The sequence below is a fragment of the Dipodomys spectabilis genome, unplaced genomic scaffold (genome assembly GCF_019054845.1).
Source record: "Dipodomys spectabilis isolate Male_0828 unplaced genomic scaffold, ASM1905484v1 ptg000147l, whole genome shotgun sequence".
In the NCBI taxonomy this organism is placed as follows: Eukaryota; Metazoa; Chordata; class Mammalia; order Rodentia; family Heteromyidae; genus Dipodomys; species Dipodomys spectabilis.
Window position 1 is genome coordinate 12,618,829 of NW_024870824.1, and position 121,896 is coordinate 12,740,724.

General features: G+C 39.8%; 1 protein-coding gene across 1 annotated transcript; it reads right to left on the bottom strand.

Moving 5' to 3' along the window:
• Nucleotides 1-18,246: 18,246 nt before the first annotated feature.
• On the bottom strand, nucleotides 18,247-121,476 carry Prelid2 (PRELI domain containing 2). The gene is made up of 7 exons (XM_042692117.1): nucleotides 121,341-121,476; nucleotides 97,930-97,987; nucleotides 95,361-95,434; nucleotides 93,734-93,894; nucleotides 75,992-76,097; nucleotides 24,093-24,162; nucleotides 18,247-18,516 (listed from the first exon to the last, which is right to left on the bottom strand). The coding sequence occupies exons 1-6, from the start codon at nucleotides 121,413-121,415 to the stop codon at nucleotides 24,103-24,105; spliced, it is 534 nt and encodes a 177-aa protein (XP_042548051.1). The 5' UTR covers nucleotides 121,416-121,476; the 3' UTR covers nucleotides 18,247-18,516; nucleotides 24,093-24,102.
• Between the last annotated feature and the right edge of the window lie 420 nt (nucleotides 121,477-121,896).

Here is a 121,896-nt window from a genome sequence, read left to right on the forward strand (position 1 = left end):
CATGCTGTAAAACTGGGGATTCCAAGAATTCTTGGGACATGTCTAGTTTTGAACCTACGTAGGATTTTCATTAATCTGTTGATTGTACCCATGAACACTGAGAGTATTGTCATGCTAGCTTCTGTCCTCAGCCAAAATGTGGCTCGCAAGCATTAGATCTACAGTGATGAAGCCACAGGCACAGAGGAGACAATGACATCAGTTAGACAATGACATGGGAGTCAATGACATCAGTCATACATTATAGTGACCTAAGCACTGTGGAACTCCTTGTCACACATTGTTCAAGATGTAAGACATGGGACGCGAGACAGAGTACTAGTTGCTACCTTGGTAGCTTTGAAGTTAAAGGACCTAGTCACAAGCACAAGAATATAGAAGCTAGAGAAGGCAAGAACAGATTCTCTCTTAGAGACTATGCAGGAACACAGTCTTGCCGTCGTATTCATTTTAGTCTAATAAGAGACTATGCAGGAACACAGTCTTGCCGTCGTATTCATTTTAGTCTAATAAAGCCTGCTTCAGACTCCAGGCCTCCAGGAAAACAATAAATTTGAATTGTTGGTAGTGATTTAGGCTTAGTTGTTTTGTTTTTGTGCTAGTGCAGTGGCTTGAATTCAGGGCCTTGCACTCTGCTCAGTTTTCTTACTTGGTTGGCATTTTTCCACTTGAGCCATACCTCCAGTGTGGCACTTCGCTGGTTAATTGGAAATGGAATTCTGTGGACTTTTCTGCCTAGGCTGACTCTAACCTACAATCTTTGGGACTTCTGCCTTCTGAGTAAGAAAGAATACAGGTGTGAGCCACTGGCCCCTGGAGATGGCAGTGATCCGTAAAAGCAATCATATGAAACCTACACTGAGGAGGCCGACCCTGGAGAATCATATTTTGAAGCCAGCTAGCAAAAAGATACACTGGATGCATGGCTCAAATGGTAGAGTGAGCAAGCTAAACAAGTAAGAGGCCTTTAATTCAAGTCCTCATATCACCAAAAAGAAAAAGGAAAAAGAGACTAACATATCAGCTTACATGACAGTTAAATAACCAACTACATGTACAATGAGTATAACATGTTTTGAGTGAGCCTTGGGAAATACATATGTATGTATGTATGTATGTGTATATATATGAATATACATATATATATATATAAACTTTTTAGACGAAAACTGAATAAGCAAATGAGTGATGTGTGCTCGCCATTAGTAGTAAGAATGCTGTGTTCATCACAATACTGTGTATGAACATGGGGAGTATTCACCAACACAACTAACTTCTCCAGAGAGAGTATCTATTTCAATGGTTAATTGTTATTGATTGGTTAATATATGCCAGCCTGGGCTGATCATTTTTACAACTCTGTAGATACCATTATTGATTTTGTTTTGCTAATAAGAAAACCCGAATTCAGAGTGTCTAAATAAGTTATTCCGTCTCTCACTACGAAGTGGAAAACACTAGGCAACACGAACGGTGGTCTACGTTATCTGAGAGTTTTCTAGATATCCCAGATGCTAATTAACCCCAACATTTCATTTTATAGATGAAAAATGACAGCTAGTCTAATCTATCATGGCTTCCTCACTGTAACAGTCAGGATCACCCTAAGAAACAGCATATCACAACAGAGCATTTAATGAGAATTTAATAGAGCTTTTTCACAAAGATGCATTTCTACATGTACTCAGAAACATATCGAGTGAGTCAAAGTGCTATACAGAGGAGAGAGGAAGTGGCATGACCATAATCTGGCACAGTGTGAAGAGCATAGTCTAAAAGGAGGTATAGAGACATTTGTCTTAGATGCACCAATCATCACATAATGTCACTAAGAAGCATTTCCAGGGATACATGGAGGCCGGAGTGGAGTGTGTGTGGCCACACGAAGACTCCACTCAGCAGCTCATTAGCTGTGTGCTCTTGGATACGCCACTTCCTCCCTTCTGACTCTTCATCTTTAAAGCACCAGCTCCCACCTCCACAGACTTGCTTTCAGGGACCAACTGAAGACAACAGGTGCAAAGTGCTTAGTAAAAGACACTACGAGGAAATACAGCTACATGTGAAATGAGGGAAATAGAGAATCAACATGCATAACGTAAGGCTAAAACAATCTTTCTCAGGAAGAAAGAGTATTAGTTCATCAGAGGATACTCCGTTTTATTAAAAACAAGAAAAAAAACCTTGCTGACAGTACAGGCTTATCGCCTGGGATCTCTCCTCACTGCTTCTGACCTCTGGGAAATGTAAATTGACCATCATTTTAAAATACAAAAGATGACAAATTAATGTCTAGGCACATGCCTTTGTAATTACAACTTAACACTACAACTGGCTTTTGTTAAAAATGCTTTCATTAAATCCAACTGCTCAATTCCCCCTTGCAATGTATATAATGTTTTGACTGTGGCTCTTCAACGGAGCCACACACGTGTTATAATGATAAAATGCCTAAAGTCAAAGAGCAGGTTGGCCTCATTTTCTCAATAGAATTGTTCACCGGTGTTCTTTACATTTCATTTGTCATCTTGCTTTATTTATCAAGACAATGAGTCAAGGACTTAAACAAGGTGGTTACACAAGTAGATTGTTTGCATCTATGAAAATAGAACAAGATTCTTGGATATTGTTTCTGGGAGGGGACTGATTAGAATATATTGTAAACATGAGTGGAAATACAGCAGCAAAGTCTTTCTCCTTCCCCTTGTATAATAAATGGAAGCTGAGAAAAAAGAAATATTACATAAAATTAGCAACTACACCAGTTGTTGCAGGAAGGTATTTTTGCTTTAATGGATGAGCTGGCGTAGCAGAATAACATGCTAAGTGAACTGTGAAAATGATTGTTTTAATTTTACATTTAGCATACTCCTGAACAAAATATTTGTTAAAACCAATACCAAAAGGGATTAAAGGAAGGCTGACAGCAAGAAGAGCATCTATTTGGAGAGGCAATTCACGAAAGATATGCAAGAAATCTATGGAGGAAAATAACTTCATAAGATCCAAGAGAAAGAGGACTTTTTTTCCGTGATCTATTCTTATCTCCAGTGCCTCCTACTGAGCTGGGCCAAGAGCAAGTCTCTCAAGGTTGTGAATGAGATGAATAAATTTACTCATAGTCAAATAAGTACAAAATAAAGCTGTAATTTGGTGAAACTATTTGACTAAGAAAGAACTACAATTTCAACTCTATTTTTTAATCATAAAAACCTAATGTTGGCAAGGCAAGAGGAGGAAACTCCAAGTATGGTTCTATTTGGGAAATTCTTTGGGTAAGAAGAGAGAGAGAGAAATGGGAATGGAGAAAGGATAAGAAAGAAGAAAAGAAGAGAAAAAGGAAAAGAGAAACAAAGTTCATCTCTTCCAGTTTCTTCCTTTTCCTGAGGATGTCACTCATTCAAGACAGGCTCAATCACTGCCCTGAAGGAACACAGTCACATAGAGGAAACAGGTATTGAGTCAAGTTTTTACAAGGAGCATTGCAGGGTGTGTGTTGCAGGGTGAGTGTGTAATGAGAGAGCCAGACTCAAAGGCAGGCTGAGAGAAGTAAAACAAACATAAGGCTATGAAAATGAATAGATGGTTCTCTGAAAAGATGAATAAAATTGACAAATATCTAACACAACTAAAAAAGACACAAATTACCAATATTATAAGTAAAATGAGATATCACTAAAGTCCCAATAGACATCAATAATAAACACTATGAAACTTCACAATTCAGATTTAAACAGATTATCATAGCTCACTCAATAGGAGATAGCATAGTTGATCAGCCTTATAACTGCAAAGGAAATTAATTTTTTATTTTATTGTAAAGATGCTGTACAGAGGGGTTACACATACATGAGTAAGATAATGAGTCCATTTCTTGTGAAGCACTGTTACCCCCTTTGTTATTTTCCCACTATCCCTTCCCTCCCCCACCTCCCTCACAGGAAATTAAATTTGTAATTTTCCCCCAAACAGAAATTTCCAAGACTAGATGGTTTTACTAAAGAATTCAAAGGGTATACTGAGGGAAGGAATCTAAAGGCATAAAGTACTTAAGTACTATTTATAGAAATGAATACCCATTGCAATAATGAGATGTACAAGTCGTTATGTCGAAAACGAACTTTACAACTTTGGTGCGGTGTGGGGGGAGGATTGGGTGGGGGGGAGGGTGGGGGGAGGATGGGAAGGGATGGGAAGGGGAAACAAAGGAGGAGGTACAATGCTTGATAAGAAATGGACTCATTATCTTGCCCATGTAATTGTAACCCCTCTGTACAGTATTTTCACAATAAAAAAAAAAAGAAATGAATACTAGGAAGCCGAAACATGATTTGGAAGATGGGAAAAGGAGGAAGAAAAGGAACGGAGGGAGAAAGGGTGAGTAACTGGAGTTTAAAAAATGAACTATGTAGGGACAGGAGGCATAAATGAGCAGGAAGGTAGGAAGGAGTGAAATTGATCAAAGTGTTGTACTCAGAACCTGACTTATGGAATTGTAACCCCTTTGTATAACTCAATAATAACAATAAAAAATCATGTTAAGCGAAGTAAGCCATACCCAAAGAAATATAGGCTCTATGGTTTCCCTCATTTATAATAATTAGTATATGCCTAGGATAGGCCTGGCAGAGAATCATAATAGCTCAACAGCTATATACATATGACCATACAAAATGATGCTAATTGAAATGAACTCCAAACCATGGAAACAACAGGTCTTTTTTTATTTGGGTTGTTGACCTTGTTGTCACCTTGGGTTGTTGTACTGTATCTAGTTCTTCCTTTTTATTTCATTGTTCTTTTTGCATTGGTTTATCCTTGGCAATCCTTGTCTTTGATTCTGGTACCCTCTGTCTTAGATATATATTTATCTGACTTGGGGAAGAGAAGGAGAATAACAAAATGCTGAAAGGACAAAGGACAACTCATTGCGATGATACCCACAAGACTATGTTGGAAATGAACTTAACAACTTCGGAAAGGGGGAGGTAAGGGATAGTGGGAGAACAACAAAGGAGGGAGTAACAATGTGTGACAAGAAATGTACTCATTACCTTGCTCATGTAACTGTAACCCCTCTATACACTATCTTTACAATAAAAGAAAAAATCATTAAAAATTATCTTAAAGACTTTATATCAATATTACACAATGGCTTCCAAAGACAGCTGGATTCTCACTATAAGCTATTATGTTGTTGTTGTCATTTTTATGAGTATATTTTATTATCTTTAAGTAGTTGTACAAAGAAGTTACCATCAGCAAATCACTATCCCCCCTCTCATCATTCTCTGCCATCCCTTTCAACCCAACCCCTCCTAAAATTTTTCTTAATCTCATAGATTAGGTATTCAATATTATGACTGCATTCTCCTCCCATTCAATCCTTTCTCATTTTTTTGTGGGTCATGGGGCTTTAATTCTAGGCCTGGGTGTTATCCCTGAGGTCTTCAGCTCAAGACTAGTGCTCTACCACTTGAGCCACAGCACCATTTCCATAATCAATCCTTTCAATGACCCAATAACATAAATGCACGTATTATTCCCTCTTCTATGAGAAAAATGAGCCCTAGCAAGCTTCACATTGCCAGCCAGCATGTGGCATTTCCAGGGTCAATTTTGGTCCTCAGCCTTCATCCTCAGCCTCCTTTAAACATGATAGACTTTGATCTAAGACCATTATGCTATGAACATCTGAATCAAGTCCGAGGCATGGTGTCTTATCTGTTACAAGGTTTATATTCAAATTTCACTTTGGTGAAAGGAAATTCAGACCTTAGCAAGACAGACTCTTTCAACAGACACTGGAGTACTACTCTCTTGGCCAACCCTAGAAAGCTACGTATGTTTTTAAATATAAAGGATGGTTATTTCTGCAGGTAACTGTCGTATATTTCTCATCCAGATGACAGAGCAAAGATATGTGAGAGAATAAACTAGAGAAGAGGTTTGTTGTTCGAAATGGTAAGAGCTTCACGACAGCAGAACTAACCGCACCACTGTAATTACAACAAAGAATCAAAACACTGCTTCATTAATTTTTCCCTTGTGTTTGTAATTTTACCCCTTCAAGACTAATTATACTCCTTCCCATTGAATTTAATAAGCACCCTGGACTGAATACTATAGACTGACTGGCTAGAGAAAATTGGGGGACTAGGTATGTCTGACCTGCCTCCATTTTAAAAACAACAATAAGTTGTGAACACTATATTGGCAATGTTTTCCTGACTAGGAAAATAAAAAGACACGTCACTGCCAAATGTATTATGAAGAAAAGGAATATATAATAAATGACGCTTCTGTAATTCCTTTCAACTAACACCTTCAACAACTAAGACTTCAACATTAACTTAGTATTCAAAATAATCCATAATGTGGCTAGTGGCAGAGTTACTGGTAATCCAAGTTACTGGATATTTGCTCTATATTGTCTTACATGATAAGCCATGCTTTGTGTATTACAGACTAGAGACTTCTGGCTTTACATGGGTAAAGCCATGCTTTGTGTATTACAGACTAGAGACTTCTGGGTTTCCTTGTGATTGAGGATGGCTTTAATCAAGGATCTTGTGTTTCTAGGAAGAGATACTGGACTCAATATCAGGATATTGTTCTATGAATAGAACAGAGTCCTGGAACTTTGGGGGTGTACTTACTGCAAGCATCTGTAAGAGGCCAAAATGACATTCTTCAGCATGGCCATTAAGTCCAAACTCCTATAGTACTTGCTATGTGAATGGAACCATTATGAGCATTTTAGTGTACCTCCAAATTTTTTCTTTTAATTCAACTCCACTACTTTTTTTTGAGGCACTTAGGTAGTTTGAACTCATGCCCTTGTGTTCGTTAAGCAATCACTCCACCACTTGAGCCACATTCCTCACCTTAACCTTTGGCTCTCCTTTACATCAAGAATCTAATTAAGTATTTTTTACTATTATTATAAAGGTGATGTACAGAGGAGTTACCAACTCATCAGTCAGATGAGTACATTTCTTTTTGGACAATGTTACCTCTTCCCTTACTCTCTCCCAGTTTTTCCCTCCCATCTCTCCCTGCAAGTTGTATAGTTCATTTTCAATAGTGTCTAGTGAGTACCACGGCGGTGTATTTGTCCACACACTTTCTCTCTCCATTTCTGTGCCCCTCTTACCCTCCTCTAAAGACAGATAAACGAACAAGACAGAGAAGGACAAAAAAAGATTATACCCCCCACCACCATTCCTGAGAATCTATTCCAATTTTTTAACTTCACATTTTGTAACATAGTCATTTGTTTTAATGTAAAAAACTTTTTCCCCCCAGAAAGCTTTGTGAAAAATGAGTGGTCCAACACATAGCATATCAACATCCGATGACCCTAGATCTCCAAGGGAACAAATGCCCTGTTCTGAGAATCACAGACCAATCAGAGAAAAAGAGAAAAGCTCACATGACCCTGCTCTTCTTCATCTCTGCAAAACACTTCCCTTAAGAGGGCCTAAAAAAGGTGTGAACATGTATTTTCTAGGAAAAAAAATAGTTCTGTTAGCATTTGACAGAACAATTAACACCTAAGGAAGCAAGTTAAGATGATAGCTCTGTGTTCACACTTATGAAGTCTACTCTCCATGCTGGACTAGCTCCAATCAGAGCCCAATGCACAGTGGTTAATTCCAGTTAAAAACTGTAGCCATCACAAGCTACATGTGACATTTTCTGAAGATCTGATCCCCTGTCACCAAGAAATGAGTAGGAAGCAGTATCAAAATTTTCTCTGCTACATCTAAATTATTTTCCAGAAAAAGTTTTTTTTTAAAGGCCAAAATAGGAAGCCAAACTAATCACTAAACCTCTATGCTACAGTCACGTCATCTCTGAAATGTCCTTTATGGATAGGAATAGGTACTAGGCCTTCCTCCTCATGATGACTGATCAGTGAAAAGTATGGCCTGTCTATGTCCTTTCTCTCTCCTTTCCTCTATTCCCCTCCCACCACACATTTCCATTACAAGAACTATGATCTGGAACTGTTCCTTAAATTCTCTGATGTTTCTCTCTCTCTCTCTCCCTTCTCTTTCTCTCTCTCTTTTTCATTGTAATGTTATTTCATGTTGATAGGAAAACAACAATTTAAGTACTTGATGAAATAAACATGAGATTAAGACCTTCAGGTGACATTAACTGTAAGCATAATGTTTCATGTCTTATATTTCTGCCTGCTCTTTCTATTTGTGAAGCTCCTAAACCTGCGACCAGAAGGACCTGTACTGATTGACTGGTTTTAAAAGATGAGATTAATGATCACATAGCCTTAAACAAACCCCCAGAAGTCAGGGGACTTCAGTCTAGAAACATTTTCCCCCCATAATGTTCACAGTGACATCTGCAGTTGGAGAAATTTCAAAGTTCGAGAACTGAAGAACTCTTGGAAACATCTAAACTCAAAATGGGAACACAAAATCGTATCATCAGAAAGTTAGCAGTTTCTCCTTTGTCCTGAGATCTACAAGTTCATCCTGGCACCAGCACAAGAAAGATTGGTTCCATCAGCAGCCTAACAGATGGTAGCCAGGAAATGGCTCTATCCTTCTCTTGGAAGGCTGTAGTAGAACTCCATGGAGTATAATTTAACAGGATAGTGGTTACTATTTCCCACCCTGCCACCATTTTCGCAGCATGCCTTTACATAGCTCCAAGAACCACACCTACATCAAAAGGCCTGGCTGTACACTTAGGAACTGAGGTTGACTTTGAGATGTTCAGGAATCTGGAGTTACAAAAACCAGAAGTGGAGCTGTTGCTCAAAGTCTAGAGCACTAGCCTTGAGCAAAAGAGCTCATTGGCCATGCGTTGAAGCTCCATAATGTAACTCAGCTGTTGGTCTTTCATTAATTTTTTTTTGCTTTGTACTATCATTTTTTCATTTAAAATGTTAACCAGTAAATAGTTTGTGAACTTTAAATGAATATTTAAATATATTTTACTAATGCAGGAACTAAGAAAAACTATTGGAAGCCAGGCGCCGGTGGCTCATGCCTGTAATCCTAGCTACTCAGGAGGCTGAAATCTAAGGATCAAAATCAAAAGCTAACCCAGGCAGGAAAGTCCATGAGACTCTTATCTGCAATGAACCACCAAAAAAACAGAAGTGGCGCTGTAGCTCAAGTGGTAGAGCACTAGCCTTGAGCTGAAGAGCTCAGGGACAGCGCCCAGGCCCAGAGTTCAAGCCCCAGGACCAACCAAAAAGAAAAAAAAAAAGAAAAATTATTGGAGTCCTACAATAATTATTAAGAATATGAAGGGATCCTGAGAGCAAAATACTTGTAAATCATTAAAGTACACTTGTATTAAAAAAAAAAGAATCTGGAATTATTATGAGACCATGTTTTGCCACATGGGATCACGTTCCAACAAAGGTAACTCGTGTTTGTCACTATAACAAAATGAACTACCTATGATGGAGTTGGCTTCTGTTTCTGTTTTTCAGGGATTTTTTTTTTTTTCTGTGCCAGTCCTGGGGCTTGAATTCAGTGTGCAAATTCTATGCCATAGTTTTTTCACTCAAAGCTAGTACTCTACTACTTGAGCCACAGCTCTACTTCCAGCTTTTATTTTCTGGTTAATTGGAGATAAAAATCTCGAAGACTTTCCTGCTCCTGGCTTTGATCCACAATCCTCTCATCTCAACCTCCTGAGTATCCAGGAATGAAGGAGAGAATCACCAATGCCCAGCCATATGTTTTAAATAACCTCAAGTGGTGCCAAAGGATAGCTATGATATGCAAGAAATACTGTACTTCGCCAAGCTCTGGTGGCTCACACCTATCATCTAAGCTGCTGAGAAGGTTGAGATCTAAGGGTCCAGGTTTGAAGCCAACCCAGACAGGAAAATTGTGAGATTCTTATCTCCAACTAACTACAAAAAGCTGAAAGTGGAGCTATGACTTAAGTGGTAGAGCACCAGCCTTGAGTGACAAAGCTATGAGCAAGTGCCCAAGACTGAGTTCAAGCCCAGTACTAAAATAATAAATAAATAGATTTAATCCTGTATTTTAAAATTTCCATAAGTTTCTGTAAGTTAACTTCTATTCTGTAACCCCAATGAACTGGGTTTGTCATTCTTACATTTTGCCTTAATTTCTCCAAAGCTTATTAAAAGAATTGAGAGCTTATAAAACTCACCCTAAAAACTGAGCACCAGTGGCTCATATCTATAATCCCATTACTCAGAAGGCTGAGATTTGAAGATCACAGTTCAAAGCCAGACTGGGAAGGAAAGTCTGTGAGACTCATCTCCAATTAAGCACCAGAAAAGCCACAAGGGGAGATTTCGCTCAAGTGGTAGAGGACTAACTTTAAGCAAAAACATCTCAAGGATGGCACACAGGAAGCCCCAGGACACACACACACACACACACACACACACACACACACACACACACATTTCACCCTCAATAATTAGCTATCTCCTATTACCCCCACAGAGATCAAGGAAATGCTGTGCTAAGGTGGTAGCCATATTTGTGGGGGAGGGGTGTCCTCAGATCAGCTGTAAGAGTCCAGTCCAAGAATCTGAAGATAAAAGAGACTCTATACCCTACAATCAATGTACACTAGGAAGCTCCGATATGGCTCTCATGCAGGCCTGTTCTATCTTCCGTATCTGAGGCTGAGCCTAGAGAGATGCTGCTTTTGTCTAAGGTTTGGCCTATCCCGCACTAACTCACACATTATCATCTACAGCTGTGCATCTATTGATGAGCTTTGGGACAGCACATCTACACATCTGTGTGATCTCTCCACTGTGTATCCCATGTTGACATTTTTTTTACCTGCATCCTTTCTTTTTTCTTTTGTTGGTCATGGAGCTTGAACTCTGGGCCTGGGCGCTCTCCCTCAGTTCTTGAGTTCTAGGCTAGCACTCTGCCACTTGAGCCCCAGAGCCTACTTCCTGCTTTTTCTTCTTATGTGGTACTGAGGAATTGAACCTAGGGCCTCATGCATGTGAGGCATGCACTCTACCACTGAGCTACACTCCCAGTCCAACCTGCATCCTTAAGTAAGTAATTATCATTTGCTTTATCCAAAGCAACTATATCCAATCTCATCATCAATTGGTACCAACTACAGCCATCTATTGGTAGAAAGATGATGTAAGCCTTTTACTGATCCAATGGATTAAGTCAAAACAGAAGACAAAACTCTTTCTCTTGTACATATCAGGTGCTCAATAAATGTTGGCTGAATGATTCTATCCTTCAAAGTAAAGTCTTCCATATACACTGGTGCTAGCAAATGTAGAACATCTATGACTTGAACAAGTCATTGTAGCAACAAAGCATAGAAACACACATAAAAGAACACAAATGAAAAAAACAGTGAATCTCAGAAACAAGTAACAAAGTGTAGCAAGAGAATAAGTGACTCCCTTCCTCCTTAGGACCACCTGGCTTCAGGCTGCTGTTTGTTCATACTGTACTCTGTTTCTTTTCCCTGCTGATCCTTGTCCTTTGCACATGACCTACCTAGGTCACTGATAATAATAGCACCCCCTCTTATATCTAGGAACTTTATAGGCTCACCTCCGGGCAAGGAGAGAGCTAACAGCATGTGATTGCTTCAACATTCCCATTTGGCACAACTGGAAAGAGCCAGATCCTTACTTCAAACAGTAAACATATCCTACACTAGGAGAAGTGGTACACCGAGAATGACAATACACACATAAACATCAGTGGTAATGACTCTACTTCAGAACAACTGCTGGATGGAGTTGCGTACACACACAACTGATCTGTAACTCCAAATTACAATTACACCAAAGGAAAAACACTTGGCCTAAGAATGAAAAAACCTGGCCTAAGAAATTCATGTTTGAATTTTAATGCACTACCTCATAAAACAGAATGTATATAAACATACACATAAACATGCACATTTATACCTATATGTATATGTATACACACATATATCCATCTGTAGAGATATATGGACATATAACAGAACTGGGGAAGACAATGGCTTTTCAAATCATGAGAAATGATTCCTAGCCACACCTCCCTTACCTTGACATCACAGGTCTGACAATCTTAGCTGAAGATGAGGAAGTTTGAGGAAGGTAGTTGAGTCACTGTAATAATGAAGTTCATTCATTTTAAAGTGAGCAAGACCTCACAAAGCCTCGTCAGATGCTGTTTACTGCCACTCAACATATAATGTGTGGTGTCAGGACTTCCAAAGCCCACAGTTAAGTTAGAGGACGGCTCTGAGAGGCAATATGTAAAAGCAGAGAGAAGTGACAACAAACAGCAAGGGGAAAAGAAAACTCAAGGAGAAAGCATATCTGAGGCCCCAGTGGGGGAGCTTTAACGAAGGCAGGTAGGACCTGAAGAAAATAATTCAAAACAAAAATGATGAACTCCCAAAAGATTAGTCTTCAGTAGATTCTGCTTACAAGCAAAGAAAATAAGTAAAACCAAACAAGTGAGAGAAACTCCATGTAAATAATTGAAATTTAGCAAAACGGATGTGCAACTTAAAAGAATAATCTTAAATTGGCTGCGCTACATGCCTTACGCTCTCCCAGAAACAGGATATCTATTACATATATATTGCTTCTAAAATATCCAAAGTAATCATATGAAAAGAATACAGAACCTTTCTCATCCACTTATTATTGAAACCATTAGAGACCTTCTTGGTAAAAAGCACTTCAATGGTGTTAGGGAGAATTTAAGTCCACTTCTCTGGGCATGGGAACTTGATATTGGGTCCTGAGTGATAGGCCGTATTGATTAGTGGGCTCAACAGATGGCAAAACCAACCAAGGACAGGGGGACCAAAAATACTTCCCTGAAACCAGAGCTCAACACGTGGTCTGTAGAGCAGAACAATCACATCTCCAAGAGAACTTGATGCAAAATGTGGGTCTGAAATCCCACTGAAACTGCACAAATCTCTAGAGGAAAAGTCTACATGTTCCACACTTGGGAAGAGACCTCACCTACCGAAGGATGTCTGCTACAGTCTGAAAACCACACAGGCATCCTCTTGTAGTGCAGGCCCAGCCCCCACAGGTAGGAGGTGAACAGCCAACCAGATGTGTGAATTAACTGCCCCCACCCTTGTTCCTACTGTGCCTGCTAGAGATGAGTAATGACTGACGTGTCTTGCACCACACAGTAAATACAAAGCTATCCGTAAACTTCTATAATATACATATAATTTTAAAATGCTAACAAGCCTTAATTAGTTCTAAAAAGACCATAAGATTTCTCAACAATACATGAGAAGCATAAAAGCAACAGATGCCGGCAGTTGGGGAAAATACTAAGTAAACATGTGTGAGGCAAGTCTAGAAAATGAGGAAGAAAATGTATCTAAAAGCATTCTTGGAGGAAGGACAGAATTCAGTGTATACCCAGAACACAAAAAGACAAATAGATTAAAACTTGAGATGTTTAGGGCCAGTTTTTAACACCCTGAAATCAAAATCAAACATGCTTAGCTGGGCACTGGTGGCTCACGCCTGTAATCCTAGCTACTCAGGAGGCTGAGATTGGAGGACCAAAAGCCAGCCTGGGTAGGAAAGTCTGTGAGACTCTTATCTCCAATAAACCACCAGAAAACCAGAAGTGGCGCTGTGGCTTAAGTGGTAAAGTGCTGGCCTTGAGCTGAAGAGCTCAGGGACCAGCACCCAGGCCCAGAGTTCAAGCCCCATGACCAACCAAAAAAAAGAAGAAGAGGAAGAGGAGGAGGAGGAGGAGGAAGGAAAAAATATCAAGCATGTTTGATTTTAAAGTTTTAAACACTTCTGAATTTGTTATCAACATATACAAATTTAGAGGATTTTTTTTGCGGGGGGGGGGGGGGGGGAAGGGGTAAGTTTCCTGGAAAGTTTAAAAACGAAAGAACTATTCTAATCAGCCACGGGTCTCTCTGATCTGAAGCTGAGCAGCCACTGTTCACCTTCAGCCACTGGGGTTTCTGCAGAATGGCCACCAAGTACCTGCATGCATTTGGCAACCCTAGCTTAAAGAATCAAAATATCCATTTTTCTAATTTGGGGAGGGAAGGTAAATAACAAAATGCTGAAATAAGGATATAGGTTGACCCACTGTAACAATGAGATGTACAAGACACTATGTTGAAAACAAACTTTACAACTTTTTTGGGAGGGGGGGGGGAGTTTGGTAGGTGGGAGGGGAGGGAAGGTAGGGGAAAAACAAAGGAGGAGGTAACAATGCTTGATAGGAAATGGATTCATTACCTTACTGATATAACTATAACCCCTCTATACAGTATTTTTACAATAAAAAATATATAAAATAAGAAAAAGAATCAATGTACCAATTCAGTTTCACTGTGCCTTACCAGACTAGCAAGTAATCCTGCTACAAAGATCCTTTTCTACCTCGGAAGAGGTAGGCAAGAAATCAGATCATGTCTGCAAATGACCTAGAATTTCACATAGCATTACCCCATCCTCAGATTTCCACTGGAATCACATGAGGGAAATAAAAACATATGTCCCATCTCCAGGGATTGTTATTTTCTTTGGTCTAGGATGCAGCCTGGCCATCAGGAATGGTATATAGATCCTCAGGTAACCCTAATGGACAGCTAAGGTTGAACCATCTAGCCTTCATAGGATGTGAGTCATTGACTATGAAGGGTTAAAGATTATTTTGTACCCAGATTTCTTGCCTCTCACCTCTTCTGCAATTCAGCTTACCTCTTACTTTGGGAAAAGCTGTTATTCCAAATGCCTGCCAAATGCCATTTACAAACTTGAGAAGATAGTCAAAATATATTCTACTTTCTACCTTTCATTTTTCTTCCAACATAACTGGAGAATAAAAACACTTTAAAAGGTGGGACAGGGGTGTGTGTGGGTGGGAGATGGGAAGGGGAAACAAAGGAGGAGGCAGCAATGCTTGATAAGAAATGTACTCATTACCTTGCCCATGTAATTGTAACCCCTCTGTACGGTATTTTCACAAAAAAAAAAAAAAGAATAAAAAAAACCTTTAAAGAAATCAAAACAGAACTTAGAAAATGGCAAAACCTCCCATGCTCCTGGATTGGAAAGATTAACATCGTGAAAATGGCAATACTTCCCAAGGCTATCTACAAATTCAACGCGATACCTATCAAAATTCCAACCTCATTCTTCAAGGAAATAGAAGAGGCAATCCAAAAATTCATATGGAACAATAAAAGACCCCGAATAGCAAAAACGCTCCTCAACGGAAAGAACACTGCTGGAGGAATATCAATACCAAATTTCAAACTCTACTATAAAGCCATAGCAATCAAAACAGCTTGGTATTGGCATAAGAACAGACCTCAGGACCAATGGAATAGAATTGAAAACCCAGAAATGAACCTACAGACTTATAGCCATCTAATCTTCGATAAGGGAGCTAAAACAATAGAATGGAAGAAAGACAGCCTCTTCAGTAAATGGTGCTGGCAAAATTGGTTAACTACTTGTGGAAAACTAAAGCTAGATCCTTATATATCACCCTGCACCAGAATCAACTCCAAATGGATCAAAGACCTCGAAGTCAAAGCAGACACTCTGAAAACATTACAGGATGGAATAGGAGAAACCCTAGGTCTCCTTGGCGCAGGCTGAAATTTTCTGAATAGAGACCCGGAAACAACAAATCAAAGAAAGGTTGGACAAATAGGATTGCATGAAGTTGCAGAGCTTCTGCATGGCAAAGGACATAGCTAGCAAGATCAATAGAAAGCCCACGAATTGGGAGAAGATCATCACTAGCCATACAACAGACAAGGGTCTCATATCTAAAATATACTTGGAACTCAAAAAATTAAATCCCCCCAACAACAAATCCTCAAAGAAACAACTGCCCAATAAATAAGTGGGCTAAAGACTTAAAGAGAAACTTCTCTGAAGAGGAAAGAAGGATGGCCAATAGACACATGAAGAAATGCTCAACCTCCCTAGCCATAAAAGAAATGCAAATCAAAACAACATTGAGATACCATCTCACTCCAGTTAGAATGGCAAAAATCAAGAACTCTAACAACAACAGATGCTGGAGGTGTTGTGGACAGAAGGGAACCTTACTTCATTGTTGGTGGGAATGTAAACTTGTTCAACCACTTTGGAAAGCAGTATGGAGGTTCCTCAAAAGACTTCACATAGAGCTCCCCTATGACTCAGCAATCCCACTTTTGGGCATTTACCCAAATGTTTACAAACAAGACCACACTAAAGCTACCACACAACTATGTTTATTGCAGCATTATTTACCATAGCTAAGATATGGAACCAACCCAGATGCCCCTCAGTAGATGAATGGATCAAGAAAATGTGGTATATATGCACAATGGAATTCTATGCCTCCATCAGAAAGAATGACATTGCCCCATTTGTTAGGAAATGGAAAAACTTGGAAAAAATTATATTAAGTGAAGTAAGCCAGGCCCAAAGAAACATAGGCCCCATGGTTTCCCTTATTTGCAATATCTAGTATATGTATGAGTCAAGCGGAAAAGGTCAGATAATGTGATGTTAGGAAAATGAACCCTTAGATATGTATTCTAATGTTTTTTTTTCTTCCATGCATTTGTTTCTAACGCATTTATAAGATTATCTCTTTGTTGCTTTGTATGTCCCTCCCCCACAGTATAACCCCTGCTTTCACTATATTTGATGTCAGTATAACTTGTGGAGGAGATGGGGAAAAACAAGTCGTTTAAGGATACAGGTGGACCTGTTGCAACAATGAGAAGTACAAGTTGTCATGTTGAAAAAGAGCTTTACAACGTTGGTGCGGGGGATGGGGGGAGGATGGGGGGGGAGGCTGGGAAGGGATGTGAAGGGTAAACAAAGGAGGAGGCTGCAATGCTTGATAAGAAATGTATGCATTATCCTGCCCATGTAATTGTAACCCCTCTGTACAGTATGTTCACAAAAAAAAAAAATAAAATTATTTTAAAAAAAGAATAAAATACCTTTTTTTGAAGCAGAAAAAAAAAACCTTTAAAAATAAAAAAGGAGTAGGGAAATTATCCCGAGACAAAACTCAGGCGGCACAAATAGCTTAAATACACAAAGAAGAGGTGCATAGTAGAAGACATGTATGAAAAGGCACAATTGCTCTGAAACTTACCAATGTACTAAGCAGGAATTTTTTTAAATATTAAAAGAAAAGAGCAAGACCTACTGGTAATGGCCCAATTTTTGCCTTAAGATGAATTCCAAATTATTACTGCTCTTCAAGTTTTCTGTCGGTAACATGCATTTATATTTTGACTTTCCTCATGGGATATGCAAACTGCTATCGCCTAATTTTCACATTCTAATACCACCTTAAATTACAGCTGGAAAGGTAGATATTCAATAGCATTTCATGCAGTAATAGACCTTAAACATTTCCTGGTATGAACTGACACCATCTATTGACTAGACTCCCATCATGCATTGGGCAGTATGCTAGACACCTCATCTACAGGATCTTAAATCAGTCCAACAAGTTCCCAGAGTCCATTCTATCAGCTCATCTAGCAATTTTTTTTTCTATGACTTTAGAAAGATTTGTAACTGTCTATGACCACTGAATAGAAGCAATCAGCACTTGGATTCAAACTCACATCTTTGTGTCTGATTCTCAAACTTGTTTGCCTGGAGTTAATCTACTTTGTTTATCATCACAACCCACAGATCTATCTAGATCTATGCCTGCTTATCCCCACCTTGCTTGTATAAATCAGAAAGTTAAACCATTTTCACATCACAGAACAAGTTAGTGGAATCCACAACTACAACCTGTCTTTCTCTCTCTATTCCAAGTTCTTTGGGAGGATTAGTGTCAATTCACACAGTGTCAATCATTTCTGGGCCACATGATGCATGTCACAGCCCAGAAGTGGCCCACCATGAAGTGAGGCATACAGAACACACGGTTACAGTACAAAGATATAGGAATGGCAGCTGTGCATCACTGATGAATAGAAATCAAAAGTCTTCTGATTTCTGAGATTCTGCAACACTGATAGGCATATGGCTAAGTTTCAACACAGACTGGTACATGTCTGTTCATTCCAAGCCCCTGAGAAACCAGGAGCCAAGGCTGACCACTTTATTTGCTCCAGTATAATCTCATCAAACCCTGAAAACAATGATACCCATAACATCTGGGCACAAGATCCCTCTGTAACCTTGATACCGTCTCTGACTGCCCTGACACGGCCACAATCACAAGACATCCTCAGGAAGCCTAAACATCATGGTATACAGGTTGTCCCTTTATTTGTAAAAATCATAAAAGAGACTGGGTCGTTAGAATCCAGGTATACAGTCTCATGTCTGTGAGTGCCACAATGTGAAGCAGGCCCCAGGGGAGTATATGGCTTCATGTCCTGGCAGGCAAAGCTCCTCTTTAAGCCATGAACACTATGTCCTCAAACTTGTATTGCTGTTCCAGTGATGTGTCATGGCTCAGGCGTGATTCTTTAAAAAAAAAATTTTTTTTTTAAGACACAGCCACAGCATCCCTGCAAGAGAAAAGAAAACAAGCTTTATCACCTAATAAACATGTCTTACAAATCAATACTTATTTGCCTCTTTGCTGAGGTAACTCCTGGGAGTCACTTGAATTCTATCACGATGGATAATTCTTGAAGAAATTGCATTCCTACCTCCTAATGATGTTCGAACAGAGAAAGCCCTTATTTTATTAAGTCAACTGCCCAGCAGAGGTGGCTCAGAGACGTCTAAGATATAGCTAAATCTGAAGTCTTAATCATTTCAACATGATACAACACCACTATGTTATCAAACTCACCAAGCCCTAACTCCCGACTGCCAGCGGCAAGAACTCACAGATGTCAAGGCTATTTGTTTTATTCAAAAATGACAGGAAATCAAAACTCAATGGAATGGATGTGTCAGCAGCAATGCCACAAGCATATTGGTTAGTGAGATTTATGCACCTCCATTTAGCTCATGACAAAAATCACCTTCGGAGCTTTTTAATTGTCTACTTGGACGTACAGAACAGGATGTTCTATTAAAGCATCTTTAACGCTAGGTACCATACACCACATAGTCACATTCTATGTGAAGTAAATACAATGTAATGTAAAAAATATTACTCTTCCTAGCAGCATTTGTGTTTCCTTAAAGGACCGGATATGAAATATTTTAGGCACAATGACTCAACTCTGTTACTATAGCTTTGGACACAGGCAATAACACAGCTGTGTTCCAAAAAAGCTTTATTTAAAAAAGTTTAAAATGTCTTTTAAAAATTGAGAAGTGGCCAGGCACTGATGGTTCACACCTAAATCCTAGCTATACAGGAGGCTGAGACTAAAGATCATTGTTCTAAGACAGCCTGAACAGGAAAGTCTATGAGACTCTTACCTCCAATTAACCACCAAAAACCCAGAAGTGGAGCTGTGGCTCAAGTGGCAGAGTGCTAGCTTTGGAACACAAAAGCGCAGAAATAGCACCCAGGCCCCAGGACTGAGCAAATGTGTGTGTGTGTGGGCGCGTGTGCGTGTGTGCACACATGCGCGCACACACACACATACAGACACAGAAATTGAGAAGTGTATAATTCCAGAGTTGGAATACTGAGTAAATTACAGCCAGCACATGTGTGGTAACACAAAGCCCGTGTTTCTATTTCATTGTGGATATGCACTGAACTTGATGAGCAATTTTAATGACCACTATTGCTAGTGTTTTAACTCTTTTACTGTTATTATTTTAGTATTTGTTTATACTGTAAAATAGCTTCATCCAAGCCAGGTGCTGGTAATCCTGTAATCTGCATGCCTGTAATCCTAGCTACTCAGGAAGCTGAAGATCACATTCCACAGCCAGCATGAACAGCAATGTCTGTGAAATTCCTATTTCCAATTAACCAGCAAAAAACAGGAACTAGAGATGTGGCTCAAGTGATAGCATACCAGCCTAGAGTGAAAAAAAAAAAAAAAACAAAAGAACAAGTGAGAGATTGAGGTCTGAGTTCAAGTTCCCAATACTCACACACACACACACACACACACACACACACACACACACACACACACACACGCACACACGCACACACACACACACACACACACACACACACACACACTCCCTCATCCAACTCTTCACAAATCAATGATATTAGAATTGAAGATACAGGGAAAATAAACTTTCAGACTACAAACATTGGACTCATAAAATATGATCTATTGATTTATTTTAAAAGGGTAAGTAGTCACCAAAATACTGCTTGATATTAACTTAAGACATTAATTCAGAAGGCAACAAATGTTTTCTTAAAAGACCAGATAGGAAATATGTTAGACACAATGACACTACTCTGCTATATTAGCTTTGGACACAGTCAATACCACAGCTGTGTTCTAGAGGGGGAAAAAATCTTTACGTATAAAAAGCAGACAATAAGCTAGATTGTCTTATATGCTATGGATTACTGACTTTTGCCTTCCAACTGTGGAATCTCTCCTATTTTGCCCAGTAGTACTGGGGTTTAGGCTCAGTTCTTTGAGCTTGCTAGGCAGGTGCTCAACCACTTGAGAGAGGCCTCTAGTCTTTTTCTATTTTTGAGATACAGTCTCTCTTTTTGCCTGAGCCAGCCTGGACCACAGCCTCCTATTTATACTTCCTGACACAACTGTAATGACAGACATCAACACCAAACCCAGATGTGTCTGTTGAGATGGCGATCCCCTGAATACTTCTGCCCATCTGGTCACCATCCTCCGGCTGTCAGCTTCCTGAGTACCTAGGATCGCAGGCATGAGCCTGCTACCCACCCTCCTTTCTTTTAATGTAACCCTTTACCACCCATGAAATCAATAGTTTCCTCACTTACAACTTTTTCCTTTCTTTCCATACAACTGTCTTTAGGTAAATAAAAAGTTCCCTCAAAACAGAAGTATTTCTAGCTTCAAAAATGTGAAATAGTCAAGAAAATGGAATGGAGTAGAATAAAGCAACATCACGGCTGTAAGATCAAAATCTCATAATGTTCTATCATATTTGTGGTGATGTTTGCATAACCATATATGAATCACAACTCACCAATTGGTAGTCCATGACAATGACTCGTAAATCACCAATGGACATCATATCACAATGAAGCTGGTCTTCAGAATAGTTAAAACCTCTTCAGAGGAATGTAGATTTGTATGCTAAGAGTATACATTCCCTTTTTTATATTCGCTCTACTAAGAAAACTGGTTATGTATTTGAAGGGTTTGAGCTATGGAAATAAGTCAGAAATTCAGGACTGTCTACATTTATTATCACTGTCCTCAACGGAAGCCCAGGTCATATTCAGACCTCCATCATTCCATGTATGAGAGAAAAGACTGCTTTTCACAAACAGTGCAAGACCCGGAGTTCACAGCTACATGCTGTACTAAATCATATTATCTTGTTTAGCCTTCCTAACAACAATAAAAACAGTTAATATGTGTGAAGTATATAGAAGATTAATATGAGCCAACATGTTGTTTTCTTTTCCTTTTTCCTTTTTTTTTCTTTTTTTAGTGTACTGTTTGCAGTGATTTCTTTTGTCTTTCATTTTTTTTCTCCTGTGGTTTATTCCTGGGTCACTGTTTCTGATTTTGGTAAATTTATCAGATTTGGGGAAGGGATGAGTTATCACCGAAACTATGGGACAAAGAGTGAACCAATGCAACAGTGATACTCACTAGACACTATGTTGGAAATAAACTTTACAACTTGGAGAGGGGAGGGGAGTCAGAGGGAAGGGAACATAGGAGAAAATGAGGGAGAGGGTAACACTGTTCAAAAAGAAATGTACTCATTACTTTATGTAACTTATGTAACTGGAAGTATGTTCTACTTACTGTGAAAGTGGAACTTATATAATCCCTTTGTACATCACCTTTACAACAAAATAAAATTTAAAAAATAAATAAAAGCAATGCAAGTGTCAAAAAAAAAAGAGAGAAAGCTCAGGAACAGTGCCCAGACCCTGAGTTCAAGCCCCATGACCAACCAAAAAAAATCAGTCAGTCTGTCTGTATATCTATCTATCTATCTATCTGTCTGTCTGTCTATCTATCTATCTATCTATCTAGTTATCTATCTACCTATATATATATATACATACATACACACACACACACACACACACACACACACACACACACACACATATATATAGTAAACCATCATTCACTTTCATTTTGGGCTATATTCTCACTTAAATAACTTAGTTTTATCTTTTCTAGTACAAGGGCATTCTCTCAAGTGTTGACAAGAGAACCTGATGATAAAGGGAGCTGAATAGTTCTGCAATCCCCTGTTATCTGTTAATACTGAATTATTTGCTCTAAGCTGGAGGTAATGCTCTTCAGCACTGGTATGGTCTGGCTTCCAGCTAGAGGCCATGACAAACAATGCTAAGAAGATGTGCCAACTAGACAGTACAGGGTAACTGGCTGCAGAGCAACCAGTGGAGCCACTGTCCCCAGTCACTCGGTCACCGCTAGAAACCAAATCTTCCTCCATAGCAGCCTTGCCTGCCCTTCCAAGAAATCATTCCGTGGCTCATCAAATCAGTCCCACCAAAAGAGAGCTAATCAAGTTGCTTTTTAGGCAGGGACAGGAGGAGGAAATAGGGAAAGCAAAGGAAAGGGTGACATTGTCCATAAAAGAAATGTACTCATTATTGAACTTATGAAATGGTAACCCCTCGTGCAACACCTTTATAACAATAACACTTTAAGAAAAATACGCTGAAAAATTCCTGGGGCTGAGTTATGCAGGCTTGTATAACTAGAGTTTATCCAACAAAGCAGAGTTTCCCCCCCCCCCCCACAGGGACAGGAGCCATAGCCCGATGATGACTTTTTGGCCCCATGGTGCCCACAACTTAAGAGCAACATGTATGCAGCCCTCCTAACAAACTTGGGACAGATAGGCAGAGGCATATATCTGTTACATAGCTTCAGGTGTCAACCTGCTTATCAGAGTTCCCGCCAAAGAAATGCTCATATATCATTTTCATTATGTTTGATGTATTGCTTGAATTCTTCCCCAGTCAAAACAAAGGAACTAAGGTTTAGCTGGATGCCAGTGGCAACTCGGGAGGCTAAGATCTGAGGACCATGGTTTAAAGTCAGCACAGGCATAGAAGTCAATGAGATGCTTCTCTCTAATATACCAGTGGAAAGCCAGAAGTGGAGGTGTGGATGAAGTGGGAGAGGATCAGCCTTAAGCTAGGTACAAGGCCCTAAGAACTGACGTTTAACTGCATGACTTTCCAGTAAAATATTCACTCTTAATCCACTGGAGGATTCAGAATCCTCCAAAGTGTTGACTATTGCTTGGGACCAGAAATGTGTGGGATTTGGAGATTTTTCTGACTTTGAAGTATTTGCATATACACAGTGCAATATGTAAATGAACTTGAGAATGTAACCCAGAATGGGACCCAAGTTTAAACACAAACTTCCCTTATTTTTCATGGACACCATATACTGATAGCCAAAGGTAACTTTAGACAATATTTTCAACACACCTGTATCTTGATAGTTCCAGTAACAGAAGCTCAAGGAAGAATACTTCCATTTGTGGCATGATGTTGTCATTCAAAAAGTTTCTGATTTTGAAGCATTTTATAATTGAGTTTTTCCATGTTAGTTTCCAGACTGACAAGATATAAGGCCAATCAGTATGTTCCTTTCTTGTTATCCTTCCTGCTCCAATTATAGCTTACATCTCTCTTTTCATTGTTCTTGAACAATAAAAGAAAGCTTCAGTTCATCCTGAGCTGAAATCTTTACAAATCTATGCCACCTTCAGGGTCCCAATCATGGTAGATTATGCTGAACAGTTTTAGCAATTTGAAGTTGTAAACCATCACATAAGTACAAAACTGCTCTGAAAATCAAAGAACCAAGTAACTAAAGGTACTAAGCAGATAAGAAAACATCTGTGCAATCATGTGCTGTATATATAACTAAGAAATGTGCTGTGTGAATTGCCCAGGGAGACTGATACATAATACCAGGTTTATAAAGCCAAAAACATGACTTGAGTGAATAATTCTGATCTTGTTTTTGGTACTCACTGATGATTCTTTATTCAGCTAAGGGAGCACCACACTGTTCTTTTAGCAGCATCTCCATTATTCTAATTCCCTGCAGAGAGAAGAAAGAAAACTGAAAATGCTATATTTCATAGACACGCCCCTTTGCATTTATCACAACCTTCTCTCTTCAGGAAATCCAGGTTATGGCCACAAAGTCATTTCAGAAAAGTAGACTCATAGTTAACCTTTATAATATCTCCAATTTTATTTTTACCCAGCAGTTTCATGTATACTTTCTCTACACATGCTCAGATCTGCTTGAGAGGACTTAGCACCTGCTTTAATCATAAGAAAAGAGCCTCAGAGAAGTTAAACAACTTAAAAGTGGCCAAGATCTTCACAGAACCGTCTTGGGAGCAATGTCCAATACACCCCACAAGCAAATCTTTATCTCTGAACAACATCCCTGAATCCACCTTACCTGATACCCACAAAACTCCTAAGAAAATACTATTTTCTTTTTTTTTGGTCAGTCGTGGGGCTTGAACTCTGGGCCTGGGTGCTGTCACTGAGCTCTTCAGCTCAATGCAAGTGCTCTACCACTTGTGCCACAGCACCACTTCCGGTTTTCTGGTGGTTAATAGGACATGAATCTCATGGACTTTCCTTCCCAGGCTGGCTTTGAACCATGATCCTCAGATCTCAGCCTCCTGAGTAGCTAGAATAACAGGCATGAGCCACTGGCACTCAGCTGAAAGTGCTATTGTTAGCCCCACTTTACTGGTGAGGAAACAAAAAGTCAACAGGCTTAATACATTCACTCAAGATATATAGGGAACACACACAGCACCCCACCCAATGTTCAGTGGCCCCCTTTGCCTATCTGTACCTCTCATTCCATGACTGTCCATACCAGCCTGCCTATCTGCGTGGTTTGGGGAAGCAGGGAGAAAGATAAGAGTGGGTGAATGTGCTCAAGCTATTTTGTATGCATATGTGAACATGTCAAAATAAAACTCTCTTGTACAACTAATTGATGTTCACAAAAACATGGAAGGAGCTAGTTCTACAAGTCAGAGGATTTAAATATAATTATGACATAGGGTCTTAAGAACCTCAAACAGTGGGAAAAGGACTCATTGTTCTCAGGACTACAAAACAGTGGGAAGAATAATGGAGGGAATTTAAAATACATTTTCCGAGGATCTCCCCAAGAAGATGCTGATTATAGAGCCCTCAAGCAGGCCCCAGAGTTTTCTACCTTTAATAAACACTTGAGTGGTTCTCTTATACTGATGCGTGAATGAACCTGAAATGCGGAATGGGCCTGCAGGAGAAAGGCAGGTACTTCCTCCTGGGTTTTGTTTTGAGCCAAGAGAAGGGGATGTGGCATAACGAAAAGCATCAGTAGAGAAACAATAAAGTACATTTAATGAACATGAAACAAGATATGATTCAGAAGGTCCTTAAGATTCTGCCAGGGCCATCACCCTAAAAACTGCCCCTGTACTAGAAGGAAGAGCACTGAGGGATCTTGAGAGAAGCCAAGGAGGCTCCATGGAGGTTCACTGAACGAAAATAGCCAACTATAGGGTCGGGAGCACTGTGATCAGAGCCAGGAGATGTGAGCCCTAGTTATAGTATCACTAGACATTCTGGTGGGTTCCTTAGGCTACTCATTTTTACCAAGGATTGCCTTGGACTTACAGATACTGTGAGCTTCTATACCCAGCTGTATGCCAGAAAGAGTAGGTAAACTCCAGAAGCAAACCGAGACCCCAGTCCCTACCAATGACTGAAACAGAAATTCCAGCGCTGAAGCCCAGTATCTGGACCTAAAACATGCTTCCTGTGATGCTAAGACACAATGAATGCATGCTCTAGAACTAGCAAACCAGGAGCCAAGAGGCTCATACCTGTAATCCTAGTTACTCAGGAGACAGATGTGAGAACAATTTGAAGCCATCCCAGGCAGACAAATCCAAAAGACTCCTTTTCAATTATCCACCAAAAAGCTAGAAGTGGAGCTGTGGCTCAAGGTAGAGTCATCCTTGAGCAAAAAAATGTCCAAGCCATGAGTTCAAACCCCAGTACTGGTATGTGCACACAGACAGACAGACACAGACACAGACACAGACACACACACACACACACACACACACACACACACACACGGAAGAATTTGCAAGTAGCATCACCTCTGAGATTCCTTGCAACTCACTTAGCTAGGAAGTGATGAAATATTCTCCTTAATCATCTTTTACATAATTTATATTGTAATCTTTATGCTAGTCTCCTCTAAAAGGATTGGACCTAATTTTGAGGGATGGGTGAGAACTTTTAAAGGGGTGACACTGATCAAAATATATTGTATTCATAAACGCCTTTGTAGAATGGCAACAGAGGAGTTACAATTACATGGGCAAGATAACGAGTACAGTTCTTTTTAATTTCAATAAGGTTTATGGATTAGCAAACGAGTACATTTCTTATCAAGCATTGTTGCCTCCTCTTTGTTTCCCTTTTCCATCCTTTCCCATACTCCCCTCACCTCCCCCCACCCGATCCTCCCCCGCCCCACCAAAGTTGTAAAGTTCGTTTTTCCGACCTAATGACTTGCACATCTCATTGTTGCAATGGGTCCACCTGTATCCCTAGTTAAACGATTTGTTTTTGCCCTTTCCCTCCACAAATTATACCAACATCAAATACAGTGAAAGCTGGGGTTATACCATGGGGGAGGGACATACAAAGCAACATAGATACCATCTTATAAATATAGAAACAATTGCATGGAAGAAAAAAACATTTGAATACTTATTTTGGGGTTCATTCCCCTAACATCAACTTATCTGACCTTTTCTGCTTGACTCAGACATATACTAGTTATTGCAAATAAGGGAAACCATGGGACCTATATTTCTATGCCTCCATCAGAAAGAATGACATTGCCGCATTTGTTAGGAAATGGAAAGAGTGGAAAAAATTATATTAAGTTAAGTAAGCAAGGCAATTTCTTTTTGCAACTAAAGGAAATACAAAAAAAATTTAACTAATTTCACCAAATCATAAGACTCAGCTAATGCTCATTTCTATTCTCATTCACTCAGCCACAAATCCAATTAAGAAACACTTACTATGCAGCTACTATCTGCATTGGAAATTAAATGTTGGGCAAACAAGACAAGGGCCTTGTCCTTACAGAGTTTGCACACTAGTGGAGTCCAGAGAACTTCTATTACCTTTCTCAGCTTTAGTTTCTACAAACTGTTCTCCTACTTTGAAGAGGAAAGAACAGAAACTGTCACATAAATTCCTTTTCAAACTTGTTGTACAGTAGTGAGTAAATGTGTACAATCTATCTTTAGAACAAGAAAAGCACACTCCTTCCTTGGAAAGCAAGAATGTGTGAACTCTCCCAGCCATCTAAATTAAGACCACTGCCACGTATTGAGCTGAACACTAATTGACATTAGTGAAGATCTGAGGTTTGCCTTGGGAACTGAAAGACGTTTATTTATTAAATCAATTATGTTCACGATGAGACAGCTGATTTTATTTCCCTCTTTTCTCCTGTCTCACACCACCTTGGTCTTTGTTTTTTAGAAGAACAGTTAGAAATAGAAGGCAGGGAATAAGGGCAGGAAGAGAGAGAATAAAGTGAATTAAAACAACAACAAAAACCAGGGAGGCTAGTCATTATTTAGTATCATTCTTTGGTAAGGAAAGGCCAAATCAAAGCCTAATCGATAGAGTCTTCTCAAATAAAGTTCATTCCAACACTTTTAAATCTCATCCCCAAGAGATCAGGCTTATAGGGACTAAATTTATACCATTTACCACACAGTGATACCCAAAATGCAGAGTACATATTAAGGGGCTCTGCCTTTACAGGTACAGTTTAAAAGCTTTTGGACTGGCAAACTATAAACCAACGCTATTTTATTTTCTCTCTCCCCTGAAGGCTGTCTTCATTTGTCAATGTGCAGGCAAGCACACTATCTAACGGTCTCATTTCTCTAAAACCAGAGCAATGCTTTCCAAAGATATTGCCACAAAGTGTAAAACACTTCACAAATTCCCCGCTCTGTGTTCTCTCAGATCACTGGTAATTACTGGAAAAACAAAACTGGGTCTTTAGAGGACGAGGAATAAGTTAGACGCAAAGATGACTAAATCCAGATGGTATATTTACTTTGTTATCAAACACTGATACTTCCTTGAGGAGCTCTTGCTTACCTAAGAGGCACCAAAGAGAGTAATATCAGACCTCACAAAAACTGCAAACTTCTACAACAGTCCCCCAAAGGCATATTCATACAGAGCTCTTAACAAAAGAGAACTGCTCTCTTAATTATCACAATGATAAAAGACTAATGTTAAAGACCCCACTGGAAATAACTCGTTCTTGAGGGTCAGGGTTTTCGAGCAATACCAGCAGCAGTCACTGTGTGTAAGGGGTCATGCAGAAACTAGGATACAGGAATGTGTACAGGACATGATGTCTCTATTCAAGGAGCCACTGGTCTCTGGGAGAAAATGGAGGAGTGAAAACCACTTGAGAAGTGCTACAAGTTAGATACATCACATGGAAAAAGACAGGAAGCAATCTTACAGAGAGGATATGAAACATTATTGGGAGAGGATAGAAATCAGAAATGGGGGCTGGTCATGAGTGTGAGAAATACAGATAAAGAAAGGGTGAGGATCCTACAATAGATGAGTGGTACCCATACACAACAGAATTTTATACAGCAATTAGAAGGAATAATAAGATACCATTTGCAGGGAAATGGATGGACTTAGAACAAATCATGTTCAGTGAGGTAAGCCAAGCTCAAAGAGACAAACAGGCACATGTGTTCTCTCACAAATAGAAGCTAGATCTAAAATATACTGAGACATAATAAATTATATAGGACTCTAGGCATTCAAACCCAGTTAGACCAAAGGAGCATACTCTTGGGAGAGGAACAGAAAGGCGCAATGCCTATGTGCCTCTGATCATACATAATAATATTTATCAAAATGAACTCCAGGAAATGGAAACAAGAGGGTTTTTTTTCTTTGTTGCTGTTTTTGTTTCCTTTTATCTTGTTTGTTCATCATATGTCTTTGGGAGGGTGGGGGGGGCAGAAATAGAGGAAAAATGGTAAACAAATGCAGCAATGGTACTCATTAGACAGTATGTTGAAAATGAACAACTTGTGGGTGGCGGTGGGAGAGGAAAACTGGAAAAGTGAGAGGGAAGGGATGACACTATCCAAAAAGAAAGGTACTCTAGGGCTGGGAAGGTGGCTCAGTGGTAGAGCGCTTGCCTTGCATGCCTGAGGTCCTGGGTTCGATTCCTCAGCACCACATAAGCAAAAAGAAAAAAGCCGGAAGTGGTGCTGTGGCTCAAGTGGTAGAGCGCTAGCCTTGAGCTGAAGAGCTGAGGGACAGTGCCCAGGCCCAGAGTTCAGGCCCCACGATCAGACCTCCCCCCCCACAAAAAAAAATTGTACTCTTTACCTGACTTATGTAACTGTACTGTAACCTCTCAGTACATCACCTTCATAATAAAAATAACAAATGTTTTTTGAAAGAGGTAAGGGGCTTAAGGGCAGCCACAAGAATGGCACTGTCCAACTTCTTCACCTTCCAGGTACTTAGCTTTCAATGCCTTAGCTCCAGCATTTTCCTGGGAAAAGACAGCAGCACAGCAAAGCTCCCTATCTTTATCAATGAATGGCACTGTAATTGTTCAATGACTCAGAGACCTAGGATTATGTTCAAACTAGTTCTGCAACTTTGCACAAGATATTAAATTCTATAAACCTAGCAGCCTCATCTCTGAATAAAAATGATAAAACATGGATTTGTCCACAAAAATTCGTTAAAATCATACACCTTCATCTGCTTACCACAATATTTAGTGTTAAAACTAGTAAATACTTGGTAATTACCTGGTAGTTGGTAATAACTGTTCACTATCTAAATTTCTTTTGTAATTATTTAATCCCCCTAGAATGCAAACCTTTTAAAGCTAGGAGCTTCTGTCTTCTTCCAGATATATACCACAAAAAAATAGGACACAAAAGGCAAATAGTAAATGTCTCTTGAATGGATGGATGAATAGATGGATGGATGAATAGATGGATAGATGGATACATGGATCTATCAGCCAGCCAACCAATCATTGCTTTACAGGAATACCATATTACACAGTAAACTAAAAAGTGAAGAAACACCTAGCAAATATCGACATGTCAAAACTAAACCAACATGAGTTAAGCAATCTTAACAGGCCCATATCAAGCATTGAAATAGAAACAGCAATAAGAGACCTCCCATCTAAGAAAAGCCTAGGACCAGATGGATTTACAGTGGAATTCTACAAGGCCTTCAAAGCAGAGCTCACACCAATACTCCTCCAACTCTTCAATGAAATTGAAAGAGAAAGTTCACTACCAAACTCTTTCTATGAAGCCATCACAACCCTCATCCTAAAACCAGGCAGGGTCTCATCAAAGAAAGAGAACTATAGCCCCATTTCTTTGATGAACATTGATGCAAAACTTCTCAACAAAATTTTGGCCAATCGACTTCAACAATTCATCCAAAAAATCATACACCACAATCAAACAGGATTCATTGCAAAGCTGCTTCAATATACGCAAATCAATTAATATAATTTTCACATCAACAAGAGCAAGGATAAGAACCACATGGTTATCTCCATAGATGCAGAAAAAGCATTTGACAATATCCAACACCCCTTTATGATGAAGGCTCTGGAAAAACTAGGAATCTATGGAACATTCCTCAATACAATAAAGGCTGTATATGACAAACCTATGGCCAGCATTATACTTAATGATGAAAAGCTAAAGCCATATCCTCTTAAATCAGGAAAGAGACAAGGATGTCCACTCTCTCCACTTCTCTTCAATTTAGTATTAGGATGCCTAGCTACAGCAATAATCCTACTTTTGGGCATCCATGAGGCCCTGGGTTCAATTCCTCAGCACCAGATAAGCAGAAAAAAAAAAAAAAAAAGAAGCCAGAAGTTGCACTGTGGCTCAAGTAGTAGAGCGCTAGCCTTGAGGTGAAGAGTTGAGGGACAGCGCCCAGGCCCAGAGTTCAGGCCCCACGGACCGGACCCCCCTCCCAAAAAAAAAAACAAAAAAACTTCTCTTTTACTATAGTTTTCTATTTTTTTGGACTTATATAAAAATTGTTTCCAAATATTTTCTTTGACTTTATATAGAATCATGACACATGAACAAGAGCACAAATCTGTCATTCTCCTAGTTAACTCTCCCTCTAACAATGACATCAACTACTTATTCTAGTTATTAGGCTGCCCAATCAGCTTCTAGCTCACTTTCCCAACACTGTATCTACCCTGTATCCTCCGTCTTCCCTACCCCCAGGCCTACTTTCTACTCAGGAAACATCCTCAGTTCTTTCTTCATCTTCCACTGTTCTCTCCATCCCAGGAGCAGACATCCAGCACTTGGCAGTACTTAGATCTCAACTCATTCAGCACCTCCACTGAAATTAGACCCTCTCATACTCTCATTATTACTCCAGCTTAAATAGCCCAGTCACAGTCTGGATCATATTGCCTGGTCCTACTATTTGTATAGCATTCATTCCAATAAAGAAAATTTCATGCTAAGATAGTAGAGTGTTCATCTGGCTAGTGTTCATCACTGAACACATAGAACCAACACTAGAACCCAGCACACCATGAGCATAATCTGAAGAGGGAGTAGGGAAGAAGAGGTGGGCAGAGGGAGGGAGGGAAGAGAGAGATACAAACACCAGCTTTCTCATAGAAAGATGAAAGAAATGCTTAGCAAAGCTCTCAGGAAGAGATCTTCTATCACAATATAGCATCTTTTAATCTGATGCTGTCCAATTCTTTTGAAATTCAAGTCTTCCTCATCTATAAAACTGGAATAACACCAAATAACAATAATACAATTAAAATTATATATAGCATGACAAGCACTGTACTGTTTTTTTTCACTGTCGACTTATTTTACCCTTCCATCTGCTTAGAGGAGGTCGAGAGATGAGACCAAAGCCCAGAGAAATTCCTGTCCAGAACCACACAGTAACTAAGAAGTAGAGCACAGATTTGGCTCAAGGCAAGCAGATAGGACAGCCTAAAATCTGGGATTTTGGAAGACAGTGGGTAGGGTTGGGGGGTGGGGAGACTTACAAGTCTACATTAGAATGTGAACGTGGAAACTTCTACTACAATGCTCTATACATAGCTAGAGACTTTCTTTTATTGACTCTACTCAAAAATCCTGATAAATTAGCTATTTTAGTCCCTTAAATTCTGCTAAACAAATCAGTTATTTCAGTCCTGTTCCCAAACAAATGTCATGAATCTTAATACATAAATCAATATCTAATTTCATCTACAAATTATTTTAAATACAATGTTTTCTCAGTAGGACTAGCCTGATAAAATGTACAGCTTCAATATAATTTTCCATTTGTGGCAAATAGGCTATTGAGTAAGATTCATTTTTATTTCCCCTAATAACCCAGACTCTTTAGATATAACTGTAGAGCATTAAGTCTCAGATCTCCTCGATTCACATTATAAAACTTTCTCTCCTCAAAGAGAATATTTAATCCTCACAATTTGCAAGAGAAAAAAAGTGCACCTGCAAATAATAACATCTAAAAAGTGGAAATGACCTTTTATTATTTAACTCAGATAGGAAACTCAGCAAAAAACTGAATGCAGCCCAATTGATGTAGCGAGATGTCTTGTGCCCAAACAACAGAAGGAAAAGCTACAGTCATTTCCATTATTGGCAATTGCCAGCCTACCTACTTTGGGGGCTGAGATCTGAGGATCTCATTTCAAAGCTAGCCCGGGCAAGAAAGTGTAAGACTCTCCAAAGAGGAAAAGTCAAAAGTGGAGTCGGGCACCGGTGGTTCACGCCTGTAATCCTAGCTACTCAGGAGGCTGAGATCTTAGGATCGTGGTTCAAAGCCAGCCCAGGCAGGAAAGTCCATGAGACCAATAAACCACTAGAAAAACGGAAGTGGCGCTGTGGCTCAAGTGGTAGAGCCCTCGCCTTGAGGTGAAGAGCACAAGGACAGCGCCCAGGCCCAGAGTTCAAACCCCATGACTGACCAAAAAAAAAGTCAAAAGTGGAAGCCTGGCTCTTTTATAGAAAATTCTTCCTCACCCTCCAATATGACTTACTCTATTTAAATTTTTTAAATGTGACCTTTAATCAGACACAACAGCCCACATCTACAACCCTAGCTACCTGGAAAGGCCAAGATTGAAAAGATCACAGTTCAAGGCAAACCCCGGCAGAAGAGTCCACAAGACTCCTCCACTGACCACTGGGCCCTGTAGTAAGTACCTTTTGTCCTAGCTAGAAGATAAAGCTTAACACAGGTGAATTGTTGCTGTTCACACAGCAAGACGCAGGAATGCAGTGTCTGGTAGGCAGAAAGCGACCATACCATGTGGGTATGGACAAAACATCATATGACTATATACAACATAGGAGCATAAAAGGTAATTCTGTAGTCATGGGACAATCATGGTACAGAAAGATTACCTTAAACAATTTGTGGGGGATGTGGACAATTAGCAACCTTTAATCAGTGAGTGGGAAGAGTTGTTCAGGATAATAAAAGAGGAAGCCAGGTTGGGGGCGGGGGGGCTCTCCATTAGAAAACACAAAAGGAATCTTGAGGCGTTGTTCTACATGATTAACTAGGAGGAGAATGAATGGCACTTCGGGCAAACTATCACCTGAGTCTGGTGCCCGGGTACAGGACCCTCACGACACACAGGAACTCTGACAGGGTCACGTGAGTCGATGCCCCTGGCAGTGAATCACACTCCTGGAAGGAAGTAACACCCTATCTCAAAACTAACCAGCCAAAAACGCAGGGTTGGAGGCAATGGTAAAATCACTTGTGTAGCAAGTGTGGGGCCCTTCAATCCCTAGTACCACTGAGAAACAAGAAAAATGTGACCTTTACATAGTTTTTGTTCTGTTTTGTTTTGTTTTCGCTGACTGGAACTTCACATAATTTTTTTCTTCAGGAACCAAGCACCACACCCGCACACAACATCGATGTCAACCTTTGCTACTTGCTTACAAACCTCCACTCTTGGCATTCTGACCACTGTGCATTTCGCTCATGCCTGTTCTAATCATAAGACAATGCTCTCCTACACTCAGGCAGGCCTGCCCTGGTCTGGAATACCCCAAGCACCAGCTCTTGGCTGTGACAAACCAAAAACTAACAAAATTCTGTTTGTTTGTTTTTTATGAGTTATATTTTCACTGATCATCAGACTTAAGCCCAGCCACATTTCTTGTTTCTGGCCTATTCTGAGATAAAATGGTGAGAAACATGCTTGTCTATTTTGTCAATGAACTGTCTCTAACAGACTAAATAAATCCAACTGATGCCCCAATAATTCTTCTTTTGCTTTTTATTTCCACTCTTTTCCTTCCTCAGATCCATGCATTTCTAAAAACGAATGATCTTCACATTTAGGGTGACTCTCTTGAGTCTTCTAATCAGGAATTCTCTTTGATCAAAATGTAATTTCCTAAAGTTGTATTTTCAGCCAAAAACTTATCATACCAAATCAAAGCAACATTGAGGTTAATAATAATTTGTTATGGGCTTACCTCCATTATCTCATTTAATCCTCTGAACATTGCTACAAGGTAAGAAACTTTTTTTTAATTTTAATTTTTTGTGAACATACTGTACAGAGGGGTTACAATTACATGGGCAAGATAATGAGTACATTTTTTATCAAGCATTGCAGCCTTCTCCTTTGTTTACCCTTCACATCCCTTCCCAGCCTCCTCCCGCCCCCCAACCCCAATAATCCCCCCCCCCCCCCCCGCACCAAAGTTGTAAAGTTCGTTTTCTACAATGACAACTTGTACTTCTCATAGTTGCGACGGGTTCACCTGTATCCTTAAACGACTTGTTTTCCCCATCTCCTCCACAAATTATACCGACATCAAATATAGTTAAAGCAGGGGTTATACTGTGGGGGAGGGACATACAAAGCAACAAAGAAATAATCTTATAAATGTGTTAGAAACAAATGTATGAAAGAAAAAAACATTTTAATACATATCTAAGGGTTCATTTTCCTAACATCACATTATCTGGAAGTAAGAAACTTTTGCTGTCGTTTTTCCAAGTAAGAAAGCAAAGGAAAGAGAAAAAAAAAAAGGAAAGAGAAAAAAAATATTCAAGCCTCATAACTAGAAGATGTAAGACCTAGGATTTAAATCTGAGTTTCTTAACTTTTTCCACAATGGCTAGTTACCTTATATAACATGTTGTTGTTGTTGTTTAGCTTCTAAAATGCAGGAGGTGAGGGACTGGGAAGGTGGCTCAGTGGTAGAGCGCTTGCCTTGCATGCATGAGGCCCTGGGTATGCTCGAGGCCCTCGATTCCTCAGCACCACATAAGCAAAAAGAAAAACGCTGGAAGTGGTGCTGTGGCTCAAGTGGTAGAGTGCTAGCCTTGAGCTGAAGAGCTGAGGGACAGCGCCAGAGTTCAGGCCCCACGACCGGACCCAAAATAAATAAATAAATAAAATAAAATAAAATGCAGGAGGTGAGAAACACTTCTTTCATTTTTTTTTTTGTCAGTCCTGGGGCTTGAACTCAGATCCTGGGCACTGTCCCTAAGCCTCTCTGTGCTCAAGGATAGCACTCTACTACTTGAGCCACAGCACCACTTCTGCCTTTTTCTGCTTACATGATACTGAGGAATTGAACCCAGGGCTTCATGCATGCTAGACAAGCACTCTACCACTAAGCCACATTCCCAGCCCTTGAAGAATTACTCTTAAGAATTTAATGAGACAACATATAATGCTGCTGTATCCAAAAAACTTACCCATTACCTTCCATTCTCCCAGGAGCCTAAAAGCAACTATTTATTTTGTTAAGGACTAGATCTGATTGGGAGGCTTCTCACAATTGGACTCCCACTGCAAGGTGCACCCTTACTTTCATTCTGTGTCCTACAGGCAAATATCAGCCCTACTTGTTCACATTTCACAATAAATATTTCACAAGCTCTTCTCATCACCTGTAAGATGCAAGTGCTGAGACATCAGGAGTGTAAACCCACTTTTCCTATGTCTCAGCAATTGTCTGCAACAGAGACACATGGGAAGAATCCTGATTGCTGAGCAGGCTACTGGACAACACCTTAGATACCTGCTTTATCTAACTCCCACCTTCCTGAACCAGTTAGTCACAGGAGGAAAATGAAACTGGGACAGGTAAAGAACTTGACCAACAATACTCAACTAGGAAGTTGACAGAATCCAGAGTCACACTCAGGGTTTTGTGACTTTCAGCCTTCAGTATAGTACTTCCTTTTAAAAGCTCTGGTTATGAGGCTCTCATCTCAAATTGTCAGAAAATAACCTATCACTTTAGGCCTGGTCCTTCCTACTTTCCTGAAGTTATTTCCTTCTATACCTAGAGTGGTCTTATTTTTATAAATTTAGGTGAGGCAGAAAACAAACCACATAGTTCTTGAAATTACCTTAAGAACAAAAGCATCTCACCACAATTCTACTTGGCTTCCTGTTTCTAAGCTTGCTCATGTACCTTGGAGAAGCTGAAGAACAAAGGACGCAGTTCTGTTCCAATAGTGTCTATCAATTATAGTTTCTATTTTGTAGCATTTTATTTATTAGATGAAGAAGGAGAAGAAGGAGGAGGAGGAGGAGGAGGAGGAGGAGGAGGAGGAGGAAGAGGAAGAAGAAGAGGAAGAAGAGGAGGAGGAAGAGGAAGAAGAGGAAGAGGAGCAGGAAAGGAGGAGGAGGAGGAGGAGGAGGAGGAGGAGGAGGACAAGGACGAGGACGAGGACGAGGAGAAGTTGTACGAAGGGATTCTAATTCCCTAAATCAGGTTTCTTGATGAGCTGTCTATCACCAACTAGAAAAATCTTTTATTTCCTATTGAAGGACTTATGATGCTATAATCAGTATCTCTTGGGGACAAAACTCATGGCTGATGAGTAAGGTATCAGATTATAACTTGGAGCTAAAGTGCTGTAATTAATATTGGCATCATAACCATGATGGCTTCTTATTTGTCTTAGGAGTGGAAGAACAGTAAATCCAGGGTAAGCTTAAGAAGTAGTGCCTTTTTTTGTAATTTTAAATATTTATCATTACAAATTAACCTGCTAAATCAGAATAAAAACCACATGGAGGAAAGTGACTACATGATTTAAGAAATTAAATCTCCAAAAATAGGTAATTATAGTCTTAAAATAAGCCACCTGCTAGCTTTTGTTTGCTTTTTTTTTTGGTATGTTTATTTGGGGTGAGAGCAGGTTAAGATAAGATCTTTCTATGCAGCCCAGGGTGTCCTCAAACTTGTGATCCTCCTGTCTCAGCCACCAGAGTGGTAAGATTATACGCATATGTCTGCAAGAAGCCTTGCAGTACTTATTGAGATAAATGTTATTAAAACTCCTAAGCCCCAAGGTAAACTAGTAAATAGAAAAAAGTTGAAGAAATATATGTAATGGTGACATAATTGATACTTTTTGAAAATCACTCTATGTCATCTGCTAAATAGGAAACAGTACTGGGTTGACTCTTAAGATCATATCCTTTGGGCTGGGAAGGTGGCTCAGTGGTAGAGCGCTTGCCTTGAATGCCTGAGGCCCTGGGTTCAATTCCTCAGCACCACATAAGCAAAAAAGAAAAAAAAAAAAAGATCATATCCTTTGTGTTGCTTGATCACAGATATACTCCTGTATGATTAATAACTTCTGGGTGGGTGAAGTTATAAATTAAGTTATAAATGTTAAACAATGTCGTGAAATTCTTTCCTTCAATACAAACTCTTAAGCTTAAAAAAAAATCACATCCTTCATTTGGGGTGGTATAAAGGAGAGACTACTTTTATGCCCAAGCTTTATAATCAATTCTGGTGTTTTTTAGGAGACTGATATATGATCCTGGATGCAAGCTGGAGCACAGCTGTGATGTATACCTAGTTCAGAATTTGGCTAACCACTCTGGTTCTCCAAGAAATCATATAACACTGGCAGAAGTAAATGGATGACTGGGCTCTTGGAAGAGAAAAATCAGGAAGAATTCTCAGGATCTTAGAAACACCCAGCCTAGTCAAGTGCTCTAATTTGTTTGGTTCTGGGTACTACTACTTGGCACCTGTGTTTCTGGACAAATCCCCTCACCTCTCTGTCTGTTCTCATGTATAAAATGGTAAAGTAGGTCACCACAAACCATTGCTGAGCAGCTTGAATATATCCATGCATGCAAGTACTCATGATAATGCCTGGGGTATTAAAAGTGCTCAATAAATATTACTTGTGTTCAATATTGTTACCATTGCTGGACAGTATTTTTTTCTTTTAAAACTGTAATTAAGGGCTGGGATGTAGCTCAGTGGCAAAGCACTTGCCCAGCAAGTGCAACATCCTGGGTTAGATACTCAGTGTCAAAAAGAATATATATATATATATATATATATATATGTATATATGTATGAATATATGCATATACACACACATAATTAAAATAGAAAGACACTGGTGGTTCACAACTGTAATCCAAGCTATGCAAGAGGCTGAGATCAGATTATTGAGGTTCAAAGCCAGCCTGCGCAGGAAAGCCCATGAGATGCTTATCTCTAATTAGCCACCCAAAATGCCAGAAGTGGCTCAAGTAATAGATTGTTAGACTTGAGCATAAAAGCTAAGAGACAGCATCTAGGTCCTGAGATCAAGCCCCAGTATGGGGGTAAAAAGGAATCATAAAGAAATATTACCATTTCTGGAAATAATAAGGTGTTCATTAAGTCAATAACTATTGAACACTGATCAGGTGCTGAGATACTGAAGATAAAATGGCAAGTCACACCCAGATTGCTCAGTAAGGGAAACAATATATTAAAAGAACCATAAAAATAGCTACATATAGATAAGAGTATTCCAGGGAATCTTTTTCTAGGAAGGTCTATGTATAAGAAAGTTTGGGGCTGAGAAAGTGACTCAGTGGTAGAGCGCTTGCCTTGCATGCCTGAGGCCCTGGGTTCCATTCCTCAGCACCACATAAGTAAAAATTAAAAAAGCCAGAAGTGGCGCTGTGGCTCAAGTGGTAGAGCGCTAGCCTTGAGCTGAAGAGCTGAGGGACAGCACCCAGGCCCAGAGTTCAGGCCCCATGAATGGACCAAAAAAAAAAAAAGAAAGAAAGAAAGTTTCACATTTATAAGCATCTAAGCTTGAAATAACCTCAATACTCATTACTAAAGAGTGAAACACATTTTTGTTACTACTTAATGAAACATTCTGCAGTCATTAAGACAATAGCTTTGAAGTTTATGTAGCTACTGTGAAAGGCATTCATGATAGGACATATTACTTGAAAAAATAAGACATGAAAAAGTACTAATACTGTAATAATAACTGTTTAAAATCTGCATATAAAAGACTAGAGGGCTGAAATTTGACTCATGTGGTAGGGAGGTGAGGCTACTTAGCAAGCATGAAGCTCTGAGTTCAAACCCCAGTACCACCAAAAAGGAAGGAAGGAAGGAAGGAAGGAAGGAAGGAAGGAAGGAAGGAAGGAAGGAAGGAAGGAAGGAAGGAAGGAAGGAAGGAAGGAGGAAGGAGGGAGGGAGGGAGGGAGGGAGGGAGGGAAGGAGGGAAGGAGTGAAGGGAGGGACAGAGAGGGGAGGGACAGAGAGGGGAGGGAGGGAGGGACGGAGGGAAGGAGGGGGGAGGGAGGATAGAAATACCAATTTAGGTTACTGGTTTGCTTTGAGTCAGGGTCTCACTGTACAGTCCAGGCTAACCTTAAACTTTCAATCCTGTCTCAGCCTCTTAAGTGCTGGTAATACAGAACAGGATCCAAATTGGGCCATCTTTCCATTAAACAATGACAATAATTATCTGTTCAGTATTTATGTGTGTCCATGTATTTTAAGGCTTTCTTTCCACTATCTTTTTTAACTCTTGTACTCACATGGTAGAGAATATTATTACATTCTACCAGACAGAGGCTGAGTCTGTACATGCCCTGTAAGGGAAGGCACTGAGATTTAAATCTAGGTCAAACTGACTTCAAAGATAGTCTAATCATAACCATTAACATTTGTCTGTAATACCATAATAGGAAAAATAAGTTTTTGCTTTTACCTTCCTTGCATTTTTCTTTGTAAATACTAATGACACAATAACTAATCATATTCTGTGTGCCAAATCCTGTCCTAAACATCCAATGTATGCAATTGTGCCAAATCTTGTCCTAAACATCCAATGTATGCAATTCATTATACTCTTCACAAGGATTCCATGAACTGATACCTTCATCCTTATGCAGCTGCAAAAAATAGGCACAGACAGCAAGTAGCCTATCCTGGTCAGTGTGTTCTATCCATTGCTTTCAAAGGTAGCCAAAGCAGAAGATCACAAATGGCTCTACTGGGAATAAAACTTAAAATATTTATGTGCAAGTAGAACATATTCTAAAAGCATACTTCAACAAGTCTTATGAAATTTTCTTTGAAGATCAAAAGTCACTGTGTTCCAGTGACTCATGCCTGTAATCCTAGCTACTTAGGAGGCTGAGATCTGAGGATCACAATTTGAAGCCAGCCTGGGCAGGAAAGTCTGAGAGATTTTAACTAACCACCAAAAAGCCAGAAGGGGAGCTGTGGCTCAAGTGGTAGAACACTAGCCTTAAGAAAAAAAAAAATCAGGCACAGCTCGAAAGCCAACCCAGGACCATCATAAAAATTAAAAGAAAATATTTGTTAAAAAATTTAATAGGAGAGATGTACAAGACACTATGTTGAAAAACGAACTTTACAATTTAGGCGGGGGAGTGTAGTGTAGTTATGTAGGTGGGAGGGAAGGGATGGTAGGGGAAAAACAAAGGAAGAGGCAACAATGCTTGATAGGAAATGTACTCATTACCTTGTTCATGTAAGTAACTGTATCCCCTTTGTCAAGTGCCAGTGGCTGAAGTCTGTAATCCTAGCTACCCAGGTATCTGAGATTTGAGGATCCCAGTTTGAAGTCAGCCTGGACAAGAACACCCCTTAGCTTCAAAAATTAAAAAATCTTTAAATTTGAACCATTTCAACACATAAAAAAGATTAAGGAATAGAAAAGCACAGTAGATTTTTAACAAATGTTAGTATCTTTTAAAATATCCAAAGCTATACTTCACTAAAGGCCAGTGATCAGGAAAAAAAATTTTAATTATAGCCTTTAAATTCACGTAAAGTAGAATATAATATAAAGTTAATTAACACTGTAATAGCCATTATTTTCTTTCAGTAAAAATTTGGAATAAAACAGAAAAACTGGTCATGTAGAATCTAAAAAGCACAGCTAGCTAATAATAAGTCTCATACAAGAAACAATAAATTTCCTACAAGAAATGAGAAGAGAGAAATGGAAGGAGGGGGAGGGAGAGGAGAAAAAGGGAAGGGAGGGGAAAGAAGGTAAGGGAGGGGAAGAAAAAGTAGAGGAGGAGAAGGGAAGAGAAAAAGGAGGAAAGGGTTTGAAAGGAGAGAAATGGAAAGAGGAAAGGGAAATAAAAGCAGAGGAGGGGAGAATATACCAAGTATTCCTGGCTCATGCCTGTAATGCTAGCTCCTCAGGAGACTGAGAGCTGAGAATCACAAGGTAGTACGGGCAAGAAACTCTATGAAACTTTTATCTTCAGTTAACCACAAAAACCCCAGAAGTGGAACACTGGCTCAAGTGGTAGAAAGCAAGCCAGCCTTGAACAAAAAGGGCTAAAGGACAGGGTCCAGGCCCTTAGTTCAAGCTCCAGGACTGATACAAAATATACATGCATGTGTGTGTTGCATGGGCGCACACACACACCTCTGAAAATCACTTGAACAAATCTGCCTTCACTGCACACAGTGAGAAGACAGGGTAGCCTCTCTCTGCCTTCCTTCCCTCACCTTCCCACAAAAGGTGGGCACAATTGAAAAGGTCTATCATAAAAGATGAAACTGTACAGTACAATGAGGGGCAGGCCTAAGAACTCATTCACTAGAAAGGAAGGGAAAATTACAAAGAGGAACAGGTGAATACCTCAGAGAACCTAGGAGCTTTTCATTTACATACCACAGGGCTCAAGCACACAGCTGAAGCCGAACTACTGACTGTACCATGAAGAAGCGAAATTGCAATGCATATCCTACAGAAATTAAGAAGAGTGAGGGGAGAAGTAGGTAGGGAATGGGGGGTAAGAAAACTGAAGAGGTGACATGGATAACGATGCACCGTATTCATAAAATGCTTTGTTAAATCACAACACCTTTGTACAACTACTTAAAAGATCATTTCAGCCGGTTATCAGTAGCTCACACGTGTAATCCTAGCTACGTGGGAGGCTGAAATCTGAGGATCGCAGTTTGAAGCCAGCCCAGGCAGAAAAGTCTCCATTAGACTCTTATCTCCAATTATCCACTCAAAAACTGGAAGTGGGACTGTGGTTCAATGAGGCAGAGCACTAGCTTTGAGCAAAAAGAGCTCAGGGACAGTATCCAGTCCCTGAGTTCAAGCCTTATAACCGACACACACACACACACACACACAGATAATTTTATTTATGTTTTTATTGTAAATGTAATGTACAGAGGGGTTACAATTACATAAGTAAGGCAATGAGTACATTTCTCCCCTTCCCCTAAGTTGTAAAGTTCATTTCTAACATAGTGTCTAGTGACTATCACTGTTACATTGGTTCACCCTTTGTCCCACCATTTCTGTGATTCTTTTTCCCAAATCAGATAAACTTAGATACAAAACAAAGGGTACAGAAGTTAAAAACAATGACAACAGAATAAACCAAAGGGGGGAAAGAAAGAAAGAAAGAAAGAAAGAAAGAAAGAAAGAAAGAAAGAAAGAAAGAAAGAAAGAAAGAAAGAAGGAAGGAAGGAAGGAAGGAAGGAAGGAAGGAAGGAAGGAAGGAAGGAAGGAAGGAAGGAAGGAAGGAAGGAAGGGAAGGAAGGAAGGAAAAGAGAAAGAGAGAGAGAAAGAAAGAGAGGGAGGAAGGGAGGGAGAGAGGGAGGGAGAGAAGGAGGGAGAGAAGGAGGGAAGGAAGGAGAGGGAGAGAGAAAGAAAAGAAAGAAAGAGAGAGAGAGAGAGAGAGGGAGGAAGGGAGGGAGGGAGGGAGGGAGGGAAGAAGAGGGAGAAAGAAAGAAAGAAAGAAAGAAAGAAAGAAAGAAAGAAAGAAAGAAAGAAAGAAAGAAAGAAAGAAAGAAAGAAAGAAAGAAGGAAAGAAAGAAGGAAAGAAAGAAAGGGGGAGGGAGGGAGGGAAGAAAGGAGGGGAGGGGGGAGAGGAGAGGCAGAGGAGAGGGAGCCCAAGATAGTACCCAGGCCCTACGTTCAAGGACTGGCACCAAAGAGAGAGAGAGAGAGAGAGAGAGAGAGAGAGAGAGAGAGAGAGAGAGAGAAAAGAAAAGTGAAATTGTATTTCCAATTCAGTTATAGTCAGAATTCTGTACTAACCTCTGAGCTGAGACAACTGAATGACATTTTTCTGGTTTTTTGATCGAACTATAAGCCTTAATTTAACACAAAGAGCCTAGCTGAAGCCAAGCCCAATTCTACAAGTAATATCTTTTATGCACAACAGATTTGTATCTCAAATGAACTTTAGCCCACACGATGTACAGATGAGGCTCGTATTCTTTCTTTTTTGGTATCTCAGTGCAGTCTGGCTGAAACTGTTAAACGGCTTTCAATTCTATGCTGGTCTTGGGTTTGTTTATACAAACCTGATAAAATTTTATGCTGACCACAAATTCCTACATTTTTCATTGTCCCTGTTTTTGAATTCTACACTCAGTAGACTAAGAAAACAGGCTAAAAAAAATGAGTTAAATTGATTGTAATCTTGCTCCAAAACAGTGGAGAGGACAAAGTTCCCAAATCCCCAATACCTAGTTGGGTGTAAGAGTATAAAAGCTTTAGAAACATGTTTCACAGGAAGTATGATGAAGACAAAGGCATTTCCTCTCTAGCCTAACAAATGTCTTCTTCAAGGTCATCTGAACATGGGATGCATTCGCCTTGTCTCTTTACCGAAGCTCCTTAGGGAAAAGGACTCTCTCCTTTGGGAACTGAAAGAAAATAGTAGTTCATAGAGTGGGCTCTGAGATCAGAACACCTGGATTCAAACCAGCCTTCCCACTTACTGGCTGATGGCTCTGTGCAAATAATTTAACCCTTACAAAGGGTGAACAAATGCAGCAGTGGTACTCACTAGACACTATGTTGAAAATAAATTTTACAACTTGTGGGTGGGGACAGGAGGGAAAATCTGGGAGAGAGGGAAGGGTAACATTGTCTAAAAAGAAACGTATTCTTTAACTGACTTATGTAACTAATCCGTTTGTACAATACCTTTATAATAACAAGAAAAAAATAATAATAATTTAACCTTGTTGGCCTCTATTTTCCTCTTCTATACAATAAAATAATGGGAATAAGAACAGTTCCTTTTAGATAGTTATTGGTAAGACTACATGTTCATAAAACTATTCCATTCTTAGATCATGGCAAACAGGCCATTACTAATAGCTACTATTATTAAATCTGGTCTGCCCAAAACTTTCCAGAACAGCACATTATAGGAGTTATATATTTAAAGAAGCCAAAATACCTTTTATTAGACACAAAGTCTCAAACACTTACAAAGGGTTTATAAATGCACTTCACCTTTCATGAATAGGATTATAAGACTGTAAACCAGACGGTTGGTGGTCCCTGCTCCATGAGATTTGGAGATCATAATTCAATGCTAAACCAGGCAAGAAAGCCCATGAGACTCATCTCCAATTAACCAGCAAAAAGCCAGAAGGGGAGGTGTGACTCAAGTGGTAGTGCACTATAGCAGAAGCTTTCAACAAAAAAGCTCAGAGACAGAACCCAGACTCTGAGTTAAAGTCTCAGTACTAGCACGAACACATGTGGTGCATGTGCACACACACCCCCACACATATGCACGCACACACACAACTGTAAAACTCTACCATATGCTTACATAATTTCTGCTAAGTAGTATTGCATAAAAGCTTCTTATTTTAAATATTACTTTATTGCCTCTTCAACCCTTAACCACATACTTTTGAAATGAGTTATCTCCAAAGCTCTTGGATCCCTACTTATTTTTTAAACTATCAAATCTTTGGATAGGTTTAAAGTCTAGGAGACATGCCAGGTATTGGTGCTCATGCCTGTAGTCCTAGCTACTCGAGAGGCTAAGAACCAGAGGATCACACCTTAAAGCCAGCTTAGGCTGACTTCAGTTTATGCTTATGCTGACTCCATCTCCAAATTAACCAGCAGAACAGCTGAGATGAAAGATAGCTCAAAGTGGTAGACTATCCTAGAAAGGACAAAGTTCTGAGTTCAAACCCCAGTACTGCTATAAAAAAAAAAAAAGATAAAAGTCAAACAAAACAAAAAATGTAGGTATTTAGGGATTAGGAGGAAAGAGGAAGATATTTTAAAAATCATACAATTTTAGAATTAAAAATGGCTCCCCCTCCCCCTCCCCCATTGTCACTGTATTTGATTTTGCTACTCTGGTATTTTCTTTGAATTAGGGAAGGGAAGGGGAACAGCAGAACGGTGAGACAAAGGACGAGGCGGAACCAATGAACAGCAATGTACACAAGACAATATGTAGGACATGATCTGTGCAACTTGGGGAGGGAGGGGGGTTGGGGGGATGGAAAGTAGAAAAATGAGGGAAAGGGTAACAAGTTTGACAAGAAATGAACTTATTACCTTACTTATGTAACTGTAACCCCGCTATAAATCACCTTGACAATAAAATGAAAATAAAAAAATTTTAAAAATGGCTTTATCTAATCTGATTCTACAAAATAAAAAAATGCAAAGCTCAGAGCAGCCATACAAGCACCCTGGACATTAGAGAGCTACCAAGAAAGGCCCAAGCCCAGTACTGCTGGTCCTTGAGCCCAGTCTTGCTGGTTTCTGTCTATTGAGCTGGCTCTTTGCCACACTGGGTACAGACAGACTGTCTCTCATATTACTATGCAAATCATGACTCTAACACATCGAAAGCTCAGGAATCCATTTTCTTTTATTTCAGGGGGAAAAAACTTAGCGTCCCAGATTCTAGTTTCATAGAAGGCATGTCCAGGAATTGCAGTTGGCTGATTTAAGGGATTCCCAAAAGCTTTACCACTGAGCAAAGTCTATTAAAACCCAGATGAGCCATCAAGGGATTTGGGATTCCTAGGTCTCACAGTCAAGGTAAAAGCATTGATTTAAACTCAGTGGGGAAGAAGGGGGGGAAAAAAACCTGTTATCACTCACTGAATACTCATTTTTCTCCAAAATGCTTTCCCTACAAGGCTGAGAGAGAGACTCTAAAGGCGCAGGATGGGCCGTGCTAGTGGGGAGCGAGCTACGGGGGAAGGCAGCAGCTTCCACAGATTTAACTGATCTAGAAATAAGTTGCTAAAAAGTGAGGATTCTTTGTAATATTCTCATGGCATCTAATGAATAAATATCAACTAAATCAATCTATTGGAGCACTCAAGAGTGGAATTAGAAAGTATTATCAACAGAGGGAAATTTAGAGCTGGGAAATAACCCCTGTGGAACTGAAGAGAGAATATATTTCATCAGTTCTCTCAAGTGGTTCGGGTAATACAAAGAATCTTAAAAGAATGCACATGAACAATCAGAAAACGTAGGTTTCAACATGCAGTTGGCATACTGGCTGCCCTGGTGTCCTTATGCGCGTGGCTTTTATTGATTACATGGAATGACAGTTTTATTTGTGCTTTTCCTCTACCTTGGAATTACTGAGTTGAAGTATCTACTCTTCTTTACAGGTGTGGCTACCCAAGCATTCAACATTCAGGCTGTCATTAAGAAATTGAGCTAGATCCATGCAGCTAGAAATGCAGCTAGATCCATGTTACAATGTAGAAAGTAATAACAATCAGCTCTACTTTCCTATTGGCCTACGGAAGTTCTGAGAGAGTAAGTCATTCAAGTCATATAAAAAGCCTGACATACCCAACACCAACCAGTAACGGCAGCTATAAATGGGCAGAATTATTTTAAAAGAAAATGAGTCTTAACACAAGAAGGTATTAATCCAAGAAGCAACCAGAAAAGCACACAAGTAAAAGCCACCAGCATAACCATATTCATTGCAGTACTATTCACTTCAGCTTTTGGGGGGGAAATAATATTCTCACAGGATTTCCTGCCCAGGCTTCAAATTGCAATCCTCAGATTTCAGCCTCCTGAGTAGCTAGGATTAAACACATGAGCTACAATGCCCAGCTTCATTGTACTTTTAATCAAGAATAAATCATTTACGCAATGTTCTGGTAGTGCAATAATTGGGCCATGCTTCAATAGTGTAATTCTAGCTACTTGGGAGGCTGAGAATGAGAGGATTATAGTTCAAGGCTGGATCTGGGCAGAATAGTCTGGGAGATTCCATCTCCACTGGACACAGTGCTATGAACAATGAGATGTACAAGATGCCATGTCAAAAAATGAACTTTACAATTTAGGCAGGGGAGGGGGAGAATGTAGTTGTGGAGGTAGGAAGGAAGGGATGGTAGGGGGAAAACAAAGGAGGAGGCAACAATGCTTGATAAGAAATGTACTCATTACCTTGCTCGTGTGATTGTAACCCCACTGTACTGTATTTTCACAATAAAAAACTTATTTAAAAAATATGTATAGAAAGCCAAAAGAAGGCATACCACAGTCCAGGCACACGCTGGAGGGAAGCAAGAATAATACTAAAAATAACCAATGAGAAGGGCTGGGGGTATAGTTGAGTGGTTGAGTGACAACTTAGCAAGTCTAAGTACTGAGTGCAAAACCCAGTACTCCCATATATATTATTTATAACTAGCATGGTGGTACACACCTGAAATCCCAGCAACCAGCAAGGCAATGCAAGAAGATGATGAGCTTAAGGTCAGCCTAGGCTACATAGCTATTTGCCAGCCAGCTTGGAAGACTGGCCTGCAAAACTGCCTCAAAAAGATTAAAAATTTCAGGGATGTGAATGTGGCTTAGTGGTAGAGTACTTGCCTAGCATGCATGAAGCCCTGGGTTCGATTCTTCAGCACCACATTAAAAAAAAGTCGGAAGTGGCACTGTGGCTCAAGTGGTAGAGTGCTAGCCTTGAGCACAGACAGGCTCAGGGACAAAGTTCAGGCCCTGAGTTCAAGCTCCAGAACTGGCAAAAAAAAAAAAAAAAGATTAAAAATTCCAAAATTATAATTTAGGGAATTAATTTTAACATAATTTTTGAAAGACAGCACAACATAATCTTTACCAACTGTATGTCTAAATTCCCAAGTATTTTAAAGCTGTTTATCTATAAATTACCATTTCACTTCTTAGGAGACAACCTCTTGTTACAATGCTAGGTATCTAATCCTGAGCCTTATGCATCACAGATAAGAGCTCTAACACTGGGCTATACTCCCAGCCCAAGAAATGCTCCCCCTCGCTCTGTTTCTCTCTGTGTCTCTGTCTGTCTGTCTGTCTGTCTGTCTGTCTGTCTGTCTGTCTGTCTGTCTCTCTCTCTCTCTCTCTCTCTCATACTGAGAATTAAACTTAGAGCCTCAGCACACAAGCCATGCTATCTAGTTCATTTTTTTCCCAAATAATGTCTTGTAGTAATTTAGCCATGGTTTGAGGTCATGGCTAACCTCCAACCATGATCCTCCAGTCTCTGATTCTTGAGCAGCTGGGATCACAGGTGCACCTGAACTCCCACGCTGGAACCGCTCTTAATGCCAGTCAATTACTGAGATTTCACTCTGTGCCAGGCATGCTTCACATATGTGACACAACCTAATGCCACTACCCACTCCATGAAATACAACTATGGTCATCCCTTGTTAGAGGAAAAGTTGAGAATCTAAGAAGTAAACTACAACAACTGGAAGCAATGCAAACAGACTGGAGACCAAGGAGCAGCAAAAAGCTTTAGAGCTTTACATTCTATCTCTGTGTTAAGCATACAGCCAGAACCTTGTTTCCCACGGACTCCAAAGGCATAACATTGGCTTCTAGTCCAGGAATTGATACTTGGTGCTTGATTGTTAGGATGTCTATAGTTTATTGGAAAACATTTCAGCACAGACAGTGTAATATTGTGACATGTGTATGAGATCAAGTCACACACAGTCTGCTGCCCTAATGTGAGATTCATACTCCAGGGGCTGTCTGCGAGCATTCTAATCAGCCACCTTACTCTCCAGAAATCTCAATTATCTTTCTCCTTGAAAGATAATTAGCACAAGGAACGTTAAAACTGTCCATTTTTGCTGATGAAAAACATGGCTTATTAACTAGCACAACAGATATTAGAAACAGACTCTCTTTAATGCAATGAATGGGACTTACTATAGAGATAAAATTCTAGACATGTGTCCATCTTTGCATGATCAGGGTACAAATCTCAGCCAAGGAAGACCTTCCCTCCATCATTTGGGATGGCAACCCATAGTCCAGACCTACACAGTCCTATGATGGGCATCTGGTTCAGAAGATGCTAGCTGCCTGATACTATCTGTAAATCATCTGAATATTTCCTTTGGAATATGGTCTATTCTACCACCAATAAACTACTCATGCAATTCATGGTGAGAGTACCCAAAAAGATGGAGACATCATTGAATGTACAGAACCAGTCAACTAAACCAATACTAAAGGCATAGTAGTATTGGAGATAATAAACTGATTGTGAGTTTGGTATGTTCAACTTACCCTCATCAACTAATTAGTAATTACAATTATTAATCTGTAACTAACAGAACTTAACAACTGTACATATACAACTTGGCATGCAAATTGGTCAGTGTGGCGGGCGGCGGGCAGCTTCTGAAATGACTCCCAATGACCTCTGCCTCTGGGTATTTATGCCCCCGTGTAATTTGCCCTTGAGTGTGGACTGCATCACTAACTCACTTCTAAAGAATAAAATGAGAAAACTAAAGGGATGTCATATCCACCATAGGTTAGGAAAGCTGTGAGGTTTCACCTTGCTCTCACTCTCTTCCCCTCTTGCTTCCATGTTGGGCAATGCTCTATTGGAGAGGCCTGTGCGGCAAGGAGGCCAGCTAAAGCCACTACCAAAAACAATGTGAGTGAGTGTGCAATTGAATCTTCCCCATCAAGCTTTTGGATGAGTTTTTAGCCCCTGCTAACGCCTCACTTACCTCTCTGTGAAACTTTGGAGTCAACGCAACTAAGCTGTGCCCACACACCTAATCCACAAAACAGGTGTCACCCATCCCTTGATGGGTTTCATGTTCTGTGGACAGTTTGGACCCATGATGGCCAACAAATGAAATATCAAAATGCAGAAAAGATACTAAGGAGACATTACATTGGGTGATAGGTATGTATTTTGACAAGCACATTCAGAAAATCAGATTAAGGCCTGTCACTGACAGCTTATGCCTGCAATCCTAGTTACTCAGGAGGCTGGGGATCATGGTTTGCCAAAAAGTCTAAGAGATTATTCTCCTTAATTAACCACCAAAAAGGTCAGAAGTGGAGCTTGGGGTCAAGTGGTAGAGCCCTAGCATGGAGCAAAAATAACTCAGGGACCATGCCTGGGCCCTGAGTTCAAGCCCCAGGCCTAGAAGGAAAAAAGAAAGCAGGAAAATTCTAATGAGATTCCATCTCACTCAGGATGAAGAAGGCAAAAGACTCATTTCAAATTGACCACTGTAGAAGACAACTCATCATGACATGAAATATTATCCCCGATTATCTATGTACCTACCTACCTAGCATCTATCTAGCTAATCTAGTCACATGCATACATAAATCATAGTTTGATTTGAGCATCAGTCTAGAGTGCAAAAGCTAAGGTATAGCACCGAGGCCTGGAGTTCAAGCCCAGTACCTGTGTCAATTAAATAAAAACACACAGATTAAGGAAATAGAACAATCTGAAGGAAAACAGGAACTGGTAGGAGTCTGGGATACATGAAAGGCTTAATATTTCTGCAACTCTTCTCTTCTATGAGAAGAAGAGCTGGTAGGAACCCAGATTAAAGGTAGGTCAAGATCTCAGACCTTGAGCATCAACACAGAAGAAAACAAAGAAACTGCCTACATTCTCTGGGTATGATTTTTAAATATATTCTTTTCATTATCACCCTGCTAAAAAGCTTTCGTAAATATTTTTCCCCTAATGGTTTCTTTTATGAATTTTTTTTTTTTTGGTCGGGCATGGGGCTTGAACTCTGGGCCTGGGCCCTGTTCCTCAGCTCTTCAGCTCAAGGTGAGCGCTCTTACCACTGGAACTACAGTGCCACTTCTGGTTTTCTGGTGTTTTATTGGAGATAGGAGTTTCATGGTCTTTCCTGCCCAGGCTGGCTTTGAACTGCGATCCTCAGATTTCAGCCTACCGAGTAGCTAGAATTACAGGCATGAGCCACTGGCACCTGGCCTTTTATGAAATTTTAATACCTTAGATATACTTATTAACTATTTATGTTCTGTCCACACAAAAAGTGTATGTTTGGGTCTAAAAACAAGTTTTTACCTCTTTTGCTACTGTTTCTATTGAGAAAGCATACTATATACCACAATGAGCAAAACTTTCTTTGGGGACTTTGGCTCTCACCTTTCCAAGTCAAACAAAAATCCCTACCAACCCCACCCCAAAATGAATTCCAGACCAAAACCCAACATTCTTTTTGGTGAATAGCACATGGTTACTGACAAGTTTCATATTTCAGTTTTCCAAGGTGGCTCAGGAAATAATACGGGAGATAACCATCTTGTCATGCAAGCGTTCTTTTTTTAGCCTAGTTTGTTCTGTGCTCTGGGACTACTTACTACAAATACTGTGGAAATGCAGACCTCTCATTATGCAATCACACAAACGTGCTTTCTTTTCAAGTTCATGAAATACATTTGCAACGTGTGATACAATAATTTCTTCTTTCAGCCACTCTTCCAGCAAGGCCCCATTATTAGTTCCATTATTATTCTTTACTGTGCTGATCAGAAGGTTGAAGCAGAGACAGATGGAATTCAATGGCCTGTGAAATATTTGTCACAGAAACAATATGGTCAAGTCAAACAATTTGAACATTGCTTTGAAGGTCTGGCATGGACATGCCACAGCTAAAGAATCTGAACATGTCACTTCTTTAGGATGTGTGCTTGTAACTCTACAAAAGCCCTGTTTAACAATGCAAGATAATCCCCTGGGGCTGAGAAAAAATGGAGAGATATAATAAATGTAACCGAAAGAGGAAACTACAAATCCTGCCTAGTATTTCGTGGCAAGATTCTTGCAAAATAACTGTATTCATTCTTTATTGCTGTGTAATGAATTGTCCCAACTTTACAACTTAAAACAACACATATTTAGTATCTCTGTTTCTGTGGACCAGAAGTCTGGATAAAAATGTAGGGGCTGGGAAGGTGGCTTAGTGGTAGAGCGCTTGCCTTGCATGCATGAGGCCCTGGTTCGATTCCTCAGCACCACATAAGCAAAAAGAAAAAAGCTGGAAGTGGCGCTGTGGCTCAAGTGGTAGAGCGCTAGCCTTGAGCTGAAGAGCTGAGGGACAGTGCCCAGGCCCAGAGTTCAGGCCCCACAACCAGACCCCCCCCCCAAAAAAATTTAAATGTATCTTTGTGAAGCCTCTCAGATTGGGGAATGCACGGTATGGCATACTCAATAGTGTGTGGCCACTGTGGCAAAGAACTTAGTGTATCTGCATTCACTCTTGTATAGAACTGAGAAAGATAGTAGTAAGGGTACAATTCATTGCTGTCATGCATATGGAAAGACATCTAAATTTTAAAAAAGAAACAATGTTCGATTCTTGCCACTTGTATCAACATAGGAGTCTAGTAGTTAGGCAAGAGGGGGGAAAAGTACATGGCATTCAAATAGGAAAACAGTAAAATTCTTTGCTGATGACATGATCTTATATATTAAAATCCTTAAAGACTCAGCCAAAACAAAAATAGAAACAAAATGGTTAGAAATCAGGAGCTGGTAGCTCATGGCTGTAATCCGAACTACTCAGGAGGCTGAGGTCTGAGGATCATGGATCAAAGCCAGGGACAGGAATGTATCATGAGACTCTTATTTCCAATCAATCACAGAACACTGGAAATGGCACTGTGGCTTAAAGTGGTAGAGTGCTAGCTTTGAGCTGAAGAGCTCAGGGACAATGCCCAGGCCCTGGGCTCAAGTCCCACAACTGACAAAAAAAAATCAGAACTAAGAAATTCAGTAAAGTGTTGAGATAAAAAGTAAATATGTAAAACTCAGTAGTATTTCTGTACACTCACAACCAACTGTCTTAAAACAGCTTTTCAAAACAATTTGCAAAACTTGTCCAAATTTAAAAACATTGAAGTTAGACCCTGCACTCTATCAGACCACAAGGGAATAAAATTAGAACTCAACACCAAAAGCCACCAAAGAAACTCCTGTAACATATGTAGACTGAACAACCCAAGGTTGAATCACCAATGGGGCACTGAAGAGATTAGAAAGGAAATTCAAATATTCATGATATTCAAAAAAAACGAACACACAAATTACAAGCTCCTCTGGGACACATCAAGGGCAGTACTCAGAGGCAAGTTTATAGCTAGGAGTTCCTACATCAACAAATTGGACAGATCTGAAACCAACAATTTAATGAGACATCTGAACCTCCTTGAAAAAGAGCAACAAGCTAAACCTCAATCCTGTAGACGGAAAGAAATGATTAAAATTAAATCAGAATTAAAGAAATTAGAATCTAAAAAAAGCATAGAAAGAATCAACAAAAAAAGAGTTGGTTCTTTGAAAAAAATTAACAAATTGACAATCCCTTAGCAAATCTTACCAGAAAAAAAAAAGAGAACACCCAAATAAACAAACTCAGACAGGAGAATGGAAACATCACCACAGAAACAACCAAGAAGATTATAAGGGAATACTTCTCAAACCTTTTGAGAACCTGGAAGAAATGGACAATTTCCTACCAAATATCAACATGCCAAAACTAAACCAAGATGAGTTAAACCAACTTAACAGACCCATATCAACCATCAAAATATAAACCAATAAGAGACCTCCAATCTAAGAAAAGCCCAGGTCCAGATGGAATTTCTACAAGGCCTTCAAAGCACATCTCACACCAATACTCCTCCAACTCTTCAATGAAATTGAAAGAGAAAGTTCACTACCCAACTCATTCTATGAAGCCATCAAAACCCTCATCCCCAAACCCGGCAGGGACTCATCAAAGAAAGAGAATTATAGACCCATTTCTTTGATGAACATCCATGCAAAACTTCTCAACAAAATGTTGGCTAATCCACTTCAACAATTCATCATAAAAATCACACACCATGATCAAACAGTATTAATTTCAGAGATGCAAAGCTGGTTCAATGTACGCAAATCAATTAATATAATTCATCACATCAACAAGAGCAAGGATTAAGAACCACATGGTTATCTCCACAGATGCAGAAAAAGCATTTGACAAGATCCAATACCCCTTTATGATAAAGGCTCTGGAAAAACTAGGAATCCATGGAACATTCCTCAATACAATAAAGGCTGTATATGACAAACCTACAGTCAGCATTATACTTAATGGTGAAAAACTAAAGCCATTTCCTCTTAACTCAGGAACAAGACAAGGATGTCCACTCTCTCCACTTCTCTTCAATTTAGTATTAGAATGCCTAGCTACAGCAATAAGACAAGATGCAAACATAAAGGGAATCAAAATAGGGAAAGATGAAATAAAACTCTCCCTCTTTGCAGATGACATGATTTTGTATTTAAAGAATCCCATGATCTCCACTCCCAAATTACTCAAGCTGATTCAAAACTTTAGCAAAGTAGCAAGGTATAAAATTAACCCTCAAAAATCAGTGGCTTTTTTGTATGCCAACAATGAGAAGAGCGCAGCTGAAATCAGGAAAGCAACTCCATTCATAACAGCCCCGCAAAAAATAAAATTCCTAGGAATTAACTTAGCCAAAGAAGTGAAGGACCTCTGATGAAAACTTTAAAAACCTGAAAAAGGAAATCAAAGCAGAACTTAGAAAGTGGTAAAACCTTCCATACTCCTGGATTGGAAGAATCAACATCATGAAAATGGCAACACTTCCCAAGGCTATCACATATTCCATGTGATAACTACCAATATTCCAACCTCATTCTTCAAGGAAATAGAAGAGGCAATCCAAAAATTCATATGGAACAATAAAAGACCCCAAAATAGCAAAAACAATCCTTAACAGAAAGAACAGTGTTGGAGGAATATCAATACCAAATTGCAAGCCCTACTACAAAGCCATAGTAATCAAAACAGCTTGGTACTGGCACAAGAAGAGACCTCAGGACCAATGGAATAGAATTGAAAACCCAGAAATGAATCCACAGACATATAGCCATCTAATTTTTGATAAGGGAGCTAAAAAAATAGACTGAAGGAAAACAGCCTCTTCAGTAAATGGTGCTGGCAAAACTGGTTAACTACTTGTAGAAAACTAAAGCTAGATCCTTATATATCACCCTGCACCAGAATCAACTCCAAAGGGATCAAAGGCCTGGAGTCAAAGCAGACACCTTGATAACATTACAGGACGGAACAGGAGAAACCCTAGGTCTCCTTGACACAGGCTGGAATTTTCTATAGACACCCAGAAACACAAATCAAAGAAAGGTTGGACAAATGGGATGGCATGAAGCTGCAGAGCTTCTGCATGGCAAAGGCCATAGCAAGATCAATAGAAAGCCCACTGATTGGAAGAAGATCTTCACTAGCCATACAACAGACAACAGCCTCATATCAAAAATACACTTGGAACTCAAAAAATTATATACCCCAGCAACAAATCCTCAAAGAAACAACTGCCCAATAAATGAGTGGGCTAAAGGACTTAAAGAGAAACTTCTCTGAAGAGGAAAGAAGGATGGCCAATGGACCCATGAATAAATGCTCAACCTCTCTAGCCATAAAAGAAATGCAAATCAACAAACAGAACCTGGAGAGTTCCGGGAAGATGGCGGAGGAGAAGCTGGAATCTGGACAAGCTCTTGCATAGAAAACAGTTTCAGAGTTCCAGTGAACAGTCCCAAGCCAGAGAATCACACCAAGTGTGCCATCACAGGACAGAGAGTTAGTCAAGAGAGGGGAAGCCAAGCAGACACATCTGAGCGCCTGCCAGCAGCTGCTGCTGCGGCGGCAGGGTCGCGGCAGCGACCACCACCGCGGGGGCACACCTGAGACACATTCCGGGACGAAGGAGCCAGACGCAGCGGACGAGCGGATTCTACTCAACACCAGCAAGAACCGACAAGGAGCGGACAACTCCATCCTGCACTTTGCAGACCATAGACGACCCGGGATCCAAGACTCGGCTTGAGTAGAAGCCCGACTTCCTCACTCCTTCTCTGCGAGCAGAGGAGGGAAGGCCACCCCTCCCCCCCCAGCACCGGTGATCTCCATCTTGGATACCGACAAAGCTCGGAGGAGCGGCTAGCTCCAGCTCAGGCCTTGGAATAAAACGAGTCATTTAACAGGTCACAAGAACTTAACGGAGAAGTGACCTCACAGACTCAGTTCCATCCAGGGAAAAGTCACCCAGCTCAGGCGCCAGCCATTGGAGTGGCTTTCCTCACTGGGTAACCAGAGCCAGAGGCTGCCCCTCCCTCTAGCAGCCACCACAATCAATTGAAAAACAGAAACCCTGAGAATGGCTCCAGGCTGGGTGCTGTGAGTTTTTTTCACAAAATAGCCCCAGGGAAAAGCTACCGTTTGTTGAAAGGCCTCAACTCTACCCAGAACCTAGCCTCATCACTGCATCCCCCTCTTTTGTGATTCTCAAAGCAGATCACCCTCCCAGTAAACTAACCTGGGAGGGGGATCTCAAAATCTTGGGTAAAGCAGAGCATTTTTTTGCCTGTTCCAACAAACTGACTTAAGAAACCAATCAAGCCACAGGACCTCAAGCTGACCAGAGACTCCAACCAGACTCTGGTTACAGACAAAAGGGAGATACAGGACTCTTCCCACCCCTCCCAAAAAAAAAAAAAAAAAAAAATCAAAGAACTTTTTTTTTTTCTTCTTCTTCTTTTCTTTTTTTCTTTTTTTTTGTTTTGTTTTTTTTTTTCGTTTTTTGTTACCTTATATATATAAAAAAAATTTTTTTTGCTTTTCTAAAACTTTTATTAATCTTTAATTTTTGCCTCTTCTGAAAAAATAATTGTTTTCCATTAACTTTTTTTTTTCTCCTCTTATAATTATTATTTTAGGAATACGTGAATGTGTGTTTTCCTTTCTTTTCTTGTCTTCTTTCTCTTTTTCTTTCATTCTTAATTATCTTTTTGTTTTTTTGTCTAGCTCTACTGAACTTCTGATCTTTTCTTCTCACTTTCCTATCCTTTCCATCTTTTCCTCTTTGTTCTTCTTTATGTGACTTAACTCTTGTCCCGCACATCCTCAGATAAACCCGTAGTTAACCAGTAGACCCTATCCCCCATTGTGTACACACTTAATCCACAAACTTATTACTCAATTCAAAACCTCCGAGACTTAAATTCATTAATAGCAGTACTACCTCTTTATACCTATATAATATTTTAAGCATCTTTTTAAAGTTTTTCACATCGCCTCTATATCCCTCCCTTTCTCTCAACATATTCATATTCCTCTATAAATAGATGGTCTTTAATCTCTAAAATAACATTAATTTTTACGTTTCTATTTTTTTTTCTGGTCTCTTTTCATTCCCTTTTCCCTTTCTTCTTTTTCTCTCTCTCTCTACTTGCATCCTACCCAACCTATTTCCTGCATTGTGATTAGGACATAGTTAACTCTCCCTGTGCCTCCCCACACCAATCTATTCCTATTTTTTACCCACACCTCTCCCTAACCCTAATAATTTCTGGTTTTCCAAATTCTTCTCTGCGGTTCGAAGCCCTTTAACATATAGTTGTTTGATGTCGAATAGATGTATCTGTTGAACTAGATTGTATCTGTAGACTATTGACTGTACAAATGCAAACTTTGGTTGATGGTTGCCTTAAGATAGTGTTCTAGCACAAAACTGGTGCTATCTTCATCTCAAATGGGCAGAGTAAGCCGGAAAAACACAAGAAAAATGGCAAATTCGGGTATCTCAATTCCCAATCTTGATAATCAGGGGTTAGAACAGATAATGAATAATCCAGAGGACAGTTCCCAAACAGCTCTACAAACACTGCTGGCAAACATGATAAATGAAAAGTTTGACAACGTACAAAGGACTCTGTATGAGCGTGATAGGGAGAGAGAGGAGGCATCCCAGAAGTTTATACAGGAATATCATAAGCGTGAGGAAGCTACTCAAAAACTGATACAGGATTTGCATGAACAACTTGAGAATACTCAAAGAGAAAGGGAGGAATGGCGTGAGCAGGCTGAGAACACTCAAAGAGATCTGCAGGAATCCCACGAACGGGAGGAAGCTAATCAAAGAGTAATACAGGAATTGAGAGACCAGGTAGAGAACACACAAAGATCACTAAAGGCATTCATGGAATCCATTAACAAAGAGCTGAAGGAAGTCAGGGAGACCACAAAGGGAATGCTGAATGGAACCCAACAGAAGGAATGGGAGCCCAAAGAAACCATAACCAATCAACTAAGCGATTTGAGGACAAATACTGAACACCAAATCAAGGAAGTAAAGAAATTCATACAAGACCTAAACCAGAGCTTCAACAAAGAACTTGAAGCCATCAAAGCTGACCAACTAGAAGGAAAAGAGATAAAAAACAAAGTAGAGAGTCTTGACAGCAGGTTAAACCATGCAGAAGATCGAATCTCAGGGATTGAAGACAGCCTAGATATTATAGAGAAAGAACACACAACCATCCAAGACAAGTCCAAGAAATATGATAGATCTATCCAACACCTGGAAGACACCATCAGAAGGCCTAATCTAAGGATAATGGGTGTAGAGGAGCACCTAGAAACAGAAGTTAATGGTCTAGAAAATTTGTTTGACAGGATCCTAGCAGAGAACTTCCCAAACATGCAAAAAGATAGGCCTGTCCAGATACAAGAAGCCTTTAGAACCCCAAATAGACCAGACCAGAATAGGACATCCCACCGCCACATTATAATCCACACAGGATCAACTCAGAACAAGGAAAAGATCCTTAAAGCTGTCAGAGAGAAAAGGGTAATCACTTATAAAGGGAAACCAATTAGAATCACCTCAGATTTCTCAGCAGAGACAATCAAAGCAAGAAGAGCCTGGAATGATGTATGCCATGCCCTAAAAACAAACAACTATCAACCAAGAATACTGTACCCAGCTAAACTCTCCTTCATAACTGAAGGCCAAATAAAAAGCTTCCATAGCAAAGAAAAATTGAAACAATACATCTCCACCAAACCAGCCCTACAAAAGATTCTTAAAGATGTCCTACACATAGAAAACCAACAAGACCACAATAAAGGCCAAGAAACGGCACCCAAACTGATAACCCAAGAACCATAGGAAGAACCCAGTTTTCGCAGCCCCCAAGAAGGTAGATAACATGGCAGGAACTCCCAAATACCTCTCAGTCCTATCTCTTAATGTTAACGGACTGAACTCTCCAATTAAGCGACATAGACTGTCTAGTTGGATTAAAAAACAAGACCCTTCTATCTGCTGCCTGCAGGAGTCACATCTTGCCCGTAAAAACAAACACATTTTCAATGTTAAAGGCTGGAACAAAATCTACCAAGCAAACGGACCCCATAAATAGGCGGGAGTTGCAATCCTAATATCAGATAAAATAGACTTCAAATTAAAATTCGTGAAAAGAGATAAAGAAGGTCGCTACATACTAATTAAAGGATCTCTCCTTCAGGAGGATATTACAATTCTAAATATCTATTCGCCAAACAATGGAGCACCCAAATTTATCAAAGAAACACTACTTTCCCTCAAATCCCATATAGATCCAAAGACATTAATTGTTGGGGATTTTAACACACCACTCTCCCCACTAGATAGATCAACTCGGCAAAAACTCAACAGAGAAACCGCAGATCTAAACAGCTGCATAGATCAACTAGACTTAACAGACATTTACCGAACATTTCACCCAGCAGCATCAGAATACACGTTTTTCTCAGCAGCACATGGAACGTTTTCTAAAATAGACCACATTTTAGGCCACAAAGCAAACTTGTCTAAATTCAGAAACATTGAAGTTATACCTTGCATTCTCTCTGACCACAAGGGAATAAAATTAGAACTCAACACCAAAAGCCACCAAAGAAAGTCCGGTATCACATGGAGGCTGAACAACACACTGCTGAATCATGAGTGGGTCATGGAAGAGATTAGAAAGGAAATTCAAATGTTCATGATATTCAACAAAAATGAACACACAAAATACCAGCTCCTCTGGGACACAGCAAAGGCAATACTCAGAGGCAAGTTTATTGCTCTGAGCTCCTACATCAACAAATTGGAGAGATCTGAAACTAACAATTTAATGACACATCTAAACCTCCTTGAAAAAGAGCAGCAAGATAAACCCCAATCCAGTAGACGGAAAGAAATAATTAAAATTAAATCAGAATTAAATGAATTAGAATCTTAAAAAACCATAGAAAGAATCAATATAACAAAGAGTTGGTTCTTCGAAAAACTTAACAAAATTGACAGACCCTTAGCAAATCTTATCAGAAAAAGAAGAGAACACACCCAAATTAATAAACTCAGAGATGAGAATGGAAACATCACCACGGAAACAACCAAGATTCAGAACTTTATAAGGGAATACTTCTCAAAACTTTATGCTAATAAGTTTGAGAACTTGACAGAAATGGACCTCTTCCTAGCAAATATTGACATGCCAAAACTAAACCAAGATGAGTTAAACTATCTTAACAGGCCCATATCAAGCATTGAAATAGAAACAGCAATAAGAGACCTCCCAGCTAAGAAAAGTCCAGGACCAGATGGTTTCACAGCGGAAGTTTACAAGGCCTTCAAAGCAGAGCTCACACCAATTCTCCTCCAACTCTTCAATGAAATTGAAAGAGAAAGCTCACTACCGAACACATTCTATGAAGCCATCATAACCCTCATCCCAAAACCAGGCAGGGACTCATCAAAGAAAGAGAACTATAGACCCATTTCTTTGATGAACATTGATGTAAAACTTCTCAACAAAATTTTGGCCAACCGGCTTCAACAATTCATCCAAAAAATCATACACCACGATCAAACAGGATTCATTTCAGGGATGCAAAGCTGGTTCAATATACGCAAATCAATTAATATTATTCATCACATCAATAGGAGCAAGAATAAGAACCACATGGTTATCTCAATAGACGCAGAAAAAGCATTCGACAAGATCCAACACCCCTTCCTGATGAAGGTTTTGGAAAAATTAGGAATCCATGGAACATTCCTCAATACAATAAAGGCTGTATATGACAAACCTACAGCCAGCATTATACTCAATGGTGAAAAACTAAAGCCATTTCCTCTTAACTCAGGAACAAGACAAGGATGCCCACTCTCTCCACTTCTCTTCAATTTAGTATTAGAATGCCTAGCTACAGCAATAAGACAAGATGCAGACATAAAGGGGATCCAAATAGGGAAAGAAGAAATAAAACTCTCCCTCTTTGCAGATGACATGATCTTGTATTTAAAGAATCCCATAGACTCCACTCCCAAATTACTCAAGCTGATTCAAAACTTTGGCAAAGTAGCAGGTTATAAAATTAACCCCCAAAAATCAATGGCTTTTCTGTATGCCAACAATGAGAAAAGTGTGGCTGAAATTAGGAAAGCAACTCCATTTGTAATAGCCTCACAAAAAATAAAATACCTAGGAATTAACTTAACTAAAGAAGTAAAGGACCTCTATGATGAAAACTTTAACTTGAAAAAGGAAATCAACACAGAACTTAAAAAATGGCAAAACCTCCCATGCTCCTGGATTGGAAAGACTAACATCGTGAAAATGGCAATACTTCCCAAGGCTATCTACAAATTCAACGCAATACCTATCAAAATTCCACCCTCATTCTTCAAGGAAATAGAAGAGGCAATCCAAAAATTCATATGGAACAATAAAAGACCCCGAATAGCAAAAACACTCCTCAACGGAAAGAACACTGCTGGAGGAATATCAATACCAAATTTCAAACTTTACTATAAAGCCATAGTAATCAAAACAGCTTGGTATTGGCATAAGAACAGATCTCAGGACCAATGGAATAGAATTGAAAACCCAGAAATGAACCTACAGACCTATAGCCATCTAATCTTCGATAAGGGAGCTAAAACAATAGAATGGAAGACAGACAGCCTCTTCAGTAAATGGTGCTGGCAAAACTGGTTAACTACATGTAGAAAACTAAAGCTAGATCCTTATATATCACCCTGCACCAGAATCAACTCCAAATGGATCAAAGACCTTGAACTCAAAGCAGACACTCTGAAAACATTACAGGATGGAATAGGAGAAACCCTGGGTCTCCTTGGCTCAGGCCGAAATTTTCTGAATAGAGACCCGGAAACACAACAAGTCAAAGAAAGGTTGGACAAATGGGATTGTATAAGGTTGCAGAGCTTCTGCAGGGCAAATGACATAGCTAGCAAGATCAATAGAAAGCCCACGGACTGGGAGAAGATCTTTACTAGCCATACAACGGACAAGGGTCTCATATCTAAAATATACTTGGAACTCAAAAAATTAAACCACCCAACAACAAATCCTCAAAGAAACAACTGCCCAATAAGTAAGTGGGTGAAAGACTTAAAGAGAAGCTTCTCTGAAGAAGAAAGGAGGATGGCCAATAGACACATGAAGAAATGTTCAACATCCCTAGCCATAAAAGAAATGCAAATCAAAACAACATTGAGATATCACCTCACTCCAGTTAGAACAGCAAAAATCAAGAACTCTAACAACAACAGATGCTGGAGGGGATGTGGACAGAAAGGAACCTTACTTCATTGTTGGTGGGAATGTAAACTTGTTCAACCACTTTGGAAAGCAGTATGGAGGTTCCTCAAAAGACTCCACATAGAGCTCCCCAATGACCCAGCAATCCCACTTTTGGGCATTTACCCAAATGATCACAAACAAGGCCACACTAAAGCTACCAGCACAACTATGTTTATTGCAGCATTATTTACCATAGCTAAGATATGGAACCAACCCAGATGCCCCTCAGTAGATGAATGGATCAAGAAGATGTGGTATATATACACAATGGAATTCTGTGCCTCCATCAGAAAGAATGACATTTCCCCTTTTGTTAGGAAATGGAAAGGCTTGGAAAAAATTATATTAAGTGAAGTAAGCCAGGCCCAAAGAAACATAGGTCCCATGGTTTCCCTTATTTGCAATATCTAGTATAGGTATGAGTCAAGCGGAAAAAGTCAGATAATGTGATGTTAGGAAAACGAACCCTCAAATATGTATTTTAATGTTTTTGTTTCTTTCATGCATGTGTTTCTAACGCATTTATAAGATTATTTCTTTGTTGCTTTGTATGTCCCTCCCCTACAGTGTAACCCCCGCTTTCACTATATTTGATGTCAGTATAACATGTGGAGGAGACGGGGACCAACAAGTCGTTTAAGGATTCAGGTGGACCTGTTGCAACAATGAGAAGTACAAAATGTCATGTCAAAACCAGCTTTACAATGTCGGGGTGGGGGGAGGGGTGGTATGATTGGGTGGGGGGGGGGGGAGGCTGGGAAGGGAGGTGAAGGGTAAACAAAGGAGGAGGCTGCAATGCTTGGTAAGAAATGTATGCATTATCCTGCCCATGTAATTGTAACCCCTCTGTACAGTATGTTCTCAAATAAAATAAAATTAAATTAAAAAAAAAAAAAAAAAACCGGAACCTGTCAGACAAGTTGATGTTAGGCGAAATGAACCCCAAGACAAGGATTCAAATTTTTTTTTTCCTTTCTTGAGACTGTTTCCAACATATTTATAAGATGATTTCTTTTTTGCTTTGTATGTACCTCCCCCAGGGTATAAGTCCTGCTTTCACTGTATTTGATGTCGGTATAATTTGTGGAGGGGAAGGGGAAAAACAAATCGTTTAAATAGAGATACAGGTGGACCCATTGCAACAATGAGATATGCAAGTTGTTATGTCGAAAACGAACTTTACAACTTTGGTGTGTGGGGGGGAGGGAGGATTGGGTGGGGGGATTGGGGGGAAGATGGGAAGAGATGGGAAGGGGAAACAAAGGAGGAGGCTACAATGCTTGATAAGAAATGTACTAATTATCTTGCCCATATAATTGTAACCCCTCTGTACAGTATTTTCACAATAAAAAAATTAAAGAAATGGAAAAAAAAAGAATTTAATAACAACAGATGCTGGAAGGGATGTGACCAGAAGGGAACCCTACTGCATTGTTGGTGGGAGTGTAAACTTGTTCATCCACTTTGGAAAGCAGTATGGAGGTTCCTCAAAAGATTCCACATAGAGCTCCCCTATGACCCAGCAATCCCACTTTTGGGCATTTACCCAAATGATCACAAACAAGACCATACTAAAGCTACAAAGCTACCAGCACAACTATGTTTATCACAGCATTATTTACCATAGCTAAGATATGGAACCAACCCAGATGCCCCTAGTAGATGAATGGATCAAGAAAATGTGAGATACATATACATACACACACACACACACACACACACACACACACACACACAATGGAATACTATGCCTCCATCAGAAAGAATGAGATCGCCTCATTTTAGGAAATGGAAACACTTGGAAAAATTATATTAAGTGAAGTAAGCCAGGCCCAAAGAAACATAGGTCCCATGGTTTCTCTTATTTGCAATAACTAATATATGTCTGGGACAAGCAGAAAAGGTCAAAAGCTATGTACATATGACCAGATAAGATGATGTTAAGTGAAATGAACTCCAAGATAGGGATTCAAGTGGTTTTTTTCTTTTTTTCTATTGTTTCTGATTCATTTATAATGTACTATGTGATTTTTTGTTTATTTGTATGTTCCTCCCCCACGGTATAACCGCTGTTTTCACTATATTTAATATTGGTGCCCTCCATCTTGTATATTATACACTTTTCTAATTATGGGAGAGGAAAAAACAAAATGCTTAAATGGGGATACAGGTTGACCCATTGTAACAATGAGATGCACAAGACACTATATTGACAACTGAACTTTACAATTTAGGCATGGAAGGGGTGGCACGTAGTTATGTAGGTGGGAAGGAAGGGATGGTAGGGGAAAAACAAAGGAGGTAACAATGTTTCATGTAACTGCAAGCCCTCTGTACAGTACTTTTACAAAAAAATGTATTTTACAAAACAATTTGCAAGTTACAAAAAATACACTTAAAAATAAATTAACCAACCATGAACCAGTGGCTCATGCCTGTAATCATAGCTACTCAGGAAGCTGAGATCTGAGAATAGTGATTCAAAGCCAGCCTCGACAAGAAAGTCTCTGAGACTCTTATCTCCAATTAATCACAGAAAAAGCCGAATGTGGCACTGCTTCAAGTGGTAGAGCACTAGCCTGGAGTAAAGGGAGCTCAGGGACAGTACCCAGGACCAGAGTTCAAGCCCCAGGACCAGCAAAAATAAATAAATAAATAACCAAGAAGGTCAAAGATTCCTCATTGAAAACTAGAAAACCCTGATGAAAGAAATTAATGATCATAACAAATGGAAACCTATCCCAGGTTCATGGATTAGAAGAATTAATATTTTTCAATGTTTATATTATCCAAAACTATCTTCAGATTCCATGCAATCCTCATCAAGACTCCAATGGCAGTTTTCATAGAAATAGAAAAATAATCCCAAAATTTTTATGAGACCACACAAAAAAAGCCAAAGCAATATTGAAAAAGAACAAACTAGAATGCATCAAATACTTGATTCTAAATTACCTGATACAAAATAAACAATAGGAATCAAATAGCATGGTACTGTCACAAAAATAAACACATGAATAAATGGACCAGAGCAGAGACCAGAAAAGAACCTACACATTCATAGTCACTCAAATTTAACCAAAGGTGCCATCAGCTTCATAATGGGAAAAGAATGGTCTCTTTAATCAGTGGAGTGGAGACTACTGGATAAACACATATAGAAGAATGAACTTGTACCCCTACCTCACATGTACTAAAAAAAAATCAAATCAATAACCACTGAAGGTGTAAGTTTCAGAAGCTGAAACGACTAGTAGCAAACATAAGAAAAGATTCATGATCATGGCCAGGACAACAGTTTTCAAGATTTAACCATAAAAGCACAGTCAAAAGAAAAGCAAAAATAAACAAAAGGGAATGCACAGCCAAGGCAATAGTTAACACAGCAAAGAGATGAGCTGCATATGGAGAAATATTTACAAAACCTCCTATCAAGTCTGAAAAGGAATTAATATCTGAAATATCTAAGGAAATCAAACAAATCATCAACAAATTTTAAGGAACCAAGGACCTGAATAGATAATTCTCAAAACACGAAAAATGACCAATCACTCTAAAAACTGTTCAATATCATTAATTGAAAGTATAAGGTGTAACGACGATGACACAGCATCTCACACGCCTCATGATAGCTATTATTAAAAAGATAAAACCTAATAAGTGTGGCACACATGTAGAACAAAGGAAACGTCTGTACAGTGTTGGTGGAGATTTCCTGAAGCACTACAAGTAAGACCACTGTAGTGGTAGATGTATCTCAGTGATAGAACACTTGTTTAGTTTAGCATGCATGAGGGCCTGGATTTGAAACCCAGCACTGCAAAAATGAAAAAATAAATATACAAGAACTACCATAAAATATAGCAATACACTCATGGGTATAGATCCAAATGATTTGAGATCCATTCATCAAAGAGACACCTGCATACTCAATTTAATGTATCTTTTTTAAAATAAGTTTTTTTTATTGTGCAAATACTGTACACAGGGGTTACAGTTACATGAGCAAGGTAATGAGTACATTTCTCATCAAGTATTGTTGCCTCCTCCTTTGTTTTTCCCCTACCATCCCTTCCCTCCCACCTCCTAAAGAACACTCCCACCTCCCCCCACCTCTCACCACCGACCCCAACCCCTTCCATCCCCCCAACCTAAATTGTAAAGTTGGTTTTTCAACATAGCTTCTTGTACATCTCATTGTTGGAATGGGTCAACCTGTATCCCTATTTAAACAATTTTTCCCTTCCCCTCCCAAATTATACCAACATCAAATACAGTGAAAACAGGGGTTATACTGTGGGGAGGGACATACAAAGCAACAAAAAAAAATCACATGGTACCTTATAAATACATTAGAAACAATAGCAAGAAAGAAAAGAATAACACTTGTATCCCTATCTTGGGGTTCATTTCACTTAACATCATCATATCTGACCTTTTCTGCTTGTCCCAGACATATAGTAGTTATTGCAAATAAGGGAAACTATGGGACCTATGTTACTTTGGGCCTGGCTTACTTCACTTAATATAATTTTTTCCAAGTCTTTCCATTTCCTAACAAATGGGGCAATGTCATTCTTTCTGATGGAGGACTAGAATTCCATTGTATATCTATATATACTACATTTTCTTGATCCATTCATCTATTGAGGGGCATCTGAGTTGGTTCCATATCTTAGCTATAGTAAATAATGCTGCAATAAACATAGTTGTGCTGGTAGCTTTAGTGTGGTCTTGTTTGTGAACATTTGGGTAAATGCCCAAAAGTGGCAGCTCTATATGGAGTCTTTTGAGGAATCTCCATACTACTTTCCAAAGTGGTTGAACAAGTCTACACTACTACCAACAATGCAATAGGGTTCCCTTCTGGCCACATCCCCTCTAGCATCTGTTGTTATTAGAGGTCTTGATTCTAGCCATTCTAACTGGGGTGAGGTGGTATCTCAATGTTGTTTTGATTTGCATTTCTTTTATGGCTAGAGAGGTTGAGCATATCTTCATGTGTCTATTGGCCATCCTTCTTTCCTCTTCAGAGAAGTTTCTCTTTAAGTCTTTAGCCCATTATTTATCAGTTGTTTCTTTGAGAATTTGTTGTTGGGGTATATAATTTCTTGAGTTCAAAGTATATTTTTGATATGAGGCTGTTGTCTGTTGTATGGCTAGTGAAGATCTTCTTCCCATCAGTGGGCTTTCTATTGATCTTGCTAGCTATGTCCTTTGCCATGCAGAAGCTCTGCAGCTTCACGCAATCCCATTTGTCCAACCTTTCTTTGCTTTGTTGTGTTACTAGGTCTCTATTAAGAAAATTCCAGTCTGTGTCAAGGAGACATAGGGTTTCTCCTGTTCCATCTTGTAATGTTCTCAGGGTGTCTGCTTTGACTCCAAGGTCTTTGATCCATTTGGAGTTGATTCTGGTGCAGGGTGATAGATAAGGATCTAGCACCATTTTTGCCTGCATCATTTACTGATTTCTTCCTGCCTATTTTTTTCCGCTCACTTCTCGAAGATTCTGTGACGATAGGTCTGTGGGTTCATTTCTGGGTTTTCAATTCTATTCCATTGGTCCTGAGGTCTCTTCTTGTGCCAGTACCAAGCTGTTTTGATAACTATGGCTTTGTATTAGAGCTTGCAATTTGGTATTGATATTCCTCCAGCAGTGTTCTTTCTGTTAAGGATTATTTTTGCTATTTGGGGTCTTTTATTGTTCCATATGAATTTTTAGATTGCCTCTTCTATTTCCTTGAAGAATGCGGTTGGAATATTGATAAGTATCACCTTGAATTTGTAGATAGCCTTTGGAAATATTGCCATTTTCACGATGTTGATCCAATCCAGCAGTATGGGAAGTTTTTTTTTTCCACTTTCTAAGTTCTGTTTTGATTTCCTTTTTCAAGTTTTTAAAGTTTTCATCATAGAGGTCCTTCACTTCTTTGGTTAAATTAGTTCCTAGGAATTTTATTTTTTGCGGGGCTGTTATGAATGGAGTTGCTTTCCTGATTTCAGCTGCGCTCTTCTCATTGTTGGCATACAGAAAAGCCATTGATTTTTGAGGGTTAATTTTATACCCTGCTACTTTGCCAAAGTTTAGAATCAACTTGAGTAATTTGGGAGTGGAGTCCGTGGGATTCTTTAAATACAAGATCTTTTCATCTGCAAAGAGGGAGAGTTTTACTTCATCTTTCCCTATTTGAATCCCCTTTATGTTTGCATCTTGTCTTATTGCTGTAGCTAGGCATTCTAATACTAAATTGAAGAGAAATGGAGAGTGAACATCCTTGTCTCATTCCTGACTTTAGAGGAAATGGCATTAGTTTTTCGCCACTAAGTATAATGCTGGCTGTAGGTTTGTCATATACAGCCTTTGTTGTATTGAAGAATGTTCCATGGATTCCTAGTTTTTCCAGAGCCTTCATCATAAAGGGGTATTGGATCTTGTCAAATGTTTTTTCTGCATCTATGGAGATAACCATGTGGTTCTTATCCTTGCTCTTGTTGATGTGATGAATTATATTAATTGATTTGCATATATTGAGCCAGCTTTGCATCCCTGAAATGAATCCTTTTTATTGTGGTGTATGATTTTTTTGGATGAATTGTTGAAGTCGATTGGCCAAAATTTTGTTGAGAAGTTTTGCATGGATGTTCATCAAAAAATGGGTCTATAGTTCTCTTCCTTTGATGAGTCCCTGCCTGATTTGAGGATAAGGGTTATGATGGCTTCATAGAAAGAGTTCAGTAGTGAACTTTCTCTTTCAATTTCATTTAAGAGTTGGAGGAGTATTGGTGTGAGTTCTGCTTTGATGCATACTCATTTTTATTGCAGGATTATTCATGTTAGCAAAAATAGAGAATCAACTTAAGCCTAGAAAATGGTTAAAGAAAGTGTGGAATTTGGCCAGTCACTGGTGGCTCAAACTTGTAATTCTAGCCACCTAGGAGGCTAAGATCTTTAGATCACAGTTTGAAGCCAGTCCAGGCAGGAAAGTTTATGAGACTCTTATCTCCAATTAACCACCAACAAACTTGAGGTAGAGCTATAGCTTAAATGGTAAAGCTGTAGCCTTAAGCAAAGGATCTCAGGTTAGTGCCTAAGTCCCAGGTTCAAGCACCACAACCAACAAAAAAAAAGAAAGAAAAGAAAATGTGTCATATATACACAATAGAATAAATACTATTTGGCCTAAAAACAAAGGATTTGTCATTTTGTTTATCCATTTAAATGGATAAACCTGGAGGACACAATGTTATATGAAATAACTCAGGCACAATAAATAAATACTTATGAAATCCCATATGAAATATGAGATCTAAAATTCTCTCACAGAAGGTGGTTATGTAGGTTGAAGGTGGTTATGTAGGTTAAATTGAGTGAGGGGGGAAAGAGGTTATGGATTTGAATAGAGGATGTGGAAGGCATTCGGCAAAGGATACAAAGTTGGACTGGAGAAATACATTTTTGAGAAATACATTCAGGTATGGTGAGTGTAATTAATAATCGTGTACTATAAATTTCAAAATTGTTTAGAGAATAATCTTCAAATATTTTCACCACAAAAAATATAACTAAGTAATGTGATAAATATGTAAATTAGGTTACTGAATCTTTCCATGTTGTATACATACATCAGATTATACACTAAATGCATTATAGTTTATCAGCTTTTAAAAATTAAATCTTTTAAGTGACTCCTCAGAAACTTTACCATATTATTACCATATAATTCAGTTATTTTATTTCTGAGTATATACCTAAAAGAAGTCAGGGGCTACGTTCATGGATCAACCATAAGGTCCTGAGTCTAAACCCCAGTTAAACCATTGTAGAAATATGATTGATACATCAGTAAATATCTCCTCAGCCTGTGCCAGTCTGGAATGTACAGCACCTGTCATCTGGACAATATCAGAGGCCATGGGCTCCAAACAGAAGGCAGGACATGCTAAGTATACAATGGCCCATCCAAACAGTATGGCCCCCATTCCTCTGCCCTACTCTAACTTCCCCCATCATAACTGAGATCCTTAGCTGTACTTTTGTTCATCCTCACTGTACAGCGTTCGCTGAATCAAGCACACACATGCCTACAGTGCCTCAAACAGGATCGAGTGACTCCAGAGTCAGGCTGACTTTGGTTAGAATTCCACTGTACCACTTTCAAATTCTATTACCTTGAGAAAACTGTGGTTGCCACTTGGGTCTTCCATTTCCCTATACATAAGACTGGAATATAAGGAAAACAATTCTTCTCAGCAAAGCAGACCAGGTAATGGGTGGTAAGCACAGTGCTTGGATCTACTAAGGCCTTCTAAGCGGGAGCTGTATTATAATTCCTTCTGCAGCAGTGATCACAGTGCCCAGCACTGAGCACCAGGCAGGGCTCCATGTTTCCAGCATCAGTTGACATCTATACTCATTGTATGTCATGCTTACCACCCAGGGCTAGATGTCCCAGCGTCAAAGCTGCATAAACCAATCTATTTATCTTATTCCTACACATTTCTCCAGTATCCTACCCAGTGCCTGGCACACAACTGATATGAGAAAAGTCCTTATGGAGTTGAAATGAATTTAAAACTCCAGTTGTGTACATTATATATGTTCACATGACTGTAAAAGGAAAAAAATAGAATAACAAAAAGGAAGTATGACAACCAGGTGTTAATAGCTTATGCCTGTAATCCTAGCTACTCAGGAGACTGTGATCCAAAGGATAAAACTTTGAGGCCAGCCTGTCAGACACTATCTTCAAAACAGCCAAAAAAGAAAAAGAAAATATTGTTAAAAAGGAGGTGATCAGGATTTTTTTTAATACTTAAAGCAAATATGCTAGAAAATGGAAACAAGAACTTTATTTTCTTCACTAAAAAAAAGAGAGAGAATATGTTTTGTATACTTGTTCTGGGTTTTTCAATTTATCAAAAAATAACTTTCACACATACATGTGTGTGGCACTGTATTAGGATTCTTCTTTTGTGAATGAACAAACACAGGATGAGGGGCTACAGAATCTTGTACCAGGGTCACAAAAGCAAAGGGAGGAAGTAAGTTCAGAACTGCTGTTATTCCTGGGGCACAACTGCCAGCCTGACTACCCAAGGGAAATCTGTTGGCCACACTGGTCTAATCCAAGAGACAAGTAGGTACCAGGTGTGTAAAAAGCCAACATGTGAGTCAGAAAGGTCTGTGACTTGTAAGCTCCCTCATAGTAAAGGAAAAGAAACAGAAGCAATTGAACAAGTCCCCAGAGCCACACAAGTGACTTCAGTTTGGGAATCCGTACTTAGAGCCAGATTATAATTTACAAACAACATGGTAGAAAAGTTTGTGAATGCCTAGTTTTGCCTTTACAGGAAAAAAAAGAAACAAAGAAAAGATAGCTATCATAGCTCATCTTTAGCACTACTAAACAGCCTCAGGGATAAAGTCCTAAAGTGAAAATAAAATCACCTAACACATTCTCAGGGGCACCTGCTAAAGCCACTTATGCAGGCTCAGCTGTGAAGGTTTTCAGGAAGTCAGGCTAGTACTGGAAGCATCTCCCCAGGATACAAGAGAAAAGACACTTTAGCATGAGTGGCTTCTAAACCTGAAAAGCTAATTAAACTTAGCCTTTTCAGAAAGAAAAAGTAAAATTAGGAAAAGGCAAAAGCCTTACTTCTGAGCATAGCAAGAAAAATAGAATAAACAGGAATCACTGGAATTTGTCACTTTAAAAAGTCACTTGAGGGGCTGAGAAGGTGGTTCAGTGGTAGAGTGCTTGCCTTGCATGCATGAGGCCGTGGGTTTGATTCCTCAGCACCACATAAGCAGAAAAAGCCCGAAGTGGTGCTGTGGCTCAAGTGGTAGAGCACTAGCCTTGAGCTGAAGAGTTAAGGGACAGTACCCAGGCCAGAGTTTCAGACCCCACAACTGACAAAAAGAAAACAAGTCACTTGATTTTCATTTTTCAGTTATGAATCTTGAACTCGGGGCCCAGCACTGTCCCTGAACAGTTTTGCTCAAGGCTAGTGCTCTATCACTTTGAGCCATAGTGCCATTTCCAGTTTTCTAGTGGTTAATTAGAAACAAGAGTCTCACAGACTTTCCTACCCAGGCTGGCTTTGAACTGTGATCTTCAGATCTCAGTCTCCTAAATAGCTAGGATTACAGGTGTGAGCCACCAGTCCCTGGCTTGATTTTTTTTAATCCAGTTAATATTCATCAGAAACCAAGTATGGACTTCACTGTAAATATTTCCTTTCTCTTCTTTTCTCTTCATTTTGGCACAAAATATATTGAACACTGTCCAAGGTACTACAGGTTAGGAATTAGGATTCAGATTAATGAAACTAGCTGGGTACCAATGCTCTTGCCTGCAATCCTAGCTGCTCAGGAGTCTGAGATCTGAGGATCACAGTTCAAAGCCAGCACAGGTAGGAAAAAGTCCACGAGACTCTTATCTCCAATTAACAACCAAAAAAACTGGAAGTGGCTCAAGTGGTAGATCTCTAGCTTTGAACAAAAAAGCTCAGAGACAAGGCCCCGGCCCTGAGTTCAAGCCCCAGGACCAGCACAAAAAAAAATTAAATTAATTTTTTTTTAATTGCACACACACAAAGCTGGGCACCGGTGGCTCAGGCCTGTAATCCTAGCTACTCAGGAGGCTGAGATCTGGGGATTTTGGTTCAAAGCCAGCCCAGACAGAAAAGACCATGAGACTCCTATCTCCAATAAACCACTAGAAAACCAGAAGTGGTGCTGTAGCTCAAGTGGTAGAGTGCTTGCCTTGAGCTGAAGAGCTGAGGGACAGCACCCAGGCCCAGAGTTCAAGCCCCATGACCGACAAAAAAAAAAAATTGCGCGCACACACACACACACACACACACACACACACACACAAAACTCTCTTCTTACAAGGAACACTAAATGTACTGTAGAAACATTGGAGAAAAAGACGACTTCGGAAACATTTGCCCCTCTCATCTGCTCTTTATCCGAGAATAACTCTCAACTCTGATCCATGGCCATGGTGAACGTGCCATGATTTCACCAACACTCTATATAAAAAATATCCACTTGGACAGCGAAGACTCACATCCCACTATATATAGCTTCAAAAGCATAGATGACAAAACTTCAGAGAAGGAGACATATTACTTTACAGAAGAGCTGAAGATGGAATCCCATGTAGGTGGTTGGCAGCTTTCAGGTCATCAATCTTCCTGAAGCCTGCCAATCTTGCTACTCTTGGAGCTGTACAAGAAGCAAGCCTAAAGTGGTTTCCATTACTTGAAGCCAAAGAATCCCAACAAATACAAGCATCATAAAGCCACCACACATTCACATAATGCACAATAGGATTGTGAAAGCCTTAGTTCTGAGAAGGTAAGGTTTCTGTCAGTCAACTGAGGGCTATCCAGTAGAACAGCAGGTCAGGAGGTAAGTCTTGTTAAGGGAAGATGGGGGAGTGAGTTCAGAGTCCAGTTCTATGACTTGGGCAATCAATTTAGCCCACTAGTAGTACATGTCTAGCATAGAGCACGTGTTCAAGATATATTTGGGAATAAAAGACAAGCCGTTACTCACATATTGAGCACACTTAACTCTTCAAGTCAATTGTCATTAATAAAATGAGAAAGTGAATCACTTTCGTATCTCATGGAGTCAACATGTACACAATCCCTGAATGATTAAAAATCATTAAGAGGTTGAGATTGATGGGCATATCAAATGTGGACATGCTTATGTTAACTGAGCAATATTTATCTGTCTAAAGTGGAAGTTGGCAAACCATAGTGCTCAGACAAACTCAGTCCGCTGTTTTTATAAGGCCAATCAGATTAAATGATTTTCATAAGAGAATACTTGTAATCAATTTGATAAGAAAAACTTTGAACCCTAATTTGGCTTTTAAATGCTATTGCTTCCCCCAAAAGATGCATAGGCTTATTTTATAAAATTGCATATTCTATTATTATTATTATTATTATTGATGCAAATTCAGCTAGGAATGTAGAAACATACTCAGCACTGTAGTAGGCATATAAGCATGCATAAAGAATACACTGAAAATAATGCCAGTGCAAGAATATAGGATAGTTAAATGTCCTGTATATTACCATATAAGACAGAGAAAAGAGAAAAGATCTACATAAAACATGATATACCAGCCTCAGAACCATCCAAGAGTCTCTGAAGCACCATCACAGAGGCCCTTAGTTTCTTCTACAAACTATAAGAATAGCCATGGACTGGGAAGGTAGCTTAGTGGTAAAGTACTTGCCTAGCATGCATGAAGCCCTGGGTTCGATTCCTCAGTACCACATAAACAGAAAAAGTCGGAAGTGGCACTGTGGCTCAAGTGGTAGACTATCAGCCTAAAGCAAAAGAAGCTCAGGGATAGTGCCTGAGTTCAAGCCCTAGGCCTGGGGGGAAAAAATAGAATGGACATGTCTCAATATTTTTCTTATCCAGGCTACATGATGGCAATATCTACTTCATATCCTTATGAGAACCGAAGAAAAATTCAGTAAAAATTCTTTCAATATTCAGTACTAAATAGTATACACTCTATAAACATTAGCAATTATCTTTTCTATTAAACTGTTGCTATATTCATATAACATAATTATTCTGATTATTTCTTGTAATTAAGCTATAAGTATTCAATATACTATCACCTATTCTTCATTGGCATATGTTTAATTTAATGGGCCAGAAGTAGTGCTTGAGTTTTACCCTGATTTGCATTTAATAATAATTATTAAGAAGAATTGGTTTTGGATATATTTGTCTATTAACCAGATTTTTCTTCTTGTGTGTCTTTTTATGTCGTATTCATTACTGTTTCTTAAAATGAATGTTGGCTCAAAGTGAAAGCAAGCTTACCTTCTGGGCTCCCTGTCTTAAGAATGTGCTGGCAAAAGTTTCCAAAATACAGTTGAGAAATCCAGCCCCTGTGATGGAAATTCTCCCTCTTTGAGTAAACTCTGTCCTAAAAAAAAGAAATAAAATTAAAAATATAACGTGGAGGTTACTACATTTGGAAATATAAATTATAGATATTTCTAGCTACACAATTCCAACTTACAATACACAAAAAATAATATCCATCATAATTGTCTATTGCAACAATAGATACTATTTCAAATTGGCTCACAGTTTAATAAACAATAATCATGAATTAAAGAATATCCATTTTGTGCTGCAAAGTACTCCCTCACTACTGAATGTGAAGGGCCACGGTGCAATGGTGCACACCTACCATCCCAGCTACTCAGGAGGCAGAGATGATAAAGATCATGGTAGAAGGTAATCCCTGGCAAAAAGTTAGTGGGATTTCAACAAATCAGTAGGAGTTCAACCAATAAGGATCTGGTGGTTAGGCATGGTGGTAGCTACCTGTCTTCCCAGCTAGATAGAAAACATAACAGAAGAATCATGGTTCAAGTTAGCCTGGGCAAAACCAAAAGACTTATCCCAAAGTAACTAAAAGACAAAGCTGTTGGCTCAGCTGTTCATGGTAGAGTGCCTACATAGCAAGCAAGTACAAGTCCTTGAAGTCCATCTCCCAGGGTAGATAGATGAATGGATAAATGCATAGATAAAGATACATACATGCATACATGTATGTATGTGTATATACATACATATATACATAATCTTAGACACTTATCAGCCTTATTAGCTTGGGTTAGTTATTTAGATTCTCTGTGACTCATTTTCTCACATATAAAATAGGAATAATCACAGCAAGTATCTCCTTTTTATACCTATTATGAACAGGGAATTAGTGCATGTAATAGCAATATAGGAATGACTGACAGAACTTGCATTTATGAAACACTAGCTTCTGATACTAAAGCAGACAAGCAGACAAAGACCGGAGATAACATTGTCAGAAATCTGGAATGACTTCTTTAATCCTTGACTAAAGAAGAGAATGAGAGAGAACAGATGTGCTGCCATCCCCACCAGTATTAGTTATCAAATTTCTATCAAAATTAATTATATCCATCTCATAAGACGGAGATTTCAACTACACTTGAGAATGACATAAGTAAGACACAGAACAGGAAGCCCCAGCCCTCCTTCCCCAATGGAGACTCTGACTTAACAGAAATACGAAACCAAATTGCCTTTGCAAGAACTCCAAAAACCAATTAAGAAGTGTCAGCACCCCAGGTGAATGCAAAAGCCAAGAAGAGTTGCATCAAAACATAATCAAGTCTGTTGCATGCACCCAAGGTAACCTTCTCCTAACCAAAACAGCATTGCACAATTAGGAGAAAAACTCCTAGCCTCTGGCTTCTCCATCAGGACAGAAAGAGAAGAGATTAGCATACATCCACATTCTGGCTTTGTAACGGGGAGGCCTAAGCCATTGACTTAGCAAGAGTCATAAGGGGAACAGCAAGCAGTAGACTTGGCATGCCTGGTTGCCACCAGAGTAAAAGCAAACATGTTACTTGTTGTAACATCAGAAAGCCTGCAGTGCCTTTGACAGACTACCAAGGATCACTGATTATGGCTCTTAAAAACAGAGCAAACTTCCTCGAGTGGAAAGAATCACACAGAAGGAAGACGGGTCCTCAAACGTGTCAGAAGCCCCTAGAGCTCTAGCTGGGCTGACTGGTAAAGTTCTTCCTCAGTACATAAAGATTGAGAGAGCCAGATTTTCTTCATACACCCAAAGTTTAATAGACGAATACAACACACACAACAAAACAAGAAAACATGACCCAACCATAAAACCAAATATCTAGAAACTAAGCCTAAAAAAATAGATCTAGCCCAGTGCGGGAGGCTCACGCCTAAAATCCTAGCTACTCAGGAGGCTGAGATCTGAGGATCAGGGTTCAAAGCTAGACCAGGTTGGAAGTTTGTGAGACTCTTATCTCCAATAAACCATCAGAAAATCAGAAGTGGTGCTGTGGCTCAAGTGGTAGGGCACTAGCCTTGATTTGAAGAGCTCAGGGACAGTGCCCAGGCCAGAGTTCAAGCTCCACAAGGGACAAAAAAGAAAAGAAAAAGAAAAAAACAGACCTATGAACTTCCTGGCAAAATATTTCGAATACTCTTCTTTAAAACAGTGAACTAAAAAAAAGAACACAGATTATTAAATTAAATCAGGAAAATGATGGCATGAAGAAAAAGAAATAGAAACATTAAAAACATACAATGTTTGACAAGAAATGTACTCAATACCTTACTCAGGTAACTGTAACCCCTCTGTACAGCATCTTTACAATAAAATAAAAGAAACAAAAATTCAGGTGTTGAAAAATGGCAGCTTTATCAAACAGAAAGAAGCAACAAATTTAGCTAGTTTCAGTGAATCACATCTATGTGATCTGTACTTTGGAGGGTGATGCAGGAGGATATCAAGTTCAAGGCTAGCCTGGGCTACCTGGCATGACCTTGCCACAAAAACACAAAACAAGGAAGTGGTGCTGTGGCTCAAGCGGTAGAGCGCTTGCCTTGAGCTGAAGAGCACAAGGACAGCACCCAGGCCAGAGTTCAAGCCCCAGGACCAACATAAAAAAAAAAAAAACAACACACAAAACAAAACAAACACAAAGAATGAACCAAAAAAACTGAGTCAGATAAGCAAAAACAAACGGAATGAAGAAAAGTGACAAGAACTAAGATTTATGGGACATCATCAAGGAGATCAATATATATATTATGGGAGTCTCAAAAGAAAATGAGAACAGAGCAGAAAACCTGTATAAAGAAATAACAACCAAAACTTCCTAAGCTCAACAGAAGACATAGGATACAAATTTTAAAACCTCAACAAACTCAAATTGGTATCCAAAGAGATCCACACCAAGACACACTGTGAGGAAACTCACAAAGACAGAATACTGAAAACAACAGAAAAGCAGTTCATCATATACCAGAGAGGGAGCTTCCACAAGGTTGTCAGTAGACTTTTCAATAGAAACTTTACAAGTCAGGAGAGAACTAAATAATATATTCAAAATGCTGAAAGGGAGAAAGGTACAGATGGCTCACACTTGTAAACCAAGCTACTCGGGAGGCTGAGATCTGATGCTTGCTGTTCAAAGCCAGACCAGGCAGGAAGTCTGTGCGATTCTTAGTGGGCTTTGAACAAATAAGCTCAGGGACAGCACCCAGCCCCTGAGGTCAAGCCCTTGGATTGGCACAAAGAAAGAAAGAAAAAAAAAGAAATGCTAAAAGAAACATGTACAAATCCTTCAAAGAGAAGAGAGATTATTTGGAATAAGAAAGGGTGATAGAGTGTAACTATGATCAAGGTAGTTATATGCATTAGTGAAAATGTCAAATAAAACCCATTGTTTTGTGCTATTAATATACACTAGTAAAACACAGGAGAAATGACAACTTACCCAAACACACAAAAGCTGAACACAGGCAGCATCATAAACCCGTAACTTTGCCACATTCATCTGCTCACTGTGCTGACTACGCAGCTAATAGGTACTAAGCATCCTACTGAGTGCTAGAAGCCATTGCAAAGGAAAGAATCTCTATCTGCTGGAAATACAGACAGCGGGGCACGTGTCAGCAAATGGAGACAAAAGCATTCCACCAGAGCAAAAGCACAAGTCAACCACAATGCCACCAGAGGAAACCCAAGCAAAGAGGCAGGAGGCAACAGAGACTGTTGGAGGAGTCATGTATTATCTAAAAATGCAGTATAGAATGTGGGCCTGAGAAGGTCTTCCCACATCTTGCCAGAAATTCTGGGGCAAAAGATAGATGTAAGAGATATCAGGAGATGAGGCTGAAAGAGGAAGTAAGAACCACACTGAAAATGGTCTGGGACTTTAAAGTTGGATTTTAATCCTGAAGGCAACAGAATTCTCTCCTGTCTTCTTCTGTCTTAAACACCATGTCACAGACAATAATCAATGAGCTCAGAGAAATAATAATAATAAATAACACACCTGTGGCTAGTTAATAGTCAACGGTCATTTACCAGACTTACATAACTATAAACCCCCTTTATAATAACAAAACTATAAACCCCCCTCATAATAACAATTTTAAAAATGCATGAGAAAAAGTATCCTGAAAAAATACCAGATCCAACAAGCTATGGCTATAATCGAAATGGCTACTAAAGACTTTTTTTTGAAAGGAATGACACTGATCAAGATATCATAGCTATAAGCTCCTTTGTTAAATGGCAACTCCTTTGTATACCTACTTAAAAGGTAATTTTTATTGTTATTATAAAGATGATGTACAGCGGAGTTATAGTTACATGGGTCACGTAATGAGTACATTTCTTTGTGGACAATGTCCCCCTTTCCCTCCCATCCCCACCCACAAGTTGTATAGTTCATTTTCCACATAATGTCTAGTGAGTACCACTCCATTTCTGGGTAAAGATAATTTTTTTAAAGAAACAAAACTTTTTTTTCAGTGCTGAGCATGGAACCCAAAGCCTCATGCATGCCAGGCAGTCATTCTAGCGCTCACCTACACCCCCTGCCCAGGACCTCTCCCTCAGATCTTCTCTCCAGTAACAGCCTCTATATTCAGTATTCAGATCATGTACATAGTGAAAGAAAGCCTTTAGAACTTCTTCCCCCTTCCCCCCTCTTTTTATTTCCTTCTCCATGTCCTCTCTCACACACATACACACACACGTACACATACACATACACACACACAATTATCCCACCCAATCTGACACAAATACTTTCAGTCTAAGCAGCTTCTGAGATTTAAGCCTATTTAAAATGATTTTCTCTAGTAAAACTATATCCTAGTGACACTAATCTCTCCTGTCTCTATTCCTGAGTAGTCAGAGTAGAATGTTACAGTGATTTCAATATTTAAAAATGAAAAGTTGAGCAGTCTCCCATTCTCAGGAGAGATGAACTCTTCAGTTATCAAGGCAAGTGTAGGCAAGAGATTAATAAAAGTCTCCCTGGCATCATATTCCAACCAGAATTTCTTTCTGCAGCTTTTGCTAGAGGGATGAGGGGTGAGTCTTCAGAAAAATAGGATCAGAGCTTGTCCACATATCAGAGAACAATGGGGCATGCCCTCATCATCAACCAGATGAGCATTTACCCCATTATATTTTAAGAGAGTCAGAGAAAAAAAATAATCAACCCTTGGGGCTGGAGGTGGAGCTCAGGTAATAAGAAGAGTAGCAGCCAATGAGTGAAAGCAACAGATAACTAGCTCTAGTTCCAGTCTTTTTTTTTTTTGTCATTTGTGGTGTTTGAATTCTAGGCCTGGGCACTGTCCCTGAGCTCTTCAGATCAAGGCTAGCGCTCTACCAATTGAGCCACAGAGCCACTTCTGGCCTTTTCTGTTTATGTGGTGCTAAGGGATCGAATCCAGGGCCTCATGCATGCAAGGCAAGCACTCTACCACTAAGCCACCTTCCCCTCTAGTCTAAGTCTTGAAAGAATAAAGAGAGACAGAGACAGACGGACAGACAGAGAGACAGACAGAAGAAAATGTTACACCTTCCCTCAACATTCACAGACAAAGCAAATTCGACATTTTCTCTTTGCTACACATCACAAACTTAAATCCTTTTCTAGAATTAGACTACAAATTCTTCTATAAAACAAAGCAGATTATACAATACACAGTTTCAGCTCAGAGAAGGTAAAAGATGAAGGGATATGGGGGATGTATCCAAGGATGGATGGATGGAAAAGAGCTACCCAACAGATAAGACACACACACACTGAGTTGTTAGCAAACAGAATCTGGGGATTTGAAGTAGAGAGGCTACTTATTTATTATGTCCTTCTGTGCATCATTATAGGAATATACAAAAAGTTTTCTATAGAAATAAATGTTGGCACTGTGCTATCAAGAACCATTTTTGGCAAAGTTGCTAACTTTGGGCCCACCCTTCACTTAAAAGAGACTTTAAGTGAGGTGACTTAGCTCTTTGATTTTCTTTTCTTATAATAGAGAATCTCAGTACTTCAAGCCTTTTGTCCTGAGCCTTTCTTTTCACCACAGCTTTGAAATGTATTGTGTTTCACTCAAGAGATAGGACAATTTGGATTTTCTTACACCTGCCTTTCACCCCTGTAAAGCCTACCACCTCTGAATTCTTTACATGGCACTTTCCAGAACATCAAAAGCTTTTCATGAGATTCTGTCCCTGAATTATTGACTGGCTAGGTATAGCAAATCTTTGCCTAATTGTTTTCATGATGGGAATTTAATTAAAGCATCTGTGAGGAGAGAGAAAGTGGTTCCACTGATATTCTTCTTGAGATGATACCTCAGTTATAACCACAGTGTTTGGAAGTTTATGTAACCACACAGAAAAGGGAATAGTAACCCCAAAGGAAAAGCAAGGAGGGTCAGTGGCAGGGTCAGCCACTGCGTGAGTCCCTGGAAATCTAACACTGCTGTAGACACTGCCCAGCTCCCATGCACAGCCACCACACCACTGTATGGTCTCTCCGTGCCATCTGCCTGGCACATTTGTGTTATAGAACTGCACTTCCTCAGAGAACCATTAATCTATACAGCCTCCAATAGATGCCATGTGTGTGTGTGAATGCTGCATTGAGATATAATATATACATACAATATATACATACATATTTATAAAAAACAAACCAGACACATGTGGGTGAGATAACACTGATCCCACCTTACAGACAAGAAACTGAGGTTCAGAGACAAACTTGCCAGGCGTAGTAAGGTGCACATGTAATCTCAACACTCAGAAGGCTGAGACAGAAGGAACATGAGTTTCAAGCCAGCTTGGGCTATATACTGCCACACTATCTCAAACACCTACACACACACACACCAAAAAATAAAAGAGGGAAACTTGCTGAAGGTCACATAGAAAAAAATGGCAGGCCACTCTTTGAATCAGAGAGCTAATTTCAGATTTCACAGCCTTTCCCATAATCCTAGCACCTGGAAAAATGCCTATTCAATGAAAGCTGACAGATACTGTGAGCTGGTGAGCACAGCATCAAAGCATACAATCGTCTGTGAATGGGGCCAACTGGATGCTTGTCTCCTGCTATCAGGCCCAGTACAGGAATCCCACGCATGGTGGGTCTTGCGGATTTATTATCTGTCACAGAGGGCTTATTCAGTTCATAATGGCCACACACTGGGCTGAATATTCTCACAACAATGTCTTGAAAGTCTGAATCACCTTCAATACTACACACAAGGCCCAAGGGCCATGTTCCTGGGGACTTTTCTAGAACCCTTAGGAATCTGTGCTTCCATTTGGCAATAACTAATAAAAGCCTGAAAGTCCTTCAGCCCATAAAAATCAACCCAGAAAATCTGCGTCCAACAGATTCAACACATCATTCTCTGTAATAGCAAATAATTGGAAACAATACATATGTCCAATAACTTGGACACTTAATAAAACAACTGTAATAATAAGATACCATGAATACACCTGAATAGCCATTTAAAAAATCACTAGAGGCTGGGAATGTGGCTATGTGGTAGAGTACTTTCCTAGCATGCATGAAGCCCTGAGTTCGTTCCTCAGTACCATATAAACACAAAAAGCCAGAAGTGGTGCTCTGGCTCAAGTGGTAGACTGCTAGCCTTGCGCAAAAGAAGCTCAGACACAGTGCCCAGGCCCTCAGTTCAAGCCCCAAGACTGGCAAAAAAAATCACTATAAATGATACATAAATAATGAGAGATCAGGAATAGTTATCTCATGCCTATAAAGGATTACAGGCTAATAAAGAGGCTAAAATCCAGAGGATGGAAGTTTGAAGCTGGCCTGGGCAAAAAAGTCCTTGAGACTTCATCTGTAAAATAATGAGAAAAGGCCAGGCTGGAGGCATGGCATAAGTGGTAGAGTATCAACCCAGCAAGCAAGGCCAGAAAATAGAAGGCCCTGAGTTCAAACAACAGTACTGCCAGGTATTGGTAGTTATAATCCTATCTACCCAGGAAGCTGAGATCTGAGGATCACAGTTCAAAGCCAGCCCAAATAGTAAAGTCTATGAGACTCTTATCTCCAACTAATCACGTAAAGCTAGAGTAGAGATGTGGCTCAAGTGGTAGAATGCCAGCCTTGAGCACAAAAGTTCAAGGACAAACATCTAGGCCTTGAGTTCAAGCCCCAGAACCAGCACTAAAAAAAGTACTAGCAAAATGATGATGATAGTGATGATGATGATGATGATGATGATAGTGATGATGATGATGATGATGATGATATATCCAAATGTAGTATGAAGGTAATGTAAAGGCAGAGAGCTTTGTGAGGAAGATGCTGTATTGATGCTGGGACATCTTTCTGCAGAATAAGCAGCAGAGCTATAACAACTGCAACATGCCAATCTGACAGAAAGATGCTGCTGCTCACAGACACAGTGTTGAACAGATTCCATTCAGTATATGCCATCTGACTCCCTTATTCCACATGAAGATCAACAGCAGGTAAAACCAATCTACCAGAAGTCAAAGTACAGATGTCCTCTGACTGGCTAACTGGGAATGGTGCAGAAGTAAGAAGAGCAAGAATATATCCCTTATTTTCACTGTAGTATTTCTGTTTGACATTTGTCCTGGGTCTTGAACTCAGGGCCTGGGCACTGTCCCTGAGCTTCTTTGTGCTCAAGGCTTACACTCTATCACTTGAGCCAAAGCACCATTTCTGGCTTTTTCGGTTTATTTGGTATTGAGGAATTGAACCAGGGCTTCATGCATGCTAGGCAAGCACTCTATCACTATGCCACATTCCCAGTCCCTCATTGTAATTTCTGTAAAACTTTCCTACAGTAAACATGCAATAAAAAAAAAAAAACTTGGGGAAAAATGGTAAAAAGTTAGTTTAAAATACTTAAAAAAATCACTAATGGATTCATAATTGAATGGACAGGGATTTTCCAAGGAACTCTTAATTTTGCCAACTAGAGCATGTGAGGGCTCAGAGATTTTCCTGTCTGTGTATAAGAGCCTACTGAGTCACCTCAGGCAAAGGGGTAGGGGGGGGGGGGGGAACCAAATAGCTCCGGTCGACTCCATCGCCACAATTCTCTTAAGGTCAGACACACAGAAAACAGACCAGCCTCCATCCCTAGCACAGAAAACAATTTAAACTACAGCAAACCTGGAAGCTGATCTCAGCTTGTCAGTTCTATTCTCTCTCTCCATACCTAGCTACAAATATCATCCCTTGTGATGATTTCAATAGGAAATGTTCCCCAAAGATTCATGCTTGAAAACTTGGTTCCAAATGCCATGTTCAGGGTGGGGGGCAGGGAAAGTGACTGGATCAGGATTCTCTGACCTAAATCAGTAGATTGGCCCATTGATGGATTCATAATTGAATGGATGACTGAGAGAGGCAATACAAACTAGGGAAGCCGGGACATGATTGGAGCCAGTAGGTCACTGGGAGTGAGAGACATCTGTTTGCCTGTCTATCTCTGTCTCTCTGTCTCTGTCTCTCTCTCTCTCTCTCTCTCTCTCTTCCTCCCTCCCTGGTTCCCTTTCCTCTCCCTTTCTCTCTCTCTTCCCCCCAGCTGCTATGAGGTGGACAGCTGTCCTCTGCTACATGTTTCTACAGTGATGTCTGCCCTACCACAGGCCTAAGACCAAAAGAGTCAGCAGACCATAGACAAAACCTCAGAACAAAAGGCAAACAAATCTTTCCTCCCGTAAGTGGATTTTTATCACATACTTCATCACTCTGACAAAACAAACAAATAAAAATAAATAAATAAACCCACAGTCCTGACAACAACCCAGCAGGTGCTGATGCACAGCCTGACAGAGGCAGATCCTGAGGCTAAGCAAGTTACCACTGTGTTCCTCTCAACTGTCTCAAGATCTTTAGGCTGTGTGCATTTTATCAATGTCTAGTTGATTAAAAATGCTATCATTCTAATGCTAAATTTTCATTTATAATCGATGTGAAAGTTTAATACAAAGGAAAAGGAAAAGATAAGTATTCAAATGTTTTTTTCTCTTTCATGCAATTGTTTCTAACATATTTATAAGATGATTTTTTGTTGCTTTATATGTCCCTCCCCCATGGTATAACCCCTGCTCTCACTGTATTTAATATTGGTATAATTTGTAGAGGGGAAAGGCAAAAACAAATCATTTAAATAGGGATACAGGTGACTCATTGAAACAATGAGATGTACAAGTCGTTATGTCAAAAAACAAACTTTGGGCTGGGAAGGTGGCTCGGTGGTAGAGCCTTGCCTTGCATGCATGAGGCCCTCGGTTCTATTCCTCAGCACCACATAAGCAGGAAAAAAAGCCGGAAGTGGCACTGTGGCTCAAGTGGTAGAGTGCTAGCCTTGAGCTGAAGAGCTGAAGGACAGCGCTCAGGCCCACAGCCCAGGCCCCACCACCAGAATGCCCCCCCCCAAAAAAACAAACTTTACAACTTTGGCTGGGGGGGGAGGGGGGAAGATGGGAAGGGATGGAAAGGGGAAACAAAGGAGGAGGCAACAATGCTTGATAAGAAATGTACTCATTATCTTGCCCATGTAATTGTAACCCCTCTGTACAGTATTTTCACACACACACACACACACACACACACACACACACACAGATCTTAAATGTTAAAGAATGTTGTTCTCTTGGGCCAAACATGATTGCTTCTAGTGCAATTATTATTTTCTTCTTCAGTAAAAATAGATTGTTTTAATGCAGTACCTTTAAAGAGTTATTCTACTTTGAAAACATTTATTCATCATTAGTTCCAACTTACATTTATTTACTATTTTATATTTCCAAACGTACAGCAGAACTAATTGTCATCTTATTAAATCTTCAGTTGGGCACCAGTGGCTCATACTTGTAATCAGAGCTATTCAGGAGGCTGAGAGCTGAGGTCACAGTTCAAAGCCAACACAGGTAGGAAAGTCTGTGAGACTCATACCTCCAATTAACCACTAAAAAAACAAAACACAAAAACCAATACAAAACAAGAAAAGAGGTATGGCTCAAATGGTAAGAGCATCAGGCTTAAGCAGAAAGAGCTAAGGGATACAAATCAACCACTGAGTTCAAGCCTCAGTACTGGGGGAAAAAACATCTTTACATCACTATTTGACAGAGCACAAGCCAACTTTTCCTATAGTCAAAGAGCATGTGAGTCTCAAGAAGCACTTAGAAGAGCGGACTCCACAGCCCTGCCTCAGGAGTCCTTCCAGATGGCATTTCCTACAAAATCTTAGCCTATCCAAGTTTCCCTTGCCTTCTGTTCTTTTTCCCTTCCCTACTCATCCTCATCTTGGTGCAGAAGCACTGTCTGTATTCTGTGAGGATTCATCACCTAACACACAGCCATGGAGCATCCACTGTGAGCCACACCCCATGCCAGATCCTGGGGAGACCATGGCACACACAATCTCCAAAAGTCAGAAAGCAGCAGTGAGGAGCCAGAAAGATGGCTGAGTATCAGAGGGCAAATGGGAGGGCCAGGGGTCAAATCTTCACAGAAAAGCCATTGGCTCCGACTGTCATCACTGATGATGTATTCTGCTAACTGATCACCCTCTGGGTACAGTGTGAGGACAGGGAATTGTGTTTTGAGATAAAGACAATAGTACACATGTACTCAGGCTATAGATAACTACATCCTTGAGCACCAGGACTGAGGTTTGAAAACAGTTCCTGAGTAAAGTTACCAGAACAAGAGAATGATCACAAAAGCAACTTTGGAGGTCAATCAAAAGCCTAACACAAAGAAGCTACCTAAATGCTAAGTTTGCTCCTAGGGGTGAACAAAAAGAAAAAAACAAGATTTCAAAACGGGGGGGGGGGGGGGGGGGGGGGGGGGTTAAAGATGGATACACAAAGAGCAAAGCTCAACAATTATCTGCCCCCCCCAACAAATACATGGATTATAATACCTGTGATTTATCAGCTGCTTTCGAGAAACCTAGGATTTCTTTATGTTTTTTATTGTAAAAATATTGTACAGAGGGGTTACAGTTACATGAGTAAGGTCACGAGTACATTTCCTATTGAGCATTGTTACCTCCTCCTCTGTTTTTCCTCTACCATTCCTTCCCTCCCCACCTCCTCAATTCCCCCCCCCCCAGTTGTAAAATTCATTTTCAACATAGTGTCTTGTACATCTCATTGTTACAATGGGTTAACCTGTATCCTTATTTCAGCATTTTGTTATTTCCCTTCCCCTCCCCAAATTAGAGAAATGTATACACAAGATGCAGGGCACTAGAATCAAATACAGTGAAAGACAGGGGCTATACCATGGGGGAAAAACATACAAAAGAAACAAAAAAAATCACATAGTACATTATAAATACGTTAAAAATAATAGCAAGAAAGAAAAACCACTTGTGTCCCTATCTTGGGGTTCATTTCACTTAACATCACCTTATCTGGTCATATGCACATAGCTTTTGACCTTTTCTGCTTGTCCTAGACATACACTAGTTATTGCAGGAAACAGTGGAACCTATGTTTCTTTGGGCCTGGCTTACTTCACTTAATATAATTTTCTCCAAGACTTTCCATTTCCTAACAAATGGGGGCAATGTCATTCTTTCTGATGGAGGCATAGAATTCCATTGTGTATATATACCACATTTTCTTGATCCATTCATCTACTGAGGGGCATCTGGGTTGGTTCCATATCTTAGCTATGGTAAATAATGCTGCAATAAACATAGTTGTGCTAGTAGCTTTGTGAGAAACTTGGAATGTTTTAACCCACAAGTTTAAAACTCAAACATCACAAAAAATGATATACTGATTTAGTAGAATCAGTAATATCTATATGAGTAATTTCAATAATAACATAAATAATGAAGTTATTAAACTAATCACTTGCCATAATAATGTTTGGTTATAGTGAAAGGATAGTTGATCCCTTTGACAAGAATATGATCATTATTGTGTATGTGGGGGGGGTGGGTATGTGGGTGTGTGGGTGTGCCAGAACTATTGTCTGAAGTCAAGAGCCTAGCATTGTCCCATAGCTTTTCTGCTCAAGGTTGGTGCTCTACCACTTGAGCCACAGCTCCACTTTTTTGTTAGTTAACTGGAGAGTTTCATGGACTTTCTTGAATGAGCTTGCTGTGAATCAGATCCTCAGACTTCAGACTCCTGAATAGCTAAGATTACAGGCATGAGGCACCAGTGCCCTGCTTGTCTATCTTTAAGGATTATGCTGTTTTGGTAAAATACCAAGTAATAAACTCAAGTCAGATGAAGTTTTATTCATAGTATAACTTAAAATTAAGCTCCAAGTATAATAAAATGCTATTAAAACAAAGGAAGTATAAAGAGAAATTCTAAACTAATAAATAGATAAATATATTTCAGAGGGCATATATAAATTAAGAAATTAATAAGCCTAACTCAGAATACAGAAAACATGATTTTCCATTCTTTTCTCCTAAACAAACCTAAAACAGTCAATTCTCTATTTTCCAAAGTAAATACTTGTGCCCTGCTCTATGTCATAAGTAAAGCATATTTCCACAAGAGTTCACTTTAATTTTATTTTTGAAATTTTATTTTCATTTTTGATCTTAATCAGATAAAGATTCGCTTGCAAAGCAAGAGCAATAGCCTGGGTGCTCTGACTCTAGGCTCTCAGACTGTTGATCAAAGCACTCCTATCTAGGCTCAGTGGTAGACCACTCACTCATCTAGCAATAGTTCATCTCCAGCATCAAAAATGAGGTAATTCATTAATTAATAATAAATATAAAGCATCCTTTTGATGACCTTGGCCCTACAACTACAGTTATTTATTTGTTTGTTTATTTATTTGTTTTCTTTGTTCCTGGGGCTTGACTCTGGCCCTGAGCACTGTCCCTGAGCTTCTGGCTTTTTGTGAGTAGTTTATTTTTTTGTTGTTGTTTTTTTGTTTTTTTAAATTTAATTTTATTTTATTTGTGAACATACTGTACAGAGGGGTTACAATTACATGGGCAGGATAATGCATACATTTCTTACCAAGCATTGCAGCCTCCTCCTTTGTTTACCCTTCACATCCCTTCCCAGCCTCCCCTCTCCCCCCCCAATCCCAATCCTTCTCCTTCCCCCCCTTCTCCCCCCCCCCCCCCCGCACCGACGTTGTAAAGCTCATTTTGGACATGACAACTTGTACTTCTCATTGTTGCAACAGGTCCACCTGTATCCTTAAACAACTGGTTTTTCCCCATCTCCTCCACAAGTTATACTGACATCAAATATAGTGAAAGCAGGGGTTATACTGTGGGGACATACAAAGCAACAAAGAGATAATCTTATAAATGCGTTAGAAACACATGCATGAAAGAAAAAGACATTAAAATACATATCTAAGGGTTCATTTTCCTGACATCACATTATCTGTTGTGAGTAGTTTATTGAAGATGAGAGTCTCAGGTACTTTCTTGCCTGGGCTGGTTTTGAACCATTGATCTCAGCCTCCTGAGTAACTAGGATTAAAGACATGTAGTACAGTAATTTTAAGAACCAAGATATGAGAGAATTCTGTCCATGCCAAATGCCTATGTTCACCCCTGAATAATTCTCTCCAGTGCTTAAATCTCATTCTGAAACTAACATTGAAGGTTCCTGGTCTCATGATCCCAAGGACTGTGTACAGAGCAAATGCATGGAGCATGCTTCTCAGGAAAGGGAAATGATTACAAATACTCTTTCTATAGGAAAACAAATGCATATTGTAGATTTGAATATTTAAAAACCATGCAAATTTGTTTTGAGACAAGGTCTTACTATAAAATCTCAGCATCCTTTATAGATTTCCAGATTCCTACTTCACTCCTTAGCTCACGATGCAGCCACCCCAAGGTGTCTCCCTAGGTTCATAACTGGGTTCAATAGGTATACCACTTTTTAATCTAGGACTGAAAAGCTGCACTGGAAAGATCTAGCTTTGACCTTGATATAGTAGGTACCAATAAATACTGGCATTAGCCATTAAAAATAAAAATAAATAAGCTGGGCATTGGTGGCCTCACACCTGTAATCCTAGCTACTCAGGAAGCTGAAATCTGAGGATTGTGGTTCAAAGCCAGGCAGGCAGGAGACTCTTATCACCAATTAGCCACCAAAAATCCAGAAGTAGAGCTAGGGCTCAAGTGGTAGAGACCTAGCCTTGAGCAAAAGAAGTTTAGGAACAGCACCTAGGCCCTGAGTTCAAGTCCCACAACCAGCACCAAAAACACAACAAAAAAAGCATATAATCTCTAAACAGAAATTTCACTTGTTCAACCTACCTTAAAAGGCAGCTGAAGCTGGCACTAGTAGCTTATACCTGTAATCTAGCTACTCAGAAGACTGAGGTCTGAGGATCCTGCCTAGCCCAGGCAGACAATCCAAGAGACTCATCTCCAACTAACCAGCAAAAAGCCAGAACTAAAGTTGTGAATCAAGTGATAAAGTGCCACCCTTGAGTAAAAAGGCAAAGTGGCAGTTTAAGGATTTGGTTCAAACCCTAGTACTAGCTCGTGCACACACACACATGAGCACATGTACGCATACACACACACACACACACACACACACACACACACACACACACACACACACACACACAAATAAGTGAGAAAAAAAAACAGGGACAGTCATTATAGCATTGTCACAGCCAAAAGTTCAGAAACAACCTAAGTGTCAATTAGGAATGAACCAAGACTACTATGTAAACACGTACCACCCTAGGTGAGGAATTGTCTTTTTTTCCATAATTGGTTAACATTTTTATGAGGCACACTATCATTTTTTCCAACATCAAAATTACTTTTTAAAATAATGTTTATGAAATGAACTAAGTGAAAGAGTTCCCTGAAGGACATTTTCCCTGGAAAATATAGTAACTATCAGAGATAGTTATTATAACAGATGAAAAGTTCAGGTTAGCTTTTGAACTGGCCAATAGCCAAAATTCCTTGCTAAATTTCATACTAAAATATAAAGTAGATAGAGATCTATTTGGCATAAAATCAGACAATTCCATTGTTTCACTATTATTGCAAACAAAAGATCTCTGTTCTCTGGTCACAGCCTGTGTACTTATTCCTAACCATCCATGTTCTCTGTGACTTCAAAAGCAAAGTAATTGCTCAGTGCTTCTGTAAACCCAGTCCTGATGCTAAGATCTGGCATTCTCATCCATCCAGTGGAAGGCTGGAGTACCTATGAGTATCATGACATTCCTATGATTGGAGAAAGTGGTGCTTAAGGATAACTTTGAGCTTTGGGAGTTTTAGTTAATGTGCTCTTGAAAACTTTACCATTTCCATTAAAATGATAGGTGCATAATAAAAACTTGAAGCCACATAGAACAATAACAAAGAAAATAGTAAATTATCCTCTGAAATGACAGCTCAATAATTACTATCAACCGTAATTGTGGTAGTTTACTTTTGTTTGAAAATGTACTTTCAAGAGCTGGGTATGACGACACATGCCTGTACTATCAGAAAGTTGGGACAGGACTATCACTTGAGCCCGCAGTTGGAGACGAGCCTAGGGAACATAGTGAGGCCTTGTCTCAAAAGCAAAATTGTTTTGCTAGTACCAGGGTTTGAACTCAAGGATGGGCACTCGAGCCACATCTCTAGCCTAGTTTTTCTTTTTCTTTTTCTGCCAGTCTTAGGGCTTGAACTCAGGGCCTGGGCACTGTCCCTGAGCTTCTTTTGCTCAAGGGTAGCACTCTACCACTTGAGCCTCAGCACCACCTCTGGCTTTTTCTGTGTATGTGGTACTGAAGAATCAAGCCCAGAAGTTCATGCACGCTAAGCAAGCACTCTACCACCAAGCCACATTCCCAGCCCTACCATAACTTTTCTATGGATAATTAGAGATAGAATCTCACAGTCTTTTCTGCCTGGCTTCAAAACACAGTCATTGAGACCTCAACCTCTCAAGTACCTAGGATTGAAAATGTGAGCCACTAGTGTCTGGTAACATTTTGTTTTTGTCTTTTCTGGGGTTTTTTGTTGTTGTTGGGTTTTTTGTTGTTTTTTCTTTTTTTGGTCATGGGGCTTGAACTCTGGACCTGGGGGCTATCTTTCAACTCTTCAGCTCAAGGCTAGCGCTCTACCACTTGAGCCACAGTGCCACTTCTGATAACATTTTTTTAAATCTCCCAAATAATTAATAATTTCTAATCTATCATGCTGGCAAAAGTTAGAAAAGCATACTAATGTAAGTGCTAGCCATGATGTAGGGCAACGTATACTTATATGTTATTAATGAAGGCAAATTAACATATTAACACATTGGAGGGCAATATATTCCTGTCTGCCCCTCAAAATCCTATGTGGAAATGTGTGTGTGTGTGTGTGTGTGTGTGTGTGTGTGTGTGTGTGTGTGTGTGTGTGTGTGTGTGTGTGTGTGTGTGTTTCTAGAGATGGAACCCAGGGTCTCAGCATACTAGGCAAGCATTTCTGAGCTGAGCCACCCCAGAACTTACAATGAAACTTTAACAAACAGTTGAAGGTAATAGGAGATGGGACTCTTTCCCCAGGTCATCTGGGTAGATCCCCACTCATCCATTAGTGTTGCCCACGGCAGCCACTAATCTACTTTCTGTTCTGTGGATCTGCCTATTTTAGACATTTCAAGTAAATAGGATCTATATGTGTGTCACACACACACACACACACACACACACACACACACATATGGGATCTTACCAATTTGGATTTTCCATGCTTTCCCGGAAGACAGACTCTTCTTTCATGGATGCATACTGGGTCCACGTAAGGCAGTGACTCCGGATAGCCATGTTTCTCTCCTGAAGATTGAGCCATGATTCCTCTTCTAACTGGATACTAGGTACCTTTAAAATGCTCACCTGTCCAACAGAAGGAGAATGACTTTTTCAATGCAGGAAAAGCTTGTTATAAAAGGAGCTGTGTCTAGAACTGTGTCCAGGCTTGGGTAATAAAGAAGACAAGCAATACTGATATACAGATGGCCTTGAGTCCTTGATAATCAAACCTACCATAACCTTACTAAGAGCTGGAGAGGACATGCAGATGACTCAGGATTTATGTTCTTGTGCTGTCCCTGGCCTGATTTCCCTAAGTGCTAAATAGTAAGCAAATTATCAGCCGTCCTCCTTCACATCTCCTCTAGGGCTGGCTGTGGCCTCCTTAAATTGATAGATTCTAATCGAGCCCACTTACAGGACCATGAGCAAGAAGCTAGCAGGTGAAATAACTTCATTTTAAACTCTGTGCAATGCCTCAAAGTGTGTGCTCTCCTAGATGAAGACGACATGGAAAACTACAAAGGCAGAATTGTACAAGTCAGAGCTATATCCTTAAATTATTTAAGAATTGAGATACAAGACAAAGTTGAATGCCTTTTAATAATAGATTCAAGTGAGTATATAGGGCAAAGGAAGAGTATGAACTCTGTGGAAAATGCCAGTAATAATTTGCTCCTACTATGTAGCACATTTTATTGAAAAATAAAAGAAAGTTCATTTGCATTGCTATATTAGCCTTCTTTCCAGTACGAATGTGACAGAGTCTTTTAACCCATGATTAGAAAGTGATGAAAGCTGCCTATGTACTGCACACAATCTGATCTGCAAGCTAAGCAGCAGGCACCAAGCTGAGTCCTATGTAACCATGCAGAATCTCTTCTGGGTTGACACAACCATCCCAGACATTTCTGAAAGTACCTATCATGAGATCTCCTCTTCCTAATGATTCAAAAAAGAGCCCAGTCAACAATCCATTAGGGCTCAAAGAATGTATTTAGATAAAGATTTCCACTCACCTTTTTCCAACCAAGAATCACCAGAGTGCTTAAGGGTATCAAAGAGAGAAATCAATTGACTATCGTGGAATTTTATCTATGATGATAACATTTTACAGAAACACACACAGAAAGACTACCATAGAGCACTACAAATATTACAGTCTCAAATAACTATTGTTTCTCACAGTAAATTAAAAAGCAAAGCTTTCACTTCCTTATCAAAAATGAGATAAATATCTTCCAACTTCTAATCTGTCTTATCACAGTCATTTCTAACCATGAACACACTAGAAATGATAGTCACTTCATATATAATGCAGACAGTGTCCTCAAAATAATCATAAACCATAGCTACCTCCATCAAGACCCTTCAGAGGAGACAGACTTAAACATCATATTTCCATAGCATCTGCTAAAGCTGATTGGTTATGGAAGCATTTCCTTCTCTAAGGAGCAACAATGTGGTGGGGTAGTGGACCCCAACACACCTTTACATCAGGAAACTACCCATACTGCATCCACTGTGGTTAGATTTTGAACCGAATTTACCTTCCTTAAAATTTCTGGAACCACGTTCCGACAGATTGCAATTCTCTTTCTATAGATGATTCCTGTTGATTCATCTAGAAAAAGAAAATTTTATACTTACAAAAAAAATTACTTAACAAAATGTACTGTTGTCTTTAAACCAAGCTCCATTTTTCTTTTTTTAATTATTTTATGTTTTTTCTTGTAAAATTTGTGTACAGAGGAGTTACAATTACATGAGTAAGGTAATGAGTACATTTCCTATCGAGCATTGTTACCTCCTCCTTTGTTTTTCCCCTACTATCCCTTCCCTCCCACCTCTCTAACTCCCCCATCCCCACCCCGCAAATTGTAAAGTTCGTTTTCAACATAGTGTCTATACATCTCATTGTTACAGTGGGTCAACCTGTATCCCTGTTTCAGCATTTTGTTATTTCCCTTCCCCTCCCCAAATTAGAAAATATGTATATACAAGATGTAGGGCATGGAAGTCTATATGTAGAATTCCTAGAGAAAATGTTGAACTTTTTCAAAACTCAGTTTTCCTGACCACTTCGTCTGGGCCAGATTACATATTCCTGATCTGTGATCAAAGAATAGGAGGAAAATAGCAACTCAGAATGTACATGTGAAAGTCAAGTTGTTTAATATCAATGTCAGGTCAATACCAATGTCCAATGACAGTAGCTAATGAGCCTTTTGCTCGACCCCAACAGACAGTGTGTGAGCAATAACTGGACGGACTGATTCTGTATCTTCTATACCACCAAGCATAGATTTCTGACTTACAAAATGTGCGCCTCTAATTATATTAAACATATTCCTCTCGCATAGAGGAGTGATCAGAAGCATTCTGTTCTGGGCAGAGGTTTCTTAATTTGAAGCAGGCAAAGTAAATGAACACAAATTAATGTTAGTTAAGAAAAAGAGGCAGAAGTCTAGAAACAGATAAACTGTGAAGTACCCTCATTTACTCATCACACTACTATCACATTTCTCAAAGCTCTGACTATGTCAATCCCAACTTCTGTTGCAAACATGGGTAGCTGATGAGGGCACCAGAAACTCTCCATGCATTGGAAGTCCCTTTGGCCATCTGATACAATGTTTGCAGCACATACACATTAGCTACTCTCAGAGGCAAAGATGCCCCTGACAATGAAAGAAATTATAACTAACATTCCTATTGTTTTCTATTCCATCTTCACAGCAACCTGAAAACAAGATCCTTCGGTCATCTGGGGGGTAAGGGGGAAAATGTGCGTGTGCCAGTAATAGGACTTGAACTCAGGACCTGAGTGTTAGCCTTCAGCTTCTTTACTCAAGGCTGGTGCTCTACCACTTGAGCCAAAGCTGCACTTCCAATCTTTTGCTGGTTAATTAGAGACAAGAGTCTCACAGACTTTCCTGCCTGGGATGACCTTAAACTTCAATCCTCAGATCTCAGCTTCCTGAATAGTGAAGATCACAGTCGTGAGCCACCAGCACCAGCTTACGATATTCCCATTTGGAAGATTAAAAAAAAAACAACGGCCTCCAAATAGTGCATAACTAGTAACAAAATCAGGACTTGAAATCAAATTTGTCTCGTGTCAAATAACAAGTTCCTCCAACTCTAAGTGTAGCTAAATGAAAAAGATTCTTTTTGTAATACCTTTTAGTCACCAAAGTACAGAAAATACATTCACAACCGAGACAGCTTTATGTTTATCAGCCACAAATCACAGCACCTTCAAATACTAAGGAGGCAGAAAAGCATGTTGGTCAGGGACCTGGTTGTCTGCATGGGTTTAAACATTGATTACGAGCACTGATCGCTCATCCAGGTCCAACAGTGACCGTGACAATGTGTCCACTGGGAATAGGGTTGCAAAGAACAGTGGAGACAACCACACCCAGGGATTTGTAAATGGTTCCTGAAAGAAGCCAGATGATAAATAATTTAGTTTTTGTGGTCCATAAGGCCTCCAATGCCAATTTTCAGCTTTGCTGTAACAGGAGGATGCAGCCATAGACAATAAATGGATGGGTGTGGCTGTAGTCCAATAAAACTTTATTGACAAAATAGGCAGCATGAGCCATAATTTGCCAAAATTCAGTCATAATTGCATAGTCTAATCATTGTATTGTCCCATTCCATCTAGAATCAATCAAACTTTATGATGGGGTATTGCTATCTGACCTTGGGCAAGTTATTTAGTCTCTCTGTGCTCAATTTCTTCATTCATTAAATAGGAATAATCATAAAACATATCTCAAATATTCCCAAGATAAAATAGGTTAAAAAAAAGTGAGTGCCTGGCACATATTCAGTTCCTAAAATACTACCTGGTTGAAATTCAGTGTAGTACAATCTTGTCATCATCTATTAATGTAGAAAGTGACAAGAGCACTGCTTTAAGATATACTAAGACACATATATGCATGCATACACAATCATACCGAGGACCATATGCACATAAGGCATGCACCTATACACACATACACACACATGCATACATGGCACACACAAAAAAGCACACATCTTTACAGAGTCAGTATCATTTAACAATCATCACATAAATAATGAGGTTACATTCAGAGGACTTACCTTTTTTTTCCTCCACAATATTTACAGACACAACGTTTTTATCCATGGGGTTCGGGTACTAAATAAAAACACATAAAAGAAAAATTATCATTTATCTTTCATTATAGTAGGAACTACAACTATTCACAGGAATAGTAAACTATCAGTCAAGCAACCTTTAAGGGAAGTCTAGTTTCAATCAACAATCTTAATTTGACCACCTGGGCCTGGACTTGTATGAAATCTAGGGAAAACTTAATTTATATCCAACCTAACATACAGAGGGGAAAGGACATGAAGCTAATTAATAAATAATTACAACAATTAGTATTGGACCTGTCATAATTGTCCTCTGTGCCCATACTGTGCTAAATGCTTCGATTGTATGATCTTGTCTAAACTTAACAGCTACTCTCTGGCGGAATGATATCATTATCCTCATTTTTCAAAAATGGAAACAGCATAACGTTTGGATTGTTTGAGAGCCACCAGCTGGCTCCTGGTAAAGCCAGAAAACTAAATCAGTCTTGTTTCTCACTGAGAAATTTTTTCACTACTGTCCTACACCACTGCCTGTGGCTGAGTTAGCAAATCAGAATAGCCATATTAATATACTAGCCAGGTTATATCATAGGTACTCAATCAATATTTGATTAGCTTATTTTATTCTCCTGAAAGACAGGTTAGATATGACAAGATAGACCGTAGCTACCATTTTTTTTCATCCGAGGCAATCTCACACAGTATCTCAGTTAATTCTTAAAACTACCTCACAAAAATAATGCTATTTTCCCCATTTTATAAAAAAGAAGGAAGGCTTTAGCCAAGACTGGTGGTGGGCATCTACAGACCCAGTACTCAAAAGCAGGCAGGAGGAGAGTTACTTCAAAGTCAGCCTGTGTTAGTAAGACCCTGTCTCAAAGGGTCTGACTTTGATTCAGATTGGATAAATTAAATTAATTTACTCAGAGTGGCTGAAGAATAATGAATCTGGGTAATATAATTTACCCTGGGGACTCTCTTTCTCCAAAGCCTGCTCTCTAACATACCACAGAATTACCTCAGAGTTACTCTAACCTAATAACCCTTCCACTATTCAGGAAAGGGCAGCCACCTCATTCCAGGGCTTTGAGAAAGTCACTTCTGCAAGAAGGGTAGCTAAGGATTTGAGCCTATAGAGAAAACTGATGCACACACACACACACACACACACACACACACACACACACACACACACACACACACACACACACAGGCTTCCTGCTTCAATGTGTGATAAAGCCATAAAGAAATGAGTTGAAGTCTGCTCATCCAGAATCCTTGATGAGGTGCCTCTCTGAATCCCAGGAAAGGGAACAGAACATTATGAGTGTGGGTCTCTCTCATCCCACAGCAGCTATATGCACCCTATGTCTGTGTGTGTTTTTTGTATATGGCAGGCAGACAGACAGAAAGACACATTTTTCAAGGTATCTGTGGCCGTATAGGCACTTGATTATATCAGCTTTCCAAGGAAGAAACATTGTCTATTTAGGTCCCTCCTGTGTCTTCACTAACCAGCAGTTTCTGGCACGTAAGAAGCACTCAATGGCTACTTGCTGAATGAATAACTGATTTGGAAAATGGGCCTTGCTGCCCTCAGGGATTGAATTAGGAGAGCCTTCCTCCCCAGGGATGAATCTAGGAAAATAGCTTACAACTCTGTGGCCTCTTCACATTGCCACATCCCCTGTGTGCACACACATCCACACTTTCATTCCCACAACTGCCATTGTGTCCACTAATGAAAATCCTGGTCTTCATTGGAATAGAATTGAAGACCCAAAAATGAACCCACAGGCCTATATAGCTTATATATAGACCTATATATAGCCACCTAATCTTCGATAAGGGAGCTAAAAAAATAGAATGGAAGAAAGACAGCCTCTTCAGTAAATGGTGCTAGAAAACTAAAACTAGATCCTTATCTATCACCCTGCACTAGAATCAACTCCAAATGGATAAAAGACCTCAGAGTCAAAGCAGACACCCTGAAAATATTACAAGGAGGAATAGGAGAAACTCCCTGGCACACGCCAAAATTTTCTTAATAAAGACCTAGAAACACATCAAATCAAAGAAAGGCTGGACAAATAGTCTGCATGGCAAAGGACATAGCTAGCAAGATCAATAGAAAGCCCACTTTTTGGAAGAAGATCTTCACTAGCCATACAACAGATAACAGCCTCATATCGAAATATACTTAGAACTCAAAAAATTAAATCCCCCAACAACAAATACTCAAAGAAACAATTGTCGATAAATAAGTGGGCTAAAGACTTAAAGAGAGATTTCTCTGAAGAGGAAATAAGAATGGCCAATAGACACATGAAGAAATGCTCAACTTCTCTGGCCATAAAAGAAATGCACATCAAAACAACATTGAGATTCTACCTCATCCCAGTTAGAATGGCTACAATCAAGAAATCTAATAACAAATGCTGGAGAGGATGTGGCCAAAAGAGAACCCTACTGCATTGTTGGTGGGAATGTAAACTTGTTCAACCACTTTGAAAAGCAGTATCGAAGTTCCTCAAAAGACTCCACATAGAGCTGCCACTTTTGGGCATTTACCCAAATGATCACAAACAAGACCATACTAAAGCTACCAGCACAACTATGTTTATTGCAGCATTATTTACCATAGCTAAGATATGGAACCAACCCAGATGCCCTTCAGTAGATGAATGGATCCAGAAAATATGATATATATTTATATTTATATACACAATGGAATTCTAGTCCTCCATCAGAAAGAATGACATTGCCCGATTTGTTAGGAAATGGAAAGACTTGGAAAAAATATTAAGTGAAGTAAGCCAGCCCCAAAGAAACATAGGCCTCATGGTTTCCCTGATTTGCAATAACTAGTATATGTCTGAGTCAAGCAGAATAGGTCAGATAAGTTGATGTTGGAAAATGAACCTCAAGAGAAGTATTCAAATGCTTTTTCTTTCATGCGATTCTTTCTAACATATTTATAAAATGACTTCTTTGTTGCTTTGTATGTCCTTCCCCTATGATATAACCCCTGCTTTCACTGTATTTGATGTTGGTATAATTTGTGGAGGGGAAGGGAAAAAACAAATCGTTTAAATAGGGATACAGGTGGACCCATTGCCCAATGAGATGTACAAGTCATTATATCCAAAAACAAGCTTTACAATTTTGGAAGGAGGAGGAGGAAATGGGGGGAGAGGAGATGGGAAGGGATAGGAATGGGAAACAAAGGAGGAGGCAACAATGCTTGATAAGAAATGTACTCATTATCTTGCCCATGTAAATGTAACACCTCTGTACAGTATTTTCACAATAAAAAAATCATAAAAAATAAATAAAAATAAAATAAAAAATACAGTTTGACCCATTGTAACAATGAGATGTACAAGATACAATGTTGAAAACTAACTTTATAGCTTGGGGGTAGGGAAGAGAGAAGTTGGGAGAGGTGGGAGGGAAGGGATGGTAGGGGGAAAAAAAGGAGGGAGTAACAATGCTTAATAGGAAGTGTATTCATTTCCTTACTCATGTAACTGTAAACCCTTTGTATAGTATCTTTACAATAAAAATATATATTTTAAAAAAAGAAAATCCTGATCTTTAAAAATGCATGAAATCAGGAATGAGGAGGTGGGGAGGGAAGAGATAGTGGAAAAACAACAAAGGAGGGAGTAACAATTCTCAACAAGAAACATACTCATTAACTTACTCACGTAACTGTATCCCCTCTGCATAGCATCTTTACAATAAAATAAAAATTTTAAAAAATAAAATAAAATAAAAATGCATGAAAATAGCCGATGCTGGTGGTTCACGCCCATAATCCTAGCTACTCAGAAGTCTGAGATCTGAGGATGGCAGTTCAAAGCCCAACCAGTAAGGATGTCACTGAGACTCTGCCTCCAATTAGCCACCAGAAAACTGGAAGTGGTGCCATGGCTCAAGTGGTAGAGTGTTCACCTTGAGCTAAAGAGCTCAGGGACAGTGCCCAGGTCCAGAGTTCAAGCCCTGCAACCGACCAAAAAAAAAATGCATGAAAATACCAATCCATTCCTTCCTTCATTTTAGCCCTAAAAGACTCAAAATTATGACTGCTTTCTTGAGTTTCAGTCCTTCAAGATATATGTCCAGGTCTGATACTGTGTTCCCAGCAGAGTACAAGTTCACTGATAGCACTCTTGCAAGAGACATCAGAGACTCAACACAGGTGTTCTGACTTGTGTGTGCAGGTGTGTAAATTATCATGTGCATATTAACATAATACAAGGATTCCCTTTGCTACATTGCAATTCAGTAATTATATAGCATAAATGTATCCTGATTGGACATCACAAATGCACTCTAAGTTAGGGAGATTACTAATCTAAATTACTTAAGAGTTGGAAATGTGATCATCAGAGAAGCAAATTGATAAAACTTTGCAAGTTCTGATTACTTCCCTAAATTATTCCAGTGAAATTCCTAAAGATGATCAACTCAAGCTTCTCACTTTTACATAATTTTAATATTTTTTATTAAGACAAGGGGTATTGACAAATGATAATAAAAACTCTGAAGCTATTCCTCATTTGAATTTCTTGAGGACATATTGTGCCAAATACTGCTGCAGGCACTGAGGATAAAGTAATGAAACTCAGAAAAGCAGACTCTCAGCTGACATGTAAGTAGGGGGAATAAATAATAAAGCACATCAGACCAGATCAGGAAAAAATAAATCAGACTGAGGTATGACAGACAGAAAATCATGGAAGAAGTCTTATAAAATTCTTCATTAGCCAGTGTTTTAAATAATCAAAATAAAATAAATGTATTATTAGTTATACACAAGAGACCAGGAACAATTCACTCTAGCCAACAATCATTTGCAAAATCCAACTCTTTTTTGGAGTTGAATAGAAACAAGCTTTCAAGTTTCCATGCAAGATGGTAAAACTAGAGGTTCGTACACACTAGCTAAATACTATGACTTGAATGGTATGTATATAACTTAAAAGGAAAATGTATCCAACTGAGTGCTGCCCCCACCCCCAGTCCGCCTTCACTTCAAACTATCTGGTGCCACCTTGTGGTAATTTGAATATTCATCATTTAATTCACAAAATTTATCGAAAGTCCCACAAGGGGTTAAGACAGGAAAGCCTGCTCAGAGATCACCACTAGGAACACCACCTTGGAAGACAGGAGAAAGGTGGCCAGTTTTTGGTGTGTTTTTTTTTTTTTTCTGGTCACCTTTATAAACACACTATGGCTGTGGACTTGATCTAAACAGACCAGCTTCTAACCAATCAAAGACTTACTGAGTACCTGTACTGCGTCCATGCAGGGTGTGTGGGGCAGAGTTTGCCACAGATGAGATTCCCCACTCCCCTATTCACAAAATGTAAAGACATGAAGCCTTTGTGCTAAAAAGCCAATTGGTGTGAAAACTGCAGGCTAACAGGTCATGTTGGACTTCCCCAGGCACCACCCACTCTAGAGACTTCTGAAGCAAAGCAGTCAGATGACCCAGATTTTTGCTTAAAGCCCTTGTCTTTCCTGAACCTGGTTCGAGGACTCATAAACTACAGCGTGCATAAGAACTGCCACATAACTGCATACGGGTGTGGATATATACATATATATGCGTAAATACACAAATGCATACATAGATGTGCACACCCACATATCTGCAATGTGTGTACATGTATGTACGTGTGCGTGTATACATATGTTCAAGTGTGTGCATAGCTATTATGCACATATAGATGCCAGACAGATTATAGTTTAAGGGTGAATTAAGGGATTTTTCAAAGCACACTGGACTTCATCTTCATGGTCTTTGTGAATTAACCTTCTTCACAGGAAGAATAAACTAACTTTTTCCCCTTTCCCAAGACAGTAGTAAATCACAAATTAGTTACAAAAAATCACTATACAGGTTGTATGTATGTATCAGTCCAAGGTAAAATGTACACTGTCCTAAGGCTGCATGTATACCTGCTTTCACTTAATTTTTATTAGAAATTAAGAAAGCAAAAACAGCACAATGCCAGGGGAAGTGTACACTAAAACAAACACATAATTATGAAAATGAGGACCAACAAATTAAGGCCACCTAATAATAGGAATAATATTTAATATACTTGCAGGTGGAGCTTTATGATAATGTTGCATTTACTTTTCTTATCTGCTAAGGTGAATACATGTAATTTAGAAAGCCGACTCTAAGGGCAAGGAGTTATTGGGCTAGGGCTATAGCTTAAGTGGTAGAGCACTTGCTTAGCAACCAAGAAGCCCTGAATTCAAACCCCAGTACCATCAAAGAGTGAGCAGAACATCAGCTGGGTGTCAATAGCTCACATCTGTAATCCTAGCTACTCAGAGGAGGCTGAGACCTGGAAGATCACAACTGGAAGCTAACTTAGGCATTAAAGTCTATGAGACACCATTTCCAATTAACTAGCAGAATGCCAGACTAAAAGCATAGCTAAAAGCATACCAGCCATGAGTAAGAAAGCTTAAGTGGAATGCAAGGCCCTAAATTCAAGCCCCAGTACCCACCTCCAATAAAGAGAGAGAGAGAGAGAAATAATCAATTTCCCAAAAAACACAGAAGAAAATGCCTCTTTTCTGATTTTTTGATACTAGTCTTGGGACTTGAACTCAGGGCCTAAGTGCTATCTCTGAGTTTTTGTGCTCAAGGCTAGTGCTCTAACACTTGAGTGAGCCACAGCTCCACTTCTAGCTTTTTGGTAGACAGTTGGAGATATGAGTGTCATGAAATAATTTGAGGAGGGGAAGGGAAATAACAAAATGCTTAAATAAGGATACAGGCTGACCCACTGTAACAATGAGATATACAAGACACTATGTTGAAAATGAACTTTACAACGTGGCAGGGTGACCCACTGTAACAATGAGATATACAAGACACCATGTTGAAAATGAACTTTACAACTTGGCAGGGAGAGAAGTTAGGGAGGTAGGAGGGAAGGGATGGTAGAGGAAAAACAAAGGAGGAGGTAACAATGCTCAATAGGAAACTCATTACCTTACTCATGTAACTGTAACCCCTCTATACAGTATTTTTTTTGACGGTTATGGGGCTTGAATTCTGTACCTGGGCACTGTCCCTCAGCTCTTCAGCTCAAGGCTAGCGCTCTACCACTTGAGCCACAGTGCCACTTCCAGTTTTCTGAGTGATTTATTGGGATAAGAGTCTCACAGCCTTTCCTGCCCAGCTGGCTTTGAACTGCGATCCTCAGATCTCAGACTCCTGAGTAGCTAGGATTATAGGTGTGAGCCACTGGCGCCCAACTTCTGTACAGTATTTTTACAATAAAAAACATATATTAGCCAGGTGCCGGTGCCTCACAGCTGTAATCCTAGCTACTCAGGAGGCTGAGATCTGAGGATCGAGGTTCAAAGCCAGTCGGGCAGGAAAGTCCGTAAAACTCTTATCTCCAATAAACCACCAGAAAACCGGAAGTGGCACTGTAGCTTGGAGCGCTAGCCTTGAGCTAAAGAGCTGAGGGACAGCTCTCAGGCCCAGAGTTCAAGCCCTAGGAACGACCAAAAAAAGAAAAAATATGAACTTTCTAGAAATGTCTCATGAACTTTCTAGAAATGTCGGCCTTTTAAAGCTCCTTCCCTAAAAGGTCAGTAACCAATCAAGGAGTCACTGAATACCAACTTTCAACTAGGGTTAGCCAAGAAAGCACAGCTTGTGAGCTGACTGATGTGGCTGATAAGCTGTGCGAGGAAGTCAGGAGATTCTAAATGAAAGCCTGGCACAAAAGCGCACACATATTATTAAGGAAATCTGCTTTCCCCCAGCTGCCTCCAACCATGTATGTACAAAGCAACTGAGCTGATGAAAAGAGATCTCATGTTTAGCAACAAAAAGAAATCACCAATACCTGGAGTTCATTTCGAGAAGCATCATTTTAAATGATCTTAAGTACATAGTTATTGAGCCCTTGTGATCCTCTCCTAAGAATATCCTCCTTTATTTTCACTGTGGGAATGTTTAGATTGCTGTTTAATTAATCATGAGGGGATTTTTATTATACTGTTTGAGGTTATTTTTTCCCTCTTCTTTCCTTTTTTCTTTGGTTTATTCCTTCTGTCACTGTCTGATTTCTGTACCCTTTGTCTTGCATATGTTTATCTGATGTGGGAGAAGGGAAATCATGGTAACAGTGTGACAAAAAGTGAACCAATTCACCAGTGAAATTCACTAGACACTATGTTGGAAATGAACTATACAACTTTGGGGGAAAGTTAGGAGAGGGAAACCTGGGAGGAGAATGAGGGAAGGGGTGACACTGTTCAAAAGGAAATGTTCTCATTACCTGAGTCATATAACTGTAACTCCTTGTACATCACCTTTACAATAAAATATATTTTAAAAGGAAAGAAAAAAATCACCAAAATCACCATAGGCTGCCATATCTCTTTTACAGTCTCCATAAAGTAATTTATCTCTGAACAAGAGCAAAGTTCAAGCAAAATTCCAATGATCTGCAGGATGTGGCCAAACTAGCATGTAGTATCAGCCACACTCGGGAGATTAAGGCTGAAAGATTCTGATTCAAGTTCAGCCTAGATGAATTTTAAAAGAGAAGAAGCCACATGCTGGTGGCTCATTTGTAATCCTAGCTACTGAAGAGCCTGAGATCTGAAGATCCTACTTCAAAACCAGCCAGAGCAGGAAGGCCATGAGACTCTTATCTCCAATTAACCACCAAAAACCTGGAAGTGAGCTCCATCTTTATGATGAAGGTTCTGGAAAAATTAGGAATACAGGGAACATTGCTCAATACGATAAAGGCTGTATATGACAACCTACAGCCAGCATTATACTTAGTGGTGAAAAACTAAAGCCACTTCCTCTTAACTCAGGAATGCGACAAGGATGTCCACTCTCTCCACTTCTCCTCAATTTAGTATTAGAATGCCTAGCTACAGCAATAAGACAAGATGCAAATATAAAAGGGATCCAAATAGAGAAAGATGAAGTAAAACTCTCCCTCTTTGAAGATGACATGATCTTGTATTTAAAGAATCCCATGGACTCCACTCCCAAATTACTCAAGCTGATTCAAAACTTTGACAAAGTAGCAGGGTATAAAATTCACCCTCCAAAAAAAATAAATAAAATTCACCCTCAAAAATCAATGGCTTTTCTGTATGCCAACAAAGAGAAAAGCATGGCTGAAATCAGGAAAGCAACTCCATTTGTAATGTCCCCACAGAAAAATAAAATACCTAGCAACTAACTTAACCAAAGAAGTAAAGGATCTCTATGATGAAAACTTTAAAACCCTGAAAAAGAAAATCAAAACAGAACTTAGAGAGTGGAAAAACCTCCCATGCTCCTGGATTGGAAGGATCAACATCATGAAAATGGCAATACTTCCCAAGGCTATCAAAAATTCAATGCGATACCTATCAATATTCCAACCTCATTCTTCAAGCAAATAGAAGAGGCAATCCAAAAATTCATATGGAACAATAAAAGACCCCGAATAGCAAAAACGATCCTCAACAGAAAGAACAGTGCTGGAGGAATATCAATACCAAATTTCAAACTCTACTATAAAGCCACAGTAATCAAAACAGCTTGGTACTGGCACAAGAAGAGACCTCAGAACCAACTGAATAGAATTGAAAACCCAGAAATGAACCCACAGACATATAGCCATCTAATCTTCGATAAGGGAGCTAAAAAAAATAGAATGGAAAAAAGACAGCCTCTTCATAAATGGTGATGGCAAAATTGGTTAATCACTTGTAGAAAACTAAAGCTAGATCCTTATATATCACCCTGAACCAGAATCAACTCCAAATGTATAAAAGACCTCGGAGTCAAAGCAGACACTGAAAACATTACAGGATGGAATAGGAAAAACCCTAGGTCTCCTTGGGACAGGCTGAAATTTTCTTAATAGAGACTCAGAAACACAACAAATCAAAGAAAGGTTGGACAAATAGGATTGCATGAAATTGCAGAACTTTTGTATAGCAAGGGATATAGCTAGTAAGATCAATAGAAAGGCCACGGATTGGGACAAGGGTCTCATATCTAAAATATACCTGGAACTAAAAAATTAAATCCCACACCAACAAATCCCCAAAGAAACAACTGCCCAATAAATAAGTGGGCTAAAGACTTAAAGAGAAACTTCTCTGAAGAGGAAAGAAGGATGGACAATAGGCACATGAAGAAATGTTCAACCTCTCTAGCCATAAAAGAACTGCAAATCAAAACAACATTGAGATACCACCTCACCCCAGTTAGAATGGCTAAAATCAAGAACTCTAATAGCAACAGATGCTGGATGTGGACAGAAGGAAACCTTACTGCATTGTTGGTGGGAGTGTAAACTTGTTCAACCACTTTGGAAAGCAGTATGGAGGTTCCTCAAAAGACTCCACATAGAGCTCCCCTATGACCCTGCAATCCCACTTTTGGGCATTTACTTAAATGATCACAAACAAGACCATACTAAAGCTACCAGCACAACTATGTTTACTGCAGCATTATTTACCATAGCTAAGATATGGAACCAACCCAGATGCCCCTCAGTAGATGAATGGATCAAGAAAATGTGGTATATATACACAATGGAATTCTATGCCTCTGTCAGAAAAAATGACATTGCACCATTTGTTAGGAAATGGAAAGACTTGGAAAAAAATTATATTAAGTGAAGTAAGCCAGGCCCAAAGAAATATAGGTCCCATGGTTTCCCTTACTTACAATAAATAGTATATGTTTGAGACAAACAGAAACTGTCAAACAAGTTGATGTTAGGCGAAATGAACCCCAAGAAAAGGATTCAAATGTTTTTTTTTCTCTCTTGCGATTGTTTCCAACATATTTATAAAATGATTTCTTTGTTGCTTTATATGTACCTCCCCCATGGTATAAGCTCTGTTTTCACTGTATTTGATGTTAATATAATTTGTGGAGGGGAAGGGAAAAAACAAATTGTTTAAATAGGGTTACAGGTGGACCCATTACAACAATGAGATGTATAAGACGTTATGTCGAAAAACGAACTTTACAACTTTGGTGGGGTGGAGGGTGGGGAGGGTGGGGGTGCGGTGGTATTGGAGGGTGGTCAAGGGAAGGGATGGTATGGAGAAACAAAGGAGGAGGCAACAATGCTTGATAAAAATGTACTCACTATCTTGCCCATGTAATTGTAACCCCCTGTATGGTATTTTCACAAAAAAAAAAAAAAAAAAGCTGGAAGTGGAGCTGTGGCTGAATTGATAGGACACTAGTCTTGAGCACAAAAGTTCAAGAACAGCACCAGACCCTGAATTCAAGCCCCAGAACTAGCACAAAAATAAATAAATACATACATAAATACATGCATACATACATACATACATACATACACCCACAACCTTCAACCAATGAAGAACTAAACATAAATGTATTTAAGTCCATGGACTTTTTGAATGGCTGCTCTAATTGGTCATTCATAACAGCAGAATAATAAGGAACAGAGGATGGGAAGCTGACCCACAGACCCTGATGCTGCTATTTGTATAGCCAGGCAGCAAATCTCAATGATCCTTCAAGATCCTTCCTCTCAGGACAAACTATGATTCTATTCAAGGTAGATCAACACAGTTGCAGCTTCTTCCTTTCAAAAGTCTTCCAAAAAACAAAAAGGTATTTTTAAAGGATATTTTGTAATTCTATAACAGAGGACAATTCTCTTTTTTTCAGATTTGTGCAGATAAACCCAGATCTTTTAAAGATATAATCTAAATCTACAAGATAACTGATTAGCACTCTTCCAAGGCACCAGGGAAGCCCAGGGCCAATGGCTCAGGCATGTCACTCTTAGCTACTCCAGAAGCCCAGAGCTGAATGCCAGCCTAGGCAGAAAAATGCATGAGGTTCCATCTCCAATTAACCAGTAAAATGCTGGACCAGCGGTGTGGCTGCCAGCCATGAGCACAAAATCTAAGCAAGAACGCAAGGCTAAGTTCAAGCTCAGGTGCCAGAATAACAAAAATAATATATGAAATAAAAGAAGAAAAGCACCATGCTTCAGAATGATAAAGGAAAACTGAGAACTGTCCACATTCAGGGCCACTGGAGGCATGATAATGAGATGCAATGTAGGATCCAGTAATGGACACTACACAACTAAAAGGGATGTTTAAGCAGGCAGGTGGCTCAAGTTTGTAATTCTTGCTGCTTTGAAGGTGAAGATGAGGGTGGGGGGTAGCTCAAGGCCAACCTGGCCATAGAAGTTTAAAAGTCCTCTACCAATGGTTGATTGCAAGTGGCATATACCTATCATCCCAATGACATGGGGAAGCACAAATAGGAGGATCACAGTCCAGGTTTTCCCAGGCACAACTCCACACCTTATTTCAAATGAACTGATAAAATGGCTTAAGTGGCCAACTGTCTGCTCAGTAAGCTTGAGATTCTGAGTCAACCCTTAGTACTGCCAAAGAGAAAGGTTATTAATAGACAATTAGTAAAATTTCAATAAAGTTCCTACATTAATACATTGTATTAATATTAACTTCCATGTTCTGAGTGTAGTTCTGTGTATATGTAACATGTGCAAAGCACTCGGATCAATCCCTAGCCCTGAATAAATAAGATAAAAATTATACTATAATTTGGGGAAGCTAAGAAAGGGAATGTTTTGCAATGTGTTAAGAGTCAAAATATATCTAAATAAAAAGTTTAAAAGTACAAACAATTTATATACACAGAATGATGCAGAATCTAAGAGACCTGAGCTTAACGTCCATCTGTGAAGTATGGGGCAAATTATTCTGATGAGCTTCAATTTCTTTTGCAGTAAAACAAAAATAAATCCCTGTTTCAAACAGCTGTTATGGAAATTAAAGTAAATAATCCCAAACACCCTAAAAGTGCTCTAAGTGAATGGCAGCTGCCTGTGGTTCTAAAAAATGAATCAGGGCTGGGAGGCAGGACTCAAGCAGTAGAGAGCCTGCTTAGCAAGCACAGGGCTAGAGGTTCCACTAAGCCCCAGTACCACAAAAAAAAAAAAAAAAAAGACCAAACAACAGAACACCCAAATTCATCCAAGAAAGAGTACTTTCCCTCAAATCTCACATAGATCCAAAGGCTTTAATTGTTGGGGACTTTAACACATCACTATCCCCACTAGATAGATCAACTCAGCAAAAACTCAACAGAGAAACCACAGATCTAAATAACTGTATACATCAATTAAATTTAACAGAAATCTACCGAATATTTCACCCAGCAGCATCAGAACACACGTTTCTCTCAGCAGCACGCAGAACATTTTCAAAAATAGACCACATTTTAGGTCACAAAACAAACCTGTCCAAATTCAGAAACATTGAAGTTATGCCCTGTATTCTGAGACCACAAGGGAATAAAATTAGAAATCAACACAAAAGCCACCAAAGGATGCCCTGTAACACATGGAGACTGAACGACACACTGTTAAATCACCAGTGGGTCATGGAAGAGATTAGAAACGAAATTTAAATGTTCATGATATTCAACAAAAATGAACACGCAAATTACAAGCTCCCCTGGGACACAGCAAAGGCAGTACTCAGAGGCAAGTTTATAGCTCTGAGTTCCTACATCAACAAATTGGAGAGATCTGAAACCAAAAATTTAATGAGACATATGGCCCTCCTTGACAAACAACAGCCAGCTAAACCCCAATCCTGTAGACAGAAAGAAATAATTAAAATTAAATCAGAATTAAACGAATTAGAATTTAAAAAAAAAAAAACCATAGAAATAATCAATAAAACAAAATGTAGGTTCTTTGAAAAAAATTAACAAAATTGACAGATCCTTAGCAAATCTTATCAGAAAAAGAAGAGAATACACCCAAATAAACAAACTCAAGATGAGAATGGAAACATCACCACAGAAACAACCAATATTCAGAACATTATAAGGGAATACTTCTCAAACCTTTATGCTAATAAGTTTGAGGACTTGGAAGAAATGGATGATTTCCTATCAAATATCAACATGCCAAAACTAAACCAAGATGAGCTAAACCATCTTAACAGGCCCATATCAAGCATTGAAATAGAAACACCAAGAAGAGACCTCCCATCTGAGAAAAGCCCAGGACCAGATGGATTTACACTGGAATTCTAGAAAGCCTTCAAAGCAGAACTCACACCAATACTCCTTCAAATCTTCAATGAAATTGAAGGAGAAAGTTCACCATCGAACTCTTTCTATGAAGCCAGCACAACCCTCATCCCCAAACCAGGCAGGGACTCATCAAAGAAAGAGAATTATAGGCCTATTTCTTTGATGATCATCGATGTAAAACTTCTCAACCAAATGTTGGCCAATCGACTTCAACAATTCATCCAAAAAATCATACACTATGATCAAACAGGAATCATTTCAGGGATGCAAAGCTGGTTCAATATATGCAAATCAGTTAATATAAATCATCACATCAACAAGAGCAAGGATAAGAACCACATGGTTATCTCCATAGATGCCGAAAACGCATTTGACAAGATCCAATACCCCTTTATGATGAAGGATCTGGAAAAACTAGGAATCCATGGAACATTCCTCAATACAATATAGGCTGTATATGACAAACCTACAGCCAGCATTATACTTAATGGTGAAAAACTAAAGCCATTTCCTCTTAACTCAGGAAGGAGACAAGGATGTCCACTCTCTCCACTTCTCTTCAATCTAATATTAGAATGCCTAGCTACAGCAATAAGACAAAATGAAAACATAAAGGGGATCCAAATAGAGAAAGATGAAGTAAAACTCTCCCTCTTTGCAGATGACATGATCTTGTATTTAAAGAATCCCACCAACTCCACTCCCAAATTACTCAAGCTGATTCAAAACTTTGGCAAAGTATCAGGGTATAAAATTAACCCTCAAAAATCAATGGCTTGTCTGCATGGCAACAGTGAGAAGAGCGGGGCTGAAATCAGGAAAGCAACTCCATTTGTAATAGCCCCACAAAAAATAAAATACCTAGGAATTAACTTAACCAAAGAAGTGGAGGACCTTTATGATGAAAACTTTCAATACCTGAAAAAGGAATTCAAAGCAGAACTTAGAAAGTGGGAGAAAATAAAAACAACTCCCATGCTCCTGGATTGGAAAGATCAACATTGTGAAAATGGCAATACTTCCCAAGGCTATCAAAAATTCAATGTGATACTTACCAATATTCCAACCTCATTCTTCAAGGAAATAGAAGAGGCAATCCAAAAATTCATATGGAACAATAAAAGACCCCAAATAGCAAAAACGATCCTCAACAGAAAGAGCAGTGCAGGAAGAATATCAATACCAAATCACAAAACTCTTCTACAAAGTCATCACAGCTTGGTACTGGCACAAGAAGAGACCTAAGACCAAAGGAATAGAATTGAAAACCCAGAAAAGAACCCACAGACCTATAGCCAGCTAATCTTCGAGAAGGGAGCTAAAAAATTAGACTGGAAGAAAGACAGCTTCTTCAGTAAATGGTGCTTACAAAATTGGTTAATCACTTGTAGAAAACTAAAGCTAGATTCTTATGTATCACCCTGCACCAGAATCAACTCCAAATGGATCAAAGACCTTGAAGTCAAAGCAGACACCCTGAAAACATTACAGGAAGAAATAGGAGAAACCCTAGGTCTTGTTGGCACAGGCCAAAATTTTCTTAATAGAGACCCAGAAACACAACAAATCAAAGAAAGATTGGACAAATGGGATTGCATGAAGTTGCAGAGCTTCTGTATACAAAGGACATAGCTAGCAAGATTAATAGAAAGCCCACAGACTGGGAGAAGATCTTCACTAGCCATACAATGGACAAGGGTCTCATATCTAAAATATACCTGAAACTCAAAAAATTAAATCTCTCAACAACAAATCCTCAAAGAAACAACAGCCCAATTATAAGTGGACTAAAGACTTAAAGAGAAACTTCTCTGAAGAGGAAATAAGAATGGCCAATAGACACATGAAGAAAAATGCTCAACCTCTCTAACCATAAAAGAAACTCAAATCAGGGGAAGATGGGAATGGATAGGAAGGGGAAACAAAGGAGGAGGCAACAATGCTTGATAAGAAATGTCATGGGTTGGGAAGGTAGCTCAGTGGTAGAGTGCTTGCCTTGCATGTGTGAGGCCCTGGGTTCGATTCCTCAGCACCACTTAAGCAGAAAAAGGTGGAAGTGGCGCTGTAGCTCAAGTGGTAGAGTGCTAGTCTTGAGCTGAAGAGCTGAGGGACAGCGCCCAGGCCCAGCGTTCAGGTCCCACAACTGGCAAAAAAAAAAAAGAAAGAAAGAAAAAGAAAGAAAAAGAAAGAAAGAAAGAAATGTACTCACTACTTTGCTCACGTAATTGTAACCCCTCTGTACAGTATTTTCACAATAATAAAAAAAAGAAATGTACTCATTACCTTGCTCATGTGATTGTAATCCCTCTGTCTGTACAGTATTTTCACAATAAAAAACTTATTTAAAAATTAAATAAGACAGTGGCTGGCTGTGGTGGCTCATGCTTTGCAATTCTACTACTCCAGAGGTAGAGATCAAGAGGATCCAAGTCCAAGGCCATGATTAAGCAGAACATAAGACCCTACCTAAAAAATAAATCAAAATGGGTGACACTGACCAAGGAGCATTGTACTCACAATCTGACTTATGTCATTGTAACTCCTTAATAAGGTTTTAAAAGACAGTAAATAAATAAAGCAAAAAAGAACTGGGTATAACTCAAATGGTAGAACATCTACCTATCTAGCAAAGAGAGGAGTCCCTGAACTCACACTCTACCTCCACCAGAAAAAAAAAAGAAAAGAAAAAATCAATACTGCTGAAAACTTAAAGAAAATCAGCATTGGCTGATTTTTTTTTTATTGTGCAATCGACTTCAGTGTGGATTAGATAAGCTGAACTAGAAAAGCTGCTAACTACACTTTAAAATTATTTAAATTGCATTTAAAAAATAATTTCATACAAAAGTATGCCACTGTTCATGATTAACCCCTCCATAGTATTCCAAGTTAATAGATATTCCTCCAGACTACTTCCCTCAGCTTTTTATTTTCAAGTTCATGGGGTAAACACAATGAATTCTTTTTACCATTATTCAACAAGCACTTTAAAAGCACCTATGTTCCTCTCAACCCCATCGGAGCAAGGTGGCTCATGTGGTAGAGGGACCGCCTAGCAAGTATGTATGCTCTCAGTCCAAACCCCAGTGCTGCCCCCTCCAAAAAGTATTTACTGGGTCCCAACACAAACATGAATAATACATGAATACCTTATCCAATTTCATTTCCCTAATAATTCCAGAATAGATACATTATATAATCATCGCTATCACTTTTATTTTGCAGCTGAGGAAACTGAGGCATACACGGTGGGGGGGGGGGAAGGGCAGGGGGCACAGAACAAGCTTCTCGTGCATTCCTGGCTGTCAGCACTCCAGCCTGATGTCAGAGCCCTGCTCTCACCTATGACATCTTCCTCCACACTACGCCTCACCTAGAACTGAGAAGGGGATGATAAATGTGAAGATGAGCATATTCTGCAAACAACTATTACAGTGCACTGGGTTGAAGTCTTCTCAAACCATTTACTTGGGAAATGCAGGCAGGCCCTAAATGTTTCTGGAGGTGGGGAGAGATGTTCACATGTGTAACTAAGTGTCAGATTTGCAAGGGAGAGATCAGATCCAAAATGGAAAGATTATTAATTACCCAATCAACTTTCTACTCTAAATGGAAATAGCCATTCATAAATCCCCTTTATGAGCTTAAGGGTAAACATTCAAGTCATTTCATTCGGAGCATCAGGCGCCCTGCTAGCATAAATAATGCCTGGGGTCATGGACAGAAGCAAAGAAATTATTTTAATCTGTCTAGTTTATTACAGTATTCAAAGTAAAGACATGTTTCTGAGCCTTACACTAAAGTTGATGGAATTTATTTTGTGTGCCTGTGTGTGTGTGTGTGAGAGAGAGAGAGACAGAGAGACAGAGATAGAGAGAGACAGACAGACAGAGACAGAGACAGAGAAAGAGCTTTACTCTCTTCCCAGTGACTCTTTCCTCACAGCATATAAGGAAGGTCAACCTGAGTAACTTCCCTCCCTTCCTTCATATAAATACGTGCAAGAAAATCTGATCAAAGTAGTGCTTCACTTGGGTCCGTTTAAGTACTTAAAATTGCAGGTAGATAAAATGTAAGAAGTCTCTTGGTACCTGACTCAGAAAGGGCAAGGCCATTAGAAAGGACACGTGGAGCCAGGGGGCAGTGGCTCCCACCTGCAATCCTAGCTACTCAAAGCCAGCCTGGACAGGAAAGTCTGAAAGACTCCAATCTCCATTTAACACCAAAAAGCTGAAAACAGAGCTATGGCTCAAGTGGTAGTACACTAGTCTTGAACAGAAAAGCTAAGAGAAAGATCCCAAGTCCTGCATTCAAGCTGTAGTACATATACACAACACACACACACACACACACACACACACACACACACACACACACACACACACACACACACACACACACACACACACACACAGAGCCCACATGGCATTCAGGAAAGTCAGGGCTTCTATTCTGCTGAGTTTATCCATCCAACTTAATGTTCTCTTTGTAGATGGTTTTAAGTCTGTAAGCTGTAAGTGATGAGCAGGTAAAATAAGACTCAGTCAAAGAAAGAGACCAAAACACATTGACAAGTGCATTGATTTGTATAGTTTAGCATCTAATGAATAAACCATTTTGGGTTTCACAAGTGTTTTTCCATAAAGACCTAATGGAGAAACACTGTGCTTCACCGACAAAGAATATTGTGCTATTTGTTTTGAAGGTGCCTCTTATCTTGGGAAGCATGCAGCTAATATTTTGACTATGATATCCAACAGACAGGTGTAAGAAGAGCAAACATTCTTCTGGTTTTAAAAATAGTAGTGCATTATAACTTGGAAGGCAAGTCCTAACATACCAAAAGCCACAGATCAGAACATTCTATTTAAAATAGAACTTCCTCAGTTCTAAAGCAACTTCAAACACACCATTGTGAAAAATCAGATTAAATGTTTCCCAGAGATCCTTGCGTGATTGTCCTTGCTGCCCAATGTTCCCCTCAAAAAAAAAAAAAAAAATTCACAGACTACAAAAGAAATATAAAAGCATATTTCTCAAAAAAGGTAATTCTTACTACCTCAGGCTTACAAAAGAAAAAAAGGAAAAGTATGTGCTTGTGAAACTGTTACATTTTTGATCCTCACAACAGCCCTAAAAGGTAGGTGGGATGAATGACATAACAACTACAAATTGAAAAACAGGGGCCCTTTTTTACAGTTGCTCAGGTTGTTAACCATACAAAAGACCCTGGCCAGCCAGGCTCATGGGTGGTGCCAGGATGACACCCACTTAAAGGAAGAACCAGAATCAATGTGTGTGTGTGTGTGTGTGTGTGTGTGTGTGTGTGTGTGTGTGTGTGTGCGCGCACCTGCCTGTTGTAACAGTCCTGAGCCTTGAACTCAGGGCCTGGGTTCTATCTTTTAGCTTTTTACTCAAAGCTGGTACTCTACCATTTGAGCTACAGCTCCACTTCTGGCTTTTTTGGTGGTTAATGGAGAAATGAGGCACACAGACTTTCCTGGCCAACATGGCTTTGAATCACGATCCTCAGATCTCAGCCTCCTGAGTTGCTAGGATTCCAGCCTCTGTTTCTGTACATTTCAGGCACTTTGCTAGAATTGCACCAGATCCTAACACAATGGAGCTACGAAGAAACTTCAGTTTCACCACATGGCACACAAAACCCAACCTTGTGAGCTCACTCAACCCACTGAATTGTGAGAATTAAAAGTCTGCCACTGACTAAGCCACTATGTTTTGGAATGAGCTGCTCCACCAAAATGGGAAGAGGAAGCATTGAAGGTGCCCAGGCTCACACATTCTAAGCTGGACATCTATCTCGGGCATGGGACATTGAGACTGGAGAAAGTGGCTGAGCCATCTCCTCACACACAATTCATCATGTTACCCATTATGCACAAGGCAGGGCAGTGTAGGGTGCTGGTGAGGGTATGGGCCTTGGAGTCCCCTGTATTGAAGCCCTGGTTTTCCTACTCGGCAGGCTGGCAGAAGTTGAGAAACTTGTGAAAACTCAAAACCTCAATGTCTCCATACTGTGAAAGAAAGGCAGCCATAATGACTTAGAAGGCAGCTGAACAGAGGAAAATAATATTGTATGGAATGCTGGGTACTGTGGCTCCTGCCTGTAATCCAGCTACTCAGGGGACAGAAGCTGGAGGATTATGTGTTCAAGGCCAGACTGAACAAAATTAGCAAGTCCTATGTCAAAAATCAAAATATGGAGCTGGCATTGTGTCTCACATCTGTAATCCTACTCAGGAGGCTGAGGCTTGGAGGATCAAGTTTTGATGCTAGCCAGAGAAGAAAGTCTCAACATTCTATCTTTAAAATAACTAGCAAAAAGTAGGGCTGGAGACATGGCTCCAGTAATAAAGTGCCAGCCAATCAAGCAAGCTGAGCAAGTTTGAGGCTTTGAGATCAAACTCTAGTAAGGGCAAATAATGATAATCAGTGATAATGTTGAAAATAATAATTATACAAACAAAAAGGCTAAGCACGTGTCTTAAATGGCAGAGATCCTTCAAGCAAGCACAAGCCCCTGAGGGCAATCCCTGGTATCCCAAGGCAATATTATGTGGAGAGTACAAGTATGTACACACATATACACACATATACATTCACACACACACACACACACACAGAGGCTGACCTAGAAAACTCCTATGCATGCATGGTAATCTCCCACTGCTGTGGGAAAGCCTCCCTAAGGACCATTCTCTGGGATTTCAGCAAGCCTCCCTCTATCCCTGGGTCACTGTACCATGTCATATATGCACATAGCTGTGGAAGCTATGTGTTCATTTCTTTAAGTTATTAATGATGTATTCATGCATTAATAACTTATTAATGTCTGTCTCACCCACAGAGACCATCAACTCCACCAGAAGAGGCTTGGCTGTGCCCTCCTGTGTTCTCTTGGCACCTAGTGCAGAGCCTTGGCACACCGAAGACAATAATCTAGTTCCTTGCAGACCGGCAGAAAAACCTTTCACTGAAGATGGCAGGTGCCCCGAGGTCTACACCTGAGTGTATGGTACTGTGTGAACACTTCCACAGAACTGAGAGAAGCCTAGTGTCTAATGCATGAGCAAGACAGACACAGAAGTAAAACTTCTGGTCCTTCAGATGATCAGTGAGGCCTGGACAAATGTCCCTCAAGTTTGGGACAAAGTAGGGGATGACCCCATCATGATGATACTCCAGAGTAGTTTTCCAAAGAAACAGAGGTGTCATCATTCTGGTGTCACCTGAAGGCTGGCTCTTGGGTGGCACCAGGTCTGCATGGATCCTTAAAGAGGCCAGGCCTTGTAGGAAGACACTTAGGTCACCATGGTATGCCCTTGAAAGGTACTGTGGGACTCCAGCCTACTCCTCACTCTCTTTTTTTCTTCCTGACTGAGATTACACTCCACCATGGGCTCCTGCCACTATGGGTAGCTTCACCCCAGCCACTGATCAGGGACTGGGCCCTTCACGGTGGGTCCAAAGAATCCTTTTCCTTTACAAATTAATTGTCTCCAGTATTTCCTTATTATAATGGAAAATTGACTAGCACAAGTGGCACATTCCAATGTACTGGTCTGGACAAAAAGTGGGGTGCGGGCTATTCTGTTCTGAACCCAGAAGTTTAGCCCAAGAAAAAATGCTTCATGCTTTTCTTCAACTTTTCTGACTGCCTTCCTAGTAGGTGTGAGGCACCATCTTTGATACCAGAGCTCAAGAACAATTATCAGGGTGGAACTCTCTTTAAAGCGGCCCTCTCTAGCATCACCTTACTCTCCCCTGGGTGACCAAGAACCCAGACTGTCCACCTTTGGTAATGAGTGGGAAGCCTGATTATCTCCCCAGCATCTCCCTGAATCCAAGTGGCATGTAAATTCTATTCTCCAGTGACTGCTGTCCAAGGCAAATTAGATATTTGCCAATTTTGCTTAAGAATGTGAAAACTGCTGGGCTCTGGTGGCTCATTCCTATAAGCCTGGCTGCTCAAGAGACTATCTAAGGATTGAAGTTCAAAGACACCCAGAGCAGAAAAGTCTGTGAAATTTTTATTTCCACTTAATCAGCAAAAAGCTGAAGTAAAGCTGTGGTTCAAGTAGTAGAGCCCCAAACTTGAGCATAAGGCCCTGAGTTTTAAGTTCCAGTACCAGCATATGTGAACACATACACAACAGCATGTGAAAGCTAATCGGGACTTAAAAGACTTTCTGGTACAACCTCCTTCTCCTCTTTTTTTTTTGTTTGTTTGTTTTTTGTTCAGGACTCAGGAGTCAAACCCAGGGCCTTGAACTAGGCTAGACAATCACTCTACGAATTGAACCACACCTCTAACCCTTCTGGTTTGGGTTTTTGAGAAGAGGGCTCACTTACGCAGCCCAAAATGGCCTCAAACTCCAAGAATTGTCCCAAGTAGCTGGGATGACAGGTGTGTACCAACACTCCCCTGCACACCCTCATTTTATAGATTAAATGCTAAATCTGAGTGAGAAGACCCTTGGCCAGTAGCATCCAGACAGCTAAGTAGAGAACCAGACTACAAGCGATTGACCATACAGAATACTAAAGGTTTTTCAAAAAATTTTTTCCCATTCTTCCAGAAGCATGAAGCTAGGGTTCTAGGCGCAGCGCCCCATCCCGAGGGGATAAAGAAAAGGACCACTGAGCACGGTGCGAGGGTTCACAGTGGCAGTACCACCAACGACACCCACAGTAGGTGGAACCCTTACTCCCGTGCATCATCTGGTGAGCTGATACTATTACTTTCCTCGTGTTACAGACTGACCAATTGAAGACCCAGGGGCGCTAAATCCCACAGCGCGCTTCAAGAATCAGACAGCGCTCGGCCCAGGAAAGCAGGAGCACGGCTTCACCCGTCCACGCCGCGGCCGCTCCGCCAGGCTCAGCCCGGCCGAGCCCCTCTCCCAGGCGGCTGCGTCCCGGGCAGGGTGCGAACATGACGCAAAGCACTCCGCCGGCGCCCGCACCCCGGGGCGCAGATTCTCGGGATCTTCCTCCCCCCCCCCCCGCCCCCCGCCGCCCTACACACTCACACACACACAGCACGCCACCCTCCATCCCTTCCCAGAGAATCGACCCGGCGCCGCAGAGGGAAGGAGCGGGGAATGGTCGGCCGGGGGTCGGGGACCGCAGCCGGGGCGCTGGGGCGCGCGGGGCGGGGGCGCGCGGGGCGCGCGGGGCGCACGCCGGGGCGCACTCCGGGCCGGGCCGCGGAGGGGACGGCTACCTTGCGGAGGAAGCTGGCGACCACCTGCTCGAAGGGGTACTGGTACACCTGGCGCACGTCCACGGTGACCCCCATGCCGGTCGGCCACGCCTCCGCCCGCGCAGGCCCGCGGCTCGGGCGGCCCGGGAGCGGGGCGTGGACTCGCCTGTGGCCTCCTTCAAACTCGGCGAACTTTATTGTCCACTGGCGCGAGCAGATGGCTGCTCACGCCCAGCCTCGCCCGCCCCGGTCCCCGCCCCGGCCACGCCTCCGCTTCCCCGCCCGCGAGCCAGGCCGGGCCCCACACCCAGCCTTGAACTTCCTGGCGCCCTGTCCGTCCTCTGGAGTCTCAGATTAAACCTAAACCGCCGAGAAGAAACTGTTCATTAGTAACAAATCCCGGGTCCCCGGGCCCGTCGGTCTTAGTCGTGGGTCCACCGCGCCACCGGCGGACTCTGGTCCGGGAAATAACCCTAGAAATAACCAACTTTCCTAGAAAGTTGGTTTTGTTCGTTGGAGGTTAAACACCGCGGAGCCACCAACAAAGGATTGTATCTTTCCTGTTGTTCTTTTTAAT

Coding starts and splice junctions, on each gene's coding strand:
- Prelid2 (XM_042692117.1), bottom strand. CDS start 121,415: ATGGGGGTCACCGTGGACGTGCGCCAGGTGTACCAGTACCCCTTCGAG. Junction 97,988..121,340: donor TCGCCAGCTTCCTCCGCAAG/GTAGCCGTCCCC, acceptor GTTTTTATTTAG/TACCCGAACCCCATGGATAA. Junction 76,098..93,733: donor AGCATGGAAAATCCAAATTG/GTAAGATCCCAT, acceptor TCTTTTTTTTAG/GACAGAGTTTACTCAAAGAG.